Below are 144,179 nucleotides of genomic sequence, written 5' to 3'. Positions count from 1 at the left end.
CTTGGTATTCAGCATTTGAGAAAAGTCAGGCCATTTATTTAGGTGCCTGAGTGCGGCATTGCAGCCTCTGCCATGGGTCGTTTACAATGAATACGGAATCAACATCATCTTGGCACGACAACCAAGTTCAGGATCTAATCGAACTGTATCCTCTCTGTACTGCTGTACGGTTGTGAAACATTGGGACTGCGCCACTCAGAGTGGGCAAAGCTGGAGGCTTTCCACATAAAATGCCAACGTTGTATATTGGGCATAGAGTGGAACGATTTCATTTGTAAAGCAGATGTTTATGGTCGCTCCGGTCTACAGACTACTGGGGCCATTGTCCGCAGATGGCGTCTTATGCTTTTCAGAGGACATGTGGAGAGTATGCCACAAGACCAGGCCTGCACAACATACGGCCCGTGGGGGCCCACTGTGTGGCCCGCAGGGGGATTCTAAACCCCACACACACAAAGTCCCGAGGCTGGCGTAGCGGCGTGTAGTGAGTCGGTGTGGCTCCCCTCCTGCCCAGAAGAGGGAGCACCCTTGCAGGCAGAGGAGTGGGTGGAGCCACCGCCGCCTGTTCCCGCCCCCCGGAAGTCAAGGGGCGGGACAGGAAGTATAAAGGCCGGCCACCAGAGCTCAGTCAGCCGACAGCCACCGCTTGAAGCAGACGTGCGGCCGGGAGCTCCCGGCCGGGAGACCTCCGAGGCCCGAGGACAGTACCCTGACTGGCCGGAGCTGCCCCGGGCCCGCTACGAGGAGGAGCCGCCGGAGCCCGTCCGCTCCCGTCGTTGGGAGGAACCCTTGGAACCCCCCAACACTAACCCTGAAGGCGAGACCGCACCAGAACCCCTCCGCCCCTGCTGCTACCCGGAGGAGCCGCCCGAGTGCAATTGGCCTGATTTCCCTGCGGAGCTGCCGGACCTGCCACCAAGCCCTGGCCGAGAGGAGCCCATGATGGTGGACTGGCCCGAGCCCGGTGCGACGAATGAGGTAGGCCCTGAGGGGGAACCTGGAAGTAGCCCAGGGGTAGCCGACCCCGGTCAGGCTGCAGACGAATGTGAGCCAATGTCAGTGTGTTTCGGTGAGGATACCCCACTGTCCAGCAGCGGTAGTAACCGCTGCTAGGGCCCCGGGCTGGAACGCAGTGGAGTGAGTGGGCCTGCGTTCCCCCCTGGCACCCCCGCTCACGGATGGCAGGCTTCCCCCTCACCTAACGCTAGGCTGTAGGAGCCTAGGCGTACCTTAACTGTTTGCTGGCTCAGCCCCTGCATCTAAGGGCCTGAGCTATAACTGTGCGTGCCCTGCCCTGATCCGGGGCCTGGGCTCCTTAACTGTTTGCTCGCTCAGCCCCTGCACCCAAGGGCCTGAGCTATAACTGTGTGTGGCCCGCCCTGATCCAGGGGCTGGGCTCCCTAACTGTTCTCGGCTCAGCCCCTGCACCGGAGGGCCTGAGCCCCGAACTAACTGTTGTCGGCTCAGCCCCTGCACCGGAGGGCCTGAGCCCCGAACTAACTGTTGTCGGCTCAGCCCCTGCACCGGAGGGCCTGAGCCCCGAACTAACTGTTGTCGGCTCAGCCCCTGCACCGGAGGGCCTGAGCCCCGAACTAACTGTTGTCGGCTCAGCCCCTGCACCGGAGGGCCTGAGCCCCGAACTAACTGTTGTCGGCTCAGCCCCTGCACCGGACGGCCTGAGCCCCGAACTAACTGTTGTCGGCTCAGCCCCTGCACCGGAGGGCCTGAGCCCCGAACTAACTGTTGTCGGCTCAGCCCCTGCACCGGAGGGCCTGAGCCCCGAACTAACTGTTGTCGGCTCAGCCCCTGCACCGGAGGGCCTGAGCCCCGAACTAACTGTTGTCGGCTCAGCCCCTGCACCAGAGGGCCTGAGCCTTAAATTAATTGTTGTCAGCTCAGCCCCTGCAAAAGAGGGCCTGAGCCCCGAACTAACTGTTGTCGGCTCAGCCCCTGCACCAGAGGGCCTGAGCCTTAAATTAACTGTTGTCAGCTCAGCCCCTGCACCGGAGGGCCTGAGCCCCGAACTAACTGTTGTCTGCTCAGCCCCTGCACCGGAGGGCCTGAGCCTTAAATTAACTGTTGTCAGCTCAGCCCCTGCACCGGTGGGCCTGAGCCCCGAACTTACTGTTGTCGGCTCAGCCCCTGCACCAGAGGGCCTGAGCCTTAAATTAACTGTTGTCAGCTCAGCCCCTGCACCAGAGGGCCTGAGCCCCGAACTAACTGTTGTCGGCTCAGCCCCTGCACCAGAGGGCCTGAGCCTTAAATTAACTGTTGTCGGCTCAGCCCCTGCACCAGAGGGCCTGAGCCTTAAATTAACTGTTGTCAGCTCAGCCCCTGCACCAGAGGGCCTGAGCCTTAAATTAACTGTTGTCGGCTCAGCCCCTGCACCAGAGGGCCTGAGCCTTAAATTAACTGTTGTCAGCTCAACCCCTGCACCGGAGGGCCTGAGCCCCGAACTAACTGTTGTCGGCTCAGCCCCTGCACCAGAGGGCCTGAGCCTTAAATTAACTGTTGTCAGCTCAGCCCCTGCACCGGAGGGCCTGAGCCCCGAACTAACTGTTGTCGGCTCAGCCCCTGCACCGGAGGGCCTGAGCCCCGAACTAACTGTTGTCGGCTCAGCCCCTGCACCGGAGGGCCTGAGCCTTAAATTAACTGTTGTCAGCTCAGCCCCTGCACCGGAGGGCCTGAGCCCCGAACTAACTGTTGTCAGCTCAGCCCCTGCACCGGAGGGCCTGAGCCCCGAACTAACTGTTGTCGGCTCAGCCCCTGCACCAGAGGGCCTGAGCCTTAAATTAACTGTTGTCAGCTCAGCCCCTGCACCAGAGGGCCTGAGCCCCGAACTAACTGTTGTCGGCTCAGCCCCTGCACCGGAGGGCCTGAGCCCCGAACTAACTGTTGTCGGCTCAGCCCCTGCACCGGAGGGCCTGAGCCCCGAACTAACTGTTGTCGGCTCAGCCCCTGCACCGGAGGGCCTGAGCCCCGAACTAACGGTTGTCGGCTCAGCCCCTGCACCGGAGGGCCTGAGCCCCGAACTAACTGTTGTCTGCTCAGCCCCTGCACCGGAGGGCCTGAGCCCCGAACTAACTGTTGTCGGCTCAGCCCCCGCACCAGAGGGCCTGAGCCTTAAATTAACTGTTGTCAGCTCAGCCCCTGCACCAGAGGGTCTGAGCCTTGAACTAATTGTTGTCAGCTCAGCCTCTGCACCAGCGGGCCTAAGCCCTGAACTCATGGTCGCCTGCTCAGCCCCTCTCTGAGGGCCTGAGCCCTGAGCTAGCTGTCGGTTTTGCTCCTCCCCTGCACCGGAGGACCAGAGCTTCTAAACTAACTGGCTGTTTACTTCCAGCAGTAGTGAGTCGGTGTGGCTCCCCTCCCGCCCAGGAGGGTTGAGACCCGGCACAGACCTATTACACGGCGCTTCCTGGGGCAGCTCCTGGTGGTGTGCCTGCCCGCCGACAGGAGCCAGCAATGCGGGACAAGGGAATGGAGCCCTCGCGCGCCGCCGCCGCGCCTCAACCCCCGCCCGCCCCAAGTAGGACACTGAGCCCGCGCGCACCGCTGCCCCTCCCCACTGCCCCAAGCAGGACACGGGCACGGAGCCCTCACTCCGTCCACCCCAGCGGGACACAGGGCTCAGCCACCGCCCCCGTCCTGAGCGCTTTTTGGCCTACTCCCCGCCCCTGGGACTCCTGCCCCATCCAACCCCCCGCGTTCCTTGATGCCCCCCCCGGGATCCCTGCCCCATCCACCCCCTTCCCTGTCCCCTGACTGCCCTCCGCCGCCCCATCCAACTCCTCTCCTGATTCCCCATTCAACCACCCCTTCTCCCTGTCCCCTGACCACCCTTGGAACCCCTGCCCCTGACTGCCTCCCACTGCCCCATCCAACCCCTGCTCCTTCCTGACTGCCCCCCGGGACCCTTGCCCCCATTCAATCTGCCTGTTCCCTGCCATCTGACCGCCCCGACCTCTATCCAGCCCCCCACCACCCTCCTGAACTCCCCTGCCCTCTATCCAGCACCCCTCCCTGCTCCCTTACCGCGCTGCCTGGAGGTACCTGGTGGCGCTACAGCCGCGCCGCTCGGCTGGAGCCGGGCCACGCTGCCACCACGCAGTACCTGGAGCACCAGGTCAGTCTGAGCTTGCAGCCCCCCCGCTTCCCGCCAATCAGCTGTTCGCGCAGGAAGCCTGGGAGGGCTGAGAAGCAAGCGGCGGCTTCATGCTCAGGCCCAGGGAGGCGGAGCGGAGGTGAGCTGGGGGGGGAGCGGTTCCCCTGCGCGCCCCTCCCCCCGGGTTACCTGCTGTGGCACGGACGGCCCCCCCACCCCAGCTCACCTCCACTCCGTCTCCGCCTCCCTGGGCTTGAGCGCAAAGCTGCCGCTTGCTTCTCTGCCCTCCCAGGCTTCCCGCGCGAACAGCTGATTCACGGGAAGCCGGGGGGAAGAGGTGGAGAAGCAGGGAGGAGTGTTCAGAGGCGGAGGCGGAGCGGAGGTGAGCTGGGGCCGGGGAGCGGGGCGGACAGCTGGAGCACCCATGGGGTTGGCTCTTAAGGCGCCACTTTTGCATAATGTGCTCAGGGGGAGCAGCCGCTCCCTCTGCTCCCCCCCAGCTACGGTCCTGGTCACTTCAACTTATCGGTTGTTAAATTTAGAAGCCCTTTTAGAACTGGTCCCGCGCAGGACAACTGGTTCTAAAAGGTCTTCTAAATTTAACAACCGGTTCCCACGAACCGGCTCCCGCTCACCACTGGAGACTCCCCTTGCCGCTCTCACCCTAGGAGCCAGAGACCTCCCAGCAGGGCTGGTGAATGCGGCCAGGGAAGGGGGAAGGGTGTGGTGGAGTGAGTGTCTGGGAGGTTTGCAGGGGGTGCTGGGCTGTGAGGGTGTGGAGGGCGCTGGGCAGTGGGGGAGGTTTGTGTGTTTTGGGGTGCTAGGCAGTGGGGGCCTGTTGGGGGGTGCTGGGCAGTGAGGGAGATCTCATAGACTCATAGACTCTAAGGTCAGAAGGGACCATTATGATCATCTAGTCTGACCTCCCACATGATGCGGGCCACAAAACCTGACCCACCCACTCCTGGAAGAATTCTCTCCCTTGACTTAGCTGTTGAACTCCCCAAATCATTATTTAAAGACTTCAAGTCGCTGAGAATCCTCCAGCAAGCGACCCCTGCCCCATGCTGCGAAGGAAGGCGAAAAACCTCCAGGGCCTCTGCCAGTCTACCCTGGAGGAAAATTCCTTCCCGACCCCAAATATGGCCATCAGCTGAACCCCGAGCATGCGAGCAAGATTCTCTAGCCAGACCGCCTGGAAAGTTCTCTGTAGTAACTTTTAATATCCCATCATTGACCATTGTTATTGACCTATTGACTAAAATCACTGTATCCCATCAAACCATCCCTTCCATAAATTTATCAAGCTTAATCTTAAAGCCAGAGAGGTCTTTCGCCCCCACTATTTCCCTTGAAAGGCTGTTCCAAAACGTCACCCCTCTGATGGTTAGAAACTGTCGTCTAATTTCAAGCCTAAACTTCCCGACGGCCAGTTTATATCCATTCGTTCTAGTGTCCACATTAGTACTGAGCTGAAATAATTCCTCTCCCTCCCTGGTATTTAAAGAGAGCAATCATATCCTCCCTCAGCCTTCTTTTGGTTAAGGTAAACAGACCTAGCTCCTCGAGTCTCCTTTCATACGGCAGATTTTCCATTCCTCGGATCATCCTAGTGGCCCTTCTCTGTACCCGTTCCAGTTTGATTTCATCTTTTTTAAACATGGGAGACCAGAACTGCACACAGTACTCCAAATGAGGTCTCACCAGTACCTTGTATAATGGAACCAGCACCTCTTTATCCCTACTAGAAATACCTCGCCTAATGCATCCCAAGACAGCATTAGCTTTTTTCACGGCCACGTCACATTGCCGACTCATAGTCATCCTGCAATCAACCAGGACTCCGAGGTCCTTCTCCTCTAATGCGTTACATCCAACTGATGCGTCCCCAGATTATAACTAAAATTCTTGTTAGTTATCCCTAAATGCATAACCTTACACTTCTCACTATTAAATTTCATCTTATTACTATTAGTCCAGTTTACAAGGTCATCCAAATCTCCCTGGGGGATATCCCGATCCTTCTCCAAATTGGCAATACGTCCCAACTTTGTGTCATCCCCAAACTTTATCAGCCCACTCCTACATTTGGTTCCGAGGTCAGTAATGAATAGATTAAATAAAATCGGACCCAAAACCGAACCTTGAGGAACTCCACTGGTAACCTCCCTCCAACCTGACAGTTCATCTTTTAGTACGACCCGCTGCAGTCTCCCCTTTAACCAGTTCCTTATCCACCTATGGATTTTCATATCGATCCCCATCTTTTCCAATTTAACCAATAATTCCTCATGCGGTACCGTATCAAACGCTTTACTGAAATCGAGGTATATTAGATCCACCGCATTTCCTTTATCTAAAAAATCTGTTACTTTCTCAAAGAAGGAGATCAGGTTGGTTGGCACGATCTACCTTTCGTAAAACCGTGTTGTAATTTGTCCCAATTGGCATTGACCTCAAGGTCCTTAACTACTTTCTCCTTCAAAATGTTTTCCAAGACCTTGCATATTACAGATGTTAGACTAACCGGCCTGTAGTTACCCGGGTCACTTTTTTTCCCCTTCTTGAAAATAGGAACCACATTAGCTATTCTCCAGTCAAACAGTACCACCCCCGAGTTTATGGATTCATTAAAAATTATCGCTAACGGGCTTACAATTTCCCGTGCCAGTTCTTTTAATATTCTCGGATGAAGATCATCCGGTCCGCCCGATTTAGTCCCGTTAAACTGTTCGAGTTTGGCTTCTACCTCGGATACTGTAATGTCAATCCCCACTCCTTTATTCCCATCTGTCTCGCTTCTACTATTCCTCAGCCTTTCATTAGCCTCATTAATACCGATGCAAAATATTCATTTAGATATTGTGCCATGCCTAGATTATCCTTAATCTCCACTCCATCTACATTCTTAAGCGGTCCCACTTCTTCTTTCTTTGTTTTCTTCCTATTTATATGGCTATAAAACCTCTTACTATTGGTTTTAATTCCCCTCACAAGGTCCAACTCTACTCGGCTTTTGGCTTTTCTCACTCCATCTCTACATGCTCTGACCTCAATAAGGTAGGTTTCTTTGCTGATCCCCCCCCTCTTCCACTCCCTGTACGCTTCCTGTTTTTTCTTAATGACCCCTCTGAGATGCTTGCTCATCCAGCTCAGTCTAAATCTCCTGCCTACGAACCGTTTTCCCTTTCTTGGGATACACGCCTCTGACAGCTCCTGCAACTTCAACTTGAAATAATCCCAGGCGCCTTCCGCCTTTAGATCCCTAAATATGTTAGTCCAATCCACTTCCCTAACCAGTCTCCTTAATGTATTAAAGTTAGCCCTTTTGAAATCGTAAACCTTAGTCTCCGATTTAATTCTGTTAATCTTTCCATTTAGTTTAAATGGAATTAGCTCATGATCACTTGAGCCAAGGTTGTCCCCTACAACCATTTCCTCAACGAGGTCCTCACTACTCACCAGCACCAAATCTAAAATGGCATCCCCCCTCGTCGGTTCAGCAACTACTTGATGAAGGAATTCATCAGCTATTACGTCTAGGAAAATCTGAGTCCTATTATTGTTACTAGCATTTGTTCCCCAATCTATATCTGGGAAGTTAAAGTCTCCCATGATTACACAGTTCCTATTAGTATTTACTTCCCTAAAAACGTTAATGAGTTCTCTGTCCCTATCCAGGCTAGATCCCGGCGGTCTATAGCACACCCCAAGCACTATCCAGGGGAGGCTCTAGTAGTTCTTTTACCCAATGTGAGTAATGCCCAGACAGATTCCGTCTTATCCATTCCATCGCTTATTATTTATTTACAGTTTACCTCATTATTGACATACAATGCTACTCCCCCACCTTTACCTTTGATCCGGTCTTTCCTAAACAGCACATGCCCTTCCATACCTGTACTCCAGTCATGACTACTGTTCCACCACATTTCAGTTATTCCAACGATATCTGGTTTCATTTCTCGGACCAGGAGCTCCAATTCCTCCATTTTGTTACCTAGGCTTCTCGCATTGGTGTATAAACATCTTAATTTATGCCTTTTGGCCTCTCTCACATTCTCCCATTTGATATGGACACCGTACTGCTAGTATGACCCATTAGTCTGGTATCCACGCCCCCCCTCCTCATGTCCAATCTCTTTCCCCTGGCTGTATCTGTTCTTCTCTCATTGTCCTCTCTCTCAATGTTATAATCTGGTGTGGAGATTAACTGGACATCTCCCAACCGTCTCCCCCAAATTCCTAGTTTAAAGCTCTTTTGATGAGATGAGCCAGCCTCCCTCCCAGAAGTCTATTTCCTTCCCTACTCAGGTGAAGTCCGTCCCGTGAGAACAGTTTTCTGTCCCCGAAAGCCTCCCAGTGGCCATACATCCCAAAGCCCTCTTTATAGCACCACTCCCTTAGCCAACTATTTATCATCACAATCCTTTCACCCCTTTACTGCCCTTCTCTAGGAACAGGCAGAATCCCACTGAAGATGATCTGAGCCTCGAATTCCTTAAGCGTCTTCCCCAGCCTGGCATAATCTCCCTTGATTCTCTCTAGCGAGAACCTAGCCGTGTCATTTCTTCCTACGTGAAGGATGATCAAGGGGTTCTTACCTGCTCCTTTTAGGATCCTTTTCAGCTGCAAGTCCACATCCCGTATCTTAGCGCCCGGGAGACAACACACCCTTCTGTTCTCTGGGTGCGCCCTGGTTACAGGCCTGTCCAACCTCCTCAGTAAGGAGTCCCCAATCACGTACACCTGCCTTTGCCTGGTGGCAGTGCGATCTACTAATCTATCCCCTGTTCCCTCTAGTTGCAACCCCTGTCCATTCCTATTTTCCCTTATAGTCCCCCTTACGTCATCCTGTCTCCTCCCGGGGCCCAGAATTGGTGCTGTCTCCATCAACTCCTCCCCTCTTTCTATGGGACTAGCTGCTCGTCTCTTTTTCCTCACCCTGCCCCCTTCAGTTACCACCTGCTGCACCCCTTCCTCGTTCTCCAAACACCAAAACCTGTTCCTGAGCTCTATTTCTCCTTCACTGGCCCTCCTTTTCCTTTGCCTGCTTCTCACAGTCACATGCTTCCACTGCCCTTGTTCTCCCCCCGGCATTCCCCCCTCACAGGTCTTAGCCCCTGCTACCACCGTACCCCTGAGCAATCCCCTTCAGCCCCCACTTGCCTTTGCTCCATCAGATGCTCGAACCTCCTTCTAAACTCTATCAGGGTATCTACCTGCATCTCCAAGCCTCGGATCTTTTCTTCCAGCAGTTCCATTAGGCGGCAGTTCATGCACACATACCTCTGTTCAGGTACCGCTGCTAGGACCATGTACATACCGCAGCTGCCGCATGCAATCATCTGCATTGTGTCACCTGCGGCTTGGCTCATGGCTGCTGTTGCCTGGGCCCGCCTGCTCAGCTGTGCCCTCTGCACCAGGGGAAATACAGCACAAAGGGCACCACGCCCTCCTGCCTCCCCTTCCACCTCCTCCAATGGAACTCCCACTCAAACTCCCATTAGCAGCCCTGTTCACTGCCTCCTGTGCCGCTGCTCGCAGCTGTTGCCGCTGCCTGGCTGGGTGGCCGCTTTTATAGGCCCTCTCCTCAGCCAAGCTCCGCCCGCAATCAGGGCTCAGCTGCCCGCCCAGCACGCTGCCCCTACAGGCCTCTACACATACAAGCAATACAAAGACAGACGCAAATACAGGTACCTTCTCCAATGGAACTCCCACTCAAGGATCTGTGTGTGTCAGGGCACTGGGGGTCTGTGTGGGGCATTGTTTAGTTGTGGTGGTGGGGCTGTGGGGAAGGGCACTGGGAGGGAGGGAGGAGAAATCTGTGTGTATTAGAAACCCCCACTCGCTAGTTTCCCATGTGGGGTGCTGATGTGTATTGAGAGTTACTAGCTGGATTGACGACTGATAGATTTGGACAGAGTTTATATTGAATGGGCAAATGAAAAAGATTGCAGGGAAAAACAGTAAGGTTAGTTTAGCAGTCTTTGACATTTCGACCAATAAAGAAATTAAAATGCATTTGTAATTACATATCTTATTCTTGGCTGATAATCATTTATTGATATTTTTTAGGAAAATTTTCCATTTAAAACACAAACTTTTGTTTTTCTTTTTTTACTTATGATGTCTCTATCGGAAAACCCATATAAATTGACACAAATTGCAAATTAAAACTTTTTAAATGTATAAGGATTTTACTCACTTGGGCGCATTTGCCTCAAATTTGAACTCTGCTTCAAAAATTTGCACAGAAGAAATTTTTCTTTTACCTTAATTATACTATCTTAGGAGCCCGCTATAACATAGTACCAAGGTTCAATACAAAGTCATATAAAAGTTATACAAAAATCTCTGCATTATGCATTTATCTACAACTGCATTGACTGACTGCTGTGTGCAGTAATATAGTGACCCCTGGACCTACAGGCTTCCACACACCGTCAGTGCCTTGAAAATTTGCTGTTCTCTACTAAGGTTTTTCACTAAACTGGCTGCTTTAATTATTTTTTCATTTGGCCTCAATTTGGCGGGACTGGGATGCTTAGTTTCAAAGTGCCACCGAAGGTCGTATTCTTTCGGAACGGCTAATGTTTTGCGACACACGAGGCACAGTATTTTGTCTTTGGAAATAGTACTGTATTTTCTGGCGTATAAGACTACCTTGTAACCCAGGAAAATCTTCTCAAAAGTCGGGGGTCATCTTATACGCCGGGTGTCGTCTTATAGGGCGGGTGCTGAAACTTCCAAGCCGGACTGGAGAATCTGCGGTCACCGCATATGGTGAGGGGAGCTCAAAAATGGCCGCGGTCGCATCCCCACCGTATGCGGCGACCGTATGAAAGCAGCAAGGGCGGAGCAAGCTGCAGGCGTCCGGGACGCCCGGGGTATGGAAAAAAGAGAGAGAGTGGCGCTGTGCCCAGAAAAACACGCGGTAGTGCAAACACGCCTCCTATCATCATCAGTTCCAGTTTGGTTGACAGCTTAGAATTAGGAAAAGTTTAATCCACTTGCACTGTTTTATGTTTACATGTTTGATGACAAACAGCCTTATGTTTATAACGACAGTTTTCCTGCTAAGTACCTGCATGTCATAAGCATTTGAATTAAAATTACCATATTGAAATCAAATCTGATGTTTTTTTAATTTTTATTTGGTGTGCGTTGGAAGAGGGGTAGTCTTATACGGCGAGTATATCCCAAACTCTATATTTTAACTGGAAAAGTTGGGGGTCGTCTTATACGCCCAGTCGTCTTATACGCCGGAAAATACGGTACATAAGTATTTATTCGTCCATTCAGTGTTGAAAACTCTGTGCTCTGATTCTATTTTTCTCTTTTTGTTTTCACTCATGGTATCCATTATGAGGCTCAAGATTTTGTTGAATAAATTCACACACAAGGGAAACTATCACAGTCACACAGAAAGAGAAGAGATATCTCACAGTGCATGGCACACTAGCAAGGCACTGACAGTGTGTGGAAGCCTGTAGGTCCAGGGGTCACTATATTACTGCACACAGCAGTCAATCAATGCAGTTGTAGATAAATCTCTGCATTATGCATTTTTGTATAACTTTTATATGACTTTGTATTGAACTTTGGTACTATGTTCACATCAGCACATCTTAATACACATCAGCACCCCACTCGCTAGTTTCCCAATACACACAGATTTCTCCTTCCTCCCTCCCTCCCAGTGCCCTCCCCCACAGCCCCACCACCACAACTAGACAATGACCCACACAGACCCCCAGTGCCCTGACACACACAGATCTCCCTCACTGCCCAGCACCCCCCAACAGGCCCCCACTGCCTAGCACCGCAAAACACACAAACCTCCCCCACTGCCCAGCGTCCTCCACACCCTCACAGCCCAGCACCCCCCGCACACCTCCCAGACACTCACTCCACCACACCCTTCCCCCTTCCCTGGCCACACTCACCAACCCTGCTGGGAGGTCTCTGGCTCCTAGGGTGAGAGCGGCAAGGGGAGTCTCCAGTGGTGAGCGGGAGCCGGTTCGCGGGAACCGGTTGTTAAATTTAGAAGCCCTTTTAGAACCAGTTGTCCTGCGCGGGACCGGTTCTAAAAGGGCTTCTAAATTTAACAACCGGTAAGTTGAAGTGACCGTAGCTGGGGGGGAGCAGAGGAAGCGGCTGCTCCCCCTGAGCACATTATCCAAAAGTGATGCCTTAGGAGCCGACCCCATGGGTGCTCCAGCTCTCCGCCCCGCTCCCCGGCCCCAGCTCGCCTCCGCCTCTGATCACTCCGCCCCGCTTCTCCCCCTCTTCCCCCCGGCTTCCCGCGAATCAGCTGTTCGCGCGGGAAGCCTGGGAGGGCAGAGAAGCAAGCGGCGGCTTCGTGCTCAAGCCCAGGGAGGCGGAGACGGAGCGGAGGTGAGCTGGGGTGGGGGGAGCCGCCCGAGCCACAGCAGGTAACCCAGGGGGAGGGGCGCGCAGGGGAACCGCTCCCCGCCCCATCTCACCTCCACTCTGCCTCCCTGGGCCTGAGCACGATGCCGCCACTTGCTTCTCAGTTCTCCCAGGCTTCCTGCGCGAACAGCTGATTGGCGGGAAGCGGGGGGGCTGCAAGCCCAGACTGACCCGGTGTTCCAGGCACTGTGCGGTGGCAGCATGGCCCGGCTCCAGCCGAGCGGCGCGGCTGTAGCGCCGCCAGCCACCTCCAGGCAGCGCGGTAAGAGAGCAGGGACGGGGTGCTGGATAGAGGGCAGGGGAGTTCAGGAGGGTGGTGGGGGGCTGGATAGAGATCAGGGCGGTCAGATGGCAGCGAACAGGCAGATTGAATGGGGGCAAGGGTACCGGGGGGCAGTCAGGAAGGAGCAGGGGTTGGATGGGGCGGTGGGAGGCAGTCAGGGGCAGGGGTTCCACGGGTGGTCAGGGGACAGGGAGAAGGGGTGGTTGGATGGGGAATCAGGAGAGGAGTTGGATGGGGCAGCGGAGGGCAGTCAAGGGAAAGGGAAGGGGGTGGATGGGGCAGGGGTCCCGGGGGGGGCATCAAGGAACGCGGGGGGTTGAATGGGGCAGGAGTCCCGGGGGGGGGGGGTGGGCCAAAAAGTGCTCAGGATGGGGGCGGTGTCCTGCTGGGGTGGGGGGGCGAGGGCTCCGTGCCCGTGTCCCGCTTGGGGCAGTGGGGAGGGAAGGTGGCGCGCGCGGGCGCCGGCATTGGGTCGGGGGGGGGGCGCCTGAAAGCCCCGCCACCGCAGCTCTGATTGGGCTGGACTCAGCCGCCCGCATTGCTGGCTCCTGTCGGCGGGCAGGCACGCCACGGCGGGCCGTATGTTGTGCAGGCCTGCTATATGGCATGAACCTATTAGTCCCTCGTAGATTAGTCCACACTGCATGTACTTCTGCTGTCAAATCTTCTCGTGGCTCCATAGCATGAGAGGGCTAATGCACAGATTCCATCTCTTCCTACAAGGTCACAAAGAATGTATCAGAGATCGGAGGCTAATCAGAAGAAAGGGAAACGGTCAATAATGCCGTGGCTGATGTAATGAACCAGCTGTCTTGCAACTCATCCTGTTATGGAAGGAAAACAGAGATGTGAGAGAAATGAGGTTGCACGGTGCCCCAGACATATATATGGGGCACTGCCAGTTGTGAGAATATGGGACTGAGCAACGCTTTGCAATCTCAGTTCAACAAGTCAACAAAACTTACCTCAGCAAAGAAGGCAACTGAGGTGAGCGTGACTACTGGGGCCATTGTCCGCAGATGGCGTCTTATGCTTTTCAGACATGTCGCGAGTATGCCACAAGAGGTTCCGGCGAACGCCGTTCTTTGAGTGGCTCGTAACATCCGAGAGACAATTTCACCAATCAAGGGGTGCAGGCAGCCCAAAGGGAGGCCCCCTATTACATGGGTGCCTCCAGTCTATTCTGACGTTGGGCTCTCGGCCCGTCAGGCACAGGAACGGATCAATGGTGAACAATTGCTACGGCCGACCGTTCGGCTAAGCGTTGAAGAAGAAGTATGGATTTAGGTACCTAACTTTTGACATCCATGTTTGAAAGTGCTGGCCCAAGTGTCTAAAGAAGAGTGAGGTTATATAATGTCAATGGATGGAGAGATAAAGGGTTTTCTTTAACTGTCCAAGGGGAACTAGAGGCCTGGATCATACGAACAGCCATATTGGATCAGACCAGTGGTCCATCTAGCCCAGCATTCCATCTTCTGACAGTGGCCAGTGCCAGATGCTTCAGCAGGAATGAACAGAACAGGGCAATTTATCAAGTGATCCATCCCCATCATCCAGATTCCATCTCTTCCTACAAGGTCACAAAGACTGTATCAGAGATCGGAGGCTAATCAGAAGAAAGGGAAAAGGTGGCTGATGTAATGAACCAGCTATCTTGCAACTCGTCCCATTATGGAAGGAAGACAGAGACGTGAGAGCAAATGCCCTTGGTTTTACACTAACAGTCTTGTCACCTTTTTGTTTCACTGGAGCCAGTAGCCGTCATTCTGCTGAGTACTGGGGTCACTTAAACTCATCCCCAGCTGCCTACATCTCATGGGGCACAATGCAGGTAATTACCACAGGATCATGCAGGCACTGGCTTCGGGGCTGGAGTGGTGGCTCAGCTGACCTCCTCCAGTCACCAACTTCTCTGTGGGAACTCAGGGCCCTCCTGAGTCCCATCGGTGGCTTTGGGAAGGGTCCGGGCCACTCAAGAGATCTCTGTCAGGAGCATTTTCCCTCTCCTCCTGGCCAGTCAAGCAGCAGAGCAGGTTCCTGAATCTAGCTCCTAGGGTCTGACGTGACTGGTTTCTGCCACCATCCCGAACTTGCTGAATGGCCCGTGAGACACTGACACGGACAGAAGAATCCGGATCTTGTTGCAGGCCACTGAGAGCTGAGACAGAGAGAGGAAGCTCAGGTCAAAACACATATCGTATTAGCATGCCCTAGCCCCTGCATCATGGGCCTCTGTATCTTCCACAGGGACGGCTCTATGTTTTTTGCCACTCCAAGCACGGCAGTCAGGCGGCCTTTGTTGGCATGCCTGCGGGCGGTCCGCTGGTCACGCGGATTCAGCGGCGTTTCTGTCGGTGATCTGCCGGTCCCGCGCCTTCAGCGTACCTGCCGCCGAATTGCCACCAAAGCTGCGGGACCGGCGGTCCTCCGGCAGGCATGCAGCTGAAGGCTGCCTGACTGACTGCCACCCTCACGACGACCGGCACGCTGCCCCCCGTGTCTTGTCGTCCCAGGTACGCACTGGCTGCGCTGGTGCCTGGAGCTGCCCCTGATCTTCCACAGCAACTAACTCCTCCCAGATGCTCTGGACCCACCAGGGCTATCAGTGTCATCGCCATCTGATAACCCCTTAAGTCCTCAGTGACATCTGCCCTTGGCAGCACCATCTTCCACTGCATTCTGGGGCATCCACCTCCTTAGCACCATCTCCCTGACACATGCCAGGGCCTCTCACCCTACCTGGCATTTACTTTCTCCTTCTAAAACCTTCTGGCACCTGGAGATGGAAGTGACACCTGACATCAGAGAAAACAAAGCTGGGACTGATGTCCAGGCTCTCTCAACAGCTACCTCTGGCCACGTCTAAATTGAACTCAATGCAGCAGCATGGCAGGGGAGTTGCACTTTTTCCTAGATTGGTTCACAAGTGGGAGGGATAGCTCAGTGGTTCGAGCATTGGCCTGATAAACCCAAGGTTGTGAGTTCAATCCTTAAGGAGGCCATTTAGGGAACTGGGGTTTAAAAAACAAACAAACAAACACTATCTGGAGATTGGTCCTGCTTTGAGCAGGGGGTTGGATTAGATGATCTCCTGAGGTCCCTTCCAACCCTGATATTCCACAAGGAGCATGAGCTCTCCTTCCACATGCAAACACAGTCATGTGGCAACTACTTACACTGAAGTATCAGCTCCTTCTCTTGCCTGACCATGGCGGGCTCTGACCTTTGAACAGTGCAACCTGGAACGTACAATGGAAATGAATCTTGCAGGAGTTTTCACCTCCCCTGGGGCTACCTTTTAAAAAATGGCAGTCTTTCCAACAAGCAAAACAGCTTTCAAGTGGTCCCTGGGATAATCAGACAAGTCCACAAGCTCCAAGACAAAGAGGCTCATGTCTTGGAAGATACAGAGAGCCTGATTGCCAATGACTGCAGTCCCACAGGGATTCCAGTGGGTGGAGCAGGAGGGTGGGTTGTAATTTGCTCCAGGCCTTTTGATATAATCCCCAGCCCAACTGCCTCAAGGGCAGGAAATCTAGACACTAGGATCCCAGGGGGTTAATTCTTGCTGCTAGTGCCCTCCAAGCAGAACACGGGACAACCTCTCAGATAGAAGTTGCTTAAGAAAAGTAGTGGTTACCGATAAAGATGGCTGCTGCCCGTCGTATTGGAGCCTGGGGGCTTTGGAGGTGATCCAGACATTGGAGCAAGATGTCAGATACGTTCTTGAGCTTCAGCACCTAGGAATAGAAACCAAAGAAGCTTCTTGTTGCTGGGGCCGCAGGGTGAGAAGAAGAGAGATTTCATCTGCTTGGCTTGAAGGGGTGGGAAGAATGCAGCTCCCATCTCATGTATCCTGGGGGCGACCATCTACATGCCAGGCAGTCATTAAATGACCATTTCAAAGTGTCACCAGACACATTGCTGGTGTCTGAGCTGCTGGCAATGCAGGGCTGGAGCCTGGCACTAGAGAACACTGAAGCCCGGTTGTATGGGCTTCATCTGGGGAGGACATTAGAGAGGGTGCAGAGCATAGGAAATACAGTGCAGAAGTGGCCCGTGGGCTGGGGTAAGGTGAAAAATGGGGACATCCAGTTTCCTGCAGGATTCAGAAAGCATTTTTGCCATCAACTGATTCTTTATGTTCTGAGCTTTCACCTCCGTACTGAACTCCTGGCCAGGTCTGCCTGTTCAGATCTGACAGGCACTGGGAGGAGTGGGGGAGCTGGGTGCTTCTAAGAGGAAGCCAGAGTGCAGTATGCTAGTACTAGACATGCAATCAGAGCAGTGAGTGAGGGAACACGTTTCCGGTCCCACATCTAGAAGCAGCACTCACGAGAAGCCGATTGTTCACTTACAGAGTGCTGGCAGATCTTGTCCACCACCTGGGGATGGGTGTGCCAAGCCTTCTTGCTGTTAATCTGCTTAGGACAAGACCATCCCAGGAGCTGAAAACACCCAGCCAAGGCTTTCTGACACCTCTGCAACACAAGATAGGACAAGGAGAGTTTGCATCATGAGAAGAGCTGGAATCTGTGGTCACTCTGCAGTGAAAAGCCAGCTGAAATGATCAATGAGGGAAAGGAATGTGGGGGTCACATGGTATCCTGCAGACCCTGGGTGTCTCTTTGTTCCTATTAGTGGAGGCTCCTGGAGTTTGATCTTCATGGTGGCTGCAGTTCAGTGACTTAGGAAGTGGCTGCTGAGAGACATAAAACATCTCCACTTGTGTGTCCATTGAAGGCCAGGGAACTTGCTTGGGTAAACGGGTAGGGCTGAGATTTTTCACTTTTGGGAGGCGGCTCTGGAGACAGATCTAGCAGGAGAGCTGGAGCAGTCAGGGCCTGCTGCACCAGGGAGCACATGGCAGCGGGACTCACCTTGCCCACGTCAGGGTCCTCGTCCTGTAAGTGAAGGAGCAGTGGGACCAGGCTGCGGGTCACTTCCTCCTGCAGCAGGGGCTTCTGCCTCCTCGTCACTGTCTTAAGCAACTTTGTAAAGAGCATGATGGCAGCAGAGCGCACCTGGGGTCTCACCTGTGATGGACACACAATCATGAGGGGATCTCACCGAGGGAGCTTCACACTCTCCTTACAGGGTGAGCTCGGCACAATGCAAACCACAGATAGGGGCCAGTCTGACTAATAACTCCATGGTCTGCCCACCAAGAGGGCACCCATTTGCAGAAAGGTTTGGGTGGAGGGGCAGACAACACAGGTTAGGACAGTGGTTCCTAAATTTCCCTGGAGGCCTCCTGTAAGTGCTGACTCCATCCACAGTGAAGGGCTCTTTGGAGGGTTTCTTTAATGGGTTCAACACTTTCATAGTTTCATAGCATTTAAGGGCCATTCATTCATCTAGACTCCAAAGCACAGGACATTACATTTCACCCCATGACCACTACATTGAGCATGTTAACTTGAGTTAGATTAAAGCATATCAGTCCTCAGGAGACCAAACGGTTGCATGCCACACACAGAGAACACGAGAGACCAAGGTGTCACCAATGCCTGAGGCCCAGGCAATGGCTCGGAACTGATCAGGTCAGATATGCCACCACTACGACTCCAGAGTCACAACACTGCCTGGCTGGGGATGGGCAGGTCAAGAGCCCCTGACTTACAGCATCGAGTAAGGGGATTAGCTTTCTGGCCACGCTGGTGCGCTCACTCCCATCCAGGCTCTGCAGAAGGTTCTGAACAGCTGAGATGGCCTCCAGAATACTCCCATCATCCATCTCATCCGAGCCCCAAAGGATGGCAGGCAGCAGGGCCTTGACTTGTTCCACCTACACACACACACACACACACATGGGGGGGCTCATCAGATCTCCCAGCCCTCCAGTGAGTACAAGCCACAGTGCCAGGGCTGTGTTTATTCTACCCCGTGGCACCAAGTCAGAGAGAAGCTCCGTCTCCACAGTCAGAGGCGTGGTGCTTTAGAATCGATGGGGATGCCTGACGAGGCAATCAGTGAATCCTAACCCTGTCCCGGATCGTTCTGGTGTAGGGTGGGCAAAGCTGTGGTTTGCTTCGGGGCTTTTCTCTCTTTTCTACGTGCTATTCATTATTATTATAGCAGATGCTGGCAGCAATCTCCATAGTTAAGGCTGGTACACAGTTTCCATTCTAGTTGCTCCTTTTGATACGCTCCTAAAAACATTCCCTTTTTGGATGGAAATGTTCCATGCTGTCTCCCCAGTCAATTGTGATTTTTTCCTGGGGAGATTGCGTCTCTGAGCTGTAGGACAGTTTTTCCACTTACAAACAAACAAACGAAAACTTCTAGCCACCTTCTTTTCCCATGCAGACAATCCCCCAAATGGTGAAACTTGGGGAAAAAATCAAACCTGGCCCATGGGGAGTCCTAAGTGAGAGCTGAACCCTCTGCAAAGTTTGAGAAACTTGGACCTGATAGTGCAAGGCATTGAAATATCATTTGGGGGCAGGGTCACAAACACTCTTTAAGAGAGTGCTCTGCCTCTCTCAGGGCCAGAGACCTTGGGGCCAGCCAGCCCCATGCATTAATCAGATGCAGCGGAGGAGGAGAGAACTATTTTGGGCTGTCAGGAAGGAAGGGGAAGCAGGAGCAGGGGGGAGTGGCTCCTAGAGTACCCTGGGAGGGAAGGCAGGGGGAATCTGATGGGGGGAAAGGGCCTCCAGGGAGGAAGCCTTGGGAAGCAGTCCTCCCCCAAGAGAACAAAGAACTCCGCAGAGCCTGGGGGCAAAGAGCTTGCAGAAGGGGTGCCCTGGAAGGGGGCCAAAGTTAAGTTTTCTTATGTTTACTAAGGACAGGGTGGAACCTTTGTTGAGTGAGCTCAGAAGAGGAGATGTGGTAATGGCAGAAGAGCCTGTTTCTGATTTTTAGTCTGTTGGACATTGTCAGGTTTGATTCTGAGGGTTTTATCTTTGGCCTTCAAAGGCTTGTTTGTCTTAATAAATGAGCCTGAATAAGGGTGTTATTGAACGAGGTATTTGTCAAGTCAAGCCGAGGAGGGGAAAACTGAAGCAGTGCTGCAATGTTGGGTCTTGCCACTGGAGGGGGCTATGAGACAGGGCCTTGTGTGCTCGCTAAGGTCTTTAGACCAATCAAGGTCTTCCTTTGTGACAGCACCAGGAATGGTCTTTCCAAGAAGGAACAGGAATGCTGCTGGGGTAATTTGCATGGGGGAGATTTAGGGTTACCATATCTGAACTTTCAAAGAGAGGACACTCCATTGGGGGGGTAGCCCCGCCCCCTAGCCACTCCCTTCCACTTCTCGCCCCCTGACAGCCCCCCCAGAACCCCCGACCCATCTAATCCCCCCGCTCCCTGTCCCAACCCCTCTCCACACCCCTGCCCCCTGACAGCCCCCCCCGAACTCCCGACCCATCCAACCCCGCCCCGCTCCCTGTCCCCTGACTGCCCCCCTTCTCCAACTCCCCGGCCCCCTTACCGTGCCACTCAGCTTAGAGCAGGTGTCTGGCTCCGCGCCCCAAGGAGCGCCCCACCCCGCCCGAGTGCTGCCGAGCGGCGTGCTGAGGCTGTGGAGGAGGGGGGAAGCGGGGGAGAGGCTCTGGCCTCCGCTGCCAGCCCTGCCGCCGCATTCCCTTGCAGGCGAACAGCCCCGCCCCACAGCGCTGCCGGGCGGCGTGCTAAGGCTGCAGGGGATGGAGGAGCTGGGAAGGGGCTTTGGCTGCCGAGGCCCCAATGCGAGCGGCGCTCGGCCGCCCTGTCACCCGCTTTTCGGTCGATAAATAGCCGACTGGGGGGAAATCCCGACATTTTTAGATTTTTAGAAATCCCCCCTGGACGGCTATTTAAAGAGCGAAAAGCCGGACAAGTCCGGGGAAACCCGGACGTGTGGTAGCCCTAGGAGAATGATAATGTCCACCTGAAATCCAAGCAGTAAAATCCCATCTAAAATACTCTCCGAGGAAAGATCTGCATTGAGGGGCCGTTGTGATCCCCGTTCCTGCTGGGGAAATGGAGGCACCGAGAGGGTCAGCAAGTCAGCAGCAGAGGTGAGCTCAGAACACTGTGCCTCACTGCCTGCCCAGAATTCAGTCCACTGGGTCACAGCCACCTCGTCATTTTCCAGTTAACCAAGCCTGGACTCTCACCTTCCCTGGTTGGGTTGCCAGGATGCCGAGTCCTCTTACACCAAGTGAACGGAAAACTGGGCTGGGGTGTTTTGTCCACTCCTCGAGACGGTCCAAAGTGTCTGGATGTGGGAGCTTCTTGGCCTCTTTGTAACGCAGAAGCTGAAAACAACACAGAGCGAATCAGCAGCAGGGTGCTTACCGGAAAACTTTGTGTGTCGGTTCTGTGGAGAGGCATCATAACCTCCATGTTGTACTGTTCATTGCTATACATCAGCCCCACTTTGTGTGTGACACCCAATCCTCCCACTGACTTCCTGGGGCTTTGACTGGCCGTTAGCACTAGACTCAGCCATAGGCCTTAGCAGAGCTGCTCTACCCTCCAGGAAAACATGTAGGGCAACAAAATGTTCAGTGACCATTTGTATGGCGGACTCTTGTGCATCTGGGGGTTTGCCAAGAGCAGCCGAACCCCTCATGGTGACCCTGTGAAGCAGAGCAAGCCGCTCTGAGATAACGCGAAAGCTGGGACTGAGAAATCAACCACCTGAGTTGAAATCCTGACCCCACTGAAGTCAGTGAAAGTTTTGCCGTTGATCTCAATGGGCCCAGGATTGGACTCCTGGTGAGGAGAGAATTAAACCCCATCCCTTAATGAGTTAGATGAGGAGACAATCCCTGAAAACTGTCAATAGGAACTAGCCAGACAGAAACCGTGGAAATGGGGAGGACAACCTAGCGATGGACTATAGAGCCACCTCATTCCTGGTGATGTGCCTCTAACTAACCCATCCAATAGAGAAGGCTAAAGATTGCTCACCACATTCAGAGCTAATGATCCTGCATCTGGGGGAGCTTTTACCATGATCCTCTCTCCTCCATACCCACTCTCAATGCCCTTCTTTGCTTTTCCTTACTGACTTCGCAGGGAGGAACCTTTCATGGACCTGCAGAAAGGCTGATGCCGACAGGAGACCCAGCTGCCCTTCGGGAGAGCCCAGGCTGATGCTGTTCTACAGAACCCTAGTTTCTTGGATATTCCCATCAGGCTCCTAATTACAACTTTGGAGCAACCAATGATCCCCTAAAGGATCCATCTCAGATTTTACACTGAGCGTGCTGGGACAGGACTGGGGGAGCCTAGTCAGTGCTGCATGGACACCTCGCAATGTGGACATGACCAATAAAGCTCATCGTTTATGTAGCGCAATAATGAGTCTCAAAGGCTTGATTTAAGGAGTTGCTCACTAATCTAGGTCACAAGACCCAATTGCTCTCATCAGCTAATGAAACTTACTTCTACAAAGAAGGCCATCATGGTCAGCCTGTGTTTCTTATCACCTCTGTCGAGGAGCGGGATCACTAGGTCCAGCAGCATCCTTGTGGTCTCAGGGCAAGCATAGTGCACCACAGCTCTGTGACACAAAGCAGAAATACCTTTGTTAGTAAGGGAAGAAGCACATTCTGCAACAAGGGGGTGAGGGGTCAGCTTGGGGCCACATGGCAGCCCAGAAGTGAGGACTGTTTCATTCTGGAATTGCCCCCACTAACAGGACTGACTGCATGGAAAACGCTTGTGTATTACCTGGCCAGCAGGCTCACCCCACGGAGGTGATCTTGGGGGCTTTGTAGGAGGATCCAGCCTTGCTCCTTCTCCATAACAGTCAGCTCGGAACGGCAGCCAACACAGAGAAGCAGCATCTTTATAGCCTCCACTGCAGAGCTAGATTCAAACAACACACCAGCGTGACTGAGTGCCAGGAGCCCCCTCATGGTAGGTCTGTCAGGGAGTGACGGATTCACTTGTGTGTGGAAAGACACACCAATGGTTTAAATAGAGCTTAGGAAGGCACAGGTTCGTCACTGGGGTTCCTAGGCACTATAGTAATACAATTTAATAATATGAAGAAAGAGTTCTGAGCAAATCCTACAGACAATTGCACATCAGCACTAGGGCATGTCAGTGTCACAGAACAGGAGAACTTCAACCCTTTAGTGTCGGACCCACATTCCTTTGACACACTGGCAAATTGGCTCCCACTAATTTCTCCCCATAGCTGCTGGGATAGTCTTTCTACTTCCTCTGCAGTGCATTGGTCGGTATGTCATTTACCACTGAGAGACACCCTTGCAACCTAAGCCCTGCCTGCTAACTCCCTCAGAATTAGAGAGTTATGGAAAACCTGCAGGGGCCACATGAGAGCTGGAGAAGAGAACTATGACTTCTCTATGACTGTCCTTGTAATTAGACCGTTGACTTTCCAGTAGGCGCAGTACCTGGTGTGGAGGCTCTGCCGGCTGCTTTCCATTCCAGAGACTTTATCCCCTGGTATGCTCTGTCCCAGGCTGAAATGGATTTCGACAAGAAGAGCCATTAGCAGCTGAGGATAGAGGCGATTTGTGGCATCTCTGGACTTGCTCACCGAGATCATCTCATAGAGGGCGCATGTGGCCTGAAGAGGGAACAAGACAGACACAAGCTTACTTGGAAATCCTACTCCCTCCTGCGTCACTTCTCAGGATTTCCTAGCAGAGAAAACACCAGCAGGAGAAGGCTGAACCCAGGGGTGCTGGAACACGTTGTGTAGTGGGGGTGCTGAGAGCCATTGAACCAAACTGTAAACCCTGTATATGATGGAAACTGCTTCAAGCCAGGGGGTGCTACAGCACCCCCGTTCCCCCAGTTCCAGCACCTATGCCTGAACCCTCTGAGCCTGAGGACTGACTGGGGAAAAACGGCCACCAGGAGAATCTGGCTAAGGCCCCACAGTTGGCTAACTTACAACCCAGCATAAAGGAGGAGACTGGGGGAGTCCTGCCTGCAGGAGAGGTGGAGGGACTGCCTGAAGTAAATGCCACCTCCAGGAGGAAGGCTAGGGGGTGGGGAATCCTGTCTTATGGAGGGAAACCAGAAGGACTGTTTGAAACACAGCCCAGCTGCTGCCAGGGAGGCTGGGAACAGCTTTGAGGAAGCTCCTCAGAAGTTGGGTGGGAAGAAGTCACAAGGAGCCACAAATCCAGGGCAGGAAAAGCAGAAGCTGCAGATCCATGGGAGTTGCTAACAAGCAGGAAAAAGGGAGGAACAGCTCAGGGAAGTGGTGATGGATTGAAGGAACAGTCCTTAGCAGCCTATCATGGGGTCCGTGGGCTGGAACCCAGAGCAGAGGTCAGGTCTGGGTTCCCCAGCAAGAGGCAAAGTACCGACCTCAGGACTAAGAGACCAAGAATGATGAGGCTCAGATGGGGGCTGAGGGCTTGGCACAGAGGCCACTACATGTTGGGTTTTCCCATATTGGACTTTTCTGTTAACCCTGGAAGAGGTGACGTGGCCAGAGGGCCAGACCATGGAACCTGCGGAATGTTACAGAACCAGGAGGCTGGACAATGGGACACCAGTGTGGAATAAGCCCTGCAACATCATGTCCTGGCATGAGGAGGCGCGTTGGCGGTGAGTGTGCCTTGTGACAGAGACATAGGATAGATTTAACTGTATGGGGCTATGGATGTTCGAACACTGACTTACGGCAGCAGACATGTGAGAGGCTTGGTGCTCAGAGCTGTGGTGACTCTGCAGCTTCACAACCAGGTTCTCCATCACCTGTCCTCCGAGGGCCGGGTCAGCAGATAGGAACTGCCACAGCTCGGCCGAATTGCTAGAAATTCAGAAATACGGCAACATGAGGGAATGGATGGCTTAGGAGAAAAGCTATTAAACCTCTTCACCAATGTAACCTCTTTGTAAGAGAAATCCTCCTGTGGAGCCAATGCCCTGCCCAGCAGTCCAGTCCCCAGAGCTTGTGCAATTCAATGTGGAGCATGAACAAGGACTCCATGGACCTCAGATTGAGAATCACTGACACAGGATATAGAGCATTTCAGCTCAAGGCTGCCAGTGTGAATCTGGCCTCAATTGGTCACAACCTAATTGGCTAATACCGAGAGGCTGATGGCTAATGGCTAATACAGCTTCTCTGGCAGCAGATGTCCTATACGAAATGAACTAAGGGTCTCAGACCAGTGCCCAGTGCACGCTGTCCACATTACAGAGTCAACCACCATACTTGGCCCTTGTTGGTAGGTTCAGGGATTGAACGGGACATGCAGGCTGAATGAGCCTTTCTTGCCTAGTCGGCAGCCCCTCCACCTATGAGCTCAGAGTGTTGTTAGGGGCAGTGTGGAGGAAGCTTCATCGTCACTTCCTGGGCTGCAGCTGAGGTCTTCATTGTCCAAAGGTGTCAATGGGGCACCTTTCACCAGCATTAAATTCCCTTTAAAAAAAAAAGGGAGCGGGCATGCAGCAGCGTGGCTCAGCTCTCCGCAGCGCTCAGCCAACAACTGTGTGAGGGAGAGTTTCAGTGGAGTCCTCTGATATGCAGGGCTGGTTCTAGGATTTTTGCCGCCCCAAGCAAAAAAAATTTTGGCTGCCCCCACTTTTTTTTTCGTGCCCCCCTCCCCCCGGCCCCGTACCAACTCCACCTCTTCCAAACCCCTTCCCCAAATCCCCAGCCCCACCTCCTCCCCCGGGCATGCCACATTTCCCCCCCATTGCTTCCTGGGGGCCCCCGCGACCTCCCGCCCTAGCTCATCTCCGCTCCGCCTGCTCCCCCGGGTGCGCTGCTGCTGTGCTTCTCCCCCCTCCCTCTCAGGCGAAGGAGGGGGGAGAAGCGGAGCAGCGGCGCGTTCAGGGGAGCAGGCGGAGCGGAGGTGAGCTAGGGTCAGGGGGCACAGGAAGTAACGGGGGGTAGAGGAACCACTCCGCGCTCCAGCTCACCTCCGCCTCCCCTGAGCGCCCCCCGCTCAGCTTCTCCTCCCTCCCTCCCAGCCTTGCTGCGCAAAACAGCTGTTTCGCGCCTGGCAAGCCTGGGAGGGAGGGGGGAGAAGCAGAGCGGCGGCGCATTCAGGGGAGCAGGCGGAGCGGAGGTGAGCTAGGGTGGGGGGGCGCAGGAAGTAACGGGGGGTAGAGGAACTGCTCCCCGCTCCAGCTCACCTCCGCTCCACCACCGCCGCCTCCCCCGAGCGCCCTGCTGCTCGGCTTCTCCTCCCTCCCAGGCTTGCTGCGTGAAACAGCTGTTTCTCACGCAGCAAGCCTGGGAGGGAGGGGGGAGAAGCGGAGGGGTGGCGGCGCGCTCAGGGAAGCAGGTGGAGGCGGAGCGGAGGCGAGCTGGGGTGGCGAGCTGGGGTGGTGGGGGCACTTTTTCCCCATGCCCTGGAGTCAGCACCTATGATGGGCGGTTCCAGAATGCCGCCCCTAGAAATGTGCCGCCCCAAGCACCTGCTTGTTTTGCTGGTGCCTGGAGCCGGCCCTGCTGATATGGATTGTTTCTGGAACTCACCGCTTGGGATCATCCATCATAAAACCACACTTTGCGTAATCACTGTTGCTCAACTTTTCCTGCCCAAACACAAATGTGCTTCAGACAGCAAACGTTCCACCTAGGCTCACTATCTGTACGTTCAGATGAAGGAGAACGGCGGAATGAGCTCTGCGCTTGCCAGCCGGAGTAGCAAAGGGATAGTGAACTCAAGAACACAGACTTAAATCCACCCCCTGCTCCAGGACCCATGAGCACTGACTGTAGGTGCGGGGAACTGTGCTTTTGAGAACTCCTCCCAAAGGCAGATCTCTAACAAGGCCCAGGGGCCGGGAGAGGGGGACTGGGAATGAGAGTTCCTGCCTTGCACATGGGGAGACACATTCAGGGAATGGGGGAGAGGAATCTCTGACAGGTGGATTTCGCTCGCTGTGGTTTGTGGCTGAAAAGAGAAGAGCCATCAGGAGGAGAGGGCAGGTAATTTGCCCCATGTAGAGGGGGGAGATTCAGTCCTTAACAGTCAGTGCTTTATACTTTGCCTTAGTAAGACCAAACAATGTGCTCAGTGGTGAGGTTCTCATATAGGGCCTCAAAGGATCACGCGAGGCCTGAAGAGTGGAGGCATTTCGTACCTGTCTGTAGGGAAGGAGTAGTCCAGAAGGCATGAGATCACTGTGTCCAGATGCTCCGCCTCGCCAGCCAGCAGGGCCACTAACTTCTTCATCAGGGTCCTGGAGCTGGGCTGCTGGACTGAATCCAACCGGCTGCAAACCCCAGCCACAAGGTCTGCTGCCTGAGAGAGAGGGAACCAGATGAGATGGGACAAGACTCTCATCCCATCCTGCAGCTGGGGCAAGAGGGAACCTCAGCATCCCTGGAGAATCAGAGTTAGTCTCTAGGTTTTGCCTAAAAGTCACAATTTCCTATATTATTGGCAGGACTCATTTCAGAGCCTTACAAGGTGCATTGTTGCAAAGACCACATATCAATGGCTCAAAGGAGATGAGTCCTATCTAGGCACAATACAGGGGTAACATAAGAATGGCCATACTGGGTCAGACCAATTGTCCATCTAGCCCAGTATCCTGTCTTCTGCTGGTGCCAGATGCTTCAGAAGAAATGAACAGAACAGGGCAATTTCTCGAGTGATCCATCCCCTGTCACCCAGTCCCAGTTTCAATCAGAAGGCGTAGGGACACCCTGTGCAAGGTGTTGCACCCCTGACCACCTTGGCTAATAGCCATTGATGGACCTGTCCTCCAGGAACTTCTCTAATTCTTTTTTGAACCTGGTTATACTTTTGGCCTTCACGACAACCCCTGGCAATGAGTTACGAGTTGTGTTGTGGGAAGAAATATTTCCTTAGGTTTGTATTAACCCAGGTTTGTGTGTGTGTGTGAAAGGATAAATAAAACTTCCCTATTTACTTTCTCCACACAAATTCATGAATTTATAGGTGTCGGCATCCCATGAATTTATACAGAGGCAATATGATATTTTCTGTCTTATTATCTATCCCTTTCCTAATGCTTCCTAACATTCTGGTAGCCTTTTTGACTGCCATTGCACACTGAGTGGATGTTTTCAGAGAATTGTCCATGATGACTCCACCCTTGAGTGGTAACAGCTGATTTAGACCCCCTCCGTTTGTATGTATAGTTGGGATTATGTTGTCCAATATACAGGAATCAGACTAGAAGATCTGATGGTTCCTTCTGGCCTTAAACTCTCTGAACGTATGACTGTTCCCAGCACTGGGAATTTTAGTTTCCGTCCATCTCAGCAGCAGCGCCCCATACCTTCTCCACCTTAGTCCCACCGCTGTTCACCATGGCAGACAGCAATCCCTCTGCAGTTGGCTGGCAGTTATTGTTGCACTGATTCGTCAGGCCATCCATAACAGTCAGAATGAAATCTGTCCTCTCTCTTGGGTTGAAATAGACTCCGAAGAGCTGAAGCATACAGGGAAAAGTGTAATTTACAAAAGGCCTCGTCCTGATTCCACGGGGGGCTGATAACTACTGGAGCCCAGAGAAAGCCCTGTCTGGGGGTTGCAGGTCCTCTCCAGCTTCTCAGGGGCTCTGTTTTACTCCTTTCTATTACAGGGCCCCAGTGGCTGATGAGGCTTCTGCTGCGAAACCATATCACTCACAGTGAGGCAAGAGGACTAGTTAAACCATTACAGTGGCCAACCTAGGAGTGCTGCCGTGCACGTCAGGATGTGCATTTAGTGGTGTCAGACACCTACTTCTCAGGCATCCGAGGTGCAAGGGTCACCATTAAAAGATCAGCAGTTGCGGGATCCATGTAGTAATATTAGTAATGACTGTTACAGTACTCGGTCTTTGACTGTGACTGTATGTGATACCCTCCTACAACACATCCCAGCATAAATACAGCACCCAAGTCCTGATTACGACACCATCACCATACTTCCTGGCTTGCAGCCTGACCCAAAGACCATTGAAATCAATGGAAAGACTTCCATTGGCTTCAATAGGTTTTGGATCAAGCCTATATAGTATAGACCTCGTTGTGACAGCTTCTAACAACCCAAAGTACTAGAGCAGTAGGCGTTCAACCTTCCCCATATGGACACTCCCTTTCCTATACTAGGACCCTCCCAGAATCCCCTTCCAAACTAGCCAAGACCCTGTCCCATTTGGCAATAAGGAAAGGGCAGGGTGCCTGTGCCCCCCAGGTTGGGAACCCATCTGCTAGAGCAGTGGTTCTCAATCAGGGATACACATACCCCTGGGGGTACACACAGTGGTGGCAGGTTTGTATAATTTTTGGCATTGCCCAGAATGGGTCCAAGTCCCACCTCCCCCTACACCTGCCTAAGGCTCTGGGAGGGAGTCTGGGTGCGGGAGGGGGTTTGGGGTGCAGGTTCTGGGAGGAAGTTTGGGTGCAGGAGGGGTGCAGGCTCTGAGATGGAGTTTGGGTGCTGGGTGCAGGCTCTGGGCTGGGATAGAGGGTTTGGGTGTGGGAGGGGGCGTGCGGCTGGTCCAAGGATGAGCAGTTTGGGGTGCAGCAGGCAGGCTGACCCTGGGCTGGGGCAGGGGGCCAGAGAGGAGGACTCCCCGCAGCCCTCTCCCTGCTGACGGCAGCAAGCTCTGTGGGAGAGGAAGGGGGGGCCTCCTCTCCGACCCCCAACACGACACTCATCCAAGCCCCCCCAGGCTGCTGCTCAGGAGGTCCAGCCAGGATAAGCCTCCCCCCTCCCCCGAGTCGACTCGGAGTCTCCTGCTGGGGTGCGGGGGGGGGGAGGGCTGCCATGCGCTCCTCCCCTCCTCCCTCCCCAGGCGCAGCAGCCGCCTCAGCCTGCCCCGGCGCCGCTTCCTTGTAGCCGGCTGCGGCAGCGGCTGGCGAGGGAGCACAGTGCGGAGCTGCAGGGGGCTCTTGGGGGAGGCGCGCGGGGGTGGCAGCCGGGGCCGGGGGAGGTGCGTGGGGGCGGCAGGCGGGGCTGGGAGAGAGACCCGGCCCCGAACATTGGTGGAGCCGGGTCCCCTGGGCCCTGAATTTTCTCAAGCACGGGCACCATGGGCCCATATAACTTGCCGTCCCTGGGGGTACAGGGGGTACATCAACTCATCTAGATATTTGCTTAGTTTTACAACAGGCTACATAAAAAGGACTAGCAAAGTTAGTCCAAACTAACATTTCATACAGACAATGACTTGTTTATACTGCTCTATCTACTATATCAGTGTTTCTCAATCTGGGGGTGGCAACCCCCAGGGGGGTCATGGGATGGGTTTAGGGGGGTCACAAGTTTAGGGTCGCCATTGGGGGTGGCAAGCAGGGCCCCGCAAATCTAAGATACATGCAGAAGCTGAAGCCCAAGCCAAGCCCAATGCCTAGGTTTGCCAACTTTGTAATATTTAAAAACCGGACGCTCATGCAGGAGTGCTGGACCGCTTCTGCCCTGCCTCTTCCCCCCGAGACCCTGCCCCCCATTTGGTCCTCTTCTCCCCTTCCACTGTTGCTCACTGCTCTTCCCCTCTTCCCCGCCCAGTTCAGGAGCAATTTTCCTGCTGGGAGCTGCAGCCGCATGATGTGGGTAGGTGGCAGCCCCGGTTGAGTAGGGGCTGGTGCGGGTGATGACCTGGCACCTCCCCACCTCCCTCACCCGCAGTAACTGGACTTTGGGTGTCCGTCAGTAGATCTGACCGGACACTATCAGATCCCCTTTTCAACCAGATTTTCTGGTCAAAAACCGGGCACCCGGCCACATTACCACCGCCCGGGGCTCAAGCTGAAACCCGAACCCCGCCACCTGGGACTGAAATCAGTGTCTCCTGAAAGAGGTACAATAGTCTGGAAAGGTTGAGAACTACTTGCTAGAGAGTAGATCACTCTTTATGAGCATTTGTTGTCTTCACTGTTGTAGCCGTGTCGGTCCCAGGATATTAGAGACACAAGGTGGGTGAGGTTCTATCTTTTATTGAACCAACTTCTGGTAGTGAGAGAGACCAGCTTTTGAGCTACACAGAGCTCTTCTGTCTCTGTCTGAAGAAGAGCTCTCTATGGCTCCAAAGTTTGTCTCTTTCACCCACAGAAGTTGATCCAATAAAAAAATTGGACCTCACCCATCTTGTTTCTTTCTGAGCATGTCATTTCTAGCCATGAGGAAGGGCAGGAGCTGTAATTCTTGGGTAAGCCATACACAATAGAGATGGGCGATCCAGGGACAGGAAGTAGTTTGGAGCTGTGCGATACCGTATTGTACTGACACCAATGTAGAATGGTCATTAGTGCCAGGACGTGATTACCTCTGCGATCTTGGAGGGGCTGTTGCAAACCACAGTGGGGCTCCAAGCAGCCAGAAATTCCTTGTTCCTCTGTTCAGTCCATTCCACATTCTTTCTGTCCAACTGTGCAACTGAAATACATGTTAATAACACTCTTAACTTTCCATTCTGCTTCCTGGCTTCTGCTCTCATCCCTCTTTACTGGACAAAGCCCTTGGTTTGGCCCTGATCCAGGAAAGCATTTAAGCACATACATTATTCGAAGCAGATGAATAATCCCAGGGACTTCCGTGGGACTACTCGCCTGATGAAAGTTACAGATGTGCATAAATGTTGTGCTGGATCAGGGCCTTGACTCCCAGAGTAAAGTGGCTCTATCAAGTGGTGACTGGAATCTAGCCAAAACACTTCAGTGGCATAGAAGTGGATTAACACAGTCATGAATTGAGCCCCAGATTTGGATCCAGATTTCCAACAGCCATCAAAGTTCTGGGGCGTTCGGGGTACAGGCATCTCGAACTTATCTAATTGGTCTGATGGCGTTTAATCCCCTATCATCGTGTCCCACTGACCCTTCCCATTCCCACTGATGGAATGAGCTCTACCAGTCTCAGTTTGCGGTAACGTGTGTTGCCTTTCTCTGTATTCCCCCCCTCCCCTTTCCTTTCTTTGAAAGTCAGGGCTAGAATTACGGGATGACTATCAGACACTTGTTTCTAGATCCTCAAAAAAACCAGAACTCTGTTCAAAGGAACAAATACCGAGCCAGATGCTCTACTTCTTCCTCAGGCACTACCCTGAACAGGAGCTTTGCCTGAGGAAAGTCTCTAGCATTTAGCTCCCAGGAGGGGGATTCAGATGCTCATCAGTGCTTCTCTTACTCTTTTGGCGCCACGCAATAGAGATGAGGTAATGAACAGCCTCTGCTGCCTTTGAGCCGATCTCCTTGACGGGATCCCCACAGCGGATCCCCAGCACTGCAACCAGGTGTCCGAGCCTGGTGAATGGAGACGCTTCCTAATGGTACAAAAGAGGAGAGGAGGAATCCATTACCACTGCAGGTAAAGCGGGCTGTGTCTCCTAGGCAAGGAGTCTATATCCACACAGTCCCTTTCTATAATGGGGCGTGATCCTCAGCTCTCCCTCTTCAGAAGAGGCTTGGGAGCCAGAAGAAGAATATAGGGCTCGATCCCGCACCACACACGTCCACTGGAGTTTTGCCACAGACTTCAGTGGGACCAAGATCAGGATCATAATGATCTGTAACGGCTGAGGTGGGCTGGAATGGAGAGGCCTCTTCCTGCAGCTCCACAAGAGGAAAGTATCCCATGGTACTAGGATGAGGAATGGAGGCAAACAGGGAACCAGCTGGGGATGAAATGTCTTCAGTCTCTAGGATTTTGAAATCTCTTTTCTCTGAAATTCATTAGATCCAACCATAGAAAAACCCGTTCTTCCTGTGCCCCTTGTTAGCTGTCTTTCCTGCATTGGAAAGAGGTGGCCTATTCCTCCAGGGCACTGGATTTATTTTCCAAGTGTATCAGACGCCAACCCATCTCAGTCAGGATGATGGACGAGCAACGAGATCGGTTTTTCCTCCGCCTATTAGGGAGCATTGCATTGTGGGGCCCATCAACATACTTCTAAGCAGGAAGTTTCTCTGGTGTGGAAGAGTGCCCTGTAGGTCTAGTTTGCAATCAGGTCACCAGAAGTCAAGAGTTACTCACATCCAGTTTGACTTCTGTGGCCACGAAGTTTAGGAGCAGTATGCTGCTCCATACAGCCCTCTCCCGCAAGCAATCTTTCCTGGACTGCATCCAGGAGTCCATGAGCTGCAGGAAAAACAAGAGAGGTTAAAAATAACAGGGGGAAAGGGTGTATACAAGTGATCCCCAAAGGATAATCTTTATTCTGGCTGAATCATCTCACTCTTACAGATACAGGCTGCGTCTGCTTTGTGCAGACTCAAAATACACATGGAATTCTTCTCTTCGAACGAAAGCAAAGTGCATTTCTCTCTGAGGGCCCAGTCACACACCCGCTGAAGTCAATGAAAGTTTTGACATTGATCTAAGGACCGATCCAATGCCCATTGAAGTCAACGGAAAGGTCCCCATTTGATTTCAATGAGCATTGGATCGAGCCTTTAATGGATGCAGGATTGGGTCCTATGTAAGGAAGGGAAGGGCCAAGTCTTCTCTGGACAAGCCACACAATCCAGCATTTCATTCAGCAAAATAAGAGCAGCTGGAGGAAAACTTCTATTCTTTCATGATTGCAGACTTTGGGCCAGCCCTCATGCTCTGTAGTTAGCGGCAGTCTTGGTTCCCATTGCACCCATTGGTTCTCACTGTGGGACAGCTGGAGCTGGGAGTTCTATGGAGGCCAGGTGCCAGCCCTCACGGGGGACTAGAGTCCTGGCAGCGACCCCTCCAATTGCATCAGGAGTGGCAATGATGGGCAGTAAAGGGAATAACGTCCTCATTTGGAAAGGACACTGTGATGTAAGGGCCACCAGGAGACAGGAAAGAAACTGAGGGTAACAATGGAGGAGATTGTCAGACCTCACAGATGGAAATAGAAGACTCACCCGTGCTACATGAACCTTGTCACATATGCCCTAATAGGAGAACCCTGTGGAGATGGGGCACTCCGTTCTTTCCTTAACTCTCCTTTCCCTCACAAACTCTTAACAAGATTTTCCTGTTCCTCTTCCCTACCTTACCATCCTCCAACCGGCATCTCCAGATCCTGTTTACCTGCAAGATACTCTCTAGCTCGGCCGGAACTGGATTTTCTAAAATCAGACTCTGGAGCATCTCGTTGAGGGTCTGCAATGTTCCAAAGAAGAGATCCTGAAAGGAGGGGAAACCGTTATGCTCAGCGCCACAGAGCTGTGGATTATACAAATAATTTATCTTATGGGCTTGAGGCAAGAATCACAGGGTGAAATTCTTTGGCCTGTATTATACAAGAAATCAGGCTAGATCAGGGGTGGCCAACCTGTGGCTCCGGAGCCATATGCGGCTCTTCAGAAGTTAATATGCGGCTCCTTGTATAGGCACCGACTCCGGGACTGGAGCTACAGGCGCCGACGTTCCAATGTGCCCGGGGGTGCTCATCAGCGGCGTAGCCAGGTGGAGGGAACAGGGGCAGTGGAAAAAAAAAAGTGCCACCCGCTGCGGCCCTTTTACTGACAGGGCGGTGCTCCGGGTCTTCGGCGGCACCTCGGCGGTGGGACCTTCACTCGCTCTGCGGGTCTTTGGCGTCATTTCGGCGATGAAGCTTCAGTGCCGCCGAAGACACCCGGAGCTAGTGAAGGTCCCGCCGCCGAAGTACCGCCAAGACCCGGAGCGCCGCCCCGTCAGTAAAAGCGCCGCAGCAGGTGGTGCCTTTTTTTTTTTCTGATCCCGGGTGATTAAAATGAAAAAGGCGCCACTTGTGCTCGGTGGGGGAGCGGCCGCTGCCCCGCGTCCACCCTAGCTACGCTACTGGTGCTTACTGCTCAACCCCTGGCTCTGCCACAGGCTCTGCCCCCCCTCCACCCCTTCCTGCCTCATCCCCTGAGCCTGCCGTGCCATCGCTCCTCCCCTCCAGAGCCTCCTGCATGCCACCAAACAGCTGATCGGGACGTGCGGAGGGGGGGGCACTGATCAGCGGGGCTGCCAGAGGGCGGGAGGCGCTGGGAGTGGGGTGGGGGAGCTGATGCGGGGGCTGCTGACATATTACTGTGGATCTTCAGCAATATACGTCGGTAAATTCTGGCTCCTTCTCCTAAGACAAGGTCTATAAAAATAAGGCCAGATCCTCAATGAGTGCATATTGACATAGCTCCATCAGCAGGCGTGAAGCTACACGGATTCATACCAGCGAAGGGTCTGGCCCATACTTCTTGTGCACAATAGTTGCTAAATAATTAGCTACTTCACTTATTCAATAATGTGGGTGCCCTGAGCGCAAGAGAAACCGTATTTAGATTTGTTCTGGGCAGTGAATCCTTCAGGAATCTCGAGAAAACTAGCCTCATGTTTCAACTGATATTGGCCTGCCGTGATTCAAAGCTGTGCTCTTGACAATCACCCAGAAAGCCAGATGCATCGTTATATCCCTGCCTCATTTCCATTATAAACCAAAGGAAACTGATAACAGAAAGACATCTGCAGTATAAATGACCCTTTTCTTATAATTGATCTTCCAAATCATCCCCCAAACCTGATGTAATGAATTCATCAATGCCTCCCTTGGGAAGATAACATGCAGCAAAGCCCTTATCAGAGTAAGGAAAATGTTATAGCAAAGAAAGTCCTACATTGAAATGAGATTTTTTAACATTAGAAATAAATATCACTTTAATAAATATATCACCTTGTCTTTGCAGGAGCGCCGCCAGATTTTCTGCTGCCCAAGGTGGCGGAAGGTCCCGCCCCGAAATGCCACCCCCCACAGAGGCGGCGGAAGGTCCCGCCGCCGAAATACCACTGTGGTCGCCACCCCTCAAATTGTAGCGCCCTAGGCGACCGCCTAATGGGTTACGCCGGCCCTGTGTCTGTGCCCTTTACTCCTCTGGGTCTTAGATACTATTCACTCCAATGATTTGGTTAGAGAGAGCATATGTGAGCATGCGGGATGTGAGGCAAATTAAGTGTTCTAAATTCTATTGACTTTGGTAGTGAATTTGGTCCAGTGTCTGTAATTTCTCTCCCCTCAACTTTAGGGCCATAAATGGCTTTTCAGAATTAAAAAAGCGCAGGCACTGAAAGCTTTAGCAACTCTGACAGTACGGGTCAGATGTTTAAAGATTTGCCACCATATTTACACCCACAATTTGCAGGCGCAGCTTTGCTCCTACTGGTCTTTTCACCCGTCAAGTTGATCACTTGGATGCCAAAGTACTGGATTTAGGTGTGAAATCAGGTATTTCAGGTGCCCACGTGTGCTAAGGTGTAACTGCAAATAATTGCAGGTCAAAAGTAGGGACTAAAGTAAAGTTCAGGCTGAAAATGTGGCTGTATCGAGTGCCGCAGGACCCCAACTTTATTCAGCCCCTTCATGCAAGAGGACCTAGCTGTGGGAGGTGCCACACACCAGAAATACCTGGTCAGTGATCAAACAATAGCCAGCCCCATTTCTGGGGCAAGCACTAAGTACGTTTTCCTCATTCCACATGCCTCATTTTAGCTTCACCACCCAGATTGGGATCCCCAGTAGTTCCCTAGTAAATTGAAAACGGATGGATCATTTTCATAATTGGGAATGTGGCAGCTACTTGCTGTATGCATGGGACGAATGATCAGGGCCACGTCACCGGGGCTAAAGTCCCCAACTGATACTCCACAATGGCGTTCCATGAGAAATTTCGCTGACAGTGTAGTCACATATCACCAATATGGGCCCAAAGTAAGTAACAGGAAGCCATTCTTGAGTTACCTTTGTGTCCTGGGCGCTTGTACCCCTGATTACTCCTTGCGCCTGCAATGTCGTTAGAAGTGGCAGGGAAAACACGCTCTTGAGGAATGTTCTCAGCAGGACCCTTCTCTGGTGGGAGCCCATGGCCTTCACCACATGCTTTTTGCTGGTAAAAGGAAGAAGCCTGGATTGGACTTTGAGGTGCTGAAGCGTAACGGAGGCATCAGATGGTGAGGACATGAACTGAGGGTTATGCTGAAGGAGCGTGAGACTAAGAGACATCTGGACTATACAAGAGAACAAGATCATGTGAACAGTAACAATGTAGAAGAGTAAGACACTGGCAAAGATTAACAGAACACAGGAAAAGCACGGGAGGGCAGGGACTGGTGACCCGAATAGTAAATCCGGCTCAGAAACGTTACAGAAGAGAGTGAAGGAAATGACTCAGCTGACACCTCCAGAAAGAAAATCATCTCAAAATGTCTGCAGAGACTCTTGGCTTTGAATCACATGTGGAGTAAAGAGGATTACAATGTTACTGGGTAGAAAATCATCAGTCAGCCATGCAATAGTCCCCTAGCTCCTCCCCAAAGAGTCCTCAGCATCTAAAGAGAAAAAGGCACGAAGTGAGGGACTGCTATTGGCAACTCTGGTCCCACCGAGCATGGAGTGAGAAGCCAGGTGTGAAGGCTGGGCAGTTAAATGAGAAGTCACGTTACCTCAGTTCGATAATGATGGCCATGGCCTGGAGCCGTATGGTGCTGGAGAGAGAGTCCCAGGGTTCTTTCTTAATCATCTCCTGTAAGTCACAAAGGGGCAAACATAGTAAATGAGACACAAGTGCTCCCAGCATCAGTCCTACTCCCTCACACATTCATTGAGGAGGTTATACAAAGCCCTGGCATCACAGCTAACTCTGGAGGCCTAAAAAAAGGCTAAATTAGCCACAGGCTTCTCCGGAGTCTCCAATAAATCCCCAGCTAAAAGAACATCAGATATTCCAAAAGTAACAAGGAGCCCAGCCAAAACCCAGGATCTTCCTTTCTGATGGAAGAGCTCTCAGATCATGAAGCTACTCAGCCAGTGGTGTTGTCCAAAGGGATCTCATCCATTTCTACCCAGCCACAAATTCACTCACTCATTTCCTCATCCATCTCTGTCCACTCATCTCCTACTTCCCACCAACTAGCATCCTCTCTCTGTCCATTCACACTAATATTTCCAGTCAATCAGCACTGACCTCAATTTTACACACTGAAATAATTGCTTCAGTGTATACAACAAAGTTCTTTACAACTCTCCAGATTCCATGGACCCTAGCGTGGGTTTAGCAGCTATGTATTCTCCACAGTTCATCAATCTTTTCCAACCAACAACACGGACCCTGTGTATATTATTTACTCACCACTATGGCTCCTGCAGTGTCTGATGCAAAGTTGTGAATAAAAAAGTCAGGCATGTTATGCCAGTCGATGCTCTTGCTGAGAACAAACAAGAGTCTTAAGAGACTTTTTTTCACAATGAAATCCTAAACCAAAATGAGAAAAAATATATATCAGGGAGAAAGGGATTTAGATAGAGAACATCATCGGGTAGAATATTCTACCTTCATTCAAAACCCCTCCACACGGAACACCTGGTAGATAAATTAACAATGTTGCAGAGCAATGAATAGTCAGGAGCAGAAATCGTGGTGAGTTGAGTCCAACAGATAGTGTGAGGCAGGGGAGTAGCCGGGCAAGAATCTACTGAAACTAGCACAGAGTGGTGGGAAATCCCTGCAAATCAAGGATACCACTGACAAACGGGGCATGAGATCACCAAAGAGTTTGTGGGATGTATCTGGAGAAGGCACCTAATATGTATAATAGGAGAAAAGCATCCAGAGGCTGGATTGTCTGGAGTAAGTGAAAGAAGAAAGGTTGAGTGCTGTAGGCAAAGGGTTTGAAGAGAAGTCAGACCCTATGTGATAAACCTTCTGGGATGTCCCAGGCTGGGTCAGGTGGGACGGACAGCGTGAGGGGACATTAGTTTACAGATTAGATGGAGAAGGTTTATACCTCTTTGTTACTATTGAAGTAGTCAACAGTATTTCTCCATGATTCCAGCAAGAGCATGGCTCCCTCCATAGCACAGCCATGCTGCTCACGTCCACTTTCATCCGCCTCCCAAATAGTCTCCATGCACGAGATATCTGGGACTAATAAAAAAGAAAGAATGACAGAAAGACAGAAATTACTGCCATTGCTGGTTAAAGGGGAACGAACGCGCCCTGAGGTGTCATTCATGGACTGATTGGTGCCCAAAAGACAGTTCATTTAAACCAAAGAAAGGACACAGTCTGTCTGTCTTGGGGTTGTATACTGCTGCCCATCACCGTGGTATCTGGGCTCCTTCCAGCTAAAATCAATGAGCAATAGCGAAGTTCCTATGGAAAGCTTGGTGTCACTGGCACATCTCCCTTTTTGGGGTAAGATATCTCTGCTCTGGGTAGGGTTATCTTTTGTTTGTTGGCTTGATTGGTTTGATTCCCACCGCTTGTTTTGAATAGGGCTAGACATCTATATCCTGCTTGAGCAGGGGAGAAGTGAAGGAAACTGTGATGCTGGTGAAATAAGTCACTGACTCTCAAAGCAAGAGAGATTGGTGTGATCAAAATCAGAATCAAATTGGGGATTCCTTAAAAAACAAAAACAAAATAAGAGAGACCCAGAATGAGACTCCTTTGCACTTCTATGGAGTTTTTCAGGGGAGGATCTCCAAATGGCTTTTAAAGGTGGGCCGGTATTATTACCACCATTTTTATGGCTGGAGAAACCATGGCACAGGGAGCTGAAGTGACTGGCTCAGTCAAACAGCAGGTCACTGGCAATGCTGGGAATAGAAGATAGTTCTCCTGACTCCAGTCACATCCTCTATCCCCTTTATTTCTTGGATAAATGTCATTGATTCATTACACAATAAATATCTTGTGCTCTCCGATTGGACATGAATGAGCACAGACCCAAAGAAATACCAGGACTCGCTGTACTGTATAGGGCCAACCAAATAATAGATTTGTCCGATAGCATGAACATTAGCCAGCCAAATATTGCTGAATAGGACTGGCTGATGCTCTTGCAATTAGGATTCAGTTCACATATCCTGCTTTGCCCCCGTCAGCAGCATGGGAAAGCAGCTAGGAGCTCGTGATGGGTGGAACAGCCAGGATAACATCCTCCCAAGGGAAGTGGTGGAAGCCCCATTGCTTAAGTCTGTGGTTTTCGGGTTGGCCACTTATTCAAAGTCAAAGAATTTCGCCTTTACACTCACTATAAGAGTTAGAAATGTGTCATTGCTAACAACGTTAGCCCTACAGAATTCACCTGCACGTGTGTTGTGAGAGGTTGGCCAAGAATATTTGACTTTGAAGGGTAAAGATGTACAGGGAGTGGGGGAGCAAGATTATTTTTGCTTTAGGTTATAATACAATTTTCAATACCTCCTGACTCCCTTGATTGCTCTGTGTAATCATCTGGGGTCAAGACCCACTGTTTGAGAAACGTTGGCTAAAGACATTTAAAACTAGACTGGACTAAACCAGGGCTCAGCGTGGGATGGGCCGCGGTGGCCTGGCATATTGGCTTCTTTTTTCTAATGCCTTTTTGTTCTGCAGCATCTAAGCTTTCATTTAGAAACAATATAAGTCTCTAGCTGTTACTTAAGATTTTTATTATAGTAATGCCTACGGGCTCTCCAAGAGCAGGACCCTATTGTGGAGAGGCACCAGCTGGGCCCAGAGTGTGTGTGGGGGTGTCTCCTTGGCACACTTCTGGGTGCAGAAGCGTGGCCACACCTAGGCCCCATTTTACTCCCTCCCCATTCCTCCTTATGGTTCCTGAGAGAGATGTACCTGCCAGAGCAGTGGAAAGAGGCCTTAGTGTAATGAGAACCAGGCTCTAGGATCCAGAAATAGGACTCCCATTCCAACCCAGGTATTGGGCTAGTCAGTCATCCCTAGTGTTGTATTGTTCTGCCTGCTCCAAGCAATGACTTCACTATAAGGGTAAGAAAGAGAAGGGAGAGCAGTGTGTGGTGGAGAGAAATAGAAACTGCCCTTCCTCTTCCAGCAGCCAGAGATTCCCAGAGAAATACAGGCTCTGGGGGCATCATCACCTCCACCAGTGCTGGAGAGCCTTAGAAATACAGGGGTCTGACCGTCACCCGGGTCTAGTGTTTGTATCAGGGCTTGTAAGTATTGTGTTCACACTGGGGATGGAAGGACCTCATGGAGATCCAGCATTTACCAAACTGGTCCTGATTCAGGAACACTGTCTCCTGTCATTCCAGTCTCTGGGAGATTCCGGGATGATTAGTACTGGGACTGATTACTGCTAGCTCATTATTTATTTGCCAAGCTCCAGCAGTGATCTCTGCCCCCCGTGCAGAACAGAGGGCTGCCCTCCAGCTGCATGCAGACTCAGCCATGGAAGAGCACCGTCCACCCACTAGCAAAGCCATGCGGCCACATCTATTTGTTCTCCCCTCCTCCACTTTTTCCATGTTTCCCCCCCCCACTCTCTGTGCCTTGTCTTCAGTTTCCCCTAAGTGGAACACAAACCCAAGAGCCTTTGGGATCACTGCAAATCTTTGAACACATGGGGGTTGAGACTGAGTTTGCCTCCCTTCATTCCCACCCTTTAGCGCATCCTTAGCCTTTCCTTTTACCTGTAGTGACAGTTCGGGGATATCGCGTCTGGCCTCTCTTCGCTTTTTGGCAGATTCGCTTTAGACACCTTAGGATGGGCCCACTTTGCTTAGGAACGACCTTGGCTGGGCCATCTTGAGTATCTTCTCGAGCCAGCTCCGGCTCACGCTGACTCCCACTGGAATGTTCCTCTCTTCCCAAGGTGGACGTGCCCTCAGCAGCCGCGTCCTCCTCCTTCTCCTCCCTTGGCAAGCTGTGCACGTCCATTCTGCAACAAGTCAGGAAGGGTGGCCAGTTTTGTTTCAGTCGATCTTATTGTCTGCGGGACAATTTCCAGCCTGAAGCTAGTGAGAATGTGTGCGTCGTCCTCCGGCTAAAAATGTGAGCCACAGACAGCAGATCCCGAGAACTGGGGCCCAGATCCTCAAAGATATGGAGTTTCCTAACTTCCATGGAAATCAATGGCAGTTAGGAGCTTAAATACCGCTGAGAATCTGGGCCTGGGACCCTGCACCCCCTGCCAATCCCCCCACCAAGTGTATCTCTACACTTGCAGCTGGAGGTGTGATACCCAGCTCGCATACACATATTCACACTGGCTTGCTAAAATAGCACTGTAGGAAGGATAGCACGGACAGCGGTGAGAGGGGCTAGCCACCCCGAGTACAACCCCACCCGGACCCTATGAGTACGTACTCCGGCAGCTAGCCCAAGCCACTGCCTGAACTGTCGCAGCCATGCTGCTATTTAACACGCTAGAGCTTGATGACAGCTAGCGCAGGGATGTCTCCTCAAGCAGGGAATCGCACCCTGCTTGGTCCTGCCTCAGCGTAGGGGGCTGGACTTGATGATTTCTTGAGGAGCCGTCCAGCCCCACAGTTCTGTGATTCTACAAAATGAGAAGTGCTGGGGCCAGATTAAAGGTTGGTGCCAGAACCTCAGTTGAGAATTGCCTTCCTTTTTAAAATGTAAATGCTCAGCTGTAATGAATCTAGTTCTTTTAAATACAGAAATAAATCCTCGACTCAAATTGTATATTAGCAAAGGTTTGCGGGTTCCTTTTGGAACTTTGTTATTTTAATAAAGTCAATAAATATACTCAAAATTATGCAAAGGATAAGCAGTGTGGTCTAATGGTTTGAGTATGGGACTGGAAACCAGAAATAGATTTCTCATCCTGGCTTTGCCACTCACTCACTGTGTGATGCTGGGCAACTCACATCCCCGCCCCGTGCCTCAGTTTCCCCATGTACCAAAAAGGGATGATACTGACCCTTCTGTACCTCGAAGAGATGAGGTAGGTTACTTAGTTAATGTTTGTAAAGAGAAAAGAGGCGACAAAACTAATCTGACACAATGATGGCACCAAGAGTGGAATTATAAAGCACCTAAAAATCCAAACAACTATACATGTATCACAATATTTGCCAACCCAAAATTCAGTTATGGTGCTTCTAAAAAAACCCACATTGAACACTGTCCATCGCATACGCGTTTCATTTGAATAATACATTTGTTGAGTCAGATCCGCAGCTGCTGGAAATCAGAATACTTCATTCAAGTCAATGGAGCTGTCGATTTATAGCAGCTGAAGATCTGGCCCATAAAACCCAACACATTTTAAGCCCGAAGTTTACTTGCTTTAGAAGTTGGGACTCTTAACTAATTTCACAATCATTGGTTTCCTCCAATACTTGAGCTATGAACAAAGATGGAGAAAGAAGTTCACAAAGCTAAGATTACAGGCTTGATGGTCATCAATCAATATCACAATATACTTCTTAGTCTAGTGGGCAACACAGTGCCGCCCCAGATACGTGCTTGGAGCGCTGGTGACTGGAGCCGCCGCTGCTTGTGCTCCACTGGAGACAGCAGGAAAAATTACAACTCTTCACATTCATTGCAAAATTTCATTGCACTCTCCAAGACTCTGGATTTTAGTGGGATTTAAGAGGTACATGACTTTTTGCTGACCCTCACCCAGGGGGAGAATTGCACCCCCAAAAGCATTAAAGAGCATGTATCTGTATCTCCTCATTCCTTCCTAATCATGGAAAATTTTAAACATTGAAATGGGCAACGCAAAACCAAAATGATCTGCCATAGTGGGGAAAGGAAATGTTATTCTTTATCCAAGATGGAGAATTATGGAGAATCAACTTGAAGGCAGATTTTAAGGGCCATGTCTCAAGCCCAATTGCTGCCTCTCATGCCAGCTGTGAGGATGAGGCCACAGAATGGGGATCAGCTTCCCTAAATCTCCAGGAACTGAAGTGGAAATCCCCTACTGTCCATTCTGCACCTGGAGGAAATAATGCCACAGCAAAGAGCCTCTCCTTTCCACACTCTGCTGCAGGGACAGCAGGAGCCATCTTTTTATTGGGCCTATATCTGGGCCTGATCCAAGCCCATTGAAGTTAGTGGGCGACTCCCCTGATTGTGTCCTCTGGGGTCTGTGCGTATGGAGCTCGTCTACAGATGAATGGAGGCCTGGAACAGAACCCACTTCCTTTCATTCCCCACTTCAGGGACAAGGGCCCTGTGTGAGATCCTAGAACAGGGTCCCAGAGAGGGATCAGCGGAAGAGACTCCCAGAGGGGGCAAGTCTTTCTAAGGATCTCAGTGATCTCTGGAAGTCCTTGCTGGGTTAATGAAATATAACCTTAACATGCAGCCTTATCAACTCTGGAGTTATTCCCTATCTGCCACAATTTTTACAGCTGAACTAAAGACTTGAGTGTAAGAGAGAGGTAGGGCACAAGTAGCCCCTGATCAGACAGCTGGATTCCCTCCTGGATTCTGTTAGGATGGCACTTTTCATGCCAGAGCGAGAGAGACATAAAATGGTACAAAATCCCAGATTCTCAAAGGTATTTAGGCTCCTAACTCCCATGGATTTCAGTGGGAGTTAAGTGCCTAAATACCTTTGAGGTTCTGGGCCAAAAAACCGAATTTAATTTGGCGACCCTTTTCAAACAGAATTTAAGCAAAGTGGGTCTCTGTTGGTCAGAGGTAGGACAGCCATGGGGAGTAAGAAAGCCCACTTACTTTTTTCCCCTCAGTGATAGATTAGATCTTGGATCTGAAATCGACTTTAGCCAGCACAATACCCAGACTCTGCTTCTGTCCAAGTAAAAGCAACTGACACTGAGGGCCAACTGCCAGTGTTCAAATCACAGCATTGTGAGGTCACACTGCAGCACGTATGTCATTGTTGCCATGAACACGGGCAGGTAATAAAGGAAGGACCAAGGGTTGTTAACCATATAAGCGACATAAAGTATTATGGAGGTGCCTGGTGGCGACTCCAGTTAAGGTTAAGGTTTTGTCTAAAATGGGGCATAAATTCCTGCTTTTCCCTGTGAGCAGGTGGTTAACCAGTATGGATTAACCTTTACTCTGACCTTTACTCAGTCAGGGAGTTAGGCTCCTAACTCCCATGGATTTCAGTGGGAGTTAAGTGCCTAAATACCTTTGAGGTTCTGCGCCAAAAAACCAATTTAATTTGGTGACCCTTTTCAAACAGAATTTAAGCAAAGTGGGTCTCTGTTGGTCAGAGGTAGGACAGCCATGGGGAGTAAGAAAGCCCACTTACTTTTTTCCCCTCAGTAAAAGAGTAGATCTTGGATCTGAAATCGACTTTAGCCAGCACAATACCCAGCCTCTCCTTCTGTCCAAGTAAAAGCAACTGACACTGAGGGCCAACTGAGCCAGTGTTCAAATCACAGCATTGTGAGGTCACACTGCAGCACGTATGTCATTGTTGCCATGACCACGGGTGGGTAATAAAGGAAGGACCAAGGGTTGTTAACCATATAAGTGACATAAAGTATTATGGAGGTGCCTGGTGGCGACTCCAGTTAAGGTTAAGGTTTTGTCTAAAATGGGGCATAAATTCCTGCTTTTCCCTGTGAGCAGGTGGTTAACCGGTATGGATTAACCTTTACTTTGACCTTTACTCAGTCAGGGAGTTAGGCACATAAATACTGCAAAACTCTGGGCCCAACTGCCACTCAGAACTTCCCCTGAAGATGGTGGCCTCATTGCTTCTAACTGTCGACATTCCTATGCTGCTCATAGACATTGCGGATGCTCCATCCAGCTGGATGGTGTACACAATGATACCATCCAAGTAGAAGAAACATCTGCTTAAGTCATTAATCTCTGAGAGGCAGCAGGCCCCTGGGTCATCCCAAAAAGCTGAACTGAACTATAATGATGCAGCCCTATAGTGAAGGTTATCTTTATGCAGAACTTCCGTAAGAGAACCTGGCAATATCCACTGGGCAAATCCAGAGTAATGGATTCCTGAGCACCCCCAAATTGGTCCAGAACATCATCAATCTGTAGGATTAGCGGTGTATGTTTTTTGTAACACTATTTAGCTGTCTAACAACCCCACAAAAGCAGTGTACTTTATCTTCCCTTGTGACTAGAAAAACTGGTGATGTCCATGAGATGGCCAAATCACTCTCTTTTTGACCTGTAACACGTTTTCTACTGTCTTGGCACAGCTGTGCAAGAGGGTCTCTGTTTATGGGGTGTACATCTCGATGCATCGATATAGTGCTGTCAAATGAGCCCATCCCAGCTTGGCGCTAAGTCCTATCATTAAGATGCCTTTGTAACTGGACAAAAGGATATTCACATCCTCCAAGGGCACTGTTGTATCAGTCACAGAAGATGAAATTGATACATTGGTGTTAGTGTGTAATTCAGCACGATCTTCATCTCACCCTGATGTTTGATTACGCACATGGAATCGCCATCGGATTCCAGTCTACAAAAATCTATTCCCAAACTGGACCATATCAGTGACCACAAAGGGGTGTCCCCTGCTGAGGCACCAATATGTACAGTGAGATCTGCCTTGCCTTTAACTGACAATTCTGGGCCCTCAGTTCCCTGGACAGGAAGCAGATGAGGATAGGTCAGGGGGATATTTGCTCAAAGTTCTCAAGTCACTAGAGAAACAGCAGCTCCCATAGCCACTAAACCAGGCAGCAGCTGTCTGATTCACAGTGACCCATACAACACCAGCAACAGAGGTAATGCTACTTCAGTAAATGGCCTTTGCTCTGCTTCAGTTAGTCCCTATTCTATTCTGATTCACCGTATCCATCACCGTATCCATCACCATGATAACAGAGGGTCTGGCCAATAAGCCCAGCCTTCACCCCTAATTTCCTGATGGCTTCCAGGCATTATTCTTAGCCCTGCATTCATATTGTAATAAATGGCCCATCTGTGACCATATGTAGCAAGAAACTTCCCCCCCCCCACCCTCTTTGTGGTTGCTGGGGAATTGAAGCAGCATCTGCTGGTGCAGCTAGTTGACCCACACACTCTACTAGTTGTTGTAAGTGCTGAGTTGATCTTCCACCTTCGCCAGGCAGGACAGGTTGTACCTCAGCTACCCAGACTCCCGGCATGGTAACAGATAGCTTCTTAGCTTCATGGACTAGATCATCTCCTGAGGTCTCTTCCAACCCTGATCTTCTACGATTCTATGATAGCTGGATGCACCAAACTCAGAGAATCTGGGTCCCCTGGAGTCACATCACCGATAATGCCTTTTCCTCGTAGAATCCAGCATTACTCCGTCAGTGTTGAAACGGCACCGTTCTGTAGCTGCTCTCACTAGGAAGCATAAATATCAATCCCCTCCTGCGGTTTCCACATCCTCTCCAGCCACACCAGGAATTTCCCTACACCCCAACCCCAAAAAAACTCCCCCATCACCCTCCCAGGGGTCAACCCAACCAATCTAGCCAAAACACTTCAGTGGCATAGAAGTGGATTAACACAGTCATGAATTGAGCCCCAGATTTGGATCCAGATTTCCAACAGCCATCAAAGTTCTGGGGCGTTCGGGGTACAGGCATCTCGAACTGATCTAATTGGTCTGATGGCGTTTAATCCCCTATCATCGTGTCCCACTGACCCTTCCCATTCCCACTGATGGAATGAGCTCTACCAGTCTCAGTTTGCGGTAACGTGTGTTGCCTTTCTCTGTATTCCCCCCCTCCCCTTTCCTTTCTTTGAAAGTCAGGGCTAGAATTACGGGATGACTATCAGACACTTGTTTCTAGATCCTCAAAAAAACCAGAACTCTGTTCAAAGGAACAAATACCGAGCCAGATGCTCTACTTCTTCCTCAGGCACTACCCTGAACAGGAGCTTTGCCTGAGGAAAGTCTCTAGCATTTAGCTCCCAGGAGGGGGATTCAGATGCTCATCAGTGCTTCTCTTACTCTTTTGGCGCCACGCAATAGAGATGAGGTAATGAACAGCCTCTGCTGCCTTTGAGCCGATCTCCTTGACGGGATCCCCACAGCGGATCCCCAGCACTGCAACCAGGTGTCCGAGCCTGGTGAATGGAGACGCTTCCTAATGGTACAAAAGAGGAGAGGAGGAATCCATTACCACTGCAGGTAAAGCGGGCTGTGTCTCCTAGGCAAGGAGTCTATATCCACACAGTCCCTTTCTATAATGGGGCGTGATCCTCAGCTCTCCCTCTTCAGAAGAGGCTTGGGAGCCAGAAGAAGAATATAGGGCTCGATCCCGCACCACACACGTCCACTGGAGTTTTGCCACAGACGTCAGTGGGACCAAGATCAGGACCATAATGATCTGTAACGGCTGAGGTGGGCTGGAATGGAGAGGCCTTCGAGTGCTTGCTCATATCCATTCCATTAGGTGTGCGCGCGCCGCGTGCACGATCGTCGGAGAATTTTCTACCCTAGCAACACCAGCGGGTCGGCTGTGGAGCCCCCTAGAGTGGCGCCTTCATGGCGCTGAATATATACCCCAGCCGACCCGGCGCCCCCTCAGTTCCTTCTTGCCGGCTACTCCGACAGTGGGGAAGGGGGGCGGGTTTGGAATGGATATGAGCAACACATCTCGAAGAACAACAGTTACAACGGTGAGTAACCGTCTTTTCTTCTTCGAGTGCTTGCTCATATCCATTCCATTAGGTGACTCCCAAGCCCAACTTAGGTGGTGGGGTCGGAGTGAGACATTGCTGTGTGCAAAACCGCTGATCCGAAGGCAGCATCGTCCCTGGACTGCTGCACTAGTGCATAGTGAGCTGTAAATGTGTGGACTGATGACCAAACCGCAGCTCTACAAATGTCCTGGATCGGAACTTGTGCCAGGAAAGCCGTCGAGGAAGCTTGGGCCCTCGTGGAGTGAGCGGTGAGGTGCGGTGCTGAGACACCTGCCAGGTCATAGCAAGTCCGGATGCAAGACGTAATCCAGGAGGATAGGCGTTGTGAGGAGACCGGTGAGCCTTTCATTCGGTCGGCCACTGCAACGAAGAGTTGCGTCGTCTTTCTAAAGTGCCTTGTGCGGTCAATATAGAAAGCCAGGGCCCTGCGTACGTCCAGAGAATGCAAACGTTGATCCTGGCGAGTAGCATGTGGTTTAGGATGAAAGACCGGGAGAAATATATCCTGGTTGATATGAAATGGAGAAACCACCTTAGGGAGAAAGGCAGGATGTGGACGAAGCTGCACTTTATCCTTATGGAAAACTGTGTAAGGGGGCTCGGATGTAAGCGCCCTGAGTTCAGAAACGCGCCTTGCTGAGGTGATGGCTACGAGGAAGGCTGTCTTCCAGGATAGGTACAAAAGTGAACAGGTGGCCAGTGGCTCGAATGGAGGACCTGTGAGCTTGGAGAGAACCAGGTTGAGGTCCCACGTCGGAACGGGCTGACGTTGTTGTGGGTACATCCGGTCTAAGCCCTTGAGGAATCTAACGACCATCGGGTTAGAGAATACCGAGGACGCGAGTTCTCCTGGGTGAAAGGCCGATATAGCAGCCAGATGAACTCTAATTGAAGATATCGCCAACCCTTGCTGTTTTAGGGAGAGGAGATATTCCAATATAAGAGGAATAGGTGTCTGTAACGGGGACGTGGCTCGTTGTTCACACCAACAGGAGAACCGCTTCCACTTGGCCAAGTATGTGGTCCGTGTTGAAGGCTTCCTACTGCTCAGCAGAATCTGTTGGACCGAGTGCGAGCATTGTTGCTCTGCCTGGGTGAACCATGGAGCAACCACGCCGTGAGGTGGAGTGATTGCAGGTCGGGGTGACGCAGCCGGCCGTGGTCCTGCGAGATGAGATCTGGACATAATGGAAGCGGGATCGGTGTCTGAACCGAGAGTTCCAACAGTGTGGTGTACCAATGTTGTCTCGGCCACGCTGGGGCGACCAGAATTACCTGTGCCTGGTCTCTGCGCAATTTGAGCAGTACCTTGTGGACCAGAGGAAACGGAGGGAAGGCATAAAACAGGTGGTCTTTCCAGGGAAGGAGAAACGCATCCGAGAGGGAGCCCGGAGCTCGACCTTGCAGGGAGCAGAACACGTGGCACTTCCTGTTGTCTCGAGATGCAAACAGGTCTATCTGGGGAAACCCCCACTTCTGGAAGACGGAATGTATGATGTCCGGCCGGATAGACCACTCGTGCGTTTGAAAGGACCTGCTGAGTCGGTCCGCTAAAGTGTTCTGGACTCCAGGGAGGAACGATGCCGTGAGATGGATTGAGTGGGCGATGCATAAGTCCCACAGGCGAATGGCCTCTTGGCATAGAATTGACGAACGTGCTCCTCCTTGCTTGTTGATGTAAAACATGGCCGTGGTGTTGTCGATGAGAACTAACACACAGCGGCCACGTAGGAGATTGAGAAATGCCTGGCACGCCAGGCGCACCGCCATCAGTTCCCGAACATTGATGTGTAGGGCTAGCTGAGGTGCAGTCCACAGGCCCTGGGTATGGTGCTCGTTGAGATGGGCGCCCCAACCCAGAGATGAAGCGTCTGTGACCAGGTGCAGAGAGGGTTGTGGGGCGTGAAACGGCATCCCCTCGCAAACCACATTGTGATCTAGCCACCATGTGAGGGAGGTCAGGACCGAGTTCGGGACCGTGACCACCATGTTCAGGCTGTCCCGATGTGGGCGGTATATCGATGACACCCAGGTCTGGAGTGGGCGAAGCCGAAGTCTGGCATGCCTGGTTACGTACGTGCAGGAAGCCATGTGACCCAGCAGGGTAAGGCACGACCTCACCGTGGTAGTTGGGAAGGCCTTGAGCCCTTGAATGAGGCTCGTGATGGTGCAAAAGCGGTTGTCTGGCAGGATGGCTTGTGCACGTCTGGAGTCTAGGACTGCGCCGATGAATTCTATTCTCTGGGTAGGTTCTAGAGTGGATTTGTCCTTGTTGAGTAGGATGCCCAACTCGTTGAATGTGTGCACTATTATGTGGACGTGAGCTCGAACTTGTTCTTTGGTGCGACCGCGTACCAGCCAGTCGTCTAGGTACGGGAACACCTGTATCCCTTGCCGACGAAGGTACGCTGCCACGACAGCCATACATTTCGTGAACACTCTTGGGGCCGAGGATAGGCCGAAGGGAAGGACTGCAAATTGGTAGTGCACCTTGCTTACCACGAATCGCAGGAAGCGTCTGTGAGGCGGGTAAATTGCGATATGAAAGTATGCGTCTTTCATGTCGAGGGCGGCGAACCAGTCTCCAGGATCGAGGGAAGGGATAATGGCCCCCAAAGAGACCATGCGGAACTTCAACTTTACTACGAATTTGTTGAGTCCGCGCAAGTCCAGGATGGGTCGTAGACCTCCTTTGGACTTGGGGATCAGGAAGTAACGGGAATAAAATCCCCTGCCCCTTAACTCTACTGGAACCTCCTCTATGGCCCCCGTAGCAAGGAGCGTGGAAACCTCCTGTATAAGAAGTTGCCCGTGAGAAGGGTCCCTGAAGAGGGACGGGGAAGGGGGGTGGGAGGGGGGGATTGAAGAAAACTGGATAGCGTATCCCCTCTCCACCGTGCGAAGGACCCAACGGTCCGAAGTTATAAGGGACCAAACACGGTGGAAGTGGGAGAGGCGATCCCGAAAGGAGGGGGCTGGATCCTGGGGGATGACTGGGGCGCCGTCCTCGACCGCACCTTCAAAAGTTCTGCCTGGGGCCTGCGGGCGGTCTTGGTGGCCCTTGGTTCTGACCGGGTTGAGGGCCGGTCCACCTTCGTCTACCACCTCGCCCGCGCCTCCGGGCCGAGTCCTGTCTCTGACGAGGTGGGGGGGGGGTAGAAGCGCTGAGGCTGAGGCCTAAATGGCCTGCGCTGAGGGCCCGCAACATGCATCCCCAGGGAGCGCATGATTGTCCTGGAGTCCTTGAGGCTCTGCAGGCGAGAGTCCGTCTTCTCCGAGAACAACCCCTGTCCTTCGAAGGGCAAATCCTGCAGGGTTTGTTGCAATTCCGGGGGCAAACCTGAAACTTGGAGCCAGGAGGTCCTTCGCATAGCGATACCCGAAGCCAGGGTTCTCGCAGCCGAGTCCGCTATGTCCAAGGAGGCCTGTAAGGAGGTCCGAGCCACCTTCTTACCCTCCTCTACCAAGGCCCCAAACTCCTCCCTGGACTCTTGGGGAACCAATTCCTTGAACTTCCCCATAGAGTTCCAGGAGTTAAAGTTGTAGCGGCTCAGGAGCGCCTGCTGGTTAGCCGCTCTAAGTTGCAGCCCTCCGGCTGAATAAACTTTACGGCCAAACAAATCGAGGCGCTTAGCCTCCTTCGATTTGGGCGCTGCGGCCTGTTGACCGTGGCGCTCCCTTGCATTCACTGATGCCACCACCAGTGAACACGGCTGGGGGTGGGTATACAAGTACTCATAGTCTTTGGAGGGGACAAAGTACTTTCTTTCCACCCCTCTCGCTGTGGGTGGGATAGAGGCAGGAGTTTGCCATATCGTACTTGCATTCGCCTGGATCGTGCGGATCAGGGGTAACGCCACTCGCGATGGGGCATCCGCCGCGAGGATATTTACGATGGGGTCCTGCACCTCCACTATCTCCTCCGCCTGCAGGTCCATATTACGGGCCACCCTACGTAGGAGGTCCTGGTGAGCCCGAAGATCTATTGGGGGTGGACCTGTGCACGATGTGCCCGCCACTGCCTCATCCGGAGAGGAAGAGGAAGATGCCTCCGGTGGTAAAGGATCCAAGGGAGGGTCCTGGTCTCCCTGCTCCTGGGCCGGAGCATCACCTGCGCTTGGATCCAGGACGTCAGGTGGTGCGGACACGGAAGCCTCCATGCCCCCTGGCGGAGGCCGAGAGATGGTGGACTCCGGGGCCCTTCTAACGGAGTGGCCCGAGCGAGAGGTCGAAGTTATTGGAGCCCCTTGCGCCTGATGGTACGCCCACGGGGTCCAGAACGACCAGTGAGATGGGCCATGAGCAGGGTCCTCTGCTACCTCCTGCCAGTGGCCTATGTCCTGCTCCTCGGCTTGCCCCTGAGGGGGGTATGCCGATCTCGATAAGTCCTCAGAGGAGCGAGACACCGATCTCGATGGCCATGGCGGTGCCGAGTGCGCCGAGACGAATCCCGTGGGCTGCGGTGCCGCACGGTGCCGGTCCGGAGATGTTCTATCTCCACGCGGTGCCGGCGATCGGTGCCGGGATCGCGATCGGTGCCGATGACCTCTCCGGTGCCGGGAGTCGGATCTGGACCTCGACGATGACCTGGAGTAGGCCCGGTGCCGGGAGCGGCCTCTCGACGTCGAGCGTCGATCGTAGCGGTGCCGAGAACTACGTCTCGATGTTGATCGGTGCCGACGATCATAACAGTGCCGAGACGTAGAGCGGTGCCGCGACGAAGATCTTGGCCGCGAGTACGACCGGTGCCGAGGTGATATCCGGCGCCGGGACTGCGAGCGGCGTGGGGACCTGCTTCGGGACCTGGACCGGTGCCGTGGTTCCAGCCCCTGCGATGGAGGGCGCATCAAGGCAGGTTTCCCCCTAGACTGGACCGGACGAGTCAACGGTCCCGGCGGTGCCGGTGGTTGGGGCGGTGCCGGCTCCGTGAGAGCGATCAAGTCTCTCGCCGTCGCGAAGGTCTCTGGGGTCGACGGGAGGCACTGTATCACCGCCGGTCTCGGTGGAGACCCTGTCTGCACCGGACTCAACGGCCTCGGAGCCGGAGTCGACGGTGCTGGAGGCACCTGTTTCCGGTGCTCCACAGGCGGACGCGGCTCTACCCCCGGCACTGGGGGAGCCGGCGTCTTCGGCACGGAGGTCCCCGTCTTATGGGCTTTTTTATGTCCCGGGGATAATGAACGGCGCCGAGGCACTTGCTGTGCTTGCGGTGCCGACGAGGTCCGGTGCCGTGGAGGCTTGTCCGACGCCACTCGCGTGGTCGGAATAGTCGGTGCCGCCGGGGCACTGCGCACCGAGGTGCCAGGTGCCGGGGCCTGACGCGCTGATGGAGCGTCCGGGCTAAGTGCCGCCTCCATAAGGAGTTGCCGGAGCCGAAAGTCCCGCTCCTTCTTGGTCCTTGGTCTGAAGACCTTACAGATCTTGCACTTATCTGTTTGATGGGACTCTCCCAGGCACTTCAGACACGAGTCGTGCGGGTCGCTCGTTGGCATAGGCTTAGCGCAGGAGGTGCACTGCTTGAAGCCGGGAGCCTTGGGCATGAGCCCGGCCACGCGGCCGGGGGAAAAAGGGGGAGACAACCCCCTTAATCCCCTTGAACTATATAACAACTAGTAACAAGTGAAAAAACCAACTATTTAACTATAAACAACTAGAACTATAACTATAACTGTGAATGACTAAATAAGCTAGGGAGAGTGGAGAACAGCTATGCCGCGCTCCACAGTTCCAACGACCGTCAGGGGCGGTAAGAAGGAACTGAGGGGGCGCCGGGTCGGCTGGGGTATATATTCAGCGCCATGAAGGCGCCACTCTAGGGGGCTCCACAGCCGACCCGCCGGTGTTGCTAGGGTAGAAAATTCTCCGACGATCGTGCATGCGGCGCGCGCACACCTAATGGAATGGATATGAGCAACAAATCTCGAAGAACAACAGTTACAACGGTGAGTAACCGTCTTTTCTTACACCTGGAAAAGACTATATAAGGCTGATGCCTTATCTCCATCTTGTCTTCAATCCTGCTTCATACCTCTGGAGGAACTTTGCTACAAGCTGAAGCTTTGAACAAAGGACTGAGGACCCATCCCAGCGGGGGATGTATTCCAGAGACTTGACTTGAACCTGCAGTTTATTCCATCGCTGCTGCAAGCCTGAACCAAGAACTTTGCCATTACTGTATGTAATTGATTCCATTAACCAATTCTAACTCTCATCTCTATCTTTTTCCTTTTATGAATAAACCTTTAGATTTTAGATTCTAAAGGATTGGCAACAGCGTGATTTGTGGGTAAGATCTGATTTGTATATTGACCTGGGTCTGGGGCTTGGTCCTTTGGGATCAGGAGAACCTTTTTCTTTTACTGGGGTATTGGTTTTCATAACCATTTGTCCCCATAACGAGTGGCACTGGTGGTAATACTGGGAAACTGGAGTGTCTAAGGAGATTGCTTGTGAGACTTGCGGTTAGCCAGGGGGGGTGAGACCGAAGTCCTCCTAGTCTGGCTGGTTTGGTTTGCCTTAAAGGTGGAAAAACCCCCAGCCTTGGGCTGTAACTGCCCTATTTGAGCAATTTGTCCTGAGTTGGCACTCTCAGTTGGGTTCCGCCAGAACCGCATTGTCACAACGACGAAAGCCCTTTTTTTCGATTTACGGGGCTCTTTAAATCGATTTCTTTACTCCACCACCGACGAGGGGATTAGCGCTGAAATCGGCCTTGCTGGGTCGAATTTGGGGTAGTGTGGACGCAATTCGACGGTATTGGCATCCGGGAGCTATCCCAGAGTGCTCCATTGTGACCACTCTGGACAGCGCTCTCGACTCAGATGCACTGGCCAAGTAGACAGGAAAAGGTCTGCGAACTTTTGAATCTCACTTCCTGTTTGGCCAGCGTGGCAAGGTGCAGGTGGGTGCAGATCTCATCAGCAGAGGTGACCATGATGGAGTCCCAGGATTGCAAAAGAGCTCCAGCATGGACCGAACGGGAGGTATGGGATCTGCTCGCCATATGGGGAGACGAATCCGTGCTAGCTGAACTCCATTCCAGTAAATGAAATGCCAAAACATTAGAAAAAGTATCAAAGGGCATGAAGTACAGAGGCCATAACAGGGACGCAAAGCAGTGCCGTGTGAAAATTAAGGAGCTAAGGCAAGCCTACCAAAAAAACAGTCAGGTAAACGGCCGCTCTGGATCAGAGCCCTGAACATGCCGCTTCGATGATGAGCTGCATGCCATGCTAGGGGGTGCAGCCACCACTACCCCAACCCTGTGCTTTGACTCCATCAATGGAGAATCACGCACCACAAAAGCAGGTTTTGAGGACGAGGAAGATGATAGTTCACAGCAAGGAAGCGGAGAAACTGTTTTCCCCAACAGCCAAGATATGTTTTTCACCTTGGACCTGGAGCCAGTAACTCCCGGACCCACCCAAGGCATGCTCCCGGACCCTGAAGGCGGAGAAGGGACCTCTGGCAAGTGTACCTTTGTAAATATTACACATGGTTTAAAAGCAAGCGTGTTTAATGATTAATTTGCCCTGGCATTCGCGGCCAATACCACTACTGGAAAAGTCTGTTAACGTGTATGGGGATGGAACAGAAATTCTCCAAGAACATCTCCATAAAGCTCTCCTGGATGTACTCCCAAAGTCTTTGCAAAAGGTTTCTGGGGAGGGCGGCCTTATACCGTCCGCCATGGTAGGACACTTTACCACGCCAGGCGAGTAGCACATAGTCGGGAATCATTGCATAACAAAGCATGGCAGCATATGGTCCTGGTGTTTGCTGGCATTCAAACAACATCCGTTCTTTATCTCGCTGTGTTATCCTCAGGAGAGTGATATCATTCATGGTCACCTGGTTGAAATAGGGTGCTTTTCTTAAGGGGACATTCAGAGGTGCCCGATCCTGCTCGGCTGTTTGGCTGTGGCTGAACAGAAATGTTCCCCGCTGTTAGCCACGCAGTGGGGGGCGGGGGGAGTGAAGCGTGAATGATCTCTCACACCAAACCAGCAGGCCCCCAATACAGGAGGAAAAATGCAACCTTGTAACGAAAGCACATGTGCTGTGTAATGTGAACAGCAAGGTTTAACGTGAAAGAGTGTACCCATTTTTCTCTAAAATGTGTCTTTTTAACTACCACTCTCCCTTTTCCTCCACCAGCTACAAATGTTTCTCCTTTGCAGAGGCTAGTGAAGATTAGAAGGTGAAAAAAACACACTCAGGATGAAATGTTCTCTGAGCTCCTGCTGTCCTCCCACACTGACAGAGCACAGCAGAATGCATGGAGGCAGACAGTGTCAGAGTGCAGGAAAGCAATATGAACGCGAGGAGAGGTGGCGGGCTGAAGATGATAGGTGGCGTCAGCTTGCTGACAGAAGGCAAGAGTTGATGCTCAGGCTGCTGGAAGATCAAACTCATATGCTCCAGTGTATGGTTGAGCTGCAGGAAAGGCAGCAGGAGCACAGACCGCCGCTACAGCCCCTGTGTAACCAACAGCCCTCCTCCCCAAGTTCCATAGCCTCCTCACCCAGACGCCCAAGAACACGGTGTGGGGGCCTCCGGCCACCCAGCCACTCCACCCCAGAGGATTGCCCAAGCAACAGAAGGCTGGCCTTCAATAAGTTTTAAAGTGCAGTGTGGCCTTGTCCTTCCCTCCTCCCGCTCCCCTCCCGGGCTACCTTGGCAGTTATCCCCCTATTTGTGAGATGAATTAATAAAGAATGCATGAATGTGAAGCAACAATGACTTTATTGCCTCTGCAAGCGGTGATCAAAGGGGGGCGGAGAGGGTGGCTAGCTTACAGGGAAGTAGAGTGAACCAAGGAGAGGGGGGGGGTTCATCAAGGAGAAACAAACAGAACTTTCACACCGTAGCCTGGCCAGTCATGAAACTGATTTTCAAAGCTTCTCTGATGCGCACCCCGTCCTCCTGTACTCTAACTGCCCTGGTGTCTGGCTGCGCATAATCAGCGGCCTGGCGATTTGTCTCAACCTCCCACCCCACCATAAATGTCTCCTCCTTACTTTCACAGATATTGTGGAGCGCACAGCAAGCAGTAGTAATGGGAATATTGGTTTCGCTGAGGTCTATCCGAGTCAGTAAACTGCGCCAGTGCGCTTTTAAATATCCAAATACACATTCTACCACCATTCTGCACTTGCTCAGCCTATAGCTGAAGAGCTCCTGACTACTGTCCAGGCTGCCTGTGTACGGCTTCATGAGCCAGGGCATTAAGGGGTAGGCTGGGTCCCCAAGGATAACTATAGGCATTTCAACATCCCCAACAGTTATTTTCTGGTTTAGGAAGAAAGTCCCTTCCTGCAGCTTTTGAAACAGACCAGAGTTCCTGAAGACACGAGCGTCATGTACCTTTCCCGGCCATCCCATGTTGATGTTGGTGAAATGTCCCTTGTGATCCACCAGTGCTTGCAACAGCATTGAAAAGTACCCCTTTCAGTTTATGTACTCGCTGGCTTGGTGCTCCGGTGTCAAGATAGGGATATGGGTTCCATCTATCGCCCCACCACGGTTAGAGAATCCCATTTCAGCAAAGCCATCCACTATGACCTGCACATTTCCCAGAGTCACTACCCTTAACATCAGCAGCTCTTTGATTGCATTGGCTATTTGGATCACAGCGGCCCCCACAGTAGATTTGCCCACTCCAAATTGATGCCCGACTGACTGGTAGCTGTCTGGCGTTGCAAGCTTCCACGGAGCTATTGCCACTCGCTTCTCAACTGTGAGGGCTGCTCTCATCTTGGTATTCTGGCGCTTCAGGGCAGGGGAAAGCAAGTCACAAAGTTCCATGAAAGTGCCCTTATGCATGTGAAAGTTTCGCAGCCTCTGGGAATCATCCCACACCTGCAACACTATGCGGTCCCACTAGTCTGTGCTTGTTTCCCGGGCCCAGAATCGGTGTTCCACAGCATGAACCTGCCCCATTAACACCATGATGCGCACACTGCTGGGGCCCATACTTTGTGAGAAGTCTATGTCCATGTCTATGTCCTCATCACTCTTGTCACCGCGCTGCCGTCGCCTCCTTGCCTGGTTTTGCTTTGGCAGGTTCTGGTTCTGCATGTACTCCAGGATAATGCGCGTGGTGTTTACAGTGCTCATAATTGCCGCAGTGATCTGAGAGGGCTCCATGATCCCAGTGCTATGGCGTCTGGGCTGAAAAAAGGCACGAAACGATTGTCTGCTCTGACGGAGGGAGGGGCGACTGACGACATGGCTTACAGGGAATTAAAGTCCACAAAGGGGGTGGCTTTGCATCAAGGAGAAACACAAACAACTGTCACACAGAATGGTCCCCTCAAGGATTGAACTGAAAACCCTCGGTTTAGCAGGCCGTTGATTTCACGGAGGGAGGAAGCAAATGAATACAAAACAAATCGGGTCTATTTCTTGTTTTGATCCACTCCATCTATCTTTTACATCTTTAGGCTGGCAGCAAACAGTGCATTACGACTGCTAACCATCGTCATCTCCTGGGTGCTCGGCAGAAGATGGCAATGACCTGGCTGAATCACTCCCATGTCTGCCCAGGCACCCCTGACTGAACTCACTGAGGTTGGATAAAAGCACCCAGGAGCTACCAGTCGTAACACACCCTCTGCTGCCAAAAGGCAATGAGCTGCTGCTGTGTAGCAATGCAGTCCCATATCAGCACCCAGGAGACATAGGGCGACGGTGAGCTGAGCGGGCTCCATGCTTGCCATGGTTTGGTGTCTGCACAGGTAACCCAGGAAAAAAGGTGTGAAAAGATCGTCTATCGTTGCTTTCACGGAGGGCGGCGGGGGGAGGGTGGAGGCTGACAACATGTACCCAGAATCACCCGCGACACTGTTTTTGCCCCATCAGGCATTGGGATCTCAACCTGGAATTCCAATGGGCGGCAGAGACTGCGGGAACTGTGGGATAGCTACCCACAGCTACCCACAGTGCAACGCTACGGAAGTAGATGCTAGCCTCGGTACTATGGATGCAATCTGCCGACTCAATGCACTTAGAGCATTTTTTGTGGGGACACACACAATTGACTGCATAAAAACAATTTCTGAAAAAACGACTTCTATAAATTCGACCTAATTTCATAGGGTAGACATACCCTCAACAGCTTATGCATCTAAACTCCTTTTTGCAGGAATTAGGCAACTGCCTTGCTCTGCACAAAACTGTCAAACACACACACACACAAAAACCTACAAAAAGTGAAAAAAACAAATGACAAAGGATGAAAATAAACAAATAACAAGTACGTAGGAAAAAAGTTAGGCCAAGGCACAAAACGAGATTAAGCTAGACAAAGAGTAATAAGAAAACATTCTACAAATACATTAGAAGCAAGAGGAAGATCATGGGCAGGGTAGGCCCATTACTCAATGAGGGGAGGAAAACAACAGAAAATGTGGAAATGGCAAAAGTGCTAAATGATGTTTTTGTTTCAGTTTTCACCAAAAAGGTTAATAGCAATTGGATGTCTAATGTAGTGAATGCCAGTGAAAATGAGTTAGGATCAGAGGCTAAAACAGGGAAAGAACAAGTTAAAAATTACTTAGACGAGTTAAATGTCTTCAAGTCACCAGGGCCTGATGAAATACATCCTAGCATACTCAAGTTGCTGAATGAGGAAGTATCTGAGCCATTAGTGATTATCTTCAAAAAGTCATGGAAGAGATTCCAGAAGACTGGTATTATATTTGCCCTCTTCTAATGACTGAAAAGGGGAATAAGGACAACCTGGGGAATTACAGACCAATCATCTTAACTTCAGTAGCTGGAAAGATAATGGAGCAAATAATTAAGCAATCAATTTGCAAACAAGATAATAAGGTGATAAATAACAGTCAGCATGGATACGTCAAGAACAAGTTGTGTCAAACCAACCTAATAGTTTTCTTTGACAGGCGACAAGCCTTGTGCATGAAGATGGTGGTGATGGGTCCCGCCAAGAACTGAGGTACAGTTGAGCCCTTTTTCACCAGTCTGGGGTCCCTCTTGCACTGTGACAAGCTGCAAAGCCCTGCAAGCTTGCACTCACACCAACATCCACAGGCAGAGATCACACCCAGCTGTGTTCATGAATGCTCTGGCCAGCCACTCATGAACCCACAATAGCGAAGCCAAAATACCCCCAGCTCCCCAGCCTAGGACCCCAGACCTGGGAATCAGAGGACTCTTTAGAGCTGGGTTCAATAAGCAAGAATTAGAGTCAGAGTCAGGGATAGTATCACCCTGGATTTAGGAGGCAAGAGTTAGATTGGGATCAGAGAGTGGAGATCATGAGGCATGGTATGGTCTGGAGCCACCACAGGCCTGAAATGTGTGTGGTTGTCCAAACAAGTTCCTGGGGCAACTCTCCAAGATTAAATAGGGCGCCTGGCCAATCAGAAGGCCGCAAGGCACTGTCACTCTGGTTTTCTTGGGTGAGACTTCCTGTGGTGCCTACTTTCTACAGAGCTTCCTGGGGGAAACTTTATATTGCCTTCTGGTGGCACTATGGGACCGTTAGCTGTTCCAGGCTCTGCAGACCTGGGTTCTAGTCCCTGGACCTTTACAGTATGCAGTTTTGGTTGCCCCGTTTAAAAAAAAGATAGATTAGAATCAGCAAAGGTACAGAGAAAGGCAACAAAAATGATTAGGAGTATGGAATAGCTTCCATATGAGGAAAGATTAAAAAGATGGACTGTGCCCTTAGAAAAGTGACAACTTATGCAGGGTGTAATAGAGATTTATAAAATCATTAATGATATGGAAAAAGTGAATAGGGATGTGTTATTTACCCTTTCACAAAACACAAGAACTAGGGTCACCCAATGAAATTAATGGGCAGCAGGTTTAAAACAATTGTAAGGAAGTACTTTTTCACACAGAACGCACAGTCAACCTGTGAAACTTGTTGTTTGGGGACACTGTGAAGGCCTAAAGAATAGATAAAAGATTGAGATAAGTTCATGGAGGATAGGTCCATCAATGGCTATTAGCCAAGATGGTCAGGGACACAACCTATGCTCTTGGTGTCCCGAAACCTTCAACTGCAAGAAACTGGGACTGGATTACAGGATTGATCAGTCAAAATTTCCCTGTTCTGTGTGTTCCTCTGAAGCATCTGGCACTGGCTGGTGTTGGAAGACAGGCTACTGGGTTAGCTGGACTATTGGTCTGATCCAATATGGTCATTTTTATCCTAGGTGAATACGCTAATCACTGGGCTCAAAGTTATAAGGTGGGCACTAACATCTTTCTCCTCCTCCTCCAGCTGGATTTTGAATGGAACCTGATCCAGTAGTGGGCTCTGAGCATGCCTAACTGTTTGGGCCCTGCACACGAGATAGGTATTTGCTGCCTATCTTCCTTTGGTTCATGGATCATTCTGGGGCTCAGGTGGGAGATAGGGGTTTGGACACCTAGAGTGATGCTGCAGAGCAAATGCCCAGAGGCAGAAACTTTTACCCTGAAAACTTAGACGCTGAGTGAGTTTAGGCACCTACAGCGTTCAGCGGGAGTTTTGGGGATCACAGTGGAGGCTAAAACTATGATCTTAGGCATCTAAACCCAAGTCCTGGCACCTAAGTCTGGGCTTTAGGCACCAAATACTTTTGTGGATGAGAACTAAAGTAACTAACAATAGCATTTACTTTTAAGGCTACATCTACGTTACATGCCACGTTTGGCAGCTCAGAGGGTATGTGGCAGTGAAAAGCAAGCTGTGTCCAGACAGCATGGACTGTTACTGTGTGTAGCTGCAAGTGTCAGTGAAAGGCTCTGGAAAGGGGGAACTCTGAGCCTTTCCCCATTGCCTCAGTCCTTATCTATGGCAGGGAGGACTGCAGCAGCAGGGAGCTGGTGGAGCCTTTCCCAGCTGTCAGAGCCATGGAGTGTCCTTCTGTCTCCCAGCTGATGGAACCTTTTGCTGCAGCAGGGAAAGGCTCCATCAGCTGGGAGACACCAGGACACGCCACAATTAAAAATAGCATTACAGACGGGAAAACACGGCTTGGGTGAGTAGAAAGCCGAGTAGGGTATATGCTTGCGTATATACCCACACCCATCAGGCATGTCTGTAGTAAGCTGTGCCTCACCATGTAGACTGCTACTTAAACCCGTGCCGGGGCACTACACACGTACATGCCCCACTGAAAGACACATGCAGTGTAGACGTAGGCTAAGGCTGTGGTCTTGCAACCATTCAAGTCAAGTCAAAGCTCCCATTGATTTTAGTGGTGCAGGAACAGACCCTTAAGTGAACACTAAGGCTCTGATCGTGCCAACACTTTTTATGCACAAGCTTAACTTTACGTATGAGGAGTCCCATTGAAATCAAACTATTCATGTGCATAAAGTTAAACATATGCATATTTTCAGGATTGGGACGCTCATCAAGTTGTAGTTATTTTTAATGCATCCCTTTCTATTAAATGGAAAGGTAGATCGATTTTTAAACTCCTGATTGTTTTCAAAACCTGTCAAGATGATCAGAAACATTTCTTTTCACCACAACTTGGAAAAAATAAGAAAATATCTTTTGTAACAGGCTTGGGCCAAATTCTACTATTTATTAGTATGATGGCTTTCAGATGTGAATTTCTTGAAAAGAGGGAGAGTGCAGAATGTATATAGCCCATTAAAGATATTTGTTTCTAGTAATGAGGCATTTATAGTATATGTATGCTGTATAATAAATGAGAAAAAAAACTTTATAAACCCTCTAAGTACTTTTAGTATGATTGCTCTTCTATTTTAACAATTAACATTATAAGAGTTACTCAAAATATGTTAAAAGCAACAGAGGGTCCTGTGGCACCTTTGAGACTAACAGAAGTATTGGGAGCATAAGCTTTCGTGGGTAAGAACCTCACTTCTTCATGTTCAAAAAGGCTTTTACAGATGTGTCCACATTCCATTTATGTTTAGTAGGGACTGTTTCGGTCATGTCACTGTACATATGACACTATCTCTTTATCCTTTTTAAAAACCTTTTATTAATGAAATTGTGTGTGCGGAATTCTTAATTATGTTACCATTCTTGAGTTTTCTAACATGTCTAAGGTCAGCATTATTTCACTTTCAAGATCTCTCTACCACTTACTAATGGTTGCAAGATAATACTTTAAATGCATTTTATGGGAAATGATCTGGCTGTCCTTCATATCTTTGAGTGAAATCTAGCCTGGTTGGTTTTTTTTAAATTATACTGTTTAAGTACAATAAATTATGCAGGTTTCCTGCTATTAAAATGCAACGCGTATTTGCAAGAGGAAATTGGAAATCATAAGAAAGCTTTTAGTAGCTTTATTGCTAATCATTATTTATCTCCCGACACATAAAAGGGAGAAATTCTCATCAGTGTGCAAGGAGAAAAAGGGGAGCAAGTTAAACTGCAAAGGGGTGCACCTCCAGAACAGTATCCCTTTTAAGATGTGTTCAAATGTGTGGTGGCAGACAAAAATCAACAGACCCTGACATCTGTTGGTTGACCGTGATTCTGGTGACACCACGAAAGCAAAAGGATACGGCATATATAAATGTGGGAGAGGAGAGTTAAACTTCCAAACTAGTTGCATAGATAGAATCATAGAAATGTAGCGCTGGAAGGGACCTCAAGAGGTCATCAAGTCTTGCCCTCTGCGCTGAGGTAGAACCAAGTAAACCTAGAGCATCCCTGACAGGTGTTTATCCAACCTGTTCTTAAATACCTGCAGTGATGGGGATTCTCCAACCTCCCTTGGAAGACTAGTCCAGAGTTTAACTACCCTTATAGTTGGAAACTTTTTCCTAATATCTAATCTAGATCTTTCATGCTGCAGATTAAACCCATTACTTCTTGTCCTACCTTCCGTGGACATAGAGGACAATTGATCACCATCCTCTTTATACCGGCGCTTAACGTATTTGAAGACTTCACAGGTCCTCCCTTCAGTCTCCTTTTCTTAAGATTAAACATTCCCAGTTTTTATAGCCTTTCTTCAGAGGTCTGGTTTTCTAGACGCTTTATCGTTTTTTGTTGCTGTCATCTGGACTCTCTTCAGTTTGTCCACATCTTTCATAAAGTATGGTGCCCAGAATTGGACATTGCATCAGTGGAGGCCTCACTAGCGCTGAGTAGAGTGGGAGAATTTCCTCCTGTGTCTTACATACAACACTCCTGTTAATATACCCCATGATTTTATCCCTTTTTGCAGCTGCATTACATTCTTGGACATCATCTTACAACATCAGCAGGAAGACAGCAGCTGCAGCTTCAGAAAGAACATATTTCAGTATCTTTCTTTTTTATAAAACAATTTTTGGGGAGAAAGTGCCAAATACATTTTTTTACACAAACGCATTATGGAAAATCCTTGCTGTCATTGAATGAACCACAAAAGGTTGTCCTCCACCATATTCTTCATAGGAAGTTTTGGGCCTCATCTTGCCAAATTGTCTCACTGACATCACAAATGATGATTGGCAACATCTGGCCCAAAGTTTGCCAGGGAAGGGTAGTGTTGGCAAAGGGAAGTGCAATTTATACCTCCCTGCACTAGTTTTGCTGAATCTAACTGAATTTGTGCAACATTTAAAGCCAAATTCTTCTTTCAGGTAATGTGTACAGGTGGCTCTACTTGCCTTCACTTTGGCTCTTGAGAAGTGGTCATTAACAAGAAACAGAAAGGCAAAGTCTTCTGTTAGACCTACAGCATTTTGTTGTCCAAAATGATTGTTTTTTAGACTCTAAGAGGTTCATAACTTGGAGAGAACAATATGAAATTGCAGGTGAGGATCTGGTATTCAATAATCATATTATCATAGGACTGGAAGGACCTTGAGAGGTCTTCTAGTACAGTTTCCTGCACTCAAGGCAGGACTAAGTATTACCTAGACCAGGGGTCAGCAACCTTTCAGAAGCGATGTGCCAAGTCTTCATTTATTCACTCTAATTTAAGGTTTTGCGTGCCAGTCATACATTTTAAAGTTTTTAGAAGGTCTCTTTCTATAAGTCTATAATATATAACTAAACTATTGTTGTATGTAAAGTAAATAAGGTTTTTAAAATGTTTAAAAGCTTCATTTAAAATAAATTAAAATGCAGAGCCCCCCGGACCGGTGGCCAGGACCCGGGCAGTGTGAGTGCCACTGAAAATCAGCTTGTGTACTGCCTTCAGCACGCGTGCCATAGGTTGCCTACCCCTGATCTAGACCATCCCTGACAGGTGTTTGTCTAGCCTGTTCTTAAAAATCTCCAATGAAGGAGATTCCATAAACTCCCTAGCTAATTTATTCCAGTGCTTAACTACCCTGACAAGAAGTTTTCCCTAATGTCCAACCTAAATCACCTTTGCTGCAATTTAAGCCCGTTGCTTCTTGTCCTATACTCGGAGGTTAAAGAGAACAATTTTTCTCCCTCCTTCTCGTAACAACCTTTTATGTACTTGAAAACTATTATCATATGCCCCCTCAGTCTTCTCTTCTCCACACTAAACAAACCCACTTTTTTCAATCTTCCCTCATAGGTCATGTTTTCTAAACCTTTGATCATTTTTCTTGCTCTTCTCTGGATTTTCTCCAATTTGTCCACATCATTCCTGAAATGTCGTGCTCAGAACTGGTGACAATACTCCAGTTGAGGCCTAATCAGCGCAGAGTAGAGCAGAAGAAATACTTCTTGAGTCTTGCTTATAACACTTCTGCTAATACATCCCAGAATAATGTTTGCTTTTTTTTTTTTTTTTTTGGCAACAGCATTATACTGTTGACTTATATTTAGCTTGTGATCCACTATGGAATATTGGACCCCATAGATGAGATCCAAGTGTCTCTGCTACCTTGAGGTGAAAATAATAGCACTAACGGAACTGGAAATAGATGTATCAAATCAAAGCACATTCTCCACCTTGTCTTCACCTCAGAAAATTTCCAATTGTTTCTTACATTCTGGAAGCCAAATATGAAATGAGATTTTTTTTCTTTCTTGCTATAAAATGCAAGCACAAACTGAGCTACAGTCACCCCTTCTGGAGACTTTTTCTTTTCTAATACGATTTACTTCTTTTTTCTCTGTCTGTAACATTTTTCTGTAGATAATGTTTTTCTTCTGGCCATTCCATCTGAGTATCTTTCCTGGCAGTATTCTGAAGCATATCAAGTGACCCTGCAGCTGCTCCTCCACGTGGCCAGCCTGTAGGAAGTTAAAAAACCAAGAAAACATTATTTTTAAAGTAAGTGTAGTAACTGTGGCTTTGGCATTCGCACCTGCTGCAGCTATGGTACAGCAGCCTGGAATGCTGTTTTGGAGAAAGAAATAGCCAACGAGAGGAGCTTGGAATCTGCCCCAAGGAGGGGGTAGTTGGAAACTGGTTAGAGAAGAACTGTGACCAGTGAGGTTGACCGTTGGGATGCTGACAAAAGGAAATACAGTTTGGGTGCTTGGAGAATGGGTGTGGCCCTCCAGGTCAAGGGCTGTAGTTCACAGGTGGACCTGTTCGATAAAGGTCTGGTCATCACAGGGTCAAAGCAAAGGAGCATCGTAAGCCAGATAGAGGTAGAAGCAGGACAGCAGGGGTGAAGCTGGACTTCGTAGCCAGGGAGAGGAGGAGTTGATTTCCTTGGGGTGACTCAGAATGTTTAAGAAAAAACTTCTTTTATAATGATGGTAATTTATAGTTTATTCTCCTAAGCAAGTATTTTATTTTATATAATTCTATTATGTATATTATATTATTGTTCCTGCCTAATTTCTGGGTTTTTCCTTTATAAAGTTTTAAATTATCTCCATTGTATTGGTTTGCCTCTGCATCTCCCCACTGTAGGCATAGCCCCTAGCTGAGGCCTGGGTCACTCCATATCTGGGATGAGGGTCTGAAAACAACATTCCTGGCTTTTGGGATTACATGATCACTGTACTCACAGCTGATCGGCACATGGGGACCATAGAAGGGGCACATCTGGATCTGTTTTTTTGGTGGGAGGGGAAAAAATTGTTTTATCTTATTGTTTGCATAGGAGAGAGATATGTGCAGACTTTTTGCCCATATCACTTACACAACTGAGGGTGATTCAACATTCACAGAACTCACATTTTATCATAAATAGTGTAAAGTTGTGAGAAGTACCCAAAATTTCCCATGAACCTAAAACCTATTAACACGGAGATAAAGGAAAAACCGTATGACCAAAGCAGTATTGCGAGCCCCAAAGTTTCAAAACCCACAAGTCAGGCCCACCCAAAATCATGAGACTGACTTAAAAATCTCGAGATTTTAAAAAATACATCCAGAGTTCTTTTTATTTGCTTCTGGTTGTGGAGTTTTCCTCTTTAGCGATGAGGACTTTAAAAAAAAAAAGAAAGAAAGAAAGCGGAGACGCATCATGACTCCAGGAGCTGAGGGTTTAAGGCACACAACTATCACAAGACTTGGGACACAACGAAGAGTTGGCAACACCCCATACAGTCTGACAGCCTTTCAGTGTCCCCCGGGAACGCAGCCCCTCTCTGGGTTATGCAGGGCTTTGGCTAGCCCTGGGGTGTGCTTCGCCCCTGGGTGCCAAGTGGAGCCCCTGACAATGGCGCTGGGTGCAGGGCAAATACATTGCAACTCGCTTCGGAGCTCCCTCCGGCCTGCGCCGAGCCGCGAAACGCGAACAGGATGATGTCTGCCCCCTCTCGCTCTCCGTAGTGCGTTCCAAGTCTGTGGGCGTGGCGGAAGGCTCCTCTCGTCGCTCCGTTGTCAAACACAAAGGGACTACACTTCCCAGGCGGGCCCCGCGCGCCGCCCTCGGCCACCATCTTGGAAGCGTTGGTTTGATTGCCTGACCCGCCCCTTGTCTCGCGCAACGGCCGGATGGACGTCGTGACGTCTGAAGCGGGCCGTGGGCAGGGCACCGATGAGGGGAAACTACAATTCCCACGCTGCCCCGCGCGGCCGCGCATGCGAGCTGCTGTTTTGCCGCCATCTTGGCTGGACGGAGCTGCCTGCCGCCGCCACTAAACAAACCCGAAGCTACCCGGGCTCTGCCGCTGAGGAGCCTTTAGATGTTCCCGGAACGGCCGGGCAGGTGGGTCTCCTCCGCCCGGGAGCTTGGGCGGGAGCGGGAGGGCGACTCCCCCTCCGTGGGCTTGTTTGGTGCCGTGTCCACGTCAGTGAAAGGCGCAGGAGTGGGCAGCTCCCGCTCCCCCCCCCCTCCCCGCCCGGTAGGCGGAGAGCGCAGCGTCCTCTCACCGGGCTGAGCCTGCCCTTTCCCGGGCTGAGCGAGAGGCTTCCGTCCGGCCCCCTGGCTGGGGGAGGAGGGAGCTGTGCCCCCCCCCCAACACCCCCTGGCTGAGCTGTGCCCCCCCCCCCCCCCCATACACACACACACCACCTCCTGGCTGAGCTGTGCCCCCCCCAACACCTCCTGGCTGAGCTGTGCCCCCCCCAACACCCCCTGGCTGAGCTGTGGGCCCCCCCCATACACACACACACAACACCCCCTGGCTGAGCTGTGGCCCCCCCCCCCACACACACCACCCCCTGGCTGGGGGAGGAGGGAGCTGTGTCCCCCCCACACCACCCCCTGGCTGAGCTGTGCCCCCCCCCATACACACACACCACCCCCTGGCTGAGGGAGGAGGGAGTTGTGCCCCCCCCATACACACACACACACACACACACACAACACCCGTCTCTCGGCTGAGGGAGGAGGGAGCTGTGGCCCCCCCCTTCCCCCAGCACCCGTCTCTCGGCTGAGGGAGGAGGGAGCTGTGATCTCCCACACACACAGCCCCCAGCCCAGCTGAGAGAAGAGGGGGCGATAGTGTATCTCTCCCTGCCACCCCGTCGCCTGAGGGTGCTGTGTGCTCCACCCCTCCCCCACTCCGCCGGTCCCCCCCTTGGGCTGAGGAAAGCGGCAGCAGCTCTGTCAGCTGGGGGTAGAAGGAGCTATTCCTGTCCCTTCCCCCAGTGTATGGAGGTCAGAGGAGGCATTTCACTTCCTCCATCTTGTGGGGCTTGTACTGGGGGTAACTAAACTCCCACCCACCCCTTGACCATCACTTCTTGTTGTTTGTGTATGGGATCATTTGTTTTCACTAAAGCCAACAATTACAGGATAGTGATAATCGGCACAATGAATTCGGGAGTGGGGGTAGGTGCATCCTGGTCCTGCTGTCACAGTTTCCTGTGTGTGCTCTGAGAGATCATCTCTTGCAACGTGTAGGATGCGATCTATGCTTTGTTTTTGTTCATGTTGCTAAAACACAGACCCGTAATCACTGCTCTGTGGCGCTTCAGTCTAACGGCCCAAGTGCACTACAAGTATTGTCACGGTCTTGCACAAGTCTATTAACCTGTTTGCCTCTGGCAAGTAATTTTTTTAGTGGGTGGATAAAATCATTCTAATGTGTGGTTTTCATCATTGTCAAGATGTGGTTGGACAAGTTAGATACTGTGCCTATACACCTCTACCTCGATATAATGCTGTCCTCGGGAGCCAAAAAATAGGTGAAACCGCATTATGTCGAACTTGCTTTGATCTGCTGGAGTGCGCAGCCCCCCCTCTCCTCCCGGAGCACTGCTTTACCACGTTATATCCGAATTCGTATTATATCGGGTCACGTTATGTCGAGGTAGAGATGTATTGTGCCTGGACAAGTAAATGTTCATGATGCTTTTGCCACTCTGCAACATAACAGACAAATGCCAAATACAGTCCCATGGGTTGTATAGTCACTAACTGGAAGACTTCCTATAATAGATGCTCTGTGCATAAGGAGAGGGAGGGGACTTGTACATCAATTCAGAGAGAGTTCTAGATGTAAGGGAGAGCACGGCACGAAAGAAGGTCTGAGAAAGATATAGGCAGCTCGGGAGAGAGGCTAGGATGACCTTCAGGTGTGTCTACACTAAAGAGACTATACTAGCATAGCTACTCTGGTAGAGCTATACTGGCATAGCCCCACAATGTAGATGCAACCTACACTGACAGAAGAGGTTTTTCTGTCAGTGTAGGAACATCATTTCCCTGAACATTAGCTCCCTCAGTGGAAGCACTCTTCCATCGACATAACTGTGTCTACATGGAGGTTATGTTGGCATAGCTACAGTGGTCAGCGGAGTGGTTTATTCATACCTCTGACTGACGTAGCTATTCCAGTATAATTTTCAAGTGTAGACCTAGGCTGAGGAAATGGCTATCGGAAGTCGTTGACTGGTGTGAAGTTGCAGAATTCTGTTATAGTGAAATGGCAAGCCTTTTGCAGGGGTTTAGGCAGGGGAATACGTGGCTGGAAAGGAAGATGACCTTGGTGAAGTTCTGAGCAGGCTGGAGGAAGGGAGAGGTTGCAGTAATCAAATTGCGAGATGTAGAGCATGTACTTGTATTTACAGTATTTGTATTCTTTTTCAGGGAGGTTGAGCTCTGTGGGAGCACAAAGACAGAAAAAGAATGCCTGTTGTGTGGCCAACCCTTCTGGATCTCAGCAGGGATGAATGCAAGAGGATTCTTCGCAAACTGGGTACAGTGAGATGCAATTTGTGGGTCTCTGCTTCCTCCATCCCACTGACTGCTAGGACTTTGTGTATCTATCTCTGTTTAAAGAATCACCAGCCCACTGTCTTCATTAAACACTTTCATATGTTGGCAATCAATTTATAAGATACAGAAAGTGATCAGTAGGTGTCAGTGTTTGCACAGCTCTTGCTTTGATAGTATTTGGTAGTGTTGGATGCTCTTTATAGATTCAATGAATAGAGCTGGTTATACACCTAATTTCATAGAATCATTTTAATTGGATGGTACCTACACTGCAAATTATGATGTTTTCATGCACATTAATGTGTAATAGGAGACATTTCTGTCAAAAGTTTGCTATTTCCACATATCTGATTAATTTCCTACCTGCTTTTTTGGTTTTATATAGAGAAAACATATGAAGGTCAAAATGAATCTTGCAATGCTACCCATGTTTAGTTGTGTCAGTGTTTTGAGTTACATCAGTAAAACTACTGAAATGCAGATTCTCAATGAAAGAAAATGTCCCACAGTACAATATTTCCAATCTTCAATTACAGGACGACAGGAATTGGCTGTGAGATGTGAAAACAATCTCCTCAATTAGTTTAATGGTCATAACATTAGGAGCCTATTGAATTGCTGTAGCCATGCATCGAATTCTGGATGCTTTGCCCAAATGAAAAGGGCTATCAGTAAGAAGGTTTCTGGGTGTTATATCCGTAATAACATGCATATGTAGTAAGGCAACTGTACTTAATAGCCTTTAATAGCATTTTAGTATTGGAAGAAGAAAAATCTTAGTTTTCTTTTCAGACTTTCATTTAGGCAACAAAGTCTAGTGGTTGAACACAGTAGAGGGAGTTGAGATTAGATATTTGAGATTTTCTACTGACTCCCTATGTGAAAATCACTTGGGCAAATCACTTAACCTCTCTGGGCTTTATTTTACCCATCTGTAAAAAAAGTGAAGTACTGTACTACATAGCTTGCATCAGAGGCATGAAGGTTGATGTTTGTAAAGCGCTTTGAGGTCCCCAGATTATGCTATAAAACTATTATTATTAGCTGAGAGAAAGGGGTGAAACTATTTTCTCTCATCTTGTTCGGTTATCTGGGGGAGGGGGTTCTGTTTTTAAGAGACAACACATTGAGTATAGAATCTGAACCATTATTTTTATTATTTAAAAATTTATTACTTGTATTGTGATAGCACCTAGAGGCCCTAACTGAGATTGCAAGTGTACAAACAGAGACAGAGGCTTATATTATCGGAAAGAATTTTGTCTAAATAGACAAGATAGACAAGGGAGTGGAAATGGAAGCACAGAGAGGTGAAGTGACTTGCCCTGTAGCAAGGTCACAAAGCAGGTCAGTGATAAAGCAAAACATATAGCCCATGTTTCCTGACTTCCAGTCCAGTGCTCTATCCATTAGACCACTCTGCAAGGCTGAGATACTCCATAGTAAATTAAACACCATAGCAGATTTTAGAAAAATGTGTCAATACTTAAATCATATCTTAGTGTGATATCTAGCACTGTCCTGAGACCTTTGCAGTACATAGCTAGTTCTTTTTTGAACCGTGTTATAGTCTTGGCCTTCACAACATCCTCTGGCAAAGAATTCCACAGGTTGACTGTGCGTTGTGTGAAAAAATACTTTCTTTTGTTTGTTTTAAACCTGCTACCTATTCATTTCATTGGGTGACCCCTAGTTCTTGTGTTATGAGAAGGAGTAAATAATACTTCCTTATTTACTTTATCCACACCAGTCATGATTTTATAGACCTCTATCATATCCCCCTTAGTTGTCTCTTTTCTAAGCTGAAAAGTCTCCTCATACGGCAGCGGTTCCATACCCTTAATCATTTTTGTTGCCCTTTTCTGAACCTTTTCCAAGTGCAATACATTACTTTTGAGATGGGGTGACCACATCTGCACGCAGTATTCAAGATGTGGGTGTACTGTGGATTTATATAGAGGCAATATGATATTTTCTTTCTTCTTATCTATCCCTTTCTTAATGATTCCCAACATTCTGTTAGCTTTTTTGTCTGCCGCTGCACATTGAATGGATGTTTTCAGGGAACTATCCACAATTACTCCAAGATCTCTTTCTTGAGTGGTAACAGCTAATTTAGACCCCAGCATTTTATATGTATAGTTGGGATTATGTTTTCCAATGTGCATTACTTTACATCTGTCCTGTGATCTTCACTGTCTGCCAAGATGCTAAAACATAAATTTAAAGGTCTTAATGTAGTGGCTCTCCATAAAACAAAACCAACCTTAACTAAGACATTGAGTGATTACTGGGTAAAGTAACTTCATAGTCTAAACACAGAAAAATACTGTAGTATCTCTCATATTACCGTGTGGTACCTTAGCAAATGTTGACTTTAAAGACAACAATTGGACTGGTATATAAAATGCTTCTTCATCCGAGCCTTAAATACTTAAGCAGTCATTGTCTGCCCAATGCCCTGGTTTGGGGGTTATGGTTGAGCAAAGTGTGTCTTTTCTGTTTTCCCCTAGGTTTAGTCGGAACTGGGGTGGGTGTAGGAATTGTTTTGGCCATGGTTCTCTGGTTGTGTAAATTGGGTCCACTGGACTCACTCGCTGACAGCTTTTGTAAACAATATACAAATAATAAATCTTGCTTATTTTGGCAGCTATTATCTGACTGCTATTTGTGCTCTAGTCAGTCTTTTTTGTTATTGTTTCTGTCCCTATTAATACTTATTTTTATGTTAACTGGGATTTGATTTTGTTGGTCTGTATAGCTATGTACAGTGTGGAAAGGGTTTAGATTGCTAATTTAAAACGAGGCTTTCAGTCACTTTTTTTTGTGAAATGTTCAAATAATGTGCCCCATGATTAGGATTATATATTTTGACTGAGTGGTATTTCCATGTTCTGCTCTTCAGCATTTTCTGTAAACTAAAGAATAATGTTAATCATTTTTCAGTGTTCAATCAGTTCATTGTCTTTGATGTATTGGTTGCACATTAGAGATCTGAATGTTTCTTGTTGCTTCAATGTGTTAGCATTCTTTTCTGCTTTAAATAGTTACATATGTTATGGAAATTAAGCAAGACACATTGACAAGAAAATTTATACGGCAGTCTAAAAAGCTGTCATCCCCTCATTAAAGAGGAATGTTATAGGGAAGATTAGTTTTTCTTTTGATAGAAGTAACTTTTTCATGAGTAAAGTCAGTTTTCAGAATGGAGAGAGGTAAAGTATCCCCCAGGAGTCTGTACTGGGACCAGTCCTATTCAACATATCCATGAATGATATGGAAAAAGGGGTAAACAGTGAGGTGGCAGAATTTGCAGATGATACAAAATTATTCAAGTCCCAGACTGTGAAGAGCTACAAAAGGATCTCCCAAAACTAGGTGACTGGGCAACAAAATGGCAGATGAAATTCAATGTCGATAAATACAAAGTAATACTCATTTGAAAACATAATCCCAACTAAAACCTCATCTTTCCTATGGAGTTTTGTTAAAGATATTATGAATATTTCATTTACTCCTGGAAAATTACATAGTACTTTACAAAAATAGGGCCTGATCTTTCAAGTCCCTCTGCATGTGGCACTCCTACTGGCATCAGTGGGAGCACTCTGTGTGGAAGGCTTGCAGGGTTGGTCTTTGTGGCACCTGGTCATAGTCTTTTAAACTGCTTTCTAGAGAATCTGCTGTGAAATCACAACAAAATATGCTGCATATAACAACTGTACACGGCAGAGTAACTTGCTGAAATAGTTCTGAATCATCAGTCTCTCGTAGAGAACACTGCATTTTTGAAGGAGTAACATACTCCTTTTTTAAATAAGATGTTAATACATTAATAGCAAATCTATTGTATTTAAACCCATGATTTTATTTTTCCCTTTTTGCTGTTAATGGTTAAGAGCTAATCATATTTCTATATTTCCTTAGAACTGGAGGCATATGCTGGAGTTATCAGTGCCTTGCGTGCACAGGGGGACCTTACCAAGGATAAGAAAGACCTTCTTGGAGAACTCTCCAAAGTGCTTAGGTAAACCTCACTCTACTTATGGTAAATGTGGTGAATATATAATTGGTTTATGGCCTGTTTTCTTTTAAAAGCATTGCACACACTTCCTACCAGGGGCATCTTCTGTTCTTAAAATGAATTAATAATCAGAAGGGAGACTCCAGAAACAATATAGTGGGAATTCCATATTTATTTTTCTTTCAAAGATTCCTGGTTACATTTGCTTATCTTGCAAATGAAATTTTTTTCCTCACTTCCATCCTTGTAAGATTGCAACCCAGAATTGGGAATCCTGCCATGTAGCCGCTAATGTAATCTCTAGTAACTGTGGTGAAATCCTTTCTATTCTCTAGGCCAGAGAATTATTTCTTTTACCTTCTGAATAACAAAAGACTTTATTTTCGCTGTCACAGGGGAGATAAGCAAGTGGCAATCTCTAAAATGTAAATGCTGACCCTTCCATCCACCAGAGTGGAGCTGTTTCTAACATTTTCATTTTCGCTAACAGGATCAGATAAATATATTTGTCTTTCCATATCTAAAATATATTGGCTGCTTTCTTTTTTGACAGCATTTCAACTGAGCGCCATCGTGCTGAAGTTCGGAGAGCCGTAAATGATGAACGGCTAACAACTATTGCGCATAAGTAAGCTATTAGTCATACTGCACATGACTTCCATAAGGCACCAAATAGTCTTCCCATTGGACAGGCCTTTATCTTTTAAACCAAATACTAGATTTTAAACCACTAGCAACCTTGAAGGGATAACACAGCTGACAATTGAAGCAGTACATGTAACTATACCCTCAACTGTTGCAGCACTGTAGTATGTACTACAGGAAAATGTGTGGAAGTTGTTTAAATCTGTAGTTAACAAGTCAGTGTTTTGTTCATGAAGTGGTTAGGAGCCAGCTGAAAATGGGGCCCCATTGTGTTGTATATAAACATAGTATAAGAGAGAGTTCCTGCCTTGAAGAGCTTACAGTCTAAATAGATAAGACCAAACAGAAGGTTGGGAAACTGACATAATGTATATGGAGAGTGAACAATATGATGGCTGCAAACTTCATGTTTGTGCCATGATTTTAGTTTTGTTTAAATCCTTTTGATGGGGTTATGTTAGGAGGGGATTAGCTAAATGGAAGGATAAAGGATCTTTGACCTTGAGGGAGGGGGTCAGAGAGGGTGGAGCAAACAGCCAGTCAGCACTGGGGAAAATGTTTGGAATGAAAATTTCAGAAAGCAGTCTGTCATCATCACTGCCCATTGGTCCCTGCTTGAACTGCCCTGTGCAGCTGCTGTGGCAGTTTCAGTTTTGGCTGGCTCCTCCCTGCGTTTTCTTTCCCAAAGCCCACAATTGCTGTGGAGAAGGGGATGCTCCCTGGGTCCTAGTTCCCTGTGGGGAGGGGAGTGGTCTCAGTTCTGGGTTCTGGAGGGAAGTGTGGCCTGGCTGGCCCATATTTATCCCCCAGTTCAGCAGGACATGGTTGAACTGCTTTCTGCAGCTGTTGTGCCAGTTTCAGTCTCTAGCTGGCTCCCTACAGTTTTTTTCCCCAAAGACCACATGATTGGGGGAGAAAAGCGGTGCTCACTTATCTTTAAGTGAAATACTTAGTACTCTTAGTATCTAAAAGTAGTTTTCAGAATGAAATAAATGGCTTGAGAGACTTTTTATTTTATTTTAAGGGGGAAAGAAATGCCTTACATTATTTAATGTCCAGCTAGAGTATAAGAACTTATGAAAATAAAGAGAAATTAACATAATTAAAACAGCTATAGATTTTAAGTGTGAATCTTACAACTCTGAAATTATCGGGGAAAAACAATAAAACAATCATGTATAAGGAGCCTATCATATCAGTTAGCAATATTTTGAACTGAGACTCACCAAAAGTGGAATATTCTTTTGTAAACTGTCATTTAAAAGTTTCAGGTTTAAAGGCTTGGAAATAGTGTGTCCTATTAGACAACTACATAGCATAACAGTTTAGATTTTTTTCTTTAAAAAGAAAAAGTGAATAAGGAATAGCTTACGTATGAAAACAATCAGGATTGATTTCTTAAATTGAATTTCCTGTTAAATTCTGATGATGATGTCAGCCGTTTGCAAAACTCATGCAGTTTCTGCCTCAAGGGGATTAAAATCTAGAACACACGGTAGGAAACCCAAAGGAGGTGCTAGTTTATGGAATGCCATATCTTTTTAAAAATCTCTTTCCTGTCTTTCACACTGAGAAATAATGTAGCAGAGAGCTCATTTGGCTTATGTGGATTAATTCTTAATGATGCTAGGAAAGTGCAGTATTACCATTAGATATATTGGAGTTAGCACTCTTAATATAAACTCATGTTTGCAGTTATTTTCAACAAAAAAATTAAATTTTACCTCAACTGATGCTAATCGGTAAGTACTGTAAGAAAATTTATGGAAGATGCTGAAACAAATCTGGGTCTAACTGAGAAATAGATGGACTAATTGGTGCTAATCTTTTTATTAGTTACTTAGTACTGTTAGCCAGAGTTAAAAGTAGTTTTTCAGTATGTAGTAATAAATCAAATGAAACTCTAATTGAAAACTATAGTCTACAGTTCTGGCTTCATTGATTCAGTGAAATGGTCATACAAAACAGAATCAATTTTGCCCAGCAGAAAAAGGGGATAACATGATTCTTAAGCATTCTATTTTGTCTTCAAACATTGAGACTAATTAGAAGTTAAGACCAGGTGGTTGGCCTCTGTTAAGGGAAATGCACGGGCTGAGTCATTTGACATGTTGCAATCTTGTTTGGGCTATTGTGATGGGGCTTAGAATTTTTTTAATTAAGTAGAACGAGATCTGCCTTAGAAACAATTATTTCTATAGCACTCTTAGTTTGATGGCTGTTTCATGAACGTTGTGCTTCTGATTTTTTAGTTAGTTTGAGGAGTATAATATGCACTCATTTGCAAGACTGCCTTTTTAATTATGATTTACTGTACATATTCTAGGCTGTCACTAGAAGAAAAATCCTGTTATCTAGTAGCTTTTCTCTATTGGAAAAGCATATTTAGTCAGTAAATGTGCTGGATAAGAGAACACTTTCACATAATATGCATTTCTGTTTAGTATGTCTGGACCGAACAGCTCTTCAGAATGGTCTATAGAAGGTCGTCGACTGGTGCCGCTGATGCCACGGCTGGTTCCACAAACAGCCTTTACTGTAACAGCTAATGCTGTTGCCAATGCAGCTATTCAGCACAATTCATCTCTTCCAGTTCCTGCAGAAACTGGGAACAAAGAAGGTGAGGGAATCCCAGTATCTTACTGCAAGTAGTGACGATGTGAGAAGAATAATTATACATTTTAAAGGGACACCGTCAGCTAGCTTAGATCCAAAGTGTGTAGGTTATATTTAAAACAAACAAACAAAAACCCTGTTCCTTCATTTTCATACAATATTAATAGAAATGTTTTCATGAAATCTGATTGGATTTGCAGTCCCTTTTGGAGTTTTTGCAACCTAAATGTAGTATTGTGCTAGAGCAGTGGTTCTCAAACTGGATCGGAACCCCAAAGTGGGTTGCGACCATATTTTAATGGGGTCACCAGGCTAGCTTAGACTTGCTGGGATCCGGGGCTGAAGCCTGAGCCCCGCCACCTGGGGCCGAAGCCCAAGGGCTTCAGCCCTGGGTGGCACAGCTCAGGTTACAGGCCCCCTGCCAGGGGCTGAAGCCCTTGGGTTTCAGCTTTGGCCCCCTCCACCCAGGGCATCGAGGCTCAGGCAGACTCAGACTTCAGTCCCCCTTCCTGGGTCGTGTAGTAATTTTGGTTGTTAAATTACTAAAAATGAAAGAAATAAAGAAGTTGTTACAGGTCTCTTTAAGGTATAGTGATATTCAGAAAAGTGACTTTGTAAAAATGACGTGGATATCCATTCTTATTTTGTCACTCCAGATCAAATGTACTAAATTACCAAGTCAAAAGATGCCTCCCCCATCCTCCCCTTACCCCCTACAAACTCCATCTAAGCTGCAACGTTTTATTTTACTTTGTTTTAGGGGTTTAGTTACAGTATATTTACACAGTTACAGAAAACCTAACACTTCTCAAATTAGTATTTTTTCTGACAGATTTGGGAAACATTATACCACTTGCTTTCTCTTACTACTCCTTGTAAACATCAATGTTACAGCAATTAAACAAGGAAAACCATTTTAAAGGACATCTATCTGTCTTAATTTAAAGAGGGTTTTCAGATTGATTCTAGGACTGACATGCCACTGAGCACAATGCAATAACAATTTTATATTTATATCACTGATCTACGCAAGAGTCCTAAGCACATTAAAACAAAGTTAATTAAAATTCTAAACACATACAAGATAAACTATAATGTAAAACACACAATCGGTAGAGAAGAAAATAATATCAATGGTGTCTTTAAGGTCTTCTCAAATAAAAATGTTTTAAAATCTACTTCGAAAGCAGCTAATTCTATGGTCGTTCTTGGGTCAGAGCGGCCAGCACTCCACAGTAGCAGGACCGCAGAGGCAAGGATGTGGATAGTGACCCAATAAGCCTTAGGCTTTAATTTATCTTCAAAGCTGTCAAAATAGTGCTAGGATAATGAAATTCTTTACTTTAGTTATGTGGAAGGTGTCTTCTCTCCTCTTCAGTGGTGGTTTGCTATTCCTACACAAGTACCACTTCAACCCCAACATCTACCCCCGTTCCAAGTGGCAGTGTAGCAACAGTGAAGTCCCCCAGACCTGCCAGTCCAGCCTCCAATGTAGTCGTCTTGCCAAGTGGAAGTACTGTTTACGTCAAAAGTAAGTGATACCAGTAACTTTGATTAACAAAACAGGAAGGGGATGGTCCTGTGGTTAAAGCACAGGACTCTGAGTTAGATAATCTGGGTTCTAAACCCAGCTCTGCCTCAAACTTACTGTGTGACTTTGGACAAGTCACTTTACTGATAAATACACTACGGCACAAAGATGTTAAAGTGGGACTAATACTTCCCTTCCTCATGAGGGTATGTTGAGGCTCAATTCATTGATTGAAAAATACTCTGAGATTTTGATATCTGGGATAACAGAAGTACAAAGTGTGAAAAATAAAACCTAGGAATTGCCATGCAGTAGTGGATCATTTGTCCATCTAGTTTGGAATTTTGCCTCTGATGTGGTCATACCTAATGCTTCAGAGGAAGGTTTCCCTTCCACCTCTTCCCCAAAGTATGCACCTAGCCTACAGTGCAGTCATTTATCATTTGAGGGAGTTGGAAGGAAGAGAAACCCTTTTTCCCTTCTCAGATAAGCAGGAGAATTTCTAGGAATATCATTTTCCTACAAGCACTCATGTGCCCTAAAGCAGCAAGTGATATGGCATGTCAAGGTAAAGGGCCAAATCCTTACCTGATGTAAATCAGCTAAGGATTTGACCCTTTGTGGATATTACAAAAATAATATAAATTTAAAATAATATAGTTTTCCTATCTAAAATTAAATTTGAAATGGATAACCTGTGTTAAGGCGTAAATGGGCTATAATCTACTGAAATAATTTAAATAAAAAAATATGCTGCATCAATGAGCCATCCTCAAATTTTTATTCTGCTTTTAATTACATACAGAATCAGAGAGGAAACAACTTTTGAGGTCAACTCAAGCTTTATAAATTCACAATGTAATGTAATTAATTAAGTAATTATCTGTTATTATTTTCAGTGTTTATAATGGAATGAATGCAATTTACATTTTCCAGAAAAGCTTTTGCTGTAACTAAACTGAAACCAAAAGTAATTAGCAGGTGCAGAGAGAATCTTTTCTTCATTTTGACTAGTTCAGTCAAAATTGAGAAACTGGGAGTTGAAAAAGGAGGAAAGCTTGTCTAAGAATAAAAACCAGGTGGGAGATGATGAGATTAATTCTAAATACTTGAAGGATATGAGGTCAGATTTTCAAAGGTATTTAGGTATCTGAAGATGCAGGTAAGTGTCTGCTGGGATATTCAAAAATGCCTAAGCAGGTTAGGCAGCTAACTCTTACTGAAATCACCTTAGAAAGGCATCTATACATCTTTGCAATATTTTGCCCACGGTGACCAGAAACAAACCAATTCACTAACTACAATTAATACTTCCTTTGCTTAGGAAATCAGTTTAAAATGCAAAACATGTTTTGGTAAACTTGTTTTTTTATGTATCCAACACATTTAAGGTAATTTTATTTAATGAAGAAACAATTTAAAAATGCTGCTTTTGTACAGTTTAATTCCAAATTCCATTCAAGAGCTGCTTGACACAAATGCCAGGTAGAAATGACCACCTAATACATAAGAATGGCATCAATTTCTAACATTTAAAAAACATATTAAAATTAAGAATTTGAATAAATGTATGTTAAGCTATATGAATACTAAAATAAATGTACAGATATAGTATATCCTCCTGGTTAGCAAAAAGAAATACCACATTTAATGCTTGTATCAATCAATGAGAATAAACCTTTCTTTAGAAAAATAATTAAAGTACAAATGCAAATGGAGATTAAAACTGATTATTTAAATCAAGGTTTCCTACTTGCAGTTATAAATCACTTGGATTTAAATGAATCTGCCCTACCTACTATAGAAAGGTACATTGTTTCAGATGTAAGATCTAGAAAAACTGATATTCTCTTAGCTCAAACAACTGAAATCTAAACCTTTAAAAAATGCTATCACATAGTAAGGACAGTTTACGATTTGATCGCGAAGGTCACGGAAGTCACAGAATCTGTGACTTCCACAGACCTCCATGACTTCAGCCTGCAGTGTCTGGGAGCTGCAGGGTACCCCCACTGCCCATGGTGGCCGGGAGCTGCAGGGTACCCCCACCGCCTGGAGTGGCGGGGGCCCTGCAGCTCCCCAGCCCCCACAGTTGTGGGGGGGGGAATAACCAAGAGGTCCCCAGTTCCCGCAGACAGGATGGGAAGGGGGGAGGGATCCCCGGCAGCTCCTCAGCTGCCGCTGCTGGCCGGGAAATCCCCCGCAGCTCCCCAGCCTACACATGGATGGCGGGGGAATCCCCCGCAGCTCCTCAGCCGCTGCGGGTGAGTGTCCCTCCCTGCTCCCAGCCACTGGGCAGGCCAGAGGCCGCAGTTCCCAGCCACAGCAGGGCAGGGTGCTGGACCCTTCTCCCTCCCCATTTTGTCATGGACGTTTTTAGTAAAAGTCAGGGACAGGTCACAGCTTACGTGAATTTTTGTTTATTGGCCATGACCTGTCCCTGACTTTTACTAAAAATGTCCATGACAAAATTGTAGCCTTAGTAATGACTATAAGACTGGTCTGTATCATTTGTTTTAATCCAGGGATGAAAAAATCTCATCAATCCCCTAAATCAGCCAATCCCTCACTTTTTTGCATTTGAATTTTTTGCTGAGAGCAGATTTAATTCTTCTTTTGCAAGATGAGGATCTGAAAGCTAGTGTCAGTGGTTCAGCAGAGTGTTGAAACATAGATTTTCTGCCCTTGAGGTGGGTGATTGTGGGGGTGAAGAAACTTGTTTGAGGCAAAAAGTTTCTTTTGCACGATTGCATATTGGTAAAAGTTTTGCTTTTTGACATGCAGTGAGTAAAATGTGCTGAAATAGTCACTGCAAAGTGGGATGTGGTCTTGGCAGCAGGAATGCATCATATGATAGATAGATCTTCAGAAGCTATTTGAAGGAGAAAGGGATGCTGCTGCAAGTGTACTGGGTTGCAATAAAGAAGGCACAAGGGGCAAAGGGGGCATGGTGTAACGAAGCAAACGGGAAATTTTAGTTACATGTGTATAATTGCCATAGATGAAAACTGCTGGAAAAGCTGAATGTGGAGTTCTGAACAGGAATGCACTTGAAAAATGTCTTCCCCATCCCCCTCACACATATGCAGTCTCATTGGTGTAACTTCTGCCATTTTTACACAGAATAGCAAAACCCCAACACTGGCTGTTACATTCTTTTAATTTCTTATCCAGAATTAAACTGCAAAATTACTCAATACCCTTGGTTGTTTATTTTTAAGAGAAATTCAGTATTATGAGAACAAGTGTGATCTGTGGGAGGGAATTGGAACAGCTGATTCTGTTCTCAGGTCTGTCATGGACTTGCTGTGACCTTTGGAAGGTTTTATCTTCTCTCTGCCTTGTGTTTTCCCATTTGAAAATGGATGTAGGACTTAACAAGCTTAATGTTGTTAGAAAGCAGTGAGAGATGGTCAGATGAAAAGCGCTATATAATTGAAAAGTCCTGTTCTTCCAGGTGTCAGCTGCTCAGATGATGATGAAAAGCCCCGTAAAAGGCGACGAACTAACTCTTCTAGTTCCTCCCCTGTTCTTCTGAAAGAAGTCCCGAAGGCTGTCACTCCTGTCACTAAAACTATCACGGTGCCTGTAAGTGGCAGCCCCAAGATGAGTAATATCATGCAGAGCATTGCCAACTCCTTACCGCCACACATGTCTCCTGTGAAAATAACGTTCACTAAACCCTCAACACAGACGACAAACACCACAACACAGAAGGTACGTGGGGGAATCCGCCAAGCATTACATAATTGTATTTCCATCAATGAATAAGACATGATATTTAGCTTTTTCCGCTCTACAAAAGTGTCAAGCTATATTTTAAGGATTGTTCTTTGGGTAAGATAATCCATCTTTTTAAAACAAAAATCTTGTGTGAATTTAGTGCACCTTTGTGTGAAGGGACCTGGATTGACAGTCCTGGAGACTGAAGCCCTCTTTTTATCCACAGAACAGGTACAGCACAGGCAGTGGGAGTGCAAGCTTCCCCCACACTGCCCCACCAATGTGCATCAACCCTGACCTGAAGGGATCCCTTCTAGGGATGAGAGGGAATTTAGTCTCCATGCTCATTCAATTATTGGCCTCTCTGGTGAGACTGCCAACAAGTTTCCAGTTAGTACCTTTTGTGGTGTTGGGTTTTGTGATATGGGCACTAGTCCACTGAGAACTGGATCACATAGGCCAATGAGCAGCCATCAGATGGTAACAACTTTTGGTCAAAGGTAATCTTTCTTATTTCTCTTTTCCTTAATTAAAATTATTCTATTTTTGCAGTAGTAAGACCCCAGGAAACTGGGTTTGGTCTTTCAATGGCCCACTCTACTTTGTGTAGGAGATCATGCCTCCGGGAGGCATGAGATCTCTCTTTGGACCCAGCAGGACTTGTTGCTAGATCTGAACAGAGATTGTGGGGATGTTATTTTCCTTTTCATTCTACTCCCTTTACATAGTATTGTGGCAGTTGAGATCAGCTGAGGTACTCAAACTAACAGTGCCCATGTTTGACCATAATGGGGCTGGAGGCAAGCAGTCCTCAGCTGTAGAATGTTTCTAAAATGTGTTCTGCATTTGTTGATTTCCAGATCATGCTGCAAGACCTACTTGTTCTCTCAGGCTTTTCGGGAGGGTTTTAGATTTTGGACTGGTCCCAAATGACATTTTGTTTTTGATTTTGTGGGTCCAGAGTATTGGCTGGATGTATTTTAATTAACTAAAATAAATAAATCCTGTTTAAATTTAAACACAATAGTGACAGTGGAAACACTGCAAACCAAATTCATCTTTGGCGTATCTATTGATTTCAGTAGATTTACATGAGAGATTAATTTGACCTTGACACAGAGAGTATTGATTTAGATTGGCCTCTAGAAAGTATTTTTCAAATAATGAGCGATTCTTGACTTTTGAGCCCAACCTCCACACCATAATCTTTGTGTTAGCCTCAGATTTAATTTCTAACTTTATGTGGATTAGCATACTTCCCATGTCCTGATTTTGGATGTTTAGTTCAGTGGACTAACTTCCTACATTTTAGTATGCAGTGCGTTTATTCCTGGCCTTTCATAATGTCTGTTCAGTTGTGTAAAGTAGGGGATGCTTTCATTTAGTTCCCTGAAGTCCAGAAGTATCACTGCTCAAACAAATGTCTGCTGGAAATGCATTCTGGTTAATGGTATGCAAATGAGCACAAGCACATCAAATAATAAGGTCTTGCTTTCCATGCAGCAAATATTATTTGGATTAAAGTCTGGTTTAACCAGCGACAGAACATTTGTCTGGATGAACACAAGTTGGAGTAATTTATTGTTTGTACTAAATATAACTAACTTGAAGAAAAGTGGGGGGCTTGGTGTACTCATCTACATATCATTATCCAAGATATATTCATTATCCATACTACTTATACATCTTATTCCTTTTTCAGAGCAGGTGCTTTGAACTCTGTAAATAAAGTTTTAGCCTGTGCTTTAGTATCGTCTATATTCAAAATGAAATTGAAAAGCACAGATTATAAAGGAGGATGTAGTAGTTCAAGATGAAATAGACCTGCAAAGGAAAGGTACAGGCACAAGATAGGATATTAAGCTATTAAGATCTGATGATTCACTGTCCTTTCTGAATGGAACAATAGATGCCATCTTTTTGAAAATGGAAATACTGTTAATTTTATCTTCTTTCACGCAGGCCTTTACAGAAAGGTATTTGTCACTTGTTCTCAAAAACCTTCCAACAGATAATATTTCTCATTTTGCTTTATATGCACACTTCAGTTTATAAGTGAAATCTCACTCAGGTCCCATGCTAATACACGATGACAAGATCTAAACTTGTTCTAATAGGAAGTGTAGTAGTTTTTGTGTATTGCATAATTTGTTATCGTGATACTCTTTTAAATTGAGTTTGTATATCATACTTTCCAACCAAAGCGATAATGCTGCTTTAGTAATTTTAAAGGATTATTGAGGTTTGGGATTAGGCTTGAATTTGATATGCAGTTCTTTAAACAATAAGTGATGTTGAATGTGGTTCTTGAATTCTTTTATACCAGTTTTCAGGATTGTGGTGATATTTCAGTAGGTTGGAGGAAAATTCATAGATCCCACTGAAAGATGTCAATGCTCTTCCATTTTTCTATTGCATAAAGCTTTATACAAAAGAGGACAATCTAGTAACTACTCTTACTAGTCAAGTCTAGTGGCAACTGTTACCCTCGCATCTTTTTTCAATACCTCTTGACAAAGTGATTAGAGGACCAAATTTTTGGCATTTCTCAAAACGGCCAAGATTAGCTTCAGTATATTTTCAATGAATGTCTTTAACAAAATAAACAGATGTTCCTCTTAAAAATCTGAATAACGTACTGTCGGTCAGCTAATCAAATAACCTTTTATCAGTGAAAGGATGCTGTACAATTTCAGTATTCCTCACTAGATTCATTTTATCATCTTTACATATGTGGCAAACCCTCCTGAAATTCCAGACATGGAGCAGTTTTGAGTGATGGTGACAGTCAGGCTTCAGACTTTGTGCCCCAGTGAGATGAACTGAAACACCTGTCTTGTTTCAATTTGTCAGCAACATCAGATAACACTACTTTAGTCACATACATACTGTTTTCTTCATAACCAAAAAGAAAAAACGTATCCATTTTAAATGAAAATACTTCAGAAACTGATGAATTAGCTGCCCTGCCTCCAACCAAGAGAAACTTTTTATTTGCTGCTGGCAAGTGTATTCAGATCTGCAAATGAACTCTAAACTAAGAGCACTAAAACTAAATACCAGTGTGTGTAGTGTATTACAAAGTTGCTATAAAACTTCTAAACACATGTGAGTGATTAATTCATTTTTGTTGTTTCAGGTGATCATAGTAACCACCTCTCCAAGTTCAACATTTGTACCCAACATTCTCTCCAAGTCTCACAACTACGCAGCAGTCACTAAACTTGTTCCAACATCTGTCATTGCCTCAACTACTCAGAAGCAACCAGTGGTTATAACAGCTTCTCAGTCCTCTTTGGTCAGTAGCAGCAGTAGCGGCAGCAACTGTTCCACTCCCTCTTCCACTCCAAATACCATTGCTGTGACTGCTGTGGTGTCATCAACACCATCAGTGGTTATGTCAACGGTAGCACAAGGTATGACAGTTGTTGTTTATCAAAACTTTTACTGGTATAGTAGTTCTTGTTTGAGCTTCCTTTATTTCCCTACCTGCTTGATGATTCTGTTTACTGCTTAAATGTTAATTAAGCAGAGTACACATTCCTTTGTTTGAGACAGACTTGTTTGCCGCTAATCTCAGTACATATACTTTGTAAAGTGCATGGAACATGGAAAACAATATGTATGCATCTGATTCTCAATGCAGCCAGTCCACTGTATTCTATAACCAAATCCTTAATCCAGATTTTTTCTCTTCCCCTCAACAATTAATATATGCAAATCGTATAGTTCCAAAGAGAATCTTGCCAGAAAATATTATACAGCTTTCCACTGTGAATGTGACTTAACTGCAGTATTAAAAACTTGTAACCGCAAACTGACTTGTATTAATCTTTAAAACACTCCCTGTGATAAATGAAGGGGGCGGGGGAGTAGCTCGCTTTTATGGACACCCAGCCAGCCAATTAGCTATAAAATCCCTGTTAGTAGCTGTTCTCTACTTGCTTTGCCTGTAAAGGGTTAAAAAGAAGTCCACAGGTAAAGGAAGGCACCTGACCAAAAAAGCCAATGGGAAGGCTAGAACTTTTTAAAATTGGGAAAAAACTTTCCCTTTGTGTCTGTTGTTGTTCTCCGGGGAAGTGGGGAACAGGGCAGCAGTTATGCTGTGAGAAGCTGAAGGCCAGGTATGAAAATCATCAGAATCATACCTAGAATTGTTTATTTGGAACCCAGATATGTAAGTAGATCAGAAAATGTGTAGAAAGACGTGATTAGGTTTATTTTGTTTATTTCTTACCGCTTGTAGATTCCTCTGTTCTAACCCCAGATGCTTTTGTTGCTTGTAACCTTTAAGCTGAACCCCCCAAAAAATATTTTGTGTGCTTAATTTTTGGAATTATTCTTTTAAAAATCTAGCAATAGCCTAAGTTTTCAGATGTATTTTCTTTCTTTTTCTTTTTAATAAAATTTACCTTTTTTAAGAACAGGATTTGGATTTTTGTGTCTTAAGAGGTTGGTGCACATGTTTTTTAGTTAGCTGGTGGCAACAGCTGATTTATTTGTTTTTCTTTCTCAACTGTTCCCCAGAGGTGGGGTGAAAGGGCTTAAGGGTACCCCACAGGAAGGAATTCCCAAGTGCCCCTTCCTGAGTTCCAAGAGGTTTTGCATTTGGGTGGTGGCAGCATCTACCCATCCAAGGTCAGAGAGAAGCTGTAACCTTGGAAGTTTAATACAAGCTTGGAGTGGCCAGTATAATTTTTAGAATCTTTGTGGGCCCCCACCTTCAGCACTTGAAGTGCCAGAGTGGGGAATCAGCCTTGACACTCCCCCTACCCATCCCAGATATGAAAAATAACTGTTTTCTGGGGGTAATCTTTTGGGGAAATTTCTTTTTGTTTAGACAGGCTCATAAAATGAAACCCAAAAATAGATAAATCATACTTGGCATATCTAGTCTTCAGATCACTTTTTGAGTATTTACCAATTAATCCTCATAACGTTTCTGTGAGGTGGAGAAGTATTTATAAATTTTATCCCCATTTTAGAGTTAGGGAAACTGAGTAGAGAATGGGTTACCCAAGGTCAGAGGGAATCTGTCGGAGCTGGGATTTGAAATCAGGAGTTACTGGCTTCTAGTCATAACTAAATATGCTAGATCACGCTGGCTGTCATAAAGTACTTCTTCAAGGCCCATATTCTTCATTTTCTTCCCCTTCCTCCTTCTCTCCTAAGAGTGTTCACAGCCCCTTTTGGAACCCAAAGGATTCCCCTACTGTTTCCCTGCATTTCCCACCCTGTCTTTTCCTGTATTGCCATGAACTTTTCTTTTGGTATAGGATGATTTGATATAGGTTCTTCTATAGTTTGTCTGCATTCTTAATTTTGGTCAGAGGAGTTCAGAAAATAGTGATGCGAGGCATTTTTTTCCCTTACAGTATTTCTGAGGAAACCTTTGCATTTATTATTTTAACTCCTTGAAGCAGGAAGATAACTTTCACACTCCACTTTCTGCATGGCAAAGTAAAAATGTCCGGTGACCTCCCAAAGGGCTGGCAAAAATATGTTGCCCAGTGGAAGTGGTCTTTAGAATTATAGATTGAGCCAGATTCTTCTGGAAACCTGGTCGGAGGGAGGAATGGAAATACTTTAAAGTGATGGCTTCAAATTGGAAGGTGGAGTTCTTATTGCAGGCTTTCTTTTAATCACTATTAAGGCTGCGAGTCTGTCACAGAAGTCATGGATTCCATGACTTCCCGGTATTTCCGTGACTTCTGCAGCGTCCGGTACAGCTGGCGCAGAGGCCACCTGAGCAGCCCAGGCAGCCCCATGGCCAGTCACACCAGCCGCTGCTGGAGCAGTCTCGGGCCACCGCGCCCCACCCCCAGCAGTAGCAGGAGTTCGGGTATGGGAGGGGGTTCAGCGAAGGGGTTTGGGTCACGGGAGGGGATGAGGGATCCCGGGAGCACTTAACTCGGGGGGCTCCCCGGACAGCAGTGACATGACAGAGGCGCGGCCAGGCAGCTCTGTACACGGGCTCTGCCTGCAGGCGCCGCCCCCGCAGCTCCCATTGGCTGTGGTTCCTGGCCAATGGGAGCTGTGGAGCTAGCGCTTGGGGTGGAGTCAGCATGCAGAGCCCCCTTGCTGCCCCTCCGCCTAGGAGCCGAGGGACATGTTGCCGCTTACGGGGAGCCGCATGGAGCCAGGAAGGGAGTCTGCCAGCCCCCCTGCTGCGGGGGTCCCAGGCCATGCATTGCCCTCCTCCCCAACCCCCCGCCCGCTCCCCCCCCCCCCCTCGAGCACCCATGGTGCCCTGACCCCCTTTCTGCCCCCAGCACTCAAGATTCAGTCAGGGGTATATAGTACAAGTCATGGACCGGTCATGGACTGTGAATTTTTCTTTACTGCCCATGACCTGTCCATGACTTTTACTAAAAATACCCATGCCTAAAATGTAGTCTGAATCACTATTACTATACAGGATTGTTATACCTTGATAAGTAGACTTGGATTTGCTTACCTTGTTCAAGACTGCTTCTGATTTCCAAGTTATGTATTAAACACATACTGTGAAATAGAGGGCGTTAGCTGGTTATCCTTCCTAAGACTACCACTCACATTGACAAACATTCTCGGTTAGTGTTAATGCTCTTGATGGCCCCATATTTTCTTTCAACCTCTAACAGTTTTTATTGCACTGTAAATGTTTTATTGTCTTGCAGTTTAAAAAAGGTCAACCTTGAAAGGGAGAGGTTATGTTAATTATACTTCAAAAAGCACAGAGTAGACTGCAAGCTCTTTGGAGCATGATCCTACATTAACTATCTCAGTGGCTCTCAATTTTTCCAGACTACTGTACCTCCTTCAGGAGTCTGAGTTGTCTTGCATAGCCCAAGTTACACCTCACTTAAAAACTACTTGCTTACAAAATCAGACATAAAAATAAAAAGTGTCACAGCCACACTGTTACTGAAAAATTGCTCACTTTCTCATTTTTACCATATAATTATAAAATAAATAAATATAAATATTGTACTTACACTTCAGTATATAGAACAGTATAAACGTCATCTGTAGAAAAGTTTAGTTTGCCCTGACTTTGCTAGTGCTTTTTATGTAACCTGTTGTTAAAATTAGGCAAATATCTAGATGAGTTGCTGTATCCCGTGGAAGACCTCTGCATACCCCTAGGGGTACGCATACCCCTAGTTGAGAACCATCTTACCCTGTTGTGCTGACACATTGATAACTTGCATAAAGTTTTCTTTGTCTCTAAATTTGGGTACTTTGGAATTGAAAGATGGCATTGCATCTTGTCAGATCTTGTGCATGCTTACATGTGCTTTTCACAGTATTAAAGGCAATGGAAAAGTGGCTATGTTGCATTTAAAGAACAGAAATTTGTTCACTTGGTTTATTGTTAAATCCACATTTGTTTGCTCTTTCACAGGTGTGTCCACGTCAGCGATTAAAGTTGCATCCACCAGACTACCTTCCCCAAAAAGCTTGGTGGGGACCCCAACCCAGATTCTAACACAGTTTCCCAAACAGCATCAGCAGACCCCAAAACAGCAGCTGCATCAAATACAACAGACCCAGCAGCAGCTGTCACAGTCTTCTCCTGTAGCACATCAGCAGCAATCACAACAGTGTCAGTTGCCACCTGGCATCAAGCCCACCATTCAGATCAAACAAGAATCAGGTAGTTGGAATTACACTTGGGCAATATTAGTAATGAGTGAAGTCTGACTACCATACAAGAACTAAAAGGGCTAAATTCTGCCCTGGAATGTGCACAGACAGCTCTCGTTGACGTCAGTGGGAGGCACCTCAGGGCAGAATTTGGCTCTGAAACTGGAAAAGGTGGTTAACAGAGCATGTGTAGCTAATAATTTTAGTTTACCTTTGTGGAAAAGTGCTTTGGTGTTTTTCTGTTCCCTCTGGTACAAAAGAGAATGAATCTCTTATTAAGTAGGAAGTTTTCTTTCTGCCTTTAGAGATTGTAAAGGTATACGCATGCTCTTGTAAACAATAGTTTGGTGGGCAACCTGGAAGATGGCAATTTTCTGAAGATTTAAACATTTGAGCAAACAAACAGCTTTTCAGCTGTATCACTTAAGCTTAAAGGTAATCCATCCACCCATCTCTTACTGCTACTATTGGGTTCAAAAACCAAAAAGTTACATTGACTTTTGTCATAGCAAATGCAGTACTTAGAACTGAAAGTTGGACTGGATTCTGTTTCTAACACTGATTCCTTTGATATATCCAATTCTGATTCTAGCTCTGGTTAATACAGTTGACTTTGGGCAAGTCACTTAGTCTCTCTGCATCAGTTTGATCTGTTTGTAAAATAGTTTACTAATACCTACCTCATGGGGTGTTGCGAAGTAATATTTGTAAAGTTCTTAGAAAATTTTAAGGAAAAGTGCTATAAAAGTGCAAAGTATTATTCAGTCCTTGTTTGGTTTATATTAATGCACGTGAAATCAGCACTGTAGTAAGGGAACATATATTTTTTTTCAGTTCTAGACCCTTTAGGTCAGAGTAACTAAAAAAGATAGGACCGCAGGGTGGTGGTGGGAATCTATGATAAAATGTCCCGTGGATTATGAGACCATAGCTTAGATAAAAAGTCCATTAATGAACACTATAAAATGCCTCCACTCCACAGTCATTGCTCACCACTTAATCAGTAACTATAATTTTTGTGTCTGCTCCATACAAAGACCTGGTACAGGAGTAGCAAGTACAAAAGAAGTTCAAATTTAAAATAGCTGCATTGTCTTGCTTCATTCTTTGTCTTTTACTATGCTTTTAAACTCAAGATAGTTATCACCTTTTAAAATCACTCACATAAAGTCACCTTTAGCCTACCTTCTAATACGTATTTGCTGTGGAAAGCTTAGGTCAGATGTTTTAACTGAGATTTTGCTTTTTATCTAGTATTCCCTCTGTATTAATTCAATGAGGGTCAAATAACTCAGCCAACAAATCAGTGCGTCTATTTAGCATAGAGTAGAACTCAGGACCCACTTGGCCTGGATAAACTCTTGCTCTGACTTCTAGATCATGACTACTTGAAACCTTTGGTTGCAACCCAAAAGTGTATCCCAAAGAGGTGTTTGCTGGGTCATGCCCCACAGGTTAGGAGTGGGGAAGAGAAGACAAATCCTCCTAGACAATATGGTCCATTAGAAGGGGAGAGGAGCGACTTGCTCACTCCCTCACTCTTTGTCTGTGGTCAGCCCCTGTCCTCATCCCAATTCCACTGCAGCTCCAAGGCAGCACCAGCTCAAGAGACGAGTTCAGAGTGGGAGGGAGAAGCCTCCTCACCGTGAGCTCCTGAATCCAGTGTCACCCTTGCTCCCAACAGCACTCTCATTTCTACATATTTTTGATTGCTATCAAAATGAAACTTAACAATTCTTAATAAAGTATATGATAATGAAGAGACTTAAACTGACAAATATATGGATGCATTTTTTAGATATTTCATTGGTTTGGGACCAACTTGATATTGATTAACGTAGTGGGTCCTGGGGAGATAAATTTGGTCATGGACCAAAGAAGGTTAAAAACCTCTGCACTAGATCACATGACTTAATGGTGCCACAAGCACCGGTGGTGATCGGAGTAGTTAAGAAAGGTGAAGGTGGTGGTTGTCTTGGTACTAGCAAAAAATCTAAATATTATTTTTAGGCTTAGGAATATATTGGCTCAAAAATGAAAGCCTTGTGCAGCTACTTGCCCATTAGGGTATGGTCTGGGGAAAAATTTCAGCAAGTAACTTTTTGTGCCTGTATATTAACAGTGACTTTTCTCCTTTCCTAGGTGTTAAAATTATCACTCAACAGGTGCAACCCAGTAAAATCCTACCCAAACCAGTTACAGCGACTTTGCCCAGCAGTAGCAATTCACCTATTATGGTGGTTAGCAGTAATGGGACTATCATGACAACTAAACTGGTCACTACTCCCACTGGTAAGTTACTGTTCTTAGAAGGTAAGGGAGGGTAAACCCAGCAATACCGATAATAAACCCTGTTTAGCATGGTTAAAAAGCATTTTGTTCATTGTTTATTTAAAAAAAAGGGTATAACAGCAAATTTGTAAACCTTTTGATAGTCACATACTAGGTTAGGACATTTATCCTTGTCATACTAAAATACTGTATTATAAACTCTCAAGTTTACCATTGAGTGGTCTTTTATCTCTCTTGTACTCTCTTTGACTTGGCACACATAAGTATAATCATTCCTTTCCCACTGGTTGAGAGAGAAATGTCACTGAAACCGATGATGATGATGATACTTTGCACTTCTGTAGCACCTTATATTAGAGGATGTCAAACAAATGAATTAAGCCTCTCAACATTCCTTTAAGGTAGGTAAATATCATTATTCCTGTCTTATTGATGGGGGATTTGAGAGACAGTTGACTTGCTCAGGGTCTCACAGTAAGTCCATAGAGGAGCCAGGAATAGAACCCAGATCCCCCAATTCTATTCTGTGTATTCAGCAGTAGAGACACTTCCTTTCTATATCAGCAATGTTACAGACTGATGTGTTAGGGTAGTGTTGGATGTATGAAGAAGATTTAGGGGCAAGGCTGACTTTCTTTAAAGTTTGGTCAAAATTCATTTCTTTGCTAAGTGTGCCACACATGTTGGGATAGGTGGTATAAATCTGTGCTTAACTCAATGTTTAGTCTAGCTTTTCAGTTCACCTTTAAATTCTTTACCCAGATAAAACATTATCCTGATATATTTTAAACAAGTGAAAGTGAGTGTTTGGAATATAATTTTTGTGAGGTTTTTTTCATTTTTAATTGGTAAATCTTGAATAGGCCATTTGTTTTCTCTCTTCAGACCAGTTTTGAATATTAGGTTTCCCAATTAAATCTAGCTGTTTTGTTGCTAAAAGTTATTATACAAAGAAGAGGTCTGCAATGTTTAGTCTGCAATATCATAGAATCATAGATATGTGCAGAAGTATAACTAATACCTGTTAATCGTAGTGGTTGAGAGGACTGAGCATGGGACTGGTAGTGAGGAATTGAGTTCATATTCTACCTCTCCCCCGACTCACTCGGTGACTTTGAGTGAGTTCCTTAACTCTGTGGGCCCTGTATTGCTCCCATTGAAGTTAATAGGAGAAAGAAAACAGACACCAGGTCTATCTATCTGTTGGGTAGTGAGAAGATTAGCTTGAATTCATAAATACTTCTAAAATGTGTAGTTGTATTTATTATTGTAGTAATTATTGTATTATAAAGAGTGTTGGTATAACTTTCACAAAGTGAAATTTAGGCTGGACATCAATTCTTTTAAGCCACTTCTATTGGTTTATATGCTCTCTCCCCACTCTTCTTAAAGAGGAAGAGATCAGTTCTAGCAAATTCCATCCTCACTTTGGCCCATAATAAAATAAAGGACAAATATTGAGAGAGAATCTAAACACCTTGTGAACAACAGAGCCATGAACATAAAGGTCATTAGTTTATAAAGAGCAAATCCATTACCAACTAGAATAGTTTTAACTTGAAATGTGATAGACAAAACATTTGAGACAGTGCTTTATGAAATCTTTCATTTAATTTAAATTAGCATGTATCTGAACATGGTGATGCAGACTGAAAACTAGCTGGAGGATCTTAAAGGGTAATGATAAATAGCACTGTATCCAGTCAAAGGCTGAAGGGGGATATGGTTGCTCTCTATGAATACATCAGAGGGGTAATGGCAGGGAGGGAGAAGAGCTGTTGAAGCTAAAGGACAATGTTGGCACAAGAACAAATGGGTATAAACTGGCCATGAATAAATTTAGACTGGAAATTAGAAGATGATTTCTAACCATCAGAAGAGTGAGGTTCTGGAACAACCTCCGAATAGGAGTAGTGGGGGCGAACAACCTAACTAGTGTTTTAAAATGGAGCATGATAAATTTATTAATAGGATTGTATGGAGAGTTTGCCTGTGATAGCAATGGACTGGACTTGATGACCCAGGAGAGGTCCCTTCCTCTCCTCTGTCCCTATGTTCAATTTCTTATAGTGGAACTAAATACTTCTCTTTGATCTAAACCTTCTTTCACAATTTGCAATACTCATAGTGTTTCATATTTTAATTGCAAGCCTGTTTTTATTGTTTCCCTTTGAAATAGGGACACAAGCAACATATACTCGTCCAACGGTAAGCCCCTCTATTGGGGCTCGGATGGCTGGAACTCCAGGCGCTGCCACTTATGTGAAAACAACCAGTGGCAGCATCATTACTGTAGTGCCAAAATCGCTGGCTACACTGGGAGGCAAGATTATAAGCAGTAATATTGTTTCTGGTAGGTGTATTGATATAAAGCCTTATCTGAGATACAAAACTTCTAGAGACACGCAAATACTTTAGGCCTCACGTTTGATTCATCTCTGTGGGTACACAGACAAATAGTTTTGGTACATGTTTGAAAATATCTTGCATTTAGGACCAATTATTGTAAAAGAGTTATTCTCCTTTAGACATATCAGAAATGGCTGATTTATAAGAGAGGAACGAGAAGGAAGGTGAAGGTGTTGAAGAATGGAAGGAGATATTGTCAGGGGTTAGGGCATGCCTTAGATTTAGGAAGGAAGCAAATTTTTAGCATCTTAATGTAAGAGGATCCTGGGAAGTCAGAAGAAATCTTGATGAGTGGAAAAACGATTAGTGATACATTGTAGAAGGCAGGGAGGGTTATATCAGCTCCTTTGGAAATGCAGGTGGAGTAAAAAAAATTAGTTTTTTTTGTAGCCTGCAGAGAGCATCTCTGCAGAGTATTGATGAGATTTCTAGATCTAGTGGAGGTTTCATAGAATGGCATATGCACCACTGTCCTTTGATACCAACCTGTGCCCTTGAGATCAGTAGTTGGCCTTTATTCCAAGGGAGCATAGTACATGAGGTGCTGAAAATAATGCAGGTTTTGAGCAGGGCATCTAAGTGGAGCATTCACTAGGGGTTTCATAGGTTCATAACAGGTTAGAATTGAGAGAAACCCTACTTTCACCATCTTAGAATTATTTCCCTTTCTCAAAATTGGTACAAATTAAATGTATTTTTAAATCTGGAATGTGTTATGAAGTAGCTGCCAGGTATCAATGATGGGTTGAAGTTGATGACCAGGATTCTTTGTTGGCACGCACTTCAGCAGCTAGGTGTGATGTATTTCCAGAGAGTTGGAACTATTTTTAGGGAAAAACAGAAGTGGTAGTTATCTGAGCAGAAAAGTAATTACTAAAATAGGCAGATTGATACCACTGGTGACTTGTATGTTCTGTTAGCCATTGTGAGAAGCTGTTCAGAAAGGGTCATTCTAAATAAACAAGAAGCCACTAAAGGCAAGTTAGTATATGGTAGGAGGGAAGAAGAACAAGAAGTTCATCAGTAGAAAAATGTCTTCTGAACTCTGGGGTTCAAAAGGAAAGCATTTAAAAAAAAAATGCTGTGAAAGAAACCAAAAGTTTGTCTTATAATTCCAGTAACAGAATTCTGTATTCCCATACATTAGCCATAGTAAAAACCTGGCCTCCCTTGATGGAAAAGAGAGAAAATAGTGTTAAGGTGTTGTCAGCATATGAACAGCTTTCTCCTGAATGGGAAACCTCCATTTTATAAGATGTAAACTCTCAGATTTTTCTCTTGCAAAATCTGCTACAGATAGAATTGCTTGATCTACAATTCTCAATCTTTATTTCTATTTGAAGTAATTTATTTGGTAGACAACTTTCTTTTAGCACAGGGATGCCCAAAATTTGCAACACTGAGAGCGGAGCTAATGTGTATATTTACAGAATATGTCAAAGAAAAATGCACACAACCATAATATTTGTACCTGTACCTTCCATGATAACTGTTCAGAAATTGTCCTTTGGTTTGTATCAACCATAAAAACTGTTCAGCTCTGTGCTCCCCATACAGGATCTGCAGTTATTGTGCGCCCTACATGCTTGGCTTCAGGTCACGCATTAAATGTCGTCTCTTTAGCAGTTTAACTTTTTTCAGTTGCATTTAAACCTGCCATGATGGTAGGATTATCTTTAGGGCTTCTGTTTTTCAGTTTATATCAATTTCATTTTTCAGGGTTGGTTTAGCAATTTTCAAGTTTTATATAGCTTTCCAAAAATCGGGGAGGTTCAGGACTTTCTCTTTGTACACATTGTAATGAGTAATTAATCTCTTTGTAATGTCCCCTAGTGTGCTTTAACATAGTAGCACTATATTAAAGCACATTAGGGAACCTTTAGTGCGCACCAGCAGGGTCTACCTGGACCACATAATGTGCAACATATTAGCATGCTTTCGAAGTCACATCCCTTGTCCGTATTACTGCTCTATATAAACAAGCCCTTATATACAAGTATCCATTTCTGGTGTTTTTCCAGTGTTTATTGGATAAACACTGTTTTCATTTTTATTTTATTTTTTTGTATCCGGGGTGTTTTATTGGTGTTTACTGATTAAAACTGAAAATCAGAAGCCCTAATTATCTTCCTTATGCTGCACCCAAAGCGTTTTTATAAAGATTCTAGAGTATACATAAAAATAAATGAGCATCATCACTTTTAACCCAAGCCTCTCTTCTTCCCACTTGCTTTAAGGAACTACAACCAAAATTACAACAATCCCAATGACATCCAAGCCCAATGTGATTGTTGTGCAAAAGACTACTGGAAAAGGAACAACTATTCAAGGACTTCCAGGCAAAAATGTTGTTACAACATTGTTAAATGCTGGGGTAAGCAAGAGTTTTAAGTCTAGAATCCATAGACCAAGTAAGAGTGTGTGTTGCCTTCTGCCTTTCTCTATTTGTAATAAACTTAGTTTCATATAGTGGTCCTGGCTAGCAGAACTCTCATTAGCTGTCTAGCAGATGTAGCGTGGGCCTAGGTCAGGGACTAGAGCAGTTAACAAAAGCGGAGGCTCACTAGGGACTGTTAAAGTTGGGTTAAAGCCTCATATCTTCTCCTTCTTTGAATTCCCTGTCCAGCTGTCTCTGGGTTCAGAGGCTGTCCAGTCCAAAAAGGAAGGAGCCATATAAAATAACTGGATTCTTGTACCAGTTCTTTTAATGTGAGAATGGGATCTCATCTGATCCAATGTGTGAAGGGAGGGTCCTTTTTCAAATATTCTGCACATTTAATGTCGTTTGTAAAATTTTATATCCGGCTGTAGATCTGTTTAAATATACCCTTTCCTTCTAAGCTTTTCACGGCAATCCTGAATTAGGATGAAAAGCTGAAAACTCAGATTTTCACTAAACTGAAATCCTGCATTATTTTGGAAACACCAGAATGTGATGTTCCAAAACAAAATATGCTCCCCAGCATCGCCTGCAGCAGAGCCAGGGACCCTGGAAGCCCTGGCAGCTGCTGAATAAAATTGAATGACTCTTGACAGTTTTACTGCTGCCAACCACTAAATGGCAGCAGTGAAACTGAGGAGACTTTTGTTGTCAAGTTAACAAGAGTCTGGTCTGCCTGGGGTCCATTGGAAGTTCGCCGAAATAGAACCGTTCCCATGAAAAAGTTCAATTTTGACAAATCGGCATTTTCTGATTTAAAAAAAAAAAAAAATTATTGGAAAATTCCTGACCAGCTGTACTGGATACCCCGGTGATAGGCATAATAACATAAGATAGATTAAAGGAACAAACTGTCAAAACATTGTAAACTCCAGATTTAGATTTGGTAAAATTCTTTATAAAAATTAATGTTAATAAAGATTTGGTATTTTTTAACTTGCTTTTAAAGCATGTTTGCAAAGGAATTGCAGAGGGTTCTATTTTCTGTTTTGTGAATTCTTTGAAGCAGAGATTATCTTGATAGCTGTGTCTTATATAGCATCTGTATGTGCTTAACAAATTAAAAGTGAACATTCCCTTGCACTGTTGAAAGCCACCTTTTCCCTCCACCACACCCGGAAGAAAACCACACGAGAATTAGAAATAAAACTTGCCAAACTAGTTTCATTGTGGAAACCAAAATAAATTCATAACAGCATAAATTGTAAAAGGTAAATAAAATATGAAAGTATTGTCCATTTTAATAATCTAAGATGTTGCTACTGACAAAGAACAACTCTTAAAAGTTTTGAGTATACCTTTAAACCTCTTGTAAAATTCTACTTTCCCAGAAAAGAGAGTTTTTTCTTAACGCCACATAAACTCTTACTAGTCCTTTCGTCATCAGCCTCCTCATTATAGTAAGGTTAAATGAGTAGATATTTTTGTACTTGGCTTTTGAATTTACTTCCTATTAAATGCACCTACTCCTTGAAACCAACCTGATGATGAAAGAAATTGGTTGGCATGTTATAGAGCAGCCACTGTACTGCCTCTTACATGAGTTTTACATCTGTTTAGATAAGAGGGTGTTCTATATCACTGAAGAAATTGCATTGCAAGTTAACATGTACATTTTGCCTTTACTTCAGGGAGAGAAAACTATTCAAGCAGTGCCAGCAGGAGCAAAACCTGCCATCATCACTGCAACCAGACCCATCACAAAAATGATTGTCACACAGCCGAAAGGAATAGGATCTACTGTCCAGCCAGCCACCAAAATCATCCCAACCAAAATTGTTTATGGGCAGCAAGGGAAAACACAGGTACAGCAAGGTCTCTTTCTGTCTTTTGAAACACACTTAGATTTCTATAAAAAGAGAAATAAGCCTTCATGGTGTTGAGAGTCCTTTGCACTTCAGAGCCTTTGGTGTGGGGTGAAATTGTTCTGGTTATAGTAATGTGTATCTTACGCACTTCATGACGTAAGTCTCTCCCTGGAGCCTAACATAGATTGGCAGTTTGGTGCTCCATTAGCACTCTAGATGGGTATCTAAGCATATTACTTTCCAGGGGAAGAAGCCCAACTCTCAGCTTTGAGGCCAGTGACTGTATTTGTAAAGCTCAAGCAGAATATATTAAGATTGAATCATTCAGGAAGATTTATATAGTTGAACAAACATTCTGTGCAACAAAGGTCCCAAAATCAGATAAGGCATGAAGCTACAATGAGGAGGAGAGAGGATTACAGGTATGGAAGGGAAGGTTATTTCATGTGAGGAGAGATTGAAAGGACTGAGATATAGTTATATGGTAGAAATATATAGAGAAGGCCGGTCAGGCACTTTTCAGTCTTTTGTTTTATGATAGAAGAAGTGCATGATGAAATTAAAAGGCAACACATTTTAAACATTAAAGGAAATACTTATTAAGCAATGTATGACTAACTTGTGGAATTCACTGCTTCAGAGTAGTAAGGGAAATCATATATGGTTAAAAATGGGACGTTTAAGAACACATTTTGTGTGGAATAAAAATCACCTCATTCTTCAGGGCTGCTCATATTCCTGAAGGGAAGCTACTGCTTTCAACTGTAGCCTAAAGAAAATACGTAGCCGGGCTTGAGGCCATGAAAGATGGGAGGAATCTCTCCATAATCTGTCAACCTGAGGGACTGGGAAGAAACAGGGTGAATCCTGCCCTATGGAGTGACTTTGAAACATCTGGCATCAACAGGATATCAGAGTAGTTAGACTCTTAGTCTGTTCTGAGATGGTAATTCTTATCTTCCTTTTGTCAGCCAGAACCTGTTCAAAACAATCCGATGTGATTAGATGTAGGAATTTAGGTACGGTGAAGATACCTTTGTTTGATACCTTTTTTGTTATGTTTATGTATGAATTTAGTGCTCATAAAATTGATGGCTTAATAGCAGTGGCTTGAGCCAAGTACAAAGTAGGCAAGGTCCTTGCAAACTTCAATTCTTCTAATGAACCTTAGTCCTGGCTCCTGCTATTCTGGTCCTAGGCCATTGAGTACAGATTGACAGCTGTAGTACAGAGGCACGTAATATGGTCACTGGGCTTCTCAACTTTAAGTGAATACTCTAATTTTAGGCATAAACTCTAGACTGCAGAGTTAAAAGACTAGTATGTTAGCCCTCTGCACCCTATGTTATTGAATCTATCCTAATTCTGGACACTCTAAGTCTAAACAGAGTTCACGTTTAATCTTGTATCGATAAATGAAAGAAAGTTATATTCATATACAGGCTTTCAGAATCTATCTGAATTGGTCAGGACTAGAAAAACCTGTTGCATGTCTAAATAAATTCGTGCCCAATCCCATATATCATTTGTGTTAAGCACATGCTTACGTACTTTACTGGATTAGTTCCTTATAGCATAATAATCAGGAGCTTGTGACCTTAAGAATAGACTTTAAATTAGATGATCTATATAGTTCTTAGTATTCACAGATGCTAATTGGTTGTGTAGGAATCTGCCATGCTTCTGTATGGACAGGAACATACAAAAAGAGGATTCTGTAGGGGTTGTATATGCTGTCTTGATTACATATCAGGAGACAGTGTGCAATTGAAGCTCAAGAAACTCTTTGATAGATGTTTGATCCTTTCTTGAGTGCTCTTATTGTAAATAGAGACATTGTTTTTTCTATTAGGTTCTCATAAAACCAAAGCCAGTGACATTTCAAGCTACGGTTGTGAGTGAGCAGACAAGGCAGTTGGTAACTGAAACATTGCAGCAGGCATCCAGGGTGGCAGAGGCAGGAAACGCCTCTCTCTCAGAAGTGAAAGAAGAACCACAGAGCTACACTGATAGCAGCTCCTCTTCTACAGAGTCCTCCCAGAGCTCCCAGGGTAAATATCATCACTTTGTTTACTAAATAATCTTTGATTTCCTCTCCCAAAGATGGAAGCTAGTTTTTTTTATAACCTGTTAAATTTTAAATTAATGGAGATATCCTATCTCCTAGAACTGGAAGGGACCTTGAAAGGGCATTGAGTCCAGCCCCCTGCCTTCACTAGCAGGACCAAGTACTGATTTTGCCCGAGATCCCGAAGTGGCCCCCTCAAGGATTGAACTCACAACCCTGGGTTTAGCAGGCCAATGCTCAAACCACTGAGCTATCCCTCCCCTGTTGTTTCTCTTTATTATGTTTTAAATGCATGGTCATCTGGTCTGGTTAGGTGACTGGAGATCAGGACTCCTGAGAATTGCTTCTAAATACTGACTTTCTGTGAGTCCTGTAACCCCATGTCTCCGTTCCCCATCTGAAAAATGAGGATATTACTACTTGCAGGGGTGTTGAGGATTAACTTCTGAAAGCACTTTGAGATTTGTTGATGACATATTCTGGAGAAGTATGTAGTATTAATCAGAAATGTTTTACTTTTCACCTCAAAATCATCAGTTCCCTAAATATAAAATAATTTACTTTTTAAAAAAAATCATACTGTTCAGGTCTTCCTTTGATCCACAGCTAACCTGGGCAGTGGCATCCATTGTAACATTTTTAAACATGTCCTTTAGACAAAGGCAAAATGGTCAGTTTTTATCTGCAAACACCTTTTATCTTTTTCATATACCTAGCCGCCCTCCTCTTCCATTCATCCCTTCAATGTAACTTTTTAAAACTTGTTGTTCTTCGAGTAGTGTCCCTGTGGGCATTCCACTTCAGGTGCCCCTGTGCCTTAGATTGGAGATTTTTGGTGGTTGTTCCCATTGGGCCCGCCTGGGCGCCTCACATGTGTTTATGCTCCACGCCGAGGCTAGAAGAGGCTGCACAGGCAAACTGCCCCTCAGTTCCTTCTCAACCACAATCAACATGAGATGGCGTTTACCTGTGCTTGTTCTCTCTAGTATTCAACAATTAGCTAGTTAGCGTATAGTCGGTGACCTTTTAGTGTTTTTAGTTGTTGGAACAGATATTCCCCTTTTCCTTTCACTGAAAAAAAGAAAAAAAACCAACCCCTGCGCCAAGTTATTCATAGATATAGTTAGATGTTAAGATGTTTCCCCTTCATAGGGGATCAGTTTTTGTTTATTTGCTCAACAGTGCTGGGCTCCCAGGGATTCAAAAGGTGCCCATCCTGCCGTGAGGCTACTCCAGTCAGTGTCTTGGCATTCCCAGTGCCTCCACTGTCTGGGTGGTGCTCATGTCTCCAGTAAGTGCAAGATCTGCACTTCCTTCAGTGGTAGAGCCCCAAAAAATTGGGAAATCAACTTTAAGCTCCTGATAATGGAGCCAGCTTTATGATCAGCTTCGGATCCAGGGGGTGGAGGAACCTATGTACATAGACCTCCTGGTGTACCACTAGTGCAGCGTCCACATCAAGATCTTGGTCAGCGGAGATTAATCTCAATATCTGCCTCTAAGCAAAAGGAGGCAAGGCATAAATCTCCAAGAAAATCTGTCACCAATACACAAGATGACTATGGAGACCTCAGGTCCCAAGGGGAGTTCTATGCAGTGATGCCAGGACAGACGCTCCCCAAATTATGCAAGAGTTCCATTCCGGAGTTGCGTAACCCGGGGAGCGTCTTTACTGCAAAGGCAAAGAGGAGTCAATCATCTAAGCCAAAGTCAGTGCTGAGTTCCTAGAGTGGCAGAGATGCAGTTGAAAAAAGGCTAAGCCCATCCCCGAATAACACTAGAAAGTCAGTGGTACCAAAGACTGCTCATATACTTTCTGTTTACAGATTGGGCCTATTCAGTCCCATGCCAAGCACTTGGTACCAACTGTATCAGTACTGAAGCCATCCTTCACAGGTTCTCACTTGACCCAGTCTATGATACCTTTGGTCCTGCAAAAATTTAGGTAGCCTGAAGACCTGATAACATCTTTGGAACCAGAGTCTCCTCTGTTAACAAGTGCTGGGGGTTTATCAGCTTCAAGACTCTCTCAGTCACAGACCCCTCTGTCTACTAGAGTACCATATGCACTCTTGCCTACTTCGCAGGCAGAACAACTATTCCCCTCCCCACCCTTTCCCTTGGAGCATGTGGAAGAGCGCTCCTCAGACTCTCAAATATTGGTCCTGGGTTCCCCTGGGTATTCTAGGTCACATCGCTCTCCCTCCTACACTGACATATTTCATGAGGGTAGATCTCAAATGATACACCCGTGGCGGGAACACAGATGAATGCCTCTACTTATGCCATTTGGCCCCTCTCAGTGGTCTTGCTGGGGCCTGTAGGCATTCTGTTGTTGACAATTTTCAATTACGTCTCCATACCGCTGGAGGGAGCAGAGAAGGGCCCATTCTTCTCAACGTCCTCTATCATCATCTATGCCAAAGGAGGAGATCTTTGAGGAGCAAGAAACAAGGGTGGTAAAGAGGTGACACCTCTTACTAATATTGCGACTAAAAAGACTGAGGCTCTTGTGGTCCTTACTATACGAGGTGGACTTTGAGCTCTGCTGTCTATCACACTCATTAACGGCCTTCACTACCAGGGAATTTTGAGATGAGTGAGAAAATAGAAGCTCTGATTCTCTGGCAGGGACAGAATACTTATTATCTATACTTCTGCAGGTAGGTGGTGCAGTAGCTGGGGTTTGCCAAACAAGTCTTAGCAGGCTCCATAAGAGCTTCCTTGACCAGAATGGGAATCTTCATAGATGTGGAGGTGTGTAAAATATCTAGGAGTTTATAGTTGGACTCCTGAACCTCCTCTAAGGGAATGTGTAACAGGTCAGCAATTTGCTTCATCAGTTCTTGAAACTGCCTGAAGTCATTGGCCATAGAATGTGGTGGAAGCATCACAGTTTCATTTAATGTCCCTGCCCCTTTTGTCCCACCTCACCCCCACCAACTGCAGCCACCAATGGACCAGGGGAGGGGAGGGGACCCAAAGGGAGCAGTTGCTCTGGGGCCGGCGATTTAAAAGGGCCCAGGGCTCAGGACGCTGCTGCCGTTAGCACAGGATTACCTGTTGGAATTGAAAACATTGGGTCTTTCTGTGAACTCCATTAGGATACCTTTAGTGTCAACAACAGCTTTTCACACACCCATAGAGGGCTTTTTGCTCACCCAGCTAGAGGTTTGTCAAATCTCTCCCAACAAATAAGAGATTCTGTGCCTAGCTGGGATCTAAACCTAGTCCTTAATTGCCTTTTAAAAGCATCCTTTTGAGCCACTGGCTATATGTTCTCTATTAGATTTATCAATGAAGACAGCCTTTCTGGTGGTTATCGCTTCTGCCTGAAGGGTTGGAGAATTGGGATTGTTAATGGCAGACCCTCTCTATTTATGGTGTTCACCAGAGAGAAATTATCACTATGGGCCTATCCAAGATTTTTAACTAAGGTCATGTTTTGTCCCAAAACCACATTGGTCTAATGAAACAGCCATATTCCGTACCCTAGATGAGAGGAGGGCATTAGCTTTTTACCTAGATAAGATCAAACCTTTCAGAAGATCTGCTAGACAATTTGTATCCATCACAGACAGAAACAAGGGTTTGTTAATTTCAAAACAGGTTATCAAAGTGGATCTCTGAATGTATTAAGATCTGTTATGATCGAACTCATGTTCAGCCCCCTGTGAGACTGATAGTGCTCCTGTGGAATGTACTATCTGCATTTATAACCTAACTTAAGGATGTACCAATTGTATACATCAGTAGAGCGGCAATGTAATCCTCTGTTCATACCTCTAATCACTATGCCTTGGTGCCTGCTGCAAGGTCAGATGCTGTTGTAGGCAATGCAGTTCTCTCTCCTATATTGGACTCTGCTCCGAATCTCCTGCCTCCTTAGGGGATACTCCCTAGGTGTCACCTGAGGTCAAGCATCCACAGGGACACTACTCAAAAAAGGAAAGGTTACTCACGTTGTGCAGTAACTGGAGTTCTTTGAGACGTGTCTCCCTGTGGGTGCTCCACTACTTGCCCTCCTCCACCTCTGCTTCAGAATCTCCTTTGGGAGACTTTGGTGGAAAAGGAATTGAAAGTGGTTCGCCATATAGCCTCAGCACAGGGTGCTAGGATGTGTAGGGCACGTACACAGAGCAAACAGGCACTGCTCCAAAAATCTCCAATCAAAGGTGCAGGACGCATGGGCACCCAAAGTGAAGCGCCCACAGGGGGACACATCTCCAAGAGCTCCAGTTACTGCACAAGGTGAGTAACTTTTCCTTCCACATTGATAGTGTTTTTTGGGAACTCCTGGTTTTCAAGGAACTTAATGTGATCAAATTTAAAGAAATTAAGGCTTGTTTTGTTCAGTATTTGAATACTGAATAACTTGAATATCTGAACAGCTGAAATTTTCCAAAAAAAGTCAGCTTGAGGCAGACACTCGGAAAAACTTCAGTTTGAATGGTTAAAATTTGGCAAAGTTAAAAGCAACTGAAAATAATACTTTATAATGGAAACTTAGGCAACCTTAACAATAGGTGTTGCTACCAGCTCCGCCTGTAATAAACACTGAATAAAAATGTTGCAGTTGGTTGATTTGATTTGTCCTCATTCTTCTGTGTAACAGATTCCCAGCCTGTCGTTCACGTGATCGCGTCTAGAAGTCAGGATTGGTCAGAACATGAAATTGCTGTGGACACCAGCCCCACAATAATTTATCAAGATGTATCCAATGAATCGCAATCAGCTACTTCTACAATAAAAGCACTGCTGGAACTTCAGCAGACAACAGGTGTGTGGGTGTTTGGGATCACTTTGAATCATGTTAGCCAACTGCATTGTTTATTAGACGAAAATTCAGTATTTTTGCTCTTACAAGTGTTCAGTTTGCATGTACAGTATATCTTGATTATGTCCCACTTTCTTGGGCCGGTTTGATTCTCTTATCATTCTGTGTATTTAACTTCAGTTGGAGTCTATTTTACTAAAAGGTGCATTCTCTCCCCTCACCCCTCTGCCCAAATATCTTTAAGCAGTGAAGGAGAAGTTAGAATCAAAACCAAGACAACCTACCATTGACCTGAGCCAAATGGCAGTTCCTATTCAGATGACTCAGGAGAAGAGGCATTCTCCAGAAAGCCCTTCCATTGCTGTGGTAGAATCAGAATTAGTTGCTGAATATATCACAACTGGTAAGTGGCTACAAAAACATACTATGAATACTAGAATTAGGATGGCTGGTTTTCAGTGGAAAGCCTTTTTGTTGTTGTTTTTTTTATTGTTGCATGTGGTGGCGGGGAGGGGAACAGTATTTTCTGTCTTCCTTTCCTCATAGTATTTCTATAAAGGAAATTCATGCTAGTCTTCTTCCCCTACTTTGAGGACATATTAAGGGGCATGGGATGCTTCTGCTCTTCCCTGGTAGGTCAGAGAATGTGCATCTATCTGTTTCTGGTGTAAAATGAAACAAAAGGTCATTGTTTCAAGTTAAATCATTTAAACATACTCTGATCTGGTGGTAAAAGGGCAAAGTGCCCCTGTTGATGTCTTTGGGGCAAACTCTTGGGAAGGAAAGGTAGAAAATGAAGCTCGGGATTCTCATTATATGACTTATCTGTTGTGAAAGGGTAAAAGACTTCTTGCAGAATTAGTTCACCCAACTTTGTGGAATTCAACTCACTTACCGGTACTGAGCAGATAGCCTTTTTTTGGCCAGTTGGGCATTTTCCATTATAATTGCCATCCTTATGATATAGTGGGCAAGTACATTTTGTGTTTGGGCTAATAAAGTTTTCTATATTCATTTTGCAGTGCCAAATTAATGCTTCAAACTGGCACATCACACTTATTATTGGGATTCAGCTTTCCCTAGCCTTAACTGACCTACTCTCTGTCTAAAACATCTTTCTAGTCCTCATGTTGCCCCACTCCTTCAGTGTTTTTCTCTGGACATGTGTCTAATTAAACTATATCTCCCACAAACTGGAACACTCATCTGCCCCTAGACATTTGCACCATTTAATAAATTCAGTGTGAAAGGGTTAGTATGTTTAGCTTCTTAAATTCAGCATTTGAATTAATACTCTACATGCTTGCATTTTGCATTTCCCAATTAAGTTTTAACTGTGGTGAAAATGTCTGTTTAAAAACAGGATAAAGCTTGTTTATATTAAAATATATTTAAAATATGATTTCAGTGTTTTTAGTATTTGTTAACGTCTAATCTGGTATTTCCATTTTTCATTTTCCCCTCCACTTTCGCCCCCTGCTATCCAGATTTAAGTTGGATGGGACTTTTTTTTTTTATACTGCCTACTGTATCTGGCTTCAATTCTGAGTGAGAGAGTCATAACTCCCATGGATCCCTGGTGGGAAAGCATTGACTTAATATTAAAATGTTGTTTGGATAACAAGTAGTATGATGAGTATTTAATAACAAGCAAGCGTACATTATAACATTATTAAACTGATCACCAGTTATTTAAAGATCAGTCATATTCCCTGACATCACCATACACTGTGTGTTGTACCTTGTATTCGAGTCTCCAGTTTCCTCCAAGATCTACTGGAAAAGTCAAATTGAACTATACATATATTTTAAATCAGTACTTATAAAAGATGCCCGTTCAATATTCGTGTAGTTTGAAATCCTCTTTATCTCTTGATCCAGGATACCAGACAACAGCAATGAACGCTTCCCTGAACTTACAATAATCAGTAACTTAAAACTGGTTGTTTTTTTTACAGAGCTCAAAGTTATTTACAGAATTACAGGGAATGTGCATGGTAGGGGTCATTTGCTTTTCCCACCAATTAAATGCAACCAATCATGGGTTGGACAGCAGCAGCCTTCGTAACAGCATACAACTACAGTTACTTCTCCAGTTCCTTCCCACTTGAATTTAAGGAACGGGGGTCATTGAATGTGTATATGAAACAAAAAAGTATGCCACTAATCCCAGAATAGGTGGATTTTCTCCTAATATGATAAGCAGTGAAATAATGTACTATATTGACATTTATATGTTGTGAATTTTTATACATGCACCTAGAGCAAAGGTTTAGGTACATTTTAAATAAATCTAAATAGCTGCTGGGCTTCAGTATTAACACCCATTGAATTGAATGGGGGAGTTCACACCTCTTAGTATTATCATTTTTTGTCTGTCTGCAGACTCAGGAAGACAACTCTGTATTGGTTCACATTCGGAAGAATTTCTTCACAACCATATAGGTTAGAAACTTTATTTTTAAATGAAGTTTTAAATTCTGTAGAAACTTTTGGGGATATCCACTAATAGCTGGTACAGCATGAAAGGCAATGCTGACTTTATCCAGCCCCCTCTAGGAGTGGCAAGTTAAGTTTCCATATTCATCCAAACTTTGGCCTCCCTTCTAACTACCCAGAAAAGAATGACTTCGAGTCACTGTCAGTTTCATCTGGATATAATCATATTCCTCTGATCCATCCAGTACCATACCATATTTTCCAGTACCTGATGCATTTAGGAATAAGCTAATTAAAGCAAATATCTACTTAATGGTATGAGTTGGTATAAGCTAATTTGGGATCTCCATTGATGCTGTTGTCTTATGCTGTTGACTGCTTTGTTAGATAATAGAATAAATCATTATCTGACTTTAGGACTATTTCACTCTGCCCACCCATCTTGTTAGTTATGGAGCCAAAACTATAGCCCCAAAGTTGATGTGGTTCTACTCTGATAAGTGACTCTAAAAACAGGTATGATGGGTCCATGTTTGTTGTCTCATTGACTTCTGAGCAAATTTGTTCAAGTTCTTTACAAGTAAACACTTTCTAATTGCCAGCCCTGTACATTTAATGTAAGGGTTGAGAGTCCTAAAGTTCTCTCCTTCTTTCTGTAATCACATCTTGGCATTTTCAGTTATGTCTGTGCAACCGCATTGCTTTCAATGGAGTTGCAAAAATGTAACAGCATAATTCAGACTTCAGAATGGTCCATACTGATGATGTATGAAAGAACCCAGCTTGAGACTCTGAGCACAAATTCAGTTTGCAGGACTAGCATTTGGGAGGCGAGGGACATTTTCAAACGGAGCACACACTTGCTCAGACAAACACCAGACGCCATGATGCTATTTTTAAGATCCTTCTCAGAGTAGATTTACACTTTAAGATTGAAGCTAGCATACAGTAAAGGACTTATTTCATACTCAGATTTTTATTTCATCCATATTTGCTTTCACTTGAAGGTAAAACAACAAACCAGTAGCTTCAGCTACTACAGTTAGTTCTGGGGAAATGCCATTGACCTCTTTCCTTTCAGTCAGTCATCGGGCTCAGCCCCACCAGCCATCATCCCAGCCCCAGAGGACTCTGCTGCAGCATGTGGCTCAGTCGCAGACAGCAACACAGACTTCTGTTGTGGTGAAATCTATCCCTGCATCTTCCACAGGCGCAATTACCCATATCATGCAGCAGGTTGTACCTTTTCTTTTCCACACACTCTGTGAACATAAGTAGACAATGTGAATTATGTAGGGCCAGGTCTCGATTTGAATGCACGTGTCATGTTGGTTTGTGTCAGTGGAAACCCAAGCATAAGAACAGAATTTGGCCCATTGTGAGTTGCTGTTCCTTGAGCGTGGGACAAAAAAAAAAGACGATCTAAGAACATCTTCTATAATTGATTGCAGTGTTGATGTAGCCATGTTGGTCCCAGGACATGGGACAAGGTAGGTGAGGTAATATCTTTTATCTTGAAAGCTTGTACCTTTAACCAACAGAAGTTGGTCCAGTAAGGTATTACCTCATGTACCTTGTCTAGTAAGTAGAGGGATTGTTTTATATATGCTATATGTTTGCTATTGGCCATTTTGAAAGGATGTTGCTGCCTACATGATCCCTCTCCATTTGTGTGGAGTTCACTTGACAGCGGTGTAGGACTTGCCTGTCTCGTACACAGTAATGAAAGGAGGAAGGGCCCTAAAGGTTCTATGTTAGGCCTTGTCTACACTACAGAGTTTTGTCAGCAAAAGGCAGAAAAACTCTCCTGTTTTACTGACAAAATAAAACCACCTCAACAAGAGACATAGAGCTTTTTGCAGCAAAGTTAAAGTGACAAAGCGTCAGTGTAGACGCTGCCGTTCGTTATGTCGCCATAACTGGCCTCTCCCAGTATCCCACAATGCCCACCATGATGCCTCCGCTTGCTGTTTTGAACTTGGCTGCCCTGCATTCCAACTACACAGGCATGCGGCTCTCCCCTTTCAAAGTTCCAGGAAGTTCTGAGCATGCCAGCAGCAAAAGCAAATGATTAACATGGAGTTCTGCTCTCCCCCAGCACTAGGAACACAGTGGCAGGCAGGGGAAGGGGTGTGTGTGTGTGTGTGTGTGTGTGTGTGTGTGTGAGAGAGACTGCAGTGCTGTGCAGAGGCGGGGAGGGAGGTGGGGGCTGATGTCGGGGGTATCCCCCTCCCTGTGCCTCAGGACTGGATGTTTCCAGCTGCTGTCTGAACTTGGAGACTGTATGCTGACACACTCACTCTCCCACAACACGCACTCTGTCTCTCTCACATACACACTCCCCCACCACACTCACACCCTCCCCCAATACACACACTGTCTCTCTCTCTCCCCCGACACACACCCACACTTCAGTTGAAAAGCAGCTGGCAATCTAGTAGGATGCCCATGGAATGATGGGGTTGAGAAACCTGCATCACATGATGCTGTGCCTGCCCCACGAGGCATTGCAAACCCTTCCCAAAGCACCCTGTGGCCAGTTGCACAGAGGGATAGCTATCCACAGTGCTCTTCTCTCTCTGTTGATGTGAGAGCTGCTGGTGTGGATGCGCTCTGCCAACACAAGGAACACAGTGTGGACATACAACAGCGCTTTAATTAAAGTGGCATAACTTTTGTTGACAAAACTCTGTAGTATAGACAAGACCTTAGTCTTGAAGCAGAGGAAGGAAAAGGAGTAGAATTGGAGACAATAAAGAAGCAGGATGCCTTTGATTTGGAGCTTGGCTTTGTAAGGTGCCAAACTGCAGAGGGCTCTCAGCAGTAACAAAAATAAAGCTACTCTAATTTTGTGAGGTCCCCTGGATAAATGTACACCACTCACTTTTTATATACTTCATATTTAGATAAGGTTTGTTGTAAAGTCTCTGCAGAGAGCATGTGTAGAGGTAGAATTTTGCTGAATGAGGCTACTTAGTTATTATTTAGGATTGTGTAATAAGACAGTGTTCTTGCCCCCTAAGGAACTTAGTCCAACTCAAACGTGATATATGGGACAGTAGTTTTGATGCGTATTACGGTACAGACATGGCAGTGGTGAGGAAATCAACCCAGGAAGAACTGGGTCTGAAAAGGAGGGAGAGATGATGCTTTGGTGCATGGGAAATGGGGCAGGTTCCAGGTGTAAAAAGTGGTGTAGAATAAGTCACCAAGAAGCATCCGAGGAGACAGTGTTAGGAAACAGAATCAAAATCTCTCTTAAGATACGAGGTTCTTGTTAAACCTAGGAACCATCTATTCACCAGCCTAAGATCTCTGTTGGATCAGCCAATCCCTTCCATTTCCCATTCAGACATCATGGAGTTTGAGGTGATCTGAATCTTAATCTTTCAAATGTAAGAGCAACCTAAGCTCCACTGAGAGCAAGACATCTACAGTTAAAAGGCAGGTAGTGGGTGGCAGACCAGGGCTTAGTTTGTTATAGTATGGAAATAGCCATTGAAGTGCTATGGCTTTGGGAACTCAGCATCTTAGGGTATTTCTGCTTTTATACATGAGTTGTATGCCTGAAATCCTGTGACCTATTCTGCTTTTAAAACAGTTCAGTTTAAATATTCTGTAATGTCACTAGATTTGTGTATTCTGCAGTAAATTAGATGATGTCTCATTACTTTTTCATTTGTAACTTTTTTTATTAAGGCTTTAAGCAGCCACACTGCATTTACCAAACACAGTGAACAGCTTGGAACTGAGGAAGGAGAAGTGGAAGAGATGGATACCCTAGATCCTCAGACTGGTCTATTTTACAGATCTGCCCTGACGCAGTCACAGGCACAAAAACAGCAGAAACTGAGTCAGCCACAGCTGGAACAGACTCAACTGCAAGTGAAAACTCTGCAGTGCTTCCAGACTAAACAAAAGCAAACCATCCACCTGCAGGCTGATCAGATCCAGCACAAACTCCCACAAATGCCCCAGCTTTCTATCCGGCATCAAAAGCTAACCCCACTTCAGCAAGAGCAAGCACAGACCAAACCAGATGCACAGCACACCCCACACCACATGATGGCCAAAGAAAGGCAACTCCCTACCTTAGTGGCACAGCCACAGCAAACTGTAGTACAGGTGCTTGCAGTAAAAACCACGCAGCAGCTGCCCAAACTGCAACAGGCACCAACGGCACAAAAAATCTACGTGCAACCCCAACCCCCCCAGAGTCAATTGCAGCTACCTGCCTCTTCAGAGAAACAGCCCGCAAGCCAGGTAACAGAATATTGATAGCATGCAAAATAAAACGTCGCTGTTCAAGGAAAAATCCAAACACCAACCCAGTTGCTGTAGCTGTGTTTTCTCCTGGCAAGAGAGAACTCCTCATTACACTGGTATTAATTTCCCCATCAGAAGGTTGACACTAGGAAAGAGAAGCACATGTTATTATATAGGGGAAAAAATCCATAGAGCTCACAAATCAATTTTGTTAGACAGTTTTTTGTGAATTTCTGCAACCAACAGTGCATGGAATTTGCCCCTAATTTCTTTTATTTTTTTGGGTATAACATATTATTGATTTCCGTTCCCGTAACATTAAAAAAAAATTCTTTAGAAATAAAGATGAATACACTGCAGTCTCCCAAGGATCTCCATTGTACGTCTTCCTTGGTAGTTTACATCACCATCACCCTTCAGTTAAATAATTTTACCCAGAGGATCAATTTTACTTTCCTTGGGAGGGGAAGATGTAAAGACTGAGGAAAATGAAATACTATATATGTATTTTAACTAACTCCAAAAACCTACTACTCCCCTGCCCCATGAAGCATATATAAAATAATAAGGGATTAATATACATCACATGGGGATATAAATCCCAAAGGAAAATGAGGCTGCTGTGATATTCTGCTAGAAACATTGTCTAGCAGTCCAAAAACTACCTTCCCCAGGCTTCAATTAAATGTTATCGTATCACTGCTGATTCCTTTGTTAAAACACTGAGCTTCAACTGTCTTCCTAATAGCAAGTATGTTGTTTGTGCCGTATTGTCCAGATAAATATTGATTAGGTTTAAATAAAAAAATAGCTGTAACATGCACAACAAAAATTTGATTTTCAGGTGCAGCAGCCAATTATAACTCAAGGATCCACTGTTACAAAGATAACTTTTGAGGGGCGACAGCCTCCTACTGTTTCAAAGGTAGCAGGCGGCAATTCTGTGCCCAAACTGGCATCGCCAGTTACAAGCCTATTACCCATGCAGGCATCTGTGAAGACAGCAGTAGCAGACATTTTGAAAATGTCTATGATGGAAGCTCAGATTGACACAAACATAGAACATATGGTAGTGGATCCCCCAAACAAAGCCATGTCCACTAGTAAACTCGCTAGTGAAGCAGAATCATCACCTTGTATCCAGGTGCCAAGGGTGACTGCAGTAGGGATGACGGCAACTTCCATCTCTCAGCAACTGAAATGTAAAGAGTCCTGTTCAAGTCCTCCTGCTGCTGATCCTGCTTTAACAGAGAAGAAAGTGGATGCACAAGGAGTGCCTTCAACAAACCAGTTTATACACATTCAGAATATATCCCAAAAGAAAGCTGAAGAGATTTCATCTGAAATTATTATCCAGGTAAGAGAAGAGCAGAGCAAATAAAGGAAAAAAAAAACTAAAGCAGATATTTTCTAGGTTTGCCTGTCTAAAGCCTTAATAGCATCTGAACAATGTTCAAGTATTTTTTTTCCCCCTTTCTTACTTTGGTTCTCCTCTATCCCAAAACAGTAAGTGTAAGTGATTTAAGGATATAAAAATGTTGGGCACTTGTTTTATTAAATTGGCAATAAGTTGTTAAATACAATTTCTCAAACATGCTGGTCACTGCATTCCTACTGTCTGTCTCCTGAGCATTTTAAGTGTTCTGCTTTGCTTTCCCATTAAGGAAACAAACCAAACTTGCTAGATATTCCAAATCACCTTCTAACTGAAATGCTTGAACATGCAACTTTTGCTGTTACCATGGAGGTATGATTCGTGCCATGTCTTTTTACAGTGTCTAACAGTCTTACCTGTTTTTTAGTGTGTAAAACTTTCTTCAGCATAAAGTAGATTTAGTAGAATTTCACTAATTCGAACTGACTGGGAGACCTTTTGCAAAATAGTAAATAAGGGCCAGATTCATCAAAGCACTTGAGTACATTATTAACTTCATGCATATGAGTAAGTCTCATTGATTTGAAGTCAACAGGACTACGTACATCCTTAAATTAGGCAGATGCTTATGTGCTTTGATGAATCAGGGCCTAAGTGAACAAATGTGAAAATGTTCATTTATTCAAATTTAGTTTTATTTTGATACTTCATAACATATTATTGTATTCCATAGTATGTATTGTCAAAGCATTGAAATTTTAGTCATCTGAAATCTCACTTACAGAACCCTAATTATACATAAGTATAAGTACATAAAAGGTTGTTACAAGGAGGGAGAAAAATTGTTTTCCTTAACATCTGAGGATAGGACAAGAAGCAATGGGCTTACGTAGTGGCAAGGGTAATTTAGGTTGGACATTAGGGAAAAAATTCCTAACTGTCAAGGTAGTTAAGCACTGGAATAAATTGCCTAGGGAGGTTGTGGAATCTCCATCACGGGAGATTTTTAAGGGCAGGTTAGACAAACACCTGTCAGGGATGGTCTAGATAATACTTAATCCTGCCATAAGTGCAGGGGACTAGACTAGATGACCTCTCGAGGTCCCTTCCAGTCCTACACTTCTCTGATGCTATGATAGTGACTCATTGCAGAGAAGTGGACAGAATGCCATTGTGTTTGTATGCAGTGTTTGACTTAGAGATTTTATTGTATATTATATACACTTGTTATGGTGAAAAATGTGTAATTGTGATGGAAACAAATATGCTAATTTTGATTTATTTATAAAGTTTACAAATGCTTTGAATTATTTTGTAATATTTTCCTTGAAACTAAGTAGTTTTTCTAGGAATACTCAGGATTTTGCATCTCTTGAGGAGTGAGGGCTAAGAGATAGATGTAGTAGAGTAAAATAATCAGTATATCATAGATATTTATATGATGCTAATCACCATAGTATTTAGGTGTGGTTATGATGTCTGGGTTATTTCAAAATCAAAATACCTATCTGATTATCAATTTAATAATTAAAATGTAGATAGATTTTCCATATGATCTAGAAATTAAAAACAAAAAAAGATTGTCATTTACTGTATTCCTTTGTTATTGCGGTACTTTTATCAGTCTAAATCTATTCTTTCTTTGTATTAATCCAACCAATTTCAGGGACCCACTGTGCAATATGTTGTACATACAACAGTCAGAAGTCTCGACCCCAAAATACTTAGTCTAAATAGAACATACAGCGGGTGAGAGTATGTGTTACCCCTATTTTACAGATGGGCCAGATAGCAAACAGATTAAGTAACTTGTCAAAAGTTACACAGGAAGTCTGGCAGAGCTGGCAGTTGATCCCAGATCTTTTGAGTCCCAGCCATCAGCCTTAACCACAAGACTATCCTTTCTTTAATTGTAATTATTTCAACTTATCCTTTAGTGAAAAAATCCTGCAAAATGATCCTTTCATGCTACATTTAATTTAGCAATATTGTAACAATAGGTTGAAAACAAATTTATTGACTTTGGGAAAGTGTTTCTGGGATTCTTACAACTGTTTAATAGGCATGAGTATCTTTCATTTAAACATACAAATCCTTAACTCACCTGTCAAAACTATGTATTAAAACTTCATTTTTTCTTTCCTTTAGACTATCCCTCAATACTCCATCCCTTGTCACTCCAGCTCCAATGTGGTAGTGGAACCCAGTGGGCTCCTGGAGCTCAATAACTTTACTAGTCAACGTCTTGATGATGAGGAGACAGCAATGGAACAAGATGTGGACAGCAGTACTGAGGAAGGCACTGAGCCCAGCCCCTCTCAAAGTTCTGCTGAACAATCCTAATGAATTGGGACACTGGAGTGCACTTTAAATTCATCTTGGCAATTGAGTGTCCAAGATGCCGTTGTATTGTGATGTATTAGAGCACTTTGCCTATTAGAGTTGTTCATTGGACCCTTGAAGCATCCGTGTGTTTTAACAAGACAGTATTGCAGAAACGACATCTTAAAATTGTTTCAAAAAAGATGGTTACCAAGATACATTAACCTGTGACAGTGGAATGTATGTCTTAAAAAAAAAAAGGGGGGGGGGGGCAAAGCTATAGTGAATTGAAAAGATTGAGTAGAAGTTCTTGCTATGAAGCTCTTGACCAGATACTGAAACTTTTCAGTAAAAAGGGACCTTTTACTTTGCTGTGTCTTTCTTTTTGTAGCTATAGAGCAAAACACCATCACAAAGAATGTTTAGTAGATATTTCTATTTTTAAATAGCATGTGAGATAAAAGGTGTCTCTGACAGTACTGGAAAAGCCCCAGGAATTTCTGAATTGGTTAGCTTTCTTGCACTTGAGCTCAATTAATGTTCATATTTTTAATAAGCGTAAAATATAGTTTATTTTTTTTAATTACTTGTTGGTGAATGTTTGGACATAAGCAAAATCACTAACAGGTAACATGGTTTGGTGGATTTTGTTTTCTTATATTACAAGAAATATGCTAATTTAATGTGCAAAACATTTCTTTGTGCCACAAGCACATGAAATGCCCATTTAGTCTAATTAACCTCTGATAATTTATTTAAATCCAGTGATTTAAAACCAGGCCAATTTGCTTAACTAGTTCCTGTTAAACAGGCAAATGTTTTCATTCTAATGCTGTGGGGTAGCAGAAATGTATTCTGGTTTAAAACAAATGTTCAGAGTTTGGAAATATTTGGTTCATTATCTCATAACTTCAGCCTGCTGTATTCAGATGCAAGCTGAGGCTTTTAAAAATCTATATTTTACTCTTACATGCTGTTTTTAAAATGACCATTTGGGGGGTTTAAAAGCTTAAATTGATTAGTTGTATGTTTCAGAGGTAATCCTCAGCCTTATGACTTGACTTGTTCAAGCAATATGTTGGGTTTTTATGATTGTTACAAGCCACGGAGAGAGATTTGGGTGCAGGTGGAATGACGAGAGGCCGTTTTAATACGTTCTGGTAATGAAGACAATACTTTTCTTTTTTTAAAACAATGTATATAGAAAAGTTTTTTAACCATTTTGTATAGATTTCATTATAAATAACTAAGCATTTTAAGACTTTGACATCTCATTCAATTGTACATACATCTATCAGCATAACTGCCCATTTTTTGGTGCTGAAGTACTACTGTAAGTATAATTCATCCAAAGTATAATACAGGTTTTGTGTCAGTCTTTTTTCAGATGTGATTTTACTGTTGATATTGTAGTTTTTTAAATTCCAACTGAAGAAACGCTCATCAGACTAACATACAGAACCTAAAAAGCTGAACATATTTGTCCTGAACATCTATGTACGTAACAACACTGCAGTCTCCTGTAGATGGTGCTGTTGGTTCTCCTTTTAGCCTCTGTTAGCAGTTACTTCATTTATAAAGTCCTTGTGACTTTCATTTTTATGTTTGTTTTGTCTGTTAATTATAAGCCTAAATGGCAAAGAGAAGTGTTCAGCCTGAATATTATGGAAAAGCTGTACATAGTTGGGTAAGAATTGGATTGTCTTCTCTGCATCACCTATAAGTTACAACATTGAATACTGTGACAAGCACTTATTCCTCCACTTTATTTTACATAACATTAGAAGCACTCAGGTTGGAGAGAAGAGAGAATATATGAAATGGAAAATACATTATGTCTTTTTTCTAGTTAAAAATTAATACAGAAATATTCAGTCATTCTAGATGGTATTTCAGTTTTAATAGCTGTGTTTGTTTCTAGAACAGAGATACTTAAAGTATGGCCATCCCCCAAAGGCTGTGACAACAAAGCTTGACAAGAAAGATGACAACAAAGCTTATCAGCTGCAGATTTTATTGCTAGTAGATTCAGGCAAGCTGTCTTTTCTAGTCATCTGTCATTGAAGGGGTTAGTATGAGCCTGGTCTATATATTTACTGTTCATAAAAATGGATTTTAAATTCTATGCAGATGAAATGAAACCCAGTGGCTTGTGCCAAGCTGTTGTCACTCGTGGTCTTACAATATATTGGATTTCCCAGTCATAGGCCGAGCTAAAGGGAGGAGAGAAGAAAACCCCTTTCAGTATTTCTGTTGCTACACTATAAGACGTTTACAACTTTGCCATAAAGTATGGCTCCCCGCTAAATTTATTATCTCTATGTAACTTTAGATGGCTGCTCTCTTTTCTACAAACAGATTAAAAAAAAAAACAAATGAAGTGTTAAATTTATCTTAATACTCATAGCATATTACACAGTTTAAGTTCTGGCCCAATTTTGGTTTCTTGACAGAAAAGTTTATATTGTGGTGTTCTTGTTTTAAGATAGCTGCAAAGAAATTTTTAGAGAGGTCCATGAAACTAAGGGTTATATCTGTAGTGAAATTATATTTTGCACTTACATAGTGTCACTTCCTTTCATTGAGCCTTTACAAACATGAAGGCTCACAACACCTCTGTTATGAAAGGTAAATATTTTACAGATTGGTAAACTGAGGCACGTGTTAACTGCCTTGCCCACAGATATACACGAAGTCTGTTGGGTAGATAGGAAAAGAATGCTGATATCCTAACTCCCACCTCTCTGCATTAAACTTAAGTTCAGATTTTCTTCTTTCCTAATCCTTTCCCAAACCAGTTGTGAATTGAGGCCCTAAATTGTTTGATTTATGATCTTTGGTGAATATGCTGGAATTGGTAACTAGTTTCATTAGAAATCTACAAGATAATAGGTTTTTGATACTGCACCTGAAGTCCAGACTATGTTTTGTGTTTCAGCTACAGTAGCTGAAAGTAGATTGTCATCCATTAAATTTCCTTTACTTTCGTGATTACGCTTCACATCCTTATCATAGCTCTACTAAAATAAAACATGTACTCTTTAAGTTCCCATGTCCAACAAACAATCTCTGTCGCTACCTACCAAAGGTATGTGCTTGAAATTATTTTCAGTTTACTCTTCCTAGATACGTTTTATCTTCTTTAAATGGAAGAGATTTGACTTCCTGTCCATCTTCGCAATGGAATAGCTCAAAAATGAGCTGTGTAGAATTGCTTATTTTTATTTATATTAATAATTAGTGTGTTGTAATGAGAGAAATGGAAAATTTCTTACCAAATAATTTCCTTTCTGTTAGCAGGATCTCCCACAATTCTGCTACCCATGGGCTGTTTCCCTCCTCTCTGCAGTTCCCAGCGGTAGTTCAAAGCTGCAGCACAGTGTTTGCTGGCTATGCCTCCTTCTCCTGCTTGCTGCCAGATTAGTCATTCCAAAGCTGTGTAAAACTCATAGAAGAATATTAGTAACAATAACATGCCAATTCATTATGTACAGCAGATGACTGCCTGCATAGTAATAATCCATATAAAATGGTGACCCTTGCCTGTAAAGCTATCCACGGTGGGTAGAATTGTGGGAGATGCTGCTAATAGAAAGGAAATTATCGGGCAAGACATTTTCCGTTGTGCAGCCCAGCGTCTCCCACAATTCTGCTATGCATGGGAAGTAGTAAGCCGTGAACTGGAGTGAGGAGGGATAAAGATAGATTGAAACAGAATGAGGTAAGGAGACACTCCTTCTCCCCCCATAAAGATTGCTTTTACTGGGCCACAACCTGCAGCACCTTCCTTCCAAAGGCCTCTGCAGAAGACATGAAGTCCACTTTATAGTGTCTTATAAAGGTGTTTGCTGATCACTAAGTGACCACTCTGCATATCTCAGCAGTGAAAGAATGTGCTTATTCAGCCCACAAGGTCGCCATGAGTCTTGTGGCATGTGCCTTGATTCCTTCTGGAGCGAAATGCCTGATGCCTAGTAGGCCTCAATAATGCACAGTCTGATCCAGTCTGAGGGATAGCTTGGAGGCTCTGGGTCCTTGACACTTTGGATGGAAGGAGACAAATGGTGCATGATCTCCTTGTGGATTCTGTATACTAGATATAACTCTTCAGCGCCCTTCTGATGTCTCAAGTGTGCCACAGTTTCTTGGTCAGCTGCTGTGGTCATTGAGCAGAATGAAGGATAACCTCCTGTGAGGTATGGAAAGGAGATTTCAGTTTGGGGGGAAAAGATTCTGGAGTTCTCAGCACCACTTTGTCATTGTGGAACATGCAGTAATGTCCCTGCACAGGTAAGTCTGCCAGCTCAGAAACTTGCCTACCAGATGCAATGGCAACCAGAAAACTGGTTTTGATGGAGAGAAGAACGCTGATATTGAAGCCAGAGGCTCAAAAGGCTTGAGTGGTCAGGGTGTTCAATGCTAATGGTAGATCCCAATGAAGGAAGATTGGTCTGATGGCTGGTCTGGCCAGTCTGACTGCTGAAAAATCTAGAAACCTGGGGGTTCACTACCAAGGATCCTGAGGATCCTGTGAATAGAATGCTAGTAACCACTGATACCTGACGTGCTATGGTGGTGGGTTAAAGACATTAATCCACACCTTCTTGGAAAAAGCCCAGGATAGCTGGAATCCCTGGGTCTCTTGGGTCTGTGTGCGCCTGCACCAGATACAGAACTTGGTCCAGATGGAGGAATGGGTATTTAAGGTAGAGATTCCTGGATGAGAGTGAAGTCCCAGTCACCTTGGAAGACAGGCCAAGTGCTACTGATGCTTTCTTTTCAAAAGCTAAGCTGTTAGATGAAGACGGTCTGGGTCCAGTTGGGGAAATATACCTCAGAAAAAGAAGTCTAGTATTGCTGGTAGCCGTGACAGTGATTCCAGTTTCAGTTCTATCAGACCAGCAAACCGGGGTCTCCTTGGCCACTACAAAGCTAGCACTGTCATCTTTGCTTGTTCCCACTGTATCTTTTGGATCATTTGCTCTGTGAATGGGAAAGGTGGGAATGAATACTGCAGGCATGTGTTCCTAAGAACTTAGGGTATGCTTCCTTGGCAAAGTACTTTAGACATTTTGTATTCGGGTGCTGGAAGACCAAACAACTGCAAGATCAGTTGAAGACTTTCTGGTTCAAACACCATTCTGAGTTGTTGACTTTGCATCTGCTGTGCCAGTCTGCCTTTTTGTTCAGCTCCACTTTTGTGTGAATCGCTTTTAGGGAAGGGAGAGACTTTTCTGCCCATCTCATTATTGTCATTATTTCTGCATGTAGTGCTGAGTTCCCTGTCCTTATAACCTATTTATGTATGCAACTGGAATTGTGTTGTCTGTCTGGACCAGGACATGATTTTCTACTAGATGATTCTGGCACCTTCATAGGGGCGGTCTGAAGGCGCAGAGCTCTAGGAGATTGATCCTGTGGTCGCTTTCTGTTGCGGCTCCAGATGCTTTGAGTGTTTCCGGGTCCCTGATGTGCTCACCAGCTCTACAGGCTGGCATCAGTTGTGTGAACCAGAGGGTCTGGAAGACATATGGGAATATGCTCGTGAGCATTCCTTGGGACTGCCCATCATCTTAGGGTCTTGAATACCTGCTTTGGGACCAGCATGTGATCCATCATGCATTCCAGGGAGTGGTCCCATACTTTCAGTAATATGTCAGACACTTTATGTGCAATCACACTCTTGGGGTGATCCCTATGCATATTTATGCGACCGGGGGGCCCACTAACTGAGGACAGTTGAGCATTAGTTGGCCTCATGCTCTTTCGCAGTATAGATATGAGATACTGGATCTACTGGAATCTGTCAAGTGATGGGTAGACTTTTGCCTCCAAGCTGTCTATGTCCACACCTAGGTGAGTTATCCTTGTTGAGGGAATCAAGGAACTTTTCTTGATGTTTATTATAAAGCCATGCACTTACAGGAGATCGAGTCCAAATCATAGCATTGTGCTCTCCAGTCTGGGTCACAGCTCTGATCAGAATGTTGTCCAGAAAAGGGTAATGGTGAGTACTCTGCAACCTGAATCCGGCTATGATCACCACTTGCATCTTTGTGAAGACCATCAGGGCTAATGAGAGACTGCATGGGAGCATTCGGTACTGGTAGTGATCTGTGCCTTAAGGAGATCTCAGTAGATTGTGGAGCACTGGCATATGGGAACACTGAGATATGTATCTGCCAGGTTCACTAAGGTTAGGAGGTCCCCTTAAATTAGGGATGAGACTGTAGAATCTAGGGTCTCCTTGTGGAATTTTGTTTTCTTCCACTTGTTGAATCTCTTGAAGCTGATAATGGTTTCTCTCCCCCCAGTGCACTTCTGAACAATAAAGATGATGAGGTAGATCCCGGAAAACCTTTCTTATGAGGGAACTCCTTCTAGTGCTGCTATGTCCAGGAGATCTCATTCCGGAACAGTTTGTGCTTGGCAGAGTCACTGGAGCTGGGAAACTGGATAAAAAAGGAATGGGATGGAGCCTGTAGTTTATGGGAGTATCCCTGATTCACTCTCCCTCTTATCCACTGGTCTATAGTCAATTTACTCCTTTCCTCTGAAAAGTGGAAAATTCTGCCTTCTAGATTCAAGTTTGGCTAGAGGCACATTTCCTCGTCATGCTGGGCTCTTGGACATTGTGGGACCAACTGTGGGTTTTCTCCTCAATCCTGGGTTCTGAGACTTGCCCTTGATAAAGCTGCTATTCTTCCTCTGGTACTCCTCTGAGGAGAATAGGTAAAAGTAGTGGCTCTGCCTAAAAGCAGGTTTGTACTCTCTTCTTAGAGCACTCAGCAGAGAGGGGAGGGCCTAGCTTAGATTTAGCAGCATTTTCTGCCACTATGTAACCTGTTTTTCTCTAAAGAGGAGAGATCCTGTGAAATTAGAGGAACATGGGACTTGTTTGGAGTGAGCATGTACCTTCCACGGGTGGAGCCATAGGTGTTGAATGGCTGCTGAGCAGGATGCTATAGCCAAGGCTGAAAATTGCATCCATTGAGGCATCCGCCAAGAATACTGTTGCCTGGGAAGTTTTCTTAAGAATGGAGCTGAAGCTAGGGTGATCTTGGTCCTCCAGGTTCCTAGGGTACTCCAGCCAGGATATGGTAGCTCTCACAAAGCATGTGGCTGTGAGAGATGTGCTGATGAAGCTTCAAAGTCCCTTTGTTAGGGTAGCTTCCAGCTTCCTGTCTGTTGGGGTCTTAGGAAGAATTCTTCCTTCTGATGGGATAACCAGCCTTTGGGACTTTGGTAATATTATATTTTGTCTCTTGCAGTTTATAGAATCTAAGGTCTTGCCTGTTAATGCATATACCCTTGTTGGGTTTTCCCCACTACTCTGATCGCATCCTCTAAGGAGGAGTGCAAGGGAATCACGACCTCAGGGGAGGAGTTTGAGAGAAGATATTTGCTTTGAGGCATATCCTCAGGAGCTTGCTCAGCTTGGATCTGGATTTTGGACACAATCATTTTGCGCATGGCCTCAAACATCTTGGAGAGGAGGGGAAAATGTATTGGATTTTTTTCAAGTCCTGCTCAGATTCAGAGTCCAAAAGCTCTCCTCCTTCAATACAGGAGCAGGGGTCTGAGTTAGAGGCTTCCTGAATTTTTTGTATTATTTCATTCCCTTTTTGCTCTTTTGGGGCTTTTTTTTTTATTTTTTGGCATGCTTTTTGGGCGTGGCTACATGGCTGTGGCCAGAGCAGTCTTTTGCTGTTTGCCTTACACAAAGCCCTTTAGAAATTTCTCTGTGTCCTCCCCTTCAAGATTCAAGTCTCCTGATTTGGATTGGGAAGGAGGAGGGCTATTTATTACCCCTACTTCTCTTTCCAAAGAATTCTAGACCCATTTTAGGGCTTATGGGGAGACTGGTAGCTTCACAAGGGATTTATCTTTGCAGTCCTGCATTGCCCAAGGACTTATTCCCTGGGCCCGCTAGATGAAGTCATCCTCATCCTTAGAGTCTCACCCTGATCTGATCTGTCTCTCCTGGTCAGGCTGTTTTGTGGCAGAGTTGCAGATTCTTGGGGTGATAGGGGACCCAACATGCCTGTCTCACTCAGAGCCCCATGCCCTGATGGAGTTAGGGTTGGCTGCCTCGAAACAGCCTGGGCATAATTCACCTTCTAAGCCAGTGAAAGGTATCTCGCATATAAAGCACCTTTTAGATTTTGCCTGGTACTTTGCTGAAGGCAGACAGAGGGATATCTATGGAGGTGCTGCAGCAGAGGCACCAGCTGTCTATTGTCACAGTTTCAACTGAACCTGTATTCCCCCTCTATGGTCCAAGAGTGACACCTACTTTAGGCTTCTAGCTCCAAGCCATCACCTCTCTTGGTCAGAGACCCGTGTCCCACTCCCTCCCTGCCTTACACTGTGATATCCCCAGCAAGCCAGACTGCCTAAAAGAGCGGCACCTGCATTTTGCCTTCTCTCCAAGGGCTCTGACCAGTGTATTGCCTGTAGTTATAAGTTACCATACAGCTCCTAAGCAAGCATATTTATTCTCAAGGTAAAAGCATTACAGAAAAAAACATTAAAACAATTTAAAAAAAACTACACACTGTGACAAAGCTCCTCCTCTATCTTGGTGGGTCCAGCGCTTATTGGCGGATTTTCTTGTCTCAGAGGTTCACCATGTGGGTTGGGGAACAGCCCAGAGATCTTCCCCTCTGGAAGAACCCACAGTCCAGGTCAATTGGGAGGTTTGGGGGGAACCCGGGCCCGCCCTCTATGCCGGGTTCCAGCCCAGGGCTTTGTGGACTGCAGTGGTCTATAGTGCCTCCTGTAACAGCTGCATGACAGCTACAACTCCCTGGGCTACTTCCCCATGGCCTCCTCCAAACACCTTCCTTATTCTCACCACAGGACCTTCCTCCTGTTGTCTGATAACGCTTGTACTCCTCAGTCCTCCAGCAGCACACCTTCTCACTCTCAGCTCCTTGCACCCCTTGCTCCCAGCTCCTCACACTCACACCACAAACTGAAGTGAGCTCCTTTTAAAACCCAGGTGTCCTGATTAGCCTGCCTTAATTGATTCTAGCAATTCTTCTTAATTGGCTTCAGGTGTCCTAATTAGCCTGCCTGCCTTAACTGGTTATAGCAGGTTCCTGATTACTCTACTGCAGCCCCTGCTCTGGTCACTCAGGGAACAGAAAACTACTCATCCAGTGACCAGTATATTTGCCCTCTACCAGACTCCTGTACCCCACTGGTCTGGGTCTGTCACAACACATACAAGAAAGTCTACCAGAGGATCCCCCCCTCCCCCAACTCTAACCCCGGGCTCTGGTAGGTTTTAGTCCTTCAAAACCCACAGTTCCTGTGGTTACAAGTTCATCCGTCTTAGATCCAGATCACAAAGCTGGTCAGATCTAAGGCTTTTCTGCAGACAATGACCCTTTCCTCACAGCATAGCTTCCAAAGGCAGGGTTTTTGCATAACCTGAGATAATTTGCCTCTTCCTAGGGATTTTCCAGGAAATTCACTTAAAACCTATTGTCCCAAAAGTTCATATTTGTTTGGAGCATTTTGAATATAGTCTTTTGAATTCTCAGGTTTCATATCTGTCACATCTCCCCCTAGAGGGGTTACATACAATCCTGGCCCACAATGATATGGAAACTTAATACAATAAGGTCTTCTGAGGCTATTGCAGGAAATTGCAGTATCTGTCACAGCTATGACCACTGCATTACTCAAAACGTAGGCAAGGAGGCTTGAATTAAAAATAACACTCACTCCTGCCTGAAAACAGCTAAAAATAACAAATATAAAAGAAAAGGATGGGAGCAAAGTGAGCTGTTACTTTGCTGCTGCTGTGGATGCAGAAAATCTGGTGGCAAGTGGGAGAGGGGGCATGGCCATTTTTGAACAACCTCCAGGAACTGTAGTGAGGAACGGTCTATGTGTAGCATATTTGTGGGAGATGCTGGGCTGCAGAAACTTGTTCAACAGGAACTAGTGGTGAGTTGGAATTTTAGTGAAGTTTAGTGTTCGTAATCATGGGCCACTTAGATTCAGCATCTTATGGAAATTGAATCACAGACTGCAATAGGTACCAAGGTATTTAATTTTCAAGAATACAGTTTAGGGAAATCTGGTGGCATATGCAGTAGGCAAAAGTATTAAAATGCATAAATGTGGCAGAGATCTGGAGAATTTTAAGACACCACGTTCAAGCCACAAGAGCTTGCATTTCCTCTGAACTTTTTTTAAAAAGTAGTAAACATGGCTGAGTCAGGCTCAAAACATTTTTTTAAATGGATTGCAAAGGGGCAGGGGAGAAAGGTGAAAGGAATGAAACAAAAGTTTCTAGGGAAAAGAAAAGGTCTGAAAAAGTTACCTGAAGAGGGATAAAGACTTCCACAAATCTATTGGGAAAGAAAAAGTTGGCTGATTAGCAAATAAGGGTGGGGAAATAAAATAAAATGATGATTAAATGGGTGGGACACTGAGTGTGTGCTTACCACAGTGTGCAGATGAAGTCTTTCTATTCTGATGAGCATACATTAAATTCTAACAGTACAGTTGTGCATGGTGTACTGGATGATGTGGAGGACAGCTAAAGCTGCAGCTAGGCCATGTCTACACTTACCAGTAGATTGGCACTGCTGTAATCGATGCAGTGAGTGTCGATTAAGTGGGTCTGGTGAAGACACACTAAATCAATGGGAGAGCACTCTCCCATCGATTTGTGTACTCCACCTCCCCGAGAAGCATAAGGGAAATCGACGGGAGACGCGCTCCTGTTGCCACAGTGCAGTGTAGACACCATGGTAAGTGGATCTAACCAGGTCTACTTCAGTTAAGTTATTCATGTGACTGAAGTTGCATAACTTATATCGATTTACCGGAGTAGTGTAGATCAGCCCAACTACCAGAAAAGTAATTTTATTGAATAAGTATTGACTGCATTGGTAAAATAACATTCAGTAGTTAGTGCTATTTGGCCACTACAAAATACAAACTTAGTTGGTTCAACAGCGTATTCACTGTATAGTATTCAAATATCTCTAGTTCAATTTTAATTTTTTTTAATTAGGTAGATGACCAATTTTTTTTCTAATGTGCTGAGGTGCTTTGAAGAAGGAATTAATGTTCAGTGATTTATTTTAAATCATTGAAAGGAGAAAATACCAAATTCAAAAAAGCCAATGTGGTAGTGATCTCTTACAGTCGATCTGTCAGTTATTATAGGTAAGTCCAACTTTGTTCCTTAAAATGGAAAATGTGCCTCACAAGAGCTAGATACGTTTAGTATACCAAAAGAGAATGTTTAGAAAGTGGTGATGTGATATCATGGTCTACAAGGAGAAGATAACTGGTATTCGGGACCCTTTAATCTAGCAGAGGGACATAACAAGATTCAAAGGCTGGAAATTTAAATTAGAAAAATTCAAATTGGAAATAAGGTTGAGAGTAACTTTTAGAATAGGTTACCCTGGAAAATGATAAATTCTCTATTGCTTGGCGTCTTTAAATGAAGATTGGGTGTCTTTCTAAAAGCTATGCTGTAGTTCAACCACAAGTACAGGAATTACTGAGTGAAATTCATGACTTGTGTCATACAGAAGGTAAGATTAGATGATCATAATGGCACCTTCTGGCCTTAAATCTATGAAAAAGTATTAGAACCAATATGAGGAGAAATTTATAAGCAGCTAGAGGTGACATAGTGAGCAGCAAATGTAAGGAAACAGCAGATGTAATATTTTAGTAAAAACATTCAGCAGTCTCGTAATTTTACTTGTACAGTAGAATTCAGATGGGGCTCAAAAGTTACTGAAAGTCTGTGTAAATAAGGGGTAATAATTAAATGACAAATATATCACATTGAGGTCAATTTGGATACCCCAAGGATTTGTTGGGTCTTAATTAACAAATGGTTTCTAGGGAGATGAATATCTTGGAATCATTGGATGGGATTGGGGGGATAGGTGGTAGCTGAGAGTTTTTTAAAGTGTTATTAAAAATGGTATCAGTTTGGCTCTGAATCATTGTTAAAGCTTATAAGGCTGGTCTAGATAATACTTAGTCCTGCCATGAGTGCAGGGGACTGGACTAGATGACCTCTCGAGGTCCCTTCCAATCCTATGATTCTAAGGCATTATAACCAGTAGTCCAGCAGTGTCCTCATTTCTCAGTGGGAGGCTAACTGCTTCAGGTAGGGTTTGTTTTCTGTTTGTTCAAAATCATTTGAATTTTTTTGGGACAAAACTTGGCCATTTTTGGAAAACGGAAAGTTTTATGAAAACAGTTTGATTTTTCTCAATTTTCCATTTTTGTCAATACAAGCTTTTTGTTTTGTTGTTGTTGTTCACTATAGGTCCCTTTTCTATGGCCAGTTTTGATTGGCTTTACTGAGTCACGCGGTGTGATATTTTTCTAAAATATATTTTAAAATCCTGGTAATGTAAGAACACTTCTCTGATCTTTGGCTCACTACAGCAAAAAATGTCTGAGTAATGATAAAAGATAAACACAGCCATTCTGATCTTGGCACCTCATGGCAGTCCACCAGAGAGAAGCCTTGGGCCTAGTACTTGGGGTGCCTCTTCTTATGAATCCTTCTATCAGAGAGCAGTTAGGTATTGGCCTTGAAGTCTCCCTGCCCAGGATTCAATCTTGTAATGAGTGTTCTTGTTGGGGACCTCTCTGCTGCTGCATTTTCATCCTCTTATCCATATGTAGCCAGCTACCTTATACGTGCTTGCAGGCTGCTTTCCCTGGAGGTACAGTCCACACACCCCACAATCCTCATTGTGTGGTCTACCTCTGTTTTTGGTGAATATAGCTGCCGCTTTGCTTTGTGCCAAACACCTGCTCAGATCAGACTCCTACTCCAGGCTAATCCATTGCATCTGAACATCTTGGCTGCACACACTTTATTAGATGTTACAGCCCTTCTAGGAAAAGTGGCTGCTGTGTTCATGTTTCAGGCCCCTTTTTAGTTCGCTCTGGCTTTAGTGTCCTTTATCCCCAGCCAGCTACTTCTCCACAGGTTCAGCTTCTGCTACTAATGGCCCACTCCCCTGCTGGGTTTTCCTGGCCACACCTCTCACTGCTCAGGCTGCCTCCAACTGTTGCAGAATTCCCAGGGAGAGAATTCTCGTCTAGGGACAGACCCTTCTAAAAGGTTTCTGGCTCCCTTTCCTCAAGGATATGGGACATGATCTGCTTTTCCACTCTCCTTGCTGAACATTCTCCTTCCAAGAGAGGAGAGAGAATAGTGACTCTGTTGTTCAGCAGATTCACCACAGTACTTAGTCACCCCACCCTCTGCATCCTCTGGCCTCTCTATACCAAGTCCATCCTGTATGCTCAAGGCTCTGCATCCTGCATGTTCTGGGTCCTCTCCCTACACAATTTAAATCATTTAAAGAACTTTCTTACAAAAGACTAAGGGAAACCTAGCTCCTGCTTTGAGATTTTAATAACATAGCCTGGGGCATGAAACTTACCTCAGAACACTTGGCTTTTGACTAGATCCTTTTTTGTATAAGTTGTTACAGTGCACATGTTCTCAAAAACGCTTCTTTCGGGGTTCTGAGGAATAGCTACTGCTATAATAGATACAACTGCTGTACAGACAGCTACAGCAATGTTAACCTCGGGCGTTAAGGAGCCTGGAAATCATGTAAAGAAACAGGTAAGAACAGCAGAAGTACTGATAGAAGCTGAAGTTAGATTTTCCTGTTCTGAAGTTAGATTTTCCTGTTCTGGCACTAGTGGACAAAACCAACCATCTCCTGGTTTTTATGTTGTTGTTGCCATAATAAAAAGGACGGCGAGGGAAACCTTGTTCTAGCCTGCAAGCTTGTTATAGTACAGAAGTGATATTCTTTTCTAGCTCATCTATCTCTGTTCTAGTTAAAGGGGTAGAGAAGCAAGTCCAAGTCCACTTCTTCATATCAGAATGTTTCATTTGTTTGAGTCAAATTAGTCACTGGTGAATCTCTGCTGACTTCAGTAAAGGCTAGAAACATCCATACATGTGTACCTGGGATCTCCAGAATGGATAGCAAGGGGCTAAAGAACAGAGCGGTCCTGTTTAATCAGGAATTATGAAAAGTTGTTTTTAAATTATAAGTTTTTTTAATAAGCCAGGAGAAACCTGAAGCACAAACAACATTGTGGGGACCCTGCACAGGAGGGTGCGAATGAGCGTGCCTCCAGGGCTCTGGCTCTGTTCTGGGGCCCCCTCATATGGATAAGGCCAGGCCTCCAGCAATGTGTGATCAGCCCAGTGTAGGAGGTGCTCTTAGTCCTGAGCTGAAACTGGGATTTCTAAACACCTTCCCCCATCTCCATCTACCAGTAGCCCCTGACTTATGCTTCCTCTCGTTCTCACCCCACTGGAGATGTGCAGGCACCCTCATAGGATTGTGAGCATCCTACACTTCCCTTATGTGTTTGCAACCCTCTTTCAGCACCCATACCTTTCCCAGTAGTGGTGGGAAATTGAGAGCAAGTGTTTGTGTGCATTTCCCAGGAGAAGGCTGGAGGAGGTTCATTGTGAAAAGAAGTCATACAAGGTCACTTCTGGCACCGCCTGGAATAGAGATCAAGTCCCCAAAATGGCAAACTGTAGCTCTCATATACTCAGTCAGGCTATCTTTTATATTGAATATGTCAAAGGTATGTGCTTGGCTACCCACTTTGTAAGAACTTCAGTAACCGCTGCTGTAGACTACATTCTCCTCCCAATGCCACAAACTGAACCCAGGAATCCTGATTCCCACTATTCTGTTTCTAGCAAATATTTGTGTAGCCCACAGGCAATGTATGTCAGGTCCCTTTTAGCAATCATGGGCCATATAGGGTCAGATACTCCTTTTGCTTAGTGATAGAGGCCTCTCGTAGGTCTAATTTGCAGGTCCAATATGTAAATCTTGATGCTGACTCATAGAGATTCTTCTGTTTGCAAGAGATGGAACTTCTGTTATTTCCCCCCTCCCCAGTTTCTTTTGTAATAGATTTTCTGGAGTTGGTGAGTGAACTTCTTTGAGTGTCTATGTTTACATGAGTAGAGGCATGTCTGTATGCTCATCTGCATATGCTTTTTATTGTTGCATGCCTGGGGGTCTGCAATGAGGGGCAGGGAGTGGAAATATTTCAGATCAATCCACCCCAGACAAATATTCATTCCCTTTCACTGTCCCTTGTGCAGTAATAACAATGTGACTTTTAGAAAGAGTATAAAGTCTGGACAGGGCAAAATGAGAAGACACCCCTCTGTGTAAATCCCCTATGGGATCCCTCTAGGTGGTAGTATTGATCATAGGAACGTATGGAGGCTTCTGGATGGCCCAAGATATTGGATGGTGAAGATGCATGATCCCCTACAATATCTGGGGGCAATGACCCATTTCTTTGGGTTTCCTGACCTCCATTTGTGCTCTTTGTTTCAGCTCTTGCCTATTTGCTGTTTGACGAAGAACCCTCAATTGGTAGAAATATCTTTGCCATCTTTGAGCAGATGAACTGGCCTGCACCGCACAGACAGTCCTTCTCACTGAGAAGCCACTTCTACTACAGCTTCTCATGGTAACTCTGAAAGAATGGCAGCTGTTTAATCAGCCTGAGGGGAGTCACTGTTGAGCTCCTCCAAGATATTGGAGTAGTTGACAGTGAGGATACAGCGGGGGCACCTGGGATATGTTATGTTTTAGGTCACAGTGAAAAGGTAGAGGGTATTTCTCCTAGAGATTTTGGGGGTCTTTTTGCTTTAGTTCTGACCTGTATTTCCTCTTTGTTACCCACTCAAGGGTTTGTAATTTGTCCTGAAACTCTGTCCATAGCACCTGTCCCACTACACATTTATACTGCGCTCATTATTGTAGTATCTGAACATGCCCTTTGTTTCTATCAGATTGGCACAGGAAGCCAGAAAAAATTGGACAGTTGCTCTCCTGAAAAGGCTCTCCTCCTGCTTCTGTTGGTAAACTTTGTTTCATACATTGTATATGAGTAACATGCATTAACAGCAGCACCAAGTATTGCCAGCATTGCCAGAACTTGTCTAGTTTATTTGCCAGGAAGGTTTTGCTGTAGTAATCTAAAGTCGAACCAATGATTTACCATAGACCTATTGTAGTTGAATTGCTGTAGAATCAGGCCTAGAAGTGTTTTGACAAATGTCCGCATGCTCCCCAAAGGATTCTAATGCATTCTACTTGAGCTCAGTTCCCAGACCACTGCGTTGTTCCTTCAGTGCAGCTACAGGGTGAGCCCTGACCAACTCCAGTGTCAGGTGGGGAGTTTGACCGGGGCAGTAAAACTGCCAAAAGCTAGTGAAGGTGTCTGAAGGCAAGATCAGGAAAGATAGAAACCTTCCATGGAGCAGAAGGGCAAAAAGCTCAGTGTAGCTGCAGACATGCCAATCCTGGTGCTCAGCATGTGTGTTTAGATTAACACTGTTCATTTGTTCTCCTATAAACGCTCATTCATAAAAGGATTCTTTCCCTAACAGTGTCTCTTGTATTAAATCTTCTCCAGACCAGGGAACAACCACCATGGATTACCAACGCACGGGGGAGTCAGTCCTGCCCCCTATTGCGATGCTGCCTCATCACAGAATGTAAAGCAAGAACATCACTGTACAACAGAAGGGGATGGACTGTCAACTTGCCAGAAGGCTGGTGGCTGAAACTTAATTTGTAGATAGGCTTGTATAAATGTTTGCACCTTTCTGATTTTTAATAAAACGTGCCCTATTTCCTTAATTTTGCTAGTTGTGGTGTTGATGTTTGTGATGTAGGCACCTGCCTGTATTTAAAACTAGACTAAGATACCAACTCAAACCACGAGTTGCTACCATAATAAAAATGATAAATAATTGCCCTTAGGCCACCAGTTGTCAGAGGCAAAGAATTTTACTACTACTGCCCAGGGGCAAACTGCCAGATACTGCAGGGTCTGAAATTCTCTCTATCCTGTTGCCAGTTCCCTTCCTACCGGACCCCTGGTTTAATCCTCTGAGTTGAGGGTTAAAACCCTTGTAATAATTTTATTATTATGGAAGACACAACTCAATGGCATTCTCTGCATCTGAAATAAGTAGGTGGTTTCAGTCTGATTCCCAATGGACAGGTAGGTGAACTTAAGAACGGCCAAACTGGGTCAGACCAAAGGTCCATCTAGCCCAGTATTCTATCTTCCGACAGTGGCCAATGCCAGGTGCTCCAGAGGGAATGAACAGAACAGGTAATCATCAAGTGATCCATCCCCTGTCGCCCATTCCCAACTTCTGTCAAAAAGAGGCTAGGGACACCATTCCTGCCCATCCTGGCTAATAGCCATTGATAAACCTATCCTCTATGAACTTATCTAGTTCTTTTTTGAACCCTGTTATAGTCTTGGCCTTCACAACATCCTCTGGCTAGGAGTTCCACAGGTTGACTGTGTGTTATGTGGAAAAAATACTTCCTCTTGTTTGTTTTCAACCTGCTGCCTATTAATTTTATTTGGTGACCCCTAGTTCTTGTGTTAGGAGGAGGAGTAAATAATACTTCCTTATTTACTTTCTCTACACTGGTCATCATGATTTTATAGACCTCTATCATATCCTTCCTTAGTCATCTCTTTTCCAAGCTGAAAAGTCCCAGTCTTATTAATCACTCTTCATATGGAAACCATTCCTTACCCCTAATCATTTTTGTTGCCTTTTTCTGTACCTTTTCCAATTCCAATATATCTTTTTTAAGATGGGGTGACCACATCTGCATGCAGTATTCAAGATGTGGGCATACCATGGATTTATATAAAGGCAATATGATATTTTCTGTCTTATTATCTATCCCTTTCTTAATGATCCCAACATTCTGTTAGCTTTTTTTGACTGCCGCTGCACATTGAGTGGATGTTTTCAGAGAACTATTCACAATGACTCCAAGATCTCTTTCTTGGGTGGTAACAGCTAATTTAGATCCCATCATTCTATATGTATAGTTGGGATTATGTTTTCCAATATGCATTGCTTTGCATTTATCAACATTGATTTTCATCTGCCATTTTGTTGCCCAGTCCACCCAGTTTTGTGAGATACTTTTGTAGCTGTTTGCAGTCTGCTTGGGACTTAACTATCTTGAGTAGTTTTGTATCATCTGCAAATTTTGCCACCTCACTGTTTACCCCTTTTTCCAGATCATTTATGAATATGTTGAACAGTACTGATCCTGGTACAGACTCCTGGGGGACACCATTATTTATCTCTCTCCATTCTGAAAACTGACCATTTATTCCTACCCTTTGTTTCCTATGTTTTAACCAGTTACCAATCCATGAGAGGACTTTCCCTCTTATTCCATGACAGCTTACTTTGCTTAAGAGCCTTTGTTGAGGGACCTTGTCAAAGGTTTTCTGAAAATCCAAGTACACTATATCCAATGGATCCCCCTTGTCCACATGCTTGCTGACCCCCTCAAAGAATTCTAGTAGATTGGGGAGGCATGATTTGCCTTTACAAAAATCATGTTGACTCTTCACCAACAAATTATGTTAATCTATGTGTCCTGACAATTTTGTTCTTTACTATAGTTTCAACCAGTTTGTTGAACCTGTCTTGTTTTGTTTCAGCCATTGTATAACCTGTTTACCACATGATAAAAATAATCAGAACAGAACATGAATATAATAGAGGAGAGACAGCAGACGTGGGTGTTCAAGAAAGACAGACACATTGACTGGATGCTTGAAATTCTAAAACCAAGATACATGACTTTACAAGGAAATGAGGAAGTGAGAAAAAAATGGCTTAGGTATGGAAATTTAAATTAAATGTAATGGAAATACTATATTTCTAAGATCATTTATACAAATATTTTTTTGATATTTCAGAAAAATAGAGTGAAATAATTTTGTCACAGGTAACCTATATGAAATCAAATAGAAATCAGTTTCAGAAGTCCTTTCAGCAAGTTTCCAAGCCCATTCTTGTTGCACAGAAATTATAAGCCATCTACACAGATGTTACTCATGAACTGTAACTGGTAAACCATTAAATACCAAGCCAGAACAGAACAGACCACATCCTCTTGTAAACAAATTTTCATCTGAAGAACAATAAAATTTAACTATCACTCTGTTTTGTTACTGCTTGGGCCAAAAGTGGCCTATGACCATTTTCAAGATCTCTTGCAAAAGAAAATGTCACAGCTTCATCAAGTAATTACAAAAATATTCCTAAATTTATTTACATTGGTGCACTTTGCGAAACTAAACTCACATTGACTCTTCATTTCTTTCTCCAACTCAGCAAAAAATGGAGAGAACGGAACACCTCTTTAAAGCTGAATTTGTAGCTAAATAATAATAATTTTATATAGCTCCCAGTACACCTTACAAACTGTACAGAGGAACGATGCCACCATCACATTCTACCCCTAGTTTCTTGTTCTGGTGCCCGTTACAAAAGCTTCTGAGTGTCTTCCAGGAGTAAACAAACAATGATCTCCCACCCACTTCCTTGCTCGTGAGAGGCAGGCTTACAAATTCTGTAACTGTTTAATGGTACAGAGCAAAATTTTGCAACAGTTTAATATGAGTGTTGAAGAATTATTATTTCAAGACAGGCATGTAGAAAACAGAATGCACTGAGAAATCCACAGCTGAAGATTCATTGGTGGTTTCCCCCCCCCCCCCTAACGATTGTAATCTGACTTCTTGTGCAAATGATTTGAATGAGGAGATGATGGCAACTTGGTGTAGTGGAATAGGGCACTTATTCTAAGCACTCGGGGCAGTGTGGAAAAATTCATAGAGAGATGTGAGAGAGGAACAAATGGGACAGCAAGACTGGCTGAACAAAGGGATCCTTGTATCCCCCGAATTTACCATGAATGTATATAGGCAGAATTTAATTGCTCAAGCTGAATTTGGTTAGGACACCACTTCTCCAATGAAGAATGTAATGGGATCTTTGAGGAATGAAACTGAGCAAGGGAAAATTTATTAGGCTGAATAGCAGGAAGTATTTTCAAATTGTGAGATCTATTACAGTTGTTCTCAACCAGGGGTCTGGGGCTCGCTGCGGGAATGCGATCAGGTTTCAGGGGGCCCGCCAAGCAGGGCCAGCATTAGACTTTCTGAGTCCCAGATCAGAAAGCTGAAGCCCGGGGTCCCGAGTCCTGCCTCCCAGGGCTAAAGCTAAAGCCTGGGCAACTTATCTTCACAGGGCCCCCTGTGGCATAGGGCCCCGGGCAGTTGCCCTGCTCGCTACCCACTAATGCTGATCCTGGCTTTTTATGTAGAAAAACAGTTGTTGTGGCACAAGTGGGCTGGGGAGTTTTTATAGTATGTTGTGGAGGCTTCAGAAATAAAAAGATTGAGAACCCTTTTTCTATTCAACTCTAATCATCTCCCAGAAGAAGTGGTGGAAGCCCTATTGCTTGAGATGCTTAAAATTAGACTAGGCAAAGCTTTGGGGGCACGCTGTAGAGAACAATCTACAATCTTGCTGTGGGGCTCAGAGATGGGCTTAGTGCCCTGATAGGTCATTTCCATCTTCGATTACTAGGATTATGGATATACAATCCTACTAGAGGAGAAAGCAATCTAGAAGACTCTTCTGGAGAGTCAAACATCTGCTGGGAGCAAGGAAGAGTGGGGAGGAAGGGAAATTTCAGACTCCTATGGAGGTTAAGGGTAACCCATGCTTTTTCCTCCTCTAATGGCTAGACCGGGGTAGACAACCTATGGCACATGTGCCAAAGGCAGCACGCAAGCTGATTTTTCAGTGGCACTCTCATTGCCCGGGTCCTGGCCACCGGTCCGGGGGGCTCTGCATTTTAATTTAATTTTAAATGAAACTTCTTAAACATTTTAAAAACCTTATTTACTTTACATACAATAGTTTAGTTAAATATTATAGACGTATAGAAAGAGACCTTCTAAAAACATTAAAATGTATTACTGGCACGCGAAACCTTAAATTAGACTGAATAAACTAAGACTCGGCACACCACTTCTGAAAGGTTGCTGACCCCTGGGCTAGACTCTATAGGGCAATTTATGAGTAGCTTCTGTCTTTTAGCTGGTAGACTTTGTCCTTTTGTTCGAGCAGTAAGAGATCTGTGATTTTAAGAACCAGAGGGCCTGGGTTCAAAGTATTGAACCTGCCCATTTCTAAACCTGCAGAGAGAACCTCCTGAGTTTGGGGATGTTAGCAGAGGACACCTTACAAGAATGGAGCTGTTCTTATGGTGTAGTGTATAGGAATTGGGTAGTATTTCTTTAGTTTGATAGCCCTTTAGTGGGCCTCCTCTTATCTTTGATTACAGAAGCCACTGCAACGCAACAGAGCAGTAATATACATATGTAGCTAAGCTGTGTGTGTGTAGAGACGTATATATCATACACACACATATTAGGGGGGTAAATACCAGGCAGGGTGAAGAGCTATTTAAGCTAAAGGGCAATGTTGGCACAAGAACAAATGGATATAAACTGGCTATGAACAAATTCAGACTGGAAATGAAAACAAGGTTTCTCACCATCAAAGGGCTGAGTTCTGGAACAGCCTCCCATCAGGAGTTGCATGGGCAAACAATTAGATTTTTAGAGAGAGCTGGACATGTCTGAGTGTGATTGTATGACAGGGTTGCTAACGATTGTAGGGGGCAGACCTCAGCAGCCTTGGGGCTCACTTCCAGTTTGTCTTATATTCCAAAAAGCTCATGCTTGAAGATTTCAGCTGGCCACCTGCAGGGGTCAGGAAGGTACGTTTCCCCTCCAATGTGTTCTGTTTTTTGTTTTTAATCTCCTTCTGAAACATCAAGGATGGCCACATCTGGAGATGGGACATTGGATGGGGAGGGCCAGGGCTCTGAGGTGGCACCAAGCATTCTCTCTCTCTGCTGCTTGGCTGGCTAGTTCTTGTTTGCATGCTCAGGGTACAACTGATCACCGTATGTGGGATCAGGAAGGAATTTCCCCCCCCAGGTCAAAATGGCAGTGACCTTTGGGGTTTCTCACCATCTTCTGCAAGGTGAGGGTGCTGGTCATTTGCCAGGATTATCTGGGTATATCTCATGTTCTCATTTCCCTGCATTGTAGGGGGCCTTGGATACTGGTACACCTCGGCCCCTCTTATTCTCTGCCTGTGGCACATATTAGTCTAGTTTCTTGTACGCTGTAATACTTTGATTTAATTTCAGTTGGTTTAGTGTGCAGATGTTGGGTGGTGATGGTGGCCTGTTATAGGCAGGAGGTCAGACTAAATGATCTGGTGGTCCCTTCTGGCCTTAAACTCTATTTCGCTATATAGTTAGTAAACACAGTTATTTGGAACCCAGCTCTGTCTGTGTGGTTTCCTCATTCTTAATTTTTACATTGAGAGCAAAAACACAAGATATATAGGATCAAGGGAAATATGCATGTTTTAACATGGATAAATAAATATAATCTACTTCCTACTAGTGCCTGGATGCCAGGAATTCCCATCCCTCCTACACTTCTTTCCCTCCCCAACAGAAAGGGCACCTGAAATGTCAACATTGGCAACTATTTCACTGCTGATCAGTCTTGCCAAAACATCCCCCAAACCACCCCCTCACCTTCCCTGATGCCAAAAGCCCCAGCTGTCCCAGCTTCCAAAACCTTAAGCTTTCCTCTCTCATTTGCCATATAAAATTCTGCAGTACACTGGAAATTAATTATTTAGGTGCAAAGTTATGTGACTGCTTTTTGACAAGAGTGGCTAGTCAAAGTTTGGGGCCTAGTTAGTATTGGAAATTGATGACGGAGTCTGGTATTTTCTTTGATGCAATCTTGTTTATTTACAAGGAATGTACAAAGTCCTGCTTCTCCAAAAGCAGAAGGAACCACAAACAAAATCAGTAATTTCTAAAACCTCTCTCTTGGCTTCTCCCAGGCCTGCACTGTGCTTTCAGGTTGCTGTTCGGCTTGCTTTCTCTGCCTCTGGTGGGACACAACTGAGAGCATCAATTCAGGACAAATTGCTTAGAGCAGAGCAGTTACAGACCAAAGCTGGAGTTCCTTTACTATTAAGGCAAACCAAACCAGCCAAACCGAGAGGACTTCGGTCTCACCCCACTGGCTAACCATAAGTCATACAAGCAGTTCTCTTAGACACTCCAGTTTCTACCACCAGTGGCGCTCGTTATGGGGATGACTGGTTATGAAAACCAATAATCCCAGTAAAAGAAAAGTTCTCCCGATCCCAAAGGACCAAGCCCCAGACCTAGGTCAGTATACAAGTCTGATCTTACCCACAAATCACGCTGTTGCCAATCCTTTAGAATCTAAAATCTAAAGGTTTATTCATAAAAGAAAGATACATAGATGAGAGCTAAAATTGGTGAAATGGAATCAATTACATACAGTAATGGCAAAGTTCTTGGTTCAGGCTTGTAGCAGTGATGGAATAAGCTGCAGGCTCAAATTAAGTCTCTGGAGTACATCCACAGCTGGGATGGGTCATTCAGTCCTTTGTTCAGAGCTTCAGTGTAGCCAAGTTCCCCCAGAGGTTAGAAGCAGGACTGAAGACCAAATAGAGATGATGCAGCTGCCTTTTATAGTCCTTTTGCCATGTGGCTTGTGCTTCCTTTGTTCCAAGCACAAGCTACCCAGCACATGGCATGGAAAAACCTTAGAGTTCTGTCCATAGGCATGTCCCAGCATGCCTTGCTGAGGCACAAGTTGTATCTGCCTTCTCTCAATGGGTCAGTTGTATAGCTGATGGTCCTTAATGGGCCATCAAGCAGGCTAGGTGGTGCTGATGCCAAATTGTCTGGGGTGTCGCCCAGAAGCATAGCACAAGTTTGAAATACAGACCGTATAGAGCCAATACTTATAACTTTAAATACAAAAATGATACATGCATACAGATAGCATAATCATAACCAGCAAATCATAACCTTTTCATGGACACCTTACATGACCTCCTTTGTACAAGATTTGGTGCCACTATAGGACCGTTGTTGCAACAATGATCTATATGGTCATAGTTCATGTCAATAACGTCACCCCCCCAACACAAAATTGATGCAGGAAGGGATGACACAAACATCGCTGACTGTATCCCAAGAGCTCCCCATTCTTGGTTCTGTCTTACTACAGCTAGTATGGGATTATAAACTGTATCAGTGTATAACAGAAATGGTATATCAAAGTCATGTTCAATAACATGATTGAATCTCTTTACAAACTCAAGGTGAAACTTGGTTAGAACAATAGTGGATTGGACCTGCTCTTGCAGCATGGTTCCTGTATGTCTCATGTAATCTTTCCAAGAGCTAAAGACCATAGCTACTTTATCCATACAAGCTCTGGCAATGTTTGGAACCCAATTAATATCAAGACAATGTAGATATTAATGTTGTCCATAGTATAGGAATCTTGGCATTTAACCATAAAAGCAATATGGTAATGTGCCTCAGTTTCCTTTTGCATACAGCACTTAGCCCCTGTACAGCTGCGCCACTACTGGCGGTGTAGTGACCCGCAGATCCCCATTCTGTCATGGATAATTTTAGTAAAAGTCACGGACAGGTCACAGTTTCTGCAAATTTTTCTTTGTAACTATATTCCAGCTAGTACAGATACATCCCAATGTAGCACAAGATAAGATGGTTTGACAGAATAATGAATAGGGATGTTTTGTTTAATATATCAGGAACAAAGGGAAGTAACAAACATATGTCATGAAATACATAAGGTGGTGTGTAAATTGTGTATTTTAGTTGTTTGTTTCAGCCTATAAATGTCGGGGTACTTCACCATAATCCTTTATGTGGCCAAGGGACAGCCGAGATTTCCACTGCTGACTGAGCCACTCCTTGCCATGGGGCACTCATGTTAGCGTACCTGTAACCATGGTGCCAGGGTGCTAGGCCTGTGCTTCGAGGGCAATAAACCTGGCTGAGTGCCTTTGTCACAGAACCATGCCTGTGGTCATTCTTTATGAGTAACATGGAGGTCTACTGAAGGAGTGGCTGACTTATCTGCTGTTAATAATAATAAATAATATTGGGGTTCCAAGGATAGCTTGAACAGCGTTACTAAGGCAACAACATTCCAGTTTTCAGAACTTAACAACACTGGGTAGTTCTATCGAAGTTGCTAAACCAGCTATCTGCATGGAGCTGGACAGCCCGTTGATAGAGCACATATGCGAGCCAACTGACAAGTGGGACTTCCATGTCACATCACTTCGTCAGGACAACAACTAGATTAACTTCTCCCCAAACTGGCTGCTTGATAAACAAAGTCATGGTCACTTTGCCAGTGTGTAACTGACCAATCCCACCACCCTTCCAGAACCTTCTTTCTGGTCTCTATAACATCTCTGATTAACTGCCAGTATTTAACAGCTTGACTGTCATTTCCTTCCAGAGCCACCTTCCCCGTCCTCTGCAACATCCCTGACCAACTGCCATTGCCTTCCTAACCCTTCCCACTAGTTTCTGTGACACAGCTGATTAAGTTTCAATATGTAACAGACAGACTGACTTCCAGGGCCTTCCCCCCAGGTTCTCTCTATCATCCCTGAATAGTTGTCAGTCTGTCACTGACCATCTGCCACGCTTTTATAGAATTTCCTCTCAGACTGCCAGTCTGTCAATTAGGAATGCTTGAAAATTTTCTGTCAGAAAATTGGGGGGTTGACTAAAAAAGTCCACAACATTTTTTTTGCTTTCTGCAGAAAATTTCATTTTTTTGTTGACCTATTTTGAGAGAAAACAGAAATATTTTGGCTGAAAATTGGAGTTATAGAGCCTTATGCTAATTGTAGTTTGCCCTTTGGGTCCCCATTCTCCTCTATGGGCTGGGATCCACAGATGGACTACATCTCCCATAATGCACCATGGCCAGGGACTCCAGGAGCCACAGAGTCCTCCAAGAGGGGAGACTGTGATGCATTATGGGCAACGTAGTCTAGTCCTACAAGAGCATGGGGACAGAAGGAGCAAATTGCAACTTTCATTTTGGGCCAAAGTACTTTGGCTTTTCAGGTTTTAGACCAAAAAAAATTGAAATTTCCCATGGAAAACTTGGGGGGAAAAGTATATTTTTCATTTTTGTTGACAATTTTGATGGAATTTCTTTTGGATGAGCTCTAGTCTTAGTGGCTAACTGTCTTCATCTTCCAAATCCTTCCTGCCAAGTCCCTGGATCATTCCTGAATGTCCTGAATGTGACTAGTCTGTCACTGACTAAGTGCTGTCCTTGAGAAGTGGAATGCCCTTGTGCTTCAGCCACTGGACTGGACCTCAGAAGTCTGTGTTCAGTTCCTAGCTCTATAACAGCTTATGTGACCTTGGGCAGGTCACTTAATCTACACTGTGCCTCACTTCTTCATCTGTGAAATGAGGATAATACTTCCCTACCTCTCAGGGGTCTTATGAGGATAAAATCTATTAATGGGTGTGTGATGGTGATTAGGGCCATATAAGAACCTAGATAGGCAAATCCTGTCCTAGAAGCTTCCCTCAGATCCCTGTAATATTCCTGATGTAACTGCCAATTTGTAACTGACTAACAGCCACCCCCCTGCAGTTCCTCAGACCTGAGTTACACCCCTGACTAAGTGCCAGTCTGTCACTGACCATCTGGCATCCTCTTTCAGAATCTTCCCCTAGGGCCCTGTAACTTCCCTGACTAATTAGCTGCTTTTAGTAAAAAAAAAAAAAAAAAATTGCCACCCTCAGGTCCCTGCACATCCTTGGTTGACTGCCTAGCTGTATCATACTGACTGACACCTTCTTCCAAGACCTTCCCCCAAGGTCTCATAATATCCCTGACTAACTGTCCTTTTCACTGACCAGCTGCCATCCTCTTCTAGAATCTTCCCTCAGGTCCCTGTAATGTTCCTGATGTAACTGCCCATCAGTAAGTGGCCACCTTCCCAGTGCCACTACCACCTCCAGAGCCCAGACTAACTGCTGGTCTGTCACTGACCTTCTGACATCCTTTTCTAGAACCTTTTCTCTGCCTCACTGTAACTTCCCTGGCTAAATGGCAGCTTTTAATTGACCACCTACTAGCCTCTTCCAGAACATTCCCTCATGTCCCTATAATTGCTCTGACTTCCAGTCTGTTGTTGACTGACACCTTCTTCCAAAACATTCCCTTTAGTTCCAGTAACATCTCAGACTAACTGCCAGTCTGTCAATGACCATGTGCCATCCTCTTCCTGATCCTTTCCCCCCGGGTCCTGTAATCCCCATGACTAACAGTCCATCTGTCACCAACCATCACTTGTCTTCCAGTGAATTTAGGTAGGTGGAATGTATTTGCCCAATTAAAATTTGTCACTATCCTTATGAAGGATGCCATGTAATCAAT

The 144,179-nt window shown here is 45.6% G+C and overlaps 1 protein-coding gene and 2 long non-coding RNA genes across 6 annotated transcripts; 2 read left to right on the top strand and 1 right to left on the bottom strand.

Annotated features, from left to right (window-relative positions):
* Positions 1 to 36,176: 36,176 nt before the first annotated feature.
* On the bottom strand, positions 36,177 to 37,913 carry LOC135984045 (uncharacterized). The gene is made up of 3 exons (XR_010601978.1): positions 37,789 to 37,913; positions 37,103 to 37,182; positions 36,177 to 36,546 (listed from the first exon to the last, which is right to left on the bottom strand). It is a non-coding gene; the product is annotated as an uncharacterized LOC135984045 (long non-coding RNA).
* Positions 37,914 to 67,905: 29,992 nt separating this feature from the next.
* On the top strand, positions 67,906 to 118,522 carry EMSY (EMSY transcriptional repressor, BRCA2 interacting). Of its 4 annotated transcripts, none has more exons than XM_008172213.4 (21): positions 67,918 to 68,055; positions 70,384 to 70,492; positions 74,440 to 74,539; positions 75,090 to 75,164; positions 77,626 to 77,801; positions 79,176 to 79,328; positions 82,786 to 83,045; positions 86,191 to 86,467; positions 90,439 to 90,690; positions 92,823 to 92,972; positions 95,152 to 95,325; positions 97,619 to 97,755; positions 99,453 to 99,626; positions 101,482 to 101,680; positions 106,313 to 106,477; positions 106,722 to 106,877; positions 108,860 to 108,919; positions 109,995 to 110,149; positions 112,613 to 113,176; positions 114,024 to 114,536; positions 116,703 to 118,522. In XM_008172213.4, the coding sequence occupies exons 2-21, from the start codon at positions 70,423 to 70,425 to the stop codon at positions 116,895 to 116,897; spliced, it is 4,005 nt and encodes a 1,334-aa protein (XP_008170435.3). In that variant the 5' UTR covers positions 67,918 to 68,055; positions 70,384 to 70,422; the 3' UTR covers positions 116,898 to 118,522. The 4 variants fall into 4 exon arrangements, with proteins under 4 accessions (XP_023964709.2, XP_023964710.2, XP_008170435.3 ...); XM_024108940.3 differs by having other exon boundaries at positions 106,719 to 106,877; XM_024108941.3 differs by lacking the exon at positions 108,860 to 108,919 and having other exon boundaries at positions 67,906 to 68,055; positions 106,719 to 106,877.
* A 275-nt stretch (positions 118,523 to 118,797) lies between these two features.
* On the top strand, positions 118,798 to 133,597 carry LOC122173715 (uncharacterized). Its single transcript, XR_006174440.2, has 4 exons — positions 118,798 to 118,944; positions 132,284 to 132,419; positions 132,745 to 132,813; positions 133,371 to 133,597. It is a non-coding gene; the product is annotated as an uncharacterized LOC122173715 (long non-coding RNA).
* The last annotated feature ends 10,582 nt before the right edge of the window (positions 133,598 to 144,179 follow it).

Source organism: Chrysemys picta, chromosome 1 (genome assembly GCF_011386835.1).
Source record: "Chrysemys picta bellii isolate R12L10 chromosome 1, ASM1138683v2, whole genome shotgun sequence".
Lineage (NCBI taxonomy): Eukaryota > Metazoa > Chordata > Testudines > Emydidae > Chrysemys > Chrysemys picta.
The sequence above is the reverse complement of the archived record's forward strand: the minus strand, read 5'-3'. Positions and strand labels throughout refer to the sequence as shown.

What these genes read in the sequence shown, in the direction of transcription:
- EMSY (XM_024108940.3), top strand. Translation starts at nt 70,423, where the DNA reads ATGCCTGTTGTGTGGCCAACCCTTCTGGATCTCAGCAGGGATGAATGC. An exon ending in GGCAGCAAGGGAAAACACAG is followed by an intron (nt 99,627 to 101,481) that starts GTACAGCAAGGT and finishes TTTTTCTATTAG; the next exon opens with GTTCTCATAAAACCAAAGCC. An exon ending in TGCTGAATATATCACAACTG is followed by an intron (nt 106,878 to 108,859) that starts GTAAGTGGCTAC and finishes GTCTGTCTGCAG; the next exon opens with ACTCAGGAAGACAACTCTGT.